At 47.1% G+C, this 124,322-nt stretch overlaps 3 protein-coding genes across 14 annotated transcripts in view; 1 reads left to right on the forward strand and 2 right to left on the reverse strand.

The window, feature by feature from the left end:
* The window catches only part of mybpc2a (myosin binding protein Ca), a 70,541-nt gene extending 46,463 nt beyond the window's left edge, over positions 1–24,078 (forward strand). For both annotated transcript variants that reach the window (XM_035399321.1, XM_035399322.1), the window contains 21 exons: positions 742–908; positions 1,692–1,824; positions 2,700–2,824; positions 3,299–3,404; positions 3,762–3,922; positions 7,620–7,785; positions 7,874–7,980; positions 9,034–9,063; positions 9,223–9,362; positions 9,874–10,033; positions 11,596–11,700; positions 12,420–12,608; positions 12,761–12,895; positions 13,823–13,990; positions 15,851–15,939; positions 16,050–16,245; positions 17,916–18,055; positions 19,986–20,145; positions 20,262–20,398; positions 22,686–22,872; positions 23,962–24,078. In XM_035399321.1, the coding sequence (XP_035255212.1) occupies positions 742–908; positions 1,692–1,824; positions 2,700–2,824; positions 3,299–3,404; positions 3,762–3,922; positions 7,620–7,785; positions 7,874–7,980; positions 9,034–9,063; positions 9,223–9,362; positions 9,874–10,033; positions 11,596–11,700; positions 12,420–12,608; positions 12,761–12,895; positions 13,823–13,990; positions 15,851–15,939; positions 16,050–16,245; positions 17,916–18,055; positions 19,986–20,145; positions 20,262–20,398; positions 22,686–22,872; positions 23,962–23,993 (2,833 nt within the window). In that variant the 3' untranslated portion in view covers positions 23,994–24,078. The remainder of the gene's footprint in view (positions 1–741; positions 909–1,691; positions 1,825–2,699; positions 2,825–3,298; positions 3,405–3,761; positions 3,923–7,619; positions 7,786–7,873; positions 7,981–9,033; positions 9,064–9,222; positions 9,363–9,873; positions 10,034–11,595; positions 11,701–12,419; positions 12,609–12,760; positions 12,896–13,822; positions 13,991–15,850; positions 15,940–16,049; positions 16,246–17,915; positions 18,056–19,985; positions 20,146–20,261; positions 20,399–22,685; positions 22,873–23,961) is intronic.
* A 35,610-nt stretch (positions 24,079–59,688) lies between these two features.
* On the reverse strand, positions 59,689–86,282 carry lrrc4ba (leucine rich repeat containing 4Ba). 4 transcript variants are annotated; one of them, XM_035396980.1, is made up of 5 exons: positions 84,631–86,282; positions 83,704–83,882; positions 75,460–75,596; positions 65,214–65,766; positions 59,689–61,765 (listed from the first exon to the last, which is right to left on the reverse strand). In XM_035396980.1, exons 4-5 carry the CDS (start codon positions 65,460–65,462, stop codon positions 59,765–59,767), a joined length of 2,250 nt encoding a protein of 749 aa, XP_035252871.1. In that variant the 5' UTR covers positions 65,463–65,766; positions 75,460–75,596; positions 83,704–83,882; positions 84,631–86,282; the 3' UTR covers positions 59,689–59,764. The 4 variants fall into 4 exon arrangements, with proteins under 4 accessions (XP_035252871.1, XP_035252872.1, XP_035252873.1 ...); XM_035396981.1 differs by lacking the exon at positions 83,704–83,882; XM_035396982.1 differs by lacking the exon at positions 75,460–75,596.
* A 4,691-nt stretch (positions 86,283–90,973) lies between these two features.
* Positions 90,974–120,104, reverse strand: med25 (mediator complex subunit 25). 8 transcript variants are annotated; one of them, XM_035398538.1, is made up of 20 exons: positions 119,883–120,104; positions 117,270–117,421; positions 116,519–116,564; positions 114,972–115,096; positions 113,375–113,473; positions 112,906–113,026; positions 112,301–112,460; positions 111,193–111,326; positions 110,667–110,739; positions 109,926–110,185; positions 106,001–106,102; positions 104,183–104,268; positions 102,790–102,847; positions 102,208–102,315; positions 97,017–97,190; positions 96,442–96,549; positions 96,109–96,180; positions 95,678–95,842; positions 94,003–94,114; positions 90,974–92,980 (listed from the first exon to the last, which is right to left on the reverse strand). In XM_035398538.1, exons 2-20 carry the CDS (start codon positions 117,413–117,415, stop codon positions 92,874–92,876), a joined length of 2,256 nt encoding a protein of 751 aa, XP_035254429.1. In that variant the 5' UTR covers positions 117,416–117,421; positions 119,883–120,104; the 3' UTR covers positions 90,974–92,873. The 8 variants fall into 8 exon arrangements, with proteins under 8 accessions (XP_035254429.1, XP_035254430.1, XP_035254431.1 ...); XM_035398539.1 differs by having other exon boundaries at positions 104,183–104,265; positions 110,667–110,742; XM_035398540.1 differs by having other exon boundaries at positions 94,003–94,111; positions 110,667–110,742.
* Between the last annotated feature and the right edge of the window lie 4,218 nt (positions 120,105–124,322).

The raw sequence follows: 124,322 nt of genomic DNA on the forward strand, positions 1-124,322 counted from the left end.
GTTTCAATTACGACTGCCTACATGAAGGCCTGCCCCCCCATCACCACCCTCCCCCGGTTTGGAAAAAGAAATGCATGCTGGGGAGGAGGAAAAACGCGGCAGGCAGACAATATCACACCGCGCTAGCGCTGAATAACTTGGCAGGGTAAATGCAGCACAGCGCCATGAAAAAATAACCACATCGGAGCTGCTCTTCGATGCAGGGAAATTAAGAGGGGAGATCCCGTCAGAAGAGACGCGACTGTCAAAATCGCTCACAGCAGCACCAGCAAATAAGCTGCTGAACTCCAAGAATTTACATGGTGTAGGGTAGCAGGAGCTACAGAGGTCAAATACGGGACTGGCTTTATAAACTGCACAAGTCATGTCCAACGGGTGACTTTGTCCGTGAACAGTGATTTTTTCACGTTCTGACAAAGGAAATCTGTCTTCAAAATGCATTAATGCACTCACGGTTCAGCCTTATATTTTTAAAAGGGTGTTGCTGTCAGAATCTTTTCTTGTTTTTTGTTTCGGGTTTTCATTTTTGTTCCTGCAAAAAATGCCTTTTGTTTTTGGTTTTCCTTTTCATTTTTAAGCCCTGACAGTTGTTAATAAACACAATTATGACACCCTTACATATTAATTAACATGTAATTAACATGCAATTTATCTGTAATTTACATGTAATTAACATGTAATTTACATGTAATTAACATGTAATTAACGTGTAATTAACGTGTAATTATTGATCTGTTCCAGGGAGGTGAAGGTGGAGGAGCCGAAGGAGGAAGTGGACGTGTGGGAGATCCTGAAGAAAGCCAAGCCCTGCGACTACGAGAAGATCGCTTTCCAGTACGGCATCACGGACCTGAGGGGCATGCTCAAACGGCTGAAAAAGATGAGGGTGGAGCCCAAAAAGTGTGACGGTGAGGCGCGGGCCTCGGCATGGGAGTGGGTGTTAGGGCGGGCGCGGGTGCGGATGTGAGCGTCGGCCTGGGCGTAGGCATAGCTCTGGAAGAGACATAGATAAGTAAATCAGAGAGTTAGGGGTGTGGACCTGGGTGCAGATGGATATGAAGGTGTGAATGTGTGGGTGTGGCGGGGGTGTAACCATAGCATATGTGAATGAATAGGAGGGTGTAGGTGTAAGTGTAGGTGGTGTAGAGACTATGCGGGGTTTGCAGGGTCAGAGCGTCATGTATTTGCTCAGGTTCAGCTGAGTGCAGCTCTATAGCTTCCATCCTCACAAGTGCCCTCCCCAAAGAAACCATTTTTCATTCACAAGTGTGAGTTGTTCAACTTAAATCCCTTTTTTGCCCCAGCTCTTTCTCCGTACTGTTTTTGCAGAACTGAACAGATTACTGTGAAGGCACGCATACTTTCTTCCCTTTAACCAACTTCATCAGGTGTCACTCAGTAAACACAAGTATATACATAAAGAAAGGTAGTATGGGTAATGAAGTTTTAAATGAGGAGAGAGTGAGTATTTCAAGACCCTAATACAGTAATATCCATTGTGAAATGTGATTGGTTGCATGAATGATAGGCAGTTAAGAGGGGGGAAATTAACAGCAGGTGACTCACCTGACCTAATTACTTCAGTTGGAATTTTGTACTGAAAGCAGAAGCCAGGGCGCGTGGTGTGCCAGGTCCACGGTTTGAGGAGTCCTGAGTCAGTATGTGCAGCTGTGATGTTCTGTTGATTTCAGCCTTCCTGAAGAAGCTGGAGTCGGCCTACACTGTGGACAAGGGCAGGAGGATCCAGATGTGCGTGGAGGTGGCCGACATCAACGCTCCGATAAAGTGGCTGAAAAACGGACAGGAGATCAAACCCTCCGCCAAGTAAGGCTGGGACCGGGAGCGGTGCTCTGCGTGAGAGGCTTAGAATGTGTGTGTGTGTGTGTGTGTGTGTCTGTGTACTGTACGTACGTGTGTGTGTGTGTCTGTGTACTGTACGTACGTGTGTGTGTGTGTGTTTAGGGCTGTAAGAATGAGCACAGTCCTAATGGGAACTGCAGTAAGAGGAGAGGTTGTACCGGAGAGTGTTGGTGTGAGGCAGTGGTGTTCAGTGGGGTTTGTACAGGAGAGTGTTGGTGTGTGAGGCAGTGGTGTTCAGGGGAGTTCGTTCAGGAGAGTGTTGGTGTGTGAGACGGTGGTGTTCAGTGCAGTAACTCAGGGCCAGCCGAGCAGAGCTGCTTGGGCAGCCAAGTGTAGCGCTCACACTGGGGGTCCATCCGCAGCAAAGGATCACGTGACTAAGGTCAAAGGGCTGGAACAGCGGGGCTGTGGGAGAGCACTTCCAGCCACACACAGCAGGTCAGAGCAGGGCTGCTGAGGGACTGGGCTCTGGCCCATAAACATGACACTGCCCTTATTTATTTCCTTCTCCTGGACCACTTCCCCAGCTGATATTTCTCATCTTATCTGTTTACCCAGCCTTGTATTTTCAAGTGGCCACCTGAGGCTTGTTAGCTTACAGACAAGCATTCCAGTCCCTTTTTTTGGGCCCAAATGCTTGGCCAAAAAAAGCCACTTCTATCAGGGGGACTACAGTTCCCAGTCGGCGAGTAGTAGGTCACATTTCCCATACGTAGCCCCCGACCCCTGCAAACCCCCAAACCTTCCCCCCCCCCCCTTCCCCGACTGGCTATATGCTAATCTTCACCTCCATCCCTCTCCAGAATCTCACCAAACGTGATCTCGCTCTGTCCCGTCAGGTACCTGTTTGAGGCTCAGGGGAACAAGAGGACCCTGACGATCAACAGGTGCACCCTGGCGGACGATGCGGCCTACGAGTGCGTGATCGGCGAGGACAAGAGCTTCACGGAGGTCTTCGTCAAGGGTACGGAACGCTTCCCTCCGCCTTTTTTTTTTTTTTAGCGGTCGGCTGTCCCGTTGCCCACAGTTGGGAGGGTCGCATTCGGCCGGGACTGTAGTGTCTCGTCGCGCGTGAGTGACCCCTGCTGGTCGACCGGGCCCCCGCAAGTCAGCACATGTAACGTCTTCCTCCTCCTCATGCCTGTGTGAGCGTCGCTCGCAAATTATGGCATGATGACGAGCGGCAGTTGATGTCACACGTGCCTGTCTCCTCATGGTCACGGAGGTTGCGGCAGCGAGCACTGATAAAGCACGATTGGGCGATCTCCAAATTGGGCGAAAAACAGGAGAAAAAGTTTGGCAAAAAAATTATCGTCCCTCTCAAATTTTGATTATCCCACCGAGGCTCCATTTGATTTAAAATTGTGTTGATGAAGCATAATAAGTGAGTTCCCAAACCCCTGTCTCTGATGCTTCCACCCCCCCCACCCCTCCCCAGAGCCCCCAGTCACCGTTACCAAGCTCCTGGACGACATGCACGTGGTGGTCGGAGACAGGGTGGAGTTTGAGGTGGAGGTGTCCGAGGAGGGCGCCAACGTCATATGGTAAGCTCGACGGCCTTTGAGTATTCCCGCCATCCGCCCGGCCGCGAGAACGCCCCTGGCGCCCGGCGAATTTCCACAGACAACGCATCTTGTTACGTCAGTCTTCGGACGTCACAAATCCCTCGTTTCTCCCCTTTCTCTCGCTCCCTCTCTCTCTCTCTCTCTCTCTGTCCTGCTCTCCCTCTGTCTCGCTTTCTCTTGCTCTCTCTCTCTCTCTCTTGCTTTCTGTCTCTCTCTCTCTCGCTCTCTGTCTCTCTCTCTCCCTCTCTCTCTCTCTCTCTGTCTCTCTCTCGGTCTCTCTGTCTGTCTCTCTCTTTCTCTCGCTCTCTGTCTCTTTCTCTCCCTCCCGTTGCTCAGGATGAAGGACGGCGTCGAGCTGACGAGAGACGGGAAGTACCGCTTCAAGAAGGACGGCAAGAAGCACTGGCTGATCATCCAAGAGGCGGAAAAGGAGGACATCGGAATGTACTACGTCTACACCAATGGGGGACAGTCCAAGGCTGAACTGGAAGTGGAAGGTACCATTTCATATTCTACCCTTTAACAACTAAAAGCTTTTAATAATGTTCTATCTAGCCACATTTTTCTACATGTGCAGCTAAAAGTGCACAAGAGGTTAAAGGGATGGTTCACTTTTTGGACGCTGTCAAAACATCGCCATTTTTCCAAAGCCTTCCTGGGGTTTGGCTATTCAAGGCCAAGAGAGCCGCTCTACCACATGGAATCCGCCAGCAGCGAGATGTCTGGATAGACTGCAGATTCTCACCTGCTCTGTCGACACATTAATGCGGCCACTGGTCTGCTGTTGAAAGGTTACTGCAGGTCATTGTGTGGAACAGTAGCAGTGGGAATAGAAGGCTTCGGGGGTTATGGGAGGCCACACACAGAGACTCGGAAATCACAGAGGGAACTACGAGGGAGTTACAAACTCCTGCATATATCTAAATATCCTTTAGCCCACTCAAAACCTGTCTGGGCCAATTCAGGACATACTCTAAATCTGAAATGACTTTTTTTTTAAAACCCAGAAGGTGAATAATCCTTTTAAAAGTACACGAATAGCAATGTAAGAAAAACAGTGTGAGGTGAAACGAAGCAAGGACAGGGCCGCACAATACTTCAGACAAATTAAAAGCGTGAAAACATGGCAGAATAGCTTTGAATTAGCGAAAACGGTGAAAAGGGTGTAGCAGTCAATTAGGAACGAGTTTTTAAAAGCGAGGCTCAGGCCTGGGAACAATTTTCCTGAAGAGATCAGAGGAGCTTACAACTTTTACAGAGAAAATCTCATCTTCGCAGTAAAGGTCTATTACTGCTCGGGCTTATCTGAAGATCTAAGCAGGCTCTTATTTGTGCGTGGAGTGTAAAATTCTGTGATGTTATCGCACATTTCTATATGAATGTCTGTTAATATGCTCCTCATACTTCATACAGATTATTAACACCTCCCTGTATAGCTCTGACTTCAACTCTGACCGGGCACATCACTTTGTTATGAGTTCTTCTCTGTCTCTCTCTCTCTCTCTCCTTCCCTCCCTTCCTCTCTCCCTTTCTCTCTCTCTCTCTCTCTCAAATTCAAATTCAAATTCAAATTCAAATTGCTTCATTGGCAGGAAATACATATGTACATATTGCCAAAGCATCATAAATCAATTCAAAATACATATTTACAGTGGAATACTAATAACAATGAACATTCTATAAAAATAAAAAAAACAGAACAATAACAATATTAATGTTCAATCAGCACAAGCATTTAAAGAAAATAATAATAATAATAATAATAATAAATAAATAAATAAATAAATAAATAAATAAATAAATAAATAAATAAATAAATAAATAAATATAATTATGCAGGATGGTCACTCAGGTTATGGCAAGCTGAGACATTACATTACATTTATTTGGCAGACGCTTTTATCCAAAGCGACGTACAAAAAGTGCATTTCATGGTCATAGACAACTGCTAAACACAGGTTCAATAAGATACAATACTTATTTTGTACAGCTATTTCTAGCCAAGAACACAGTTTAGTTCACACAGTGAACACTATTCTGACCTAACCTCTGCCAAGCCAACTAGGCAGAAGAATGAGCTACAGTATTAGGACAAATACAAATTACCAAAAGTGTTGGGATGGGGCAACATGTAACAAGTGTTTAAAAAAAGGGGAGGGGGTGGATTTAGAGTGAAATATACAGCGTGGTGGTAGTTAGTCTAGGTATAGTCTGAAGAGATGAGTCTTCAGGCCACGGCAGAAGATGGGTAGTGAGGGGGAGGTTCGGAGAGAGACGGGGAGTTCATTCCACAATTGGGGAGCTAGGGTGGAGAAGCTCTGTGATCCCTTTGATCGGATGGGAGGGGTTACAAGGTGCCCTGCTGCCGCAGAGCGGAGTGGTCGAGCAGGCACATAGGATCGAATCATGTCCTGCAAGTAGATGGGGGCTGTCCTATTGACTGCAGTGTAGGCAAGGGTCAGGGCTTTGGACCGGATCCTGGCAGTGAACGGTAGCCAGTGGAGTGATCGCAGCAGAGGAGTGATGTGGGAGAATTTGGGAAGGTTGTAGATGAGTCGGGCAGCGGCATTCTGAATCATCTGTAGTGGCTGTATGGTACAAGCTGGGAGGCTTGCAAGGAGAGAGTTGCAGTAATCAAGGCGAGAGGTCACCGTAGCCTGGACGAGCAGCTGGGTGGAGTGCGTTGTCAGGTATGGTCAAATCGTTCTGATGTTGTACAGAAGGAATCTGCAGGACCGTGATGTTGCCTTGATGTGCTCCTTGAGGTCCAGTTGGTCAGCCAGGACCACCCCCAAGCTCTTGGCAGAGTGAGAGGCAGTCACTGTGATGCCATCAACCGTGATTGAGAGCTCACGTAGTAAGGAGGTCTTGCATGGGAAGAGACATATTGAGCCGCAATTGGGGCTGTTGGTCCTTGTCCTAAAAGGACTGCACATTTTTCATTCTTTGATAAAGAATGGAAGTTTTTTATAATTTCTGAAAATTTGTGGTAATATATTTTTCTTATATTTGTATATTTTGTACAGTTTAGGAGGAAGTGCATCTCTGTCTCAACCTCTCACGCAACCTCTTGTAGCGTGTCATTGGGACTTGATTTGCGATGTATCCAGAATTTTAGAGCTCTTTTTTGTATATTTATTACCAATGGGAATCGGCCTAATTCTGCCCTACATGCGTTGTTAGATGTTTTCTTTGTATTTGCAAGATATTTCTGCAGAATTCAGTATGTAGGGTTTCAATTGGATTCTTGTCCCATGCAGTGTAGTCTTGCTGACTGAGTGGGCCCCAGACCTCTCTCTCTCTCTCTGTCAAATTCAAATTCAAAATGCTTTATTGGCATGAAATACATTTGTAGATATTGCCAAAGCGTACACACAGAAACAGGAATAGGAATACAAACAACATGAAATACAAACAACATTGTGGTAATGACAACAATGCAAACGACAGTGTGGTAACTCATTCTCCTCATTCTGTCTCTCCCTCTCTCTCTTTCTCAATTCAATTCGCTTTATTTCTCTCTCTCTCCCCCTTTCTCTCTCTCTCTTTCTCCCTTTCTCTATTGCAAATTTGAGTTTAAAAGTGCATTATTTCCTCCGAAATTTTACATATATAACCAAATCATATGGAAATATGGGGAGAAAAACAAAAATGATATTCAATAAGATACGTAGTACATATACATGCATATGTATCATTATTGTCCTCATTTTCCTTTCAGATTTCATAACTTTGCTTTCTCTGTCTCTGTTTCTCTGCCTCTGGCTCTCTGTCCCTCTCTCTGTATATAAATTGATGAATAGCATCAGTGAGTTAATGATGTAAATTGAATTGCTAAAGTAGTTTTTAATCATCATAAAATTATATAAAATACAACTGTCACAGAATAATGGTTAAATGTCTCTAACACTACGAGAACTTATAAAATATAAATGAAGGGAATGTAGGAATTACACACTGGACAGGTCGCGATGGCCAGGTGATCTGTCCAGGGTGCATTCCTGCCTTTTCCCAATGCATGCTGGGATAGGCTCCAGCGCATTTCAGGTCAAAATTTGTTGCAAAAGAGTATCCGTGCTCAGCGAACCTACCCTGGGTAAATAAAGGTTAAATTAAAAAAAATAAAATAAAAAAATAAATCTCACTGCTTCTTCCCCTCCACCCCCCCCCCCCCCCCCCCCCCCCCCCCCCCAGACAAACAGCTGGAGGTGCTCCAGAGCATTGCTGACCTCACCGTGAAGGCGGAGGAGCAGGCCATGTTCAAGTGCGAGGTCTCGGACGATAAGGTGACAGGGAAGTGGTACAAGGACGGGGTGGAGGTCAAGCCCAGCGAACGCTTCAAGATGACCCACGTCGGGAGGTGAGACAGCCGGGAGGAGGAGCCACGAGGAGCCCCTTACACTCCTCCGGGAGGAAGGGCTCTCTCAGACCTTACCCTCTCTCCTCAGGTTTCACAAGCTGATGATCGACAACGTGAAGCCGCAGGACGCCGGCGACTACACCTTCGTCCCGGACGGATACGCGCTGTCCCTGTCCGCCAAGCTCAACTTCCTGGGTGAGACGGAGAAGCGCGCGCCGTCCAGAACTCTCTCAAAGCCGTGAGATACCGACGGCCAAATCCGGGCACGGTATTCCCAAACAATATTATCTGAGTGGCAAAAAGGAGGAAGATGAGCTACTGAGTTCATCAGGGAGTTAATAATCTATAAGCACTGCACTCCGTGGTGTGGGTCATACCAAATTCACTGGGGTCATTACAGTGCTGAGGGTTTCAAACATGGAAAAAACAATTAGTTTTTTTTTTTTTTTTAAGGAAACGCTATGTCACGTCAATATACTGGAGACATGTTTTGAGTGTCTCTGTTACTCCAACTCACCCACCGAATACCTTGAGCTCTATCTTGTCCCACAGGGTGTGGATACACAGTAATGCCAAACGCTGTTGTAACTAAGTAAGTCTTACATTAACCTGGCAGTACTAGACAGCTGTTAGGATGCAATAAGGAACAGACCTGCTGACTGTAGTTGCCACACCCGGGTTCGGTCTCGCATTAATACCACGTGCATGAAGATTGGATTATCGCCCATCACCACGTGCAGCCAGCTAGCTCACAGGTTATCGCCAACCACATAGCAGTGGTTAGTCAGTGCACAAATTGAAGGGTGCTCCAACTAGATTTCATTATGATAAGATTACCAAGCTAATGTTAGCTAGCCCAAAAAGGTCATTTAGTTGTTTAGCGAGATAAAGTTACGTACTTAGCAACCTGGCTTGTCTTAGCCTCTTCAAATCAACATCAAAGCTGTGACCTTAACTGATCAAATTTGAATTTGGTGTGCTTTCTGTTCCTCTGGTAATTCTATCAAATGTGACTGTCAACAGACTCGTCACTGTTTTAACTGATATCTTAAAATAGCAGAATTCATTGAACATCTTTTACTGTGCTCTGTAATGATGGGTTATTTTCAGTGCTTGGCTCAGACTCGCTGAATAAATAAGTTGGTTTTGGGGGGGGCGGGGGGGTTGTAAATTGAAGTGGCCATTGCCTTTTTTTACATCATCACTGGTTTATACTAAGCTCTCTGTCTTTTTCTCTCCCTCTCTCAGAAATTAAGATTGACTACGTGCCTCGCCAAGGTAAGTTTGTTCACCGTGTCCTGTACCCTCGAGAAATTATTGTTTTCATACAGTAAATTGCATCATTATATGTGCCCCAATCGGTCACCCCCTTGACTCTTAATCTCTCTGTTCTCCGGTCGTAAACTCCCCCCGCCACCCCCTCCCTACTCTCCTCAGAACCCCCCAAGATCTACCTGGACACCAGTGGTGTGGGCTCCCATAACACCATTACGGTCGTCGCCGGCAACAAGCTCCGCCTGGATGTGGAGATCACCGGAGAGCCCGCCCCCACTGTCTGCTGGATGAAGGGAGACACTGTGAGATAGCTCCGCCTTTCCCAGACTTGGCTACCGTCCAAGGCCCAATCGTGTCTTTCCCAAAAATATGACATCGATATTTTGGGGAAATGCAATTATTTCTTGTTAGAAATGTTTTTTCTCTGATCAGTTGTATTAGTATGAAAGAATACAATTTTTAAACATTTTTGAATATACAATGTAGCATGTTAACTCTATTTTATGCAGCTTTTCTCGTTCATTTTTATCAAGCATGCCAATCACTTTGAAGGGCACTGTATAGCAGTGTCCTGTAAATTGCTCTGCATAAGAGCATCTGCTTCGTTTATTTAAACCTCAGTTTTTTACCACAGCTTTTGACAACTCTATGTATGGTTAAAAAAAAAAAGCACTTCCTGATATCGGTGCAAGATTTATCTTCAACTGATTTTCGCTCTGATTCTGCTGACGGAGCCTGGGCATGAGGTGACCGAGTCTAGAAAGCGTGAGAAATTTGTCGAGCGGCACGTCGAACTTCCGTCTCCCCCTCCAGGTGGTGTCGGAGGCGGAGGGGCGGGTCCGAGTGGAGACCAGGAAGACGCTGAGCAGCTTCGTGATTGAGGGCGCGGAGCGGTCCGACGAAGGGCAGTACAGCATCACCGTCACCAACCCGGCCGGAGAGGACAAGGCTCGGCTGACCATCAGGATCGTGGGTGCGTACCAGGGTTTGGGGTCTCCGTCCTGAGGTCTCGAGACCTCCCGAAAAATGCGTCAGCCTGACCCGGGGGCTGGACGTCGGTCTCGACACCGTGCCTCAGACCGGGTCAGGACTATGATTTCGGGGCAAGATGAGTATGCCCCTATTGCCCCTCTCTCCCCATTCCTATAAAATTAAATGTGTTGTTACCAATGCGGGCCTTGGTCACATTCGGTGTTCTCAAGAGACTGAAATAAGAACCCTGACATTGTCGTCTGCTTCCGTGACTGATCTGTGCCATAACATTCACCGCCTCAGTCTCGGTTATCTCAGTACATGGTAATGCTGGTCTTGGACATATCTGGGTCTGGGTCTTGGGGGACCGGTCTTGACCCCCTCCAATTCATTTGACTGGCAGGCTGCTGTAGCTGTCCTGTCTTTTCCCCTCACACCCTTTCCCAAATTAGTTCTCAACCAGCTTGCCCCCCCGCCCCCTCCGCCCCTCTCCAATCTTGGCCAGAGAATTAAGCTGTGGATTCTGTCTAGATTTATCCTTTTTCCTTTATATTGACTTGCTATTAAATGCAAGTCTTCTCTTCCCATTGCGAACGCAGTTTGGCGAATTCAGCAATCACCGACAAATCCTCAAACAAATGGATTCAGTGCTCCGTCTGCCTGGTGATTGCTTGCAGGAGAGCAGACATTTGTCCTTGCCTCACCCAGTGTTGCTACAGGTCTGTTTAATGTGCCTTTAAAGCTTTAGGGAAGTTAGCGAATCTGAATGTATGACTCTGAATCAGAGCATCCAATATTCCGGTGCCCAATCTGGCAACCTCAGGGCACCCTGCCTGCCTCTGCCTCTGCTTTCACTCTGACACTGTTTCCTGTTTCCCGTGTCGATCCCGCCCTCACCACAAACATGGAGAAAATGACACAATGGAATCATGAGTTTGCACATGGCAAGCTGTATTCGTTGTAGTCAGTTGAGGTACTTACTGAACAGTTGTAGTCCCTTGAAGAACTTCCAGGAAATGTTTGGGGACTGAAAAACCTCAATGTATTCATATTTATGTGAATATTCAATGAGCATGTGGAAGAGGTGTCAAGAAGCAGTTTTCAAGAACAATTATCTTGCTAGAGTTAGCCTCAAAGGCTAGTTGGTTAACCAGTGTATTTATAAATCATGTCATTCTCTGAGACAGGGTGAACACATTCATTACGTTATTCAATCTGGCAGGGCAATCTCCTGAACTAACCCTGCCATGCCATAGCTTCATACATATGCATGTGTAGAATGGCACAAGTGTCATAAAAATTTTTTTAAATAAAATTGACTCATCACATTTGTATTTTCGTCAGATTATTTTCTTGACCATCCTGCATGTAGGCGTTACTAATAAATTGTTCAGAAAATATGTCTCACTTAGTCTCGCGTAGTTTGTGTGCATTATGGTTGAAAAAAGATCCTATTGAGTCTGATTGAAAAGAGAATAAATACTATTGTTTGTTGTTCTCGTGGACGGAAAATCTACCAAGTTTCTGCTCTCGGCCCCTTCTCACCCTCTCTGTCCGCCGCAGATGTGCCTGACCCCCCCGAGGCAGTGAAATGCACAGCTGTGGGAGAGGACTACGCCACGATCATCTGGGAAGCCCCCAAATTTGATGGGGGGGCGCCACTTAAAGGTACCTCGTCCATTTCTCTGTTCACATGGGCTGAATTCAGATTAAGCATCTAAACCTTCAGCGATGAGGAAGTGAGGCTTTTCGAACCCCATTATGGGTGGAGCTCTCGTGTACTGTCAATCACTTTTCATCTGATATAGCATACTAGCATGTTTTCCCTCCTTATGGAAAACCATTATAACTGGTTTAACTTAGTGAGTTCTTGATAACACGCTGTCGCTACCTCATCACTACAGTCTAGTTTTGACAGGAACTCATTGGAATAAGGAAATAGTGTACTAAAGAAAGAGAAACTGTGTGATCTAATGCCTGGAGAAAGCTGTGTCTCTGTTCTATTCCTCATGCTAAGCTGTCTCTGTTCTGTTCCTCATTGTAAACTATGTATGTTCTGTTCCTCATGCTAAGCTGTGTCTTTATTCTGTTTCTCATGCTAAGCTGTGTCTGTGCTCTGTTCCTCATGCTAAGCTGTGTCTCTGTTCTGTTCCTCATGCTAAGCTGTGTCTCTGTTCTGTTCCTCATGCTAAGCTGTGTCTCTGTTCTAATCCTCATAGTAAGCTGTGTCTTTGTTCTGTTCCTCATGCTAAGCTGTGTCTCTTCTGGTCCTCATGCTGAGCTGTGTCTCTGTTCTGTTCCTCATGCTAAGCTGTGTCTTTGTTCTGTTCCTCATTGTAAATTGTGTCTGTGTTCTCTTCCTCATGCTAAGCTGTTCTCTTCCCTAGGCTATCTAATGGAGAGGAAGAAGAAGGGCTCTTCCAGGTGGACGAAGCTGAACTTCGACATCTACGAGTCGACAACTTACGAAACCAAGAAGATGATCGAGGGCGTCCTCTACGAGATGAGGGTGTTTGCCGTCAACGGCATCGGCGTCTCGCCGCCCAGCGTTGTCTCCAAACCTTTCATGCCAATCGGTGGGTGCTGCGCCCCCCCCCCCCCCCCCCCCGGTCCCTTCTCCCTCCAGTCCTCTCCAAGTAAAACAGCACCGAGATAGACTGGCGCAGCAGCTGTAGCACGTGCTAACATATCTCCCCCTCTCGAACCCCCCCCGCCGCCCCGCCCGCAGCCCCCACCAGCGAGCCTACCCGCCTCACGGTGGAGGACGTGACGGACACCACCTGCTCCCTGAAGTGGCTCCCCCCAGACAGGGTAGGAGCTGGGGGCATTGACGGCTACATCATTGAGTACTGCGTGGAAGGAGGTATGCATTCGTACGCCGACCTCAATCGATTGATCGATACCTTTACTGTCCTAGATAGGGAAATTGCTTCGCAAGCAGGTCAAGAAGGCTCACAGTACACTTAACACAACCCTAATGCATACATACATTCATACATACAGTACATGCATACATACATACTGTACATACATGATCTACACATACATAGTACATACATAAATACATGTAATACTTGTTTGTGATTGACCGACAGCCATGCTATATATTTGTGTATATACATAATACAATGCCTCATCGTAGCCCAGAATCTTACTGTATGATTATACATTTATAGGGACACATATATGCGCTTTGTTTTTGCAAGAATATTACTAACATTAATATATTCCTCTAATATTTCTCTGCTTCCTTGTCCCTTTTTCTTTGACCTCAAAGAATTCACTTCAACCTGACCTCCCTCCTTTCTGTTCTCCATCATATCTCTTCTCTTTGCCCTTTCCGTCTTCTCTCCTCCACTCTCCTCCCTCTTTCCACAACCGGCTGTTTTCTTCTGCTCCGCCCCTCACCTCTCCCTCACTCTGCCTCACCTCTTTCTCTTCTCCTTCACCTCTTCCTCATTCTCCCTCATGCTCCCTCTCTCCCTCCTCTCCATCGCTCTCTCTTGCTCTCCCTCACCTTTTTTACCTCTCCCTCACTCTTCCACCTTTTCCCTTTCTCTCCTCACTCTCCCTCACTCACCTCTCTCTTGCTCTCCTTCACCTCTCCCACCTCTCTCTCACCTCTCCCTTTCTCTCCCTCTCTCCCCCTCACCTCTCCCTCTCTCTCCCTCTCTCCCTCTCTCACCTCTACCTCTCTCCCTTTCTCTCTCTCCTCTCCCTCACTCTCCCCCTCTCGCCCTCCTCTCTCTCTCTTCCTCCTCTCCTCCTCTCCTCTCCCTCTCTCTCCCAGGCACGGAGTGGATCAGAGGCACCAAGGACCCGGTGGAGAAGAACCACTACACGGTGAGGGGCCTGCCCACGGGGGAGAAGCTGCTCTTCAGAGTGATGACCATCAACATCGCCGGCCTGAGCCCCCCGTCCTACACCCAGCAGAGTGTCACCATCCGCGAGATCATGGGTGAGCTAACGGCTAACGGCTAGCAGCTAACGGCTAGCAGCGCAGAGCGTCAGCATCCGCAAGATCATGGGTGAGCTAACGGCTAGCAGCTAACGGCTAGCAGCGCAGAGCGTCAGCATCCGCAAGATCATGGGTGAGCTAACGGCTAGCAGCTAACGGCTAGCAGCGCAGAGCGTCAGCATCCGCAAGATCATGGGCGAGCTAACGGCTAATGGCTAGCAGCTAACGGCTAGCAGCGCAGAGCGTCACCATCCGCAAGAACCTGGGTGATCATGCCGCGGCTAACGGCCAGCAGCTAACGGCTAGCAGCGCAGACGGTCACCAGCCGCGAGATCATGGGTGAGCTAACGGCCGTACAGCAGACTCTCATCTCACAGCGCAAACACGAGCGCACAGATCAGGGACCAAAGGGCCATAAGATTCAGGATTCAAGAGTGTTCATCGTCATTCTTCAACGCACAAGTGTAAAGGAGAGCGAAATAGCTGTTACCCTGGAACAGTATAGGAGACAAATACTACAGAAGCAATATAAATACTATAAAAACAATCTAAATAATAATATAAAAGTCTGTGTTTACACAGAGGGTAGCTCATATAGCTTATATATTCCGCTAAATTTTTTGGGGGCTCTTGGAATCGTCTTCCCTGCTCCCGATAGGGCAGCTCTGGTGTGGGCGTGTATTTCGACATCGAGACAGTTACTTAATCTCCTCCTCCTTTCCTTTTTGCTTCCAGAATTGGCGGTATTGCAGACCTTGTGTGCATGTGCCAAATGCCCATGTTGCCGTGGTAGCTGGGGACACACATACAGCGACTGTAAATAATGTGCGCTCACTGCAATCCTTCCGTCTATTATCTATACCCACTTATCCTGGTCAAGATCCCGGGGGGTGCTGGAGCCTATCCCAGCATGCATTGGGGCGAGAGGCAGGACTACGCTCTGGACAGGCGGCCAATCTACAACAGGGCGCACACAACGTTCACTCACAACACTCGTACCTATGGTAGAGCTTAGTTAATGGATCGAGTCAAAAACTTGACTGCAATTATTTGGAAATGCCAGATTACAGTTGAGCCCATCCTTAATGAAATGTGAGAGGTGCTACATGGTATGAATTAACAGGAGACAGAATGGTATTTTAACAGCTGTAGTCACAGCTGGTTATTGCACCAAAACATTGCATTTCTACATCTACGTGCTTAAGCTAGCTTTAGCAAGAGGTTAGGCTAACTAGATGAACATAAAAATGGAGCTGGAATCTTATTAAATTTTCTTGTGGATTTTTTTAGTTTTGTTTACAATTACAGCGGTCAAAAGATAACTAAACAGCTGAAAGCATTACATTCACAAAAAAGCTGTTTCACAGTTGAAAGTAGGAATTTTTTCCTTCTTGTAACTAAGACTTGTAGTTCCAAAGTTAAAGTTAAGAGCAATTTGACGACAAAGCAACAAATAGTATCTATATTTACAGTATGAAACCGGGTAAAAGGAAGGGCAGGTCAATTACAAAATAATTCTGTATGGGTACAAGCTACAGCTTTATACCCCACACCTGAAATAAAATGACGGTTCCTGCACTTGATTGGGTGGCAGGTAAACAAATGGACATTGTTACATATGTATGTAGCCTGGATGGTAACCAAATGGTGATTGGACACCAAGATATGCTAATCAACCCATGAATCACTCTGGCCCCACCCTGGTGGTGCTCTCTCCATGAGGCTTTGTGTCTCACAAAGTTCTCCATTGTGGACACTAGATGTCGTTTCAAATAACCTGTTGTGCCTTTAATGGTCGTTTTCAAAGATGTCTGAATGTTTCATTGTTTCTCTCTCTCTCTTTGCACCTCTTTCCTTCAGAGCACCCCAAGATCCGTCTCCCTCGTCAGCTGAGAACCAAGTACATCAGGAAAGTTGGAGAGAAGGTCAACCTGGTCATTCCTTTCCAGGTGAGCGACCATCATGACCGTCGCGCATGCCCTCGACCGTGCAGCCTCGTCCCGTGGAGGTCGGGCGGCGTCGCCTCACCCCCCCCCCCCCTTCTCTTCTCGCCCGTCAGGGGAAGCCCCGCCCCGTGGTGAACTGGTACAAAGACGGGAAGCCCATCGATGAGAAGAATTTTGGGGTGCGCACCACCGAGGTCGACACCATGATCTTCATCCGCTCGGCCGAGCGGGACCACTCCGGAATCTACACCCTGTCCGTGAAGATCGAGAACATGGAGGACAAGGCCGACATACGCATCCTGGTCGTGGGTTGGTATCTCTCAGGGAGTCTCCTGTGCGGTTTATGACTACATTACCCAGACTTCCCTTGTGTCAGCGGTCCTCCATTACTGGAGGGCTGGTTTTCTTCATTTTCTAACTGGCTGTTTCGCTCCTTCAGCCTGCTGGACTACGGTACAGCGTTTCCGGGTGTGCGGGCACAGCCTGCTGCTGCAGCCCCGTGACCTGTAGCCGTAGTAACCGGGTCGCCTGAACGACCGGGCTAATCTCAGTAATTAAGAGCAGAAGCTGGTATGAAATGGGCCTTCACTCTGTGCCCTGACTCAGTGCCCTTCTGGACCGTTAAGCGATCAAATATCCTACTTTGCAGTGATTATGCATGTCCAGCAATGACACACAACTTGCGTCTGAAGATTATTTGGGTTTTTTGGCAAAAATAAAAGTGAAAAATTACAGCAAAAAATTACAGCTAAGGGGGCACAGTAGCTTGTCATTGGGGCAGTACAATCAAAGGTACACCCATTGTACCATTTACCTAGATTAGTATTCTAAGGTGCAAACTCGACCCAGTGAAGGAACATTAATAGGAATTGTAGCTCAGAGAACAACAATAGGCCCCAACAGTACCCCTTTTTCTGCCAGCGTAGCAAAACAGCATTGCGGGTGGGAGAATCGTACGCGTGAGGCTGAGGCGGGAGAATCGCTGGAGATTTCGCACCGAGCGGACTGGCGGTTTCTGCGTCGGGCGCCGGGGGGGGGCGGATGCGCAGATCCACGGCGCTCCTCCGCTTCAGCCTCGCGAGAAAAACAGCGAGCGACTGAAACTGAAAACGGCGAGCCGCGTCGAACCGAAGCCCTCGGCGCTCTGGCCCGGGGGTAGCGGATCTGCGGACGTGCGCTTGCGCGCGGGCGCTGATCAGAACCGGCTGTTCGCACACCGTTTCCGACGGGGACCTTCCCTGGCTGAGGGTCCTCCGGCGGGTGGGGGGGGGGTCCCTGATGGAGATTGGCGTCGGCGGCTTTTTTGTTCGGAGTGCGTATCCTCCAGATACCCTCCCTAAAATGTCAGATCAGGGACAGTGACGAGCCGGAGTATTTCAGCGGTGTGTGTGTACAGATCCAGTTTAAGCGCAGGAGGGATCTGCGCCTTACGGTCGCCCATCTGAATCTGCCGTTTGAGTGGGCACGTCGCCGTTTAGCAGCACATGGGATCAGAGACCTGACCCCCCTCCCTCCCTCTCTCTCTCTTCCTTTCTCCCAACTCTCTCGCTCTCTCCCTCCCTTTCTCCCATCTCTCTCCCTCTCTCCCTCCCCTTCTCCCATCTCTCTCGCTCTCTCCCTCTCTCCCTCCCCTTCTCCCATCTCTCTCGCTCTCTCCCTCTCTCCCTCCCCTTCTCCCATCTCTCTCCCTCTCTCTCTTCCCATCTCTCGCTCGCTTTCTCTCTCGCTCCCTCCCTCCCTTTGTCCCATCTCTCTTGCTCCCTCCCTTTGCCTCTCTCTGTCTCTCTCCCTCTCCAATCTCTCTCACTCTCTCCCTTTCTCTCTCTCTCTGTCTCTCTTTCACTCTCTCTCTCCCCCTCTCTCGCCCTCTCTCCCATCTCTCTCACTCTCTCCTTTCTCTCTCCCTCTCCCTCTCTGCCCCCCTCCTCTCTCATTCTTTCTCTACCCCCCCCCCCTCTCTCTCTCTCTCTCCACTGCAGAGAAGCCAGGCGCGCCCACAGCGGTGAAAGTGACCGACGTCTGGGGCTTCAACGCAGCTCTGGAATGGCAGCCGCCCCGGGACAGCGGCAACACCGATATCACCGGCTACACCATCCAGAAGGCCGACAAGAAGACCAACGTGAGCGGGGGGGGGGGGCGGGGCTCAAAAACACGGCGGTGTCGCCGGAGCTAACGTACCGCGGAGGAGCTCCCCATCTTTATCCACCATCCTTATGTTCCTACACACAAAACAACACGTGTACAGCGGGTGCTAGCTATGCTAACGGAGCGCCCTGTAGCGCACTTTTATAATGCGGCGACCGGGCTGCGGGACAGAGCGGTGTTCTAGTGGGACGGTTAAAGTTGTCGCACCAGTTGTGCCGAAAGGCCTCTTGGTCAGGAAGTTCTTGTTGGTCTGGACCTCATAACCAAATGGTGCGACTTACTGCTTATTGCGCGTGCAGCGGGAAGGTTTGCGGCTCGCGCGTGGGCTCGGATTAGCCGCCCACTCAGGGCCTCGCGAGCTGCTCTGAGCTGCGCTACACGCGGACGCTTCTGGGGTGCGCTGCATTCATCCCTTCCTTCCTGGACCCGACCTGTGCCAATATGTCAGAACTACACTGCCCTCTGCTGGCCGGTGGAGGTCAGTGAACGGGTGAGAGGAGGAGGGGCCAGTGAATGGGTGGGAGGAGGAGGGGCCAGTGAATGGGTGGGAGGAGGAGGGGCCAGTGAATGGGAGGGAGGAGGAGGGGCTAGTGAATGGGTGAGAGGAGGAGGGGCTAGTGAATGGGTGAGAGGAGGAGGGGCTAGTGAATGGGAGGGAGGAGGAGGGGCTAGTGAATGGGTGAGAGGAGGAGGGGCTAGTGAATGGGTGGGAGGAGGAGGGGCTAGTGAATGGGAGGGAGGAGGAGGGGCTAGTGAATGGGTGAGAGGAGGAGGGGCTAGTGAATGGGTGAGAGGAAGAGGGGCTAGTGAATGGGTGAGAGTAGGAGGGGCTAGTGAATGGGTGAGAGGAGGAGGATGAGGGGGCCGGGCTGAACCACGGCGGTCCAGCACATCCAGGAGCGAGGCATGCTGGGTAATGTCCTCAGCTTCCTCCAATCTGCTGGACGATTCCTGGCCAGTGCTGACAAATCTCATCAAGAAATTTGCTGATTGGCTGAAAAAGGGTTTGACTTTATTCACAACGTATTCCTGTGATGCACTGGAGGGGTGCTGTTGAGAGTAGCACAAATAATGTGCGCGTAGAGCGCGATCAGTAGTGTGACTCATTCGACACAGCACTCCAAAAACAACCGCGTATAACGAGGGTTTCAATCCTGGGAGCCCGCTGTGGACGCTCGCTTTCATTCCTACCGTAATTGACACCTTTGACTAGTAATGAGCTGTTAATTGTTCTTAATTACTCTGTTAATGTCTACTGACGGATGAGTTAGCCTCTTAAGGTCACGTTATGTTATGAAGAATAAATAATCCACGTTAATCAGTCGGACCGACGGAAGCTTTCATTTTCTGTAACGTGCTGCATGACGAATGACCCCTTCAGACAGATGATACATTTTTTTAATTGATTGCGCTCAAAAGAGTTAAAATGCAAAATTATTTTAGAAACTTAAAATGTGTTTTCAACAACCTTAACTGATGGAGATATTAACAAAAACCAGCATACCCAGAACAATTTGAAAACCACAGGTGTACACGGTCGTATTTTCCAGTGTATCAAGGACCCAGCCTACCCTTGTGGGACCAATCCAATTGTTAATAATAATAATAATAATAATAATAATAATAATAATAAAATTATAATGGGGACAAATGCAACCATCACGAAAGCAACAATTTAAAACAGGAAAAAGACTGTATGTATATATTGAAGTATTTCATACGTCGCCTTCTTTCCTGTTGTGCAGTGCTATTTTTAATTCTGACTCGCGAAGCAACTTTGTTTTGAAATGTGCTGTATAAATAAAGATTGGATTGTTTTTGTATGTAGTTCTAGTATCAGGAATGCATGCAGTCTCAGCCTGTGCCACCCGCTGTGTGCCTCCCCCCCCCCCCCCCCCCTGCAGGAGTGGTTCATGGTGTACGAGCACAACAGGCGACCACACTGCACCGTGTCCGACCTGGTCATGGGGAACGAGTACATGTTCCGCGTATACAGCGAGAACATCTGCGGCCTCAGCGAATCGGCAGGCTTCAGCAAGAACACGGCCGTCATCGCCAAGACAGGTGCGCGTCCTCGCCCGCCCGCCGCGCCGCCGTTTCCGCCGTTACGCCCGCCGTTTCCGCGGTTACACCCGCCACGGCGTCTCACGGCCCCCCCTGCCGTTCCCCGCCCCTTTCAGGCCTGGTGCACAAACAGGCTGCCTTCAAGGAGCAGGACCTAAGCCACTCCCCCAAGTTCACGCAGCCCCTGGTGGACAGGACCGTCATTGCAGGCTACACCGCTGCCATCAGCTGCTCCGTGCGCGGATTCCCCAAGGTGGGTCCACGCGTGTGTGTGTGTGTGTGTGCGTGTGCGTGTGTATGTGTGTGTGCGCATGCATGTGTGTGTGTATGTGTGTGTGCGCATGCGTGTGTGTGTGTGGCATGTGTGGAAATGTGGTCCATCTTCTTCTGCACTTTGTATGGATAACCAAATTTAAGTCCCCTCTCTGGCCACATTTATGCAGGAGTAAGAAGCACAGATTGGGAAACTCAAATGATCCCTGTGAATGCCTGTAATGTGGAAACAGGAACCCGGCAAAACATGCAGACATGATTCATACACTGGCAAGCTGCATGTGCGTTGCTGACATAAAGATCATAATATTATCACAAAACTAACCGATGAATCAAGAATAATCAAAGCAAGTAGTCAACACAAAGGTTAATCAAGGATGACGAGTGATATATCATGCTGTCACATGTAAAGCGTATAAGGATACCGGCACTTTGCGGTTGTGAATATGAACCTGGAGTTTGAATTTGCGCATTGCCCTGTGGGGGCTGCCAGCTGCACAAGATCAGAGCGGCGACTGATCTCGCCGACGTGCGCTGATACAAACAGAATGTGAGAGAGGAGAGTACTGTTGTGTGTGAGGTGAGATTTTGATCTGCATCCTGTCTCCGTCTCATTCTCTCTCTCTCTCTTTCTCTCTCTCTCTCTGCCTCATTCTCTCTCTCTCTCTCTTTCTCTCTCTCTCTGCCTCATTCTCTCTCTCTCTCTCTCTCTCTCTCTCTCTCTGTCCCTCTTTCAAATACAAAAATGCTTCATTCGGCTGAAATACACTTGTAAATATTGCCGATGTGTACATACAGAAGTACAGAAATACAACAGAGCATGAATGCAAATTGAACAGAATAGTTTCTATGTTTAAATGTGGTAACAACAACAATAACCACTATAATACTACTACTACTACTACTAATAATAATAATAATAATAATAATAATAATAATAATAAATTATTAATAAGTGAACAAATACTTCAAATTCATAATGTTTTTTGATGGTCAGCCAGGTAAAGAGCTGTTGGAGCCTTCTCCTAGTTGGACTTGCAGCTTTTCTTGGATGTTTGTCCCATTTAGAATAGCTCTGCTGGCCGAGTGGACCCCATACCTCACTTCCATACAGCGCAATAGGCTGAATAACACAATCAAAGATTTTTAACCAGATTTTATTGGTATATATATATGTATGTATATATATATATATATAAGTTCTATTTTTATAGCATAGAGGGCTCTTAAAGCTTTTTCTTTTAATGCATTCACTGCCTTGGAAAAGTTCCCTGTCATTTTCAGACCGAGGTAGGTGTCACTTAATATGTGTTCTAGGGCGGGGTTGCCTTGAAAAAACTGGAACCTTATTTCCTGACATCTGGCTATTTTTTTTTTTTTTTTTGGAAGATCATTGCTTTTGTCTTTTTTTAAATTTACTGTCCGTGCCCAGTTCTGACAGAAATCCTCCAGCAGAGTTAGGTTCTGCTGTAGCCCTCCTTCAGCGAGTGACAGCAGAGCCAGGTACCCGGTGTAGAATAAGAATTTTATTTTCGTGCCGTGTAGGAGAAAGCCCGGGGCTGGAGACTGTTCCAGCCGCACCGCTAACTCATTAACGCACACGCCGAAGTGTTAGACTCACTCACTCTCTCCCTGCTTTGCTGCGAAGAACTTTGTTCTTCGCCTGCCAGTTTTCACTTTGCATTTATTTTCCGAGTAAATTGTTTTAATTACCTCAGAATCTTTACCCCTTGCACCACTTTGAAGAATTTTGTAATGTAATCCCTTGCGGCAAATCGAATCAAATGTTATCTGGAAATCAGTGAAGCGTGCAAAGATTTTTTTTGCTTTTTTGGTGGATGTGTTCATTAGGGTGTGTTGGGTGTAAATATAATCGGTGGTGGAGCGATGATTCGGGAGAAATCCAGTTTGACTTTTAGTCAGGACATTGTGCTCGTTAAGGAAGGTTACAGTTCTTGAATTTAGGATACTACGGAATGCCTTCCCCAGATTACTGCTTTTTAGAGACTGGAACTTTTCGATCGGTTCTTTGTAGGTGATAGGTTTACTAAGTGGCTTTTGGTTATCCTATATGGTTGATTCCAATTTATTTAGGCTTTCTTTAATAACAGTATGGTGTGTTTTTTTGACTGATCTCACAGTACAGATTTTCTAACAATTGTTTCCAAATAGGTCCATCATTAATGCCTAATACTGCCTCTCGTGCTGTCTCTCCGTCTCTCCTCCCACGCCCCCTCTCTCTCTCTGTCTCTCTCTCACTCTCTCAGCCCAAGATTGTCTGGTTGAAGAATAAGATGATTATCGGGGACGACCCCAAGTACCTCATGCAGAACAACCAAGGGGTGCTGACCCTCAACATCCGCAAGCCCAGCCTGTTCGACGGCGGCAAGTACACCTGCCGGGCCATCAACGACCTGGGCGAGGACGAGGTGGAGTGCAAGCTGGAGGTCCGAGGTAAGGCTCAGCGCCAGGGTCCAGTGGGCATGGGCTGCATGTGCAAGTGTGTTATTCATATGTAATATGGGCTGCATGTGGGTTATTCATATGTAATATGGACTGCATGTGTGTAATTCATATGTAATATGGACTGCATGTGGGTTATTCATATGTAATATGGGCTGCATGTGTGTTATTCATATGTAATATGGGCTAAACGTATGTATTTCATATGTAATAAGGGCTACACGTATGTAATTCCAATGTAATATGGGCTGCGTGTATGTATTTGATATGTAATAAGGGCTACACGTATGTAATTCATATGTAATATGGGCTGCGTGTATGTATTTCATATGTAATAAGGGCTACACGTATGCATTTCATATGTAATATGGGCTACACGTATGCATTTCATATGTAATATGGGCTGCGTGTATGTATTTCATATGTAATAAGGGCTACACGTATGTATTTCATATGTAATAAGGGCTACACGTATGTATTTCATATGTAATATGGGCTACACGTATGCATTTCATATGTAATATGGGCTAAATGTATGTATTTCATATGTAATAAGGGCTACACGTATGTATTTCATATGTAATAAGGGCTACACGTATGTATTTCATATGTAATATGGGCTACACGTATGCATTTCATATGTAATATGGGCTACAAGTATGGATTTCATATGTAATGCTGGCTACCTGTATGTATTCTCAGGAATATTGCATTTGACCAATCGGCGAATGCCGGCTTTGTGGCCGAGCGCACACGTTGCTAGCTTGCCGCTCTCGCTCAGCTCTATAATATAGAGCTGACCCCCAGACCTACTGTCCGCACACACGAGGCGAAATGAGGAGAGAGAAAAACCTGTCGGCGTGAAAGTGTAGCAGGGCTAAGCAGTGCTCCGGCTGCCGGGTGAGATGCTAGCGGGTCGCGTTAGCGCTGGCGGCGCGCGGCTCGACACCGAGCACCCGTCTTCGGCTGGGCGTGATGGAGCGGGGGCTGCGGGCCGTGCTGAATAATCACACAGTGGGATTCTCTCTCTCTCCCTTTTTAAACGAGCAGCCCCGTCTCTCTTTTTTTCTCCACACACAGTTCACTCGGCAGACAAAAAAGAAGAAAAGTAGTGAGCGAAACGCAGAGGAACTACAAACAAGAAAATCAGTTGATGTGTGGCTTGATAACAAAAATAAAATGTATTTGAAGTCTTAAGCTGTCTTTTGTTCCATTAATTTCCAATTGTTGTCTTACAGTCCTCTCTTGAGTAAATAGATATGTACATGTTGGTTATCCTCCATGTTGGCTCTTGGAATCTGCACTTCCTCATGCTTCCTGTCGATAAATCTGTGTCCAAAACAGCCACACCACAACCAAAATCTCTATGGGCATTGAAACAGTAACACTGATGTATATTTGAATATGACATTGGCACTGATGACAGTAACATCTTGTGTGTTGTGACTTAAAAAAACATCAGGACTTAACAGCATGGCACTGCCGGTTGTCATAGCTCACAACACAACTTTGTCCAGAGAAATCTACATGACGTCCTGTAAATATATCTGTCTTTGTTTACATGGATGAGGAGAGAACACTGTCTTATGTAAAAGCGGGGAACAGAGAAATTCATCATTTTCAAAGCAGTCTTTTAGACTTTGCAGGTTGTCATGGGAATTTACTTTGATACCTCCGCAGTTACTTCTATTTTTTTAAAGTCATCATTCAATATTGTTTGTAGTTGCTTAAAATATAGACAAACAAGCGAATAAATAACCAACACTGCTGCTGAACACTCAATTTTATCAAATTTAGCCGTAGTTTATGCCTCATCTTCATCTTCTCATTACCTGAGGTTACCCTTTTATTCCTGCTCTCTTTGATCCAGTCCCTTGCTGTGACATCACCCATGACTCATTAAAGCCTTTCGCTTTTATAATATTGGCGCTGTTGCCCTGAATGCAATCACAGTCATCTGTACGAACAGGGCAGCGTAGTCCTGATCATACAGCACAGGCATGAAGGTGAAGCTGGAAAAAGATTTTGAATCAAAGTTGGACAGAGAGAGGGGGAGTGGGAGAGAGAAAGAGAGAGAGGGAGAGAGGGGGGGAGTAGGAGAAAGAGAGAGTGGGGGGAGTGGGAGAGTGAGAGAAAGAGGGTGGTGAGAGAGGGAGAGAGAAAGGGAGGGGGAGAGAGAGAGAGCTTTGATGCTCCTTTATTCCAACCACCCAGAGCATGAAGGTTAATACATTCACGTCAATCACAGAATACTGGCCGAGACAAAAGGCCTCAGTACATATTAGAGGAAACAAACAGAAACAAAGATTTACAAAAATAAAATAAAAACAAATATAAACATTCCTGACACCTTAAGCACCTTAATGCAAACAAGTGTGCCCCCCCCCCTCCCCCATCATAAGCACAGATTGCTTCCTGTACACACCAGATTCTCTTAAACCCTTCAAAGTCTTGAACCATCTCTGCACATGCATATTCTACTCATAAACGAGATTAAAGATTACATTTAAAAAGCAGTTATGGGTTCACAGGACCAGATCCCTGTACCTTGTTCTGCTGGGTTATCCATATAGCCAACTTGGCTTGCCCAAACAAGAAATTTACTAAACAGCATTTGCGTCTGTGTGCAAAAGAGTACCCAGGCCCATACACAAAAAGTTCAGGAGTAAACACTATCCTGTTTCCTATGCACCTCCTCCGACACCAGCCACAGCCCTTGTAACCAATCACCTCTTGTAAAGGAGGAACTACCATTTCCACTTGAGAACAAAAGGTACACTCCCCACAGCACAATGCGTCAAAATGTACCCGGGGCCCTTTTGATGCTATCGCGCCTATGCGCTAATTTCCACTAAAGATCCACTGACCATTTAGGCAATGGGTATTCATAAAGAACCCTCCAGAAATATTCGGCAACTGATGTGTTAAAGACCCCCAGTCGCTTGCTCTGTGGTACATTTTCTTAATCATTCGCATGAGATACTTTGGCACAAACCAAATGTGGATCGTTCTTCCCAACGTTCTCAAAAGTTCAGAGAGCTGGGGAAGCAAAAACGAGGAGCCGGCCTACAACTTCTCACCCTTCCTCCGCCTCCCGTCCTCCTCTACCGCTGATGTTACGTTCACTGCTGCAGAGATGGGCTCGTCCCTGTGGGGCCTCAAGTCACTGTCCTCAAGGTATTTCATGACACCATGAGGCAAGGCATTGATCGCCTCTCTGGGGTCCGTAAGGAATAAAGGCCAGTCCGCTCTACCACAGCTTGAGCTGGCTTTAATGCCCGCCCCTCAGGACTGTGCAGGTAAGCTGGCTTGCGGATGCCCCCCTTCACACACGCCCCCTAGTGGCCAGGATGCCGGTGTCCTGAGATTGCTCACCTCAGACATTCAGTGCACCTTCAACCAAACTATGAATGGAAACAACAAACTCTGTGTTCTAGCTTCAGTGGTACACGATACACGACAAATACTAAGTTTCAAAGTGCTACCATTATCGTGTAGTTCGTCCATTTAACAGAAAAAACTTTTTTCAAGTCTCTGTGATGCTCACATCTAGGCGATGATTAGCATCTACCTGAAGGGGTCAATGAACTGGTTCCCCAATTGCTTATAGCACCCACTGGCTGAGGGGATAATCCTCCGACTCGGGAAACAAACAAAAAAAAACCCCTCCAAGCCCTTCAACACAGAGCTGCGAAAGCCTGTGATGCTTAAACTGTCCAGCTTCATTAGGAACAGATGACAGTCCAGCCCCAGACCCCCAGCTCCCTGTAGCAGGCTACAGGCTATTCCTTTTCAGCAGACTCCGATGATGCAGCGGCCTCTGCGCTGCCACCCCACTCTCCAAATAAACAAGGTCGCGCCCACCCTGCTCCCCAAATAAACAAGGCCCTGCCCACCCTAATCTCCAAATAAACAAAGCCCCGCCCACCCAACTCTCCAAACAAACTAGGCCCCGCCCACCCCACTCTCCAAATAAACAAGGCCCCGCCCACCCCACTCTCCAAATAAACAAGGCCCCGCCCACCCCACTCTCCAAATAAACAAGGCCCCGCCCACCCTACTCTCCAAATAAACAAGGTCCCGCCCACCCTCCTTGAGTGGCCCTCCCTACTCTTCAAATAAACAAGGCCCCGAAGAGACACATCTTATTATTATTATTATTTTTTTTTACATAGCATAAAGGTGACCAGACAAAAGATAGCCCTAACAGATCTCATGCTGAACTGCTACTGACTTGCTGAGTACCCCCCACCCCCTCCCCCCCAACTTTAAGCATGCATGACACCCCTTTATACAGTAATTTCACCCATGAGAGGAAATCCTTTTTAATTGTAAATTAATTAAATAATAATGAATTAAATAACAAATCCAAATTAATTCAAAGCATCCTGATCAAAAAGCTTTTTCTGGATCAATTGAGACCACACCAAAGTCTGAACAACATACTTTGGCTATATCCAGCATGTCACGGAAGAGTAAAAGATTGTCTTTAACAGGATGGCCAGGCACCCAGTACATATGGTCCATATTCAGTAATCTGATGTGTCACTCTGTTGAGCAACTCCTTGGGAATTATTTTGTAGTCTGTGCATAGCAATGCTATGGGTATTCAATTCTTTAAAAGACACAAAAACTCCCTTTTTTGGCAGCAGTGTCAGGCCTGCATTCCGACAGCTCGCTGACATTTCCGCTGCTGCTATGCATTCCAGAAGGTCGGTGTAGAAGTCTTCTCCAATCAGCCGCCAGGACTTCTTATAAAAGTCGGGAGGCAGCCCATATAGCCCCCAGGCATGCCCGGACGCCATCTGTCGAAAGGCCACTGCGAGCTCCCGTAGTTCCACTGCGGCTTCAAGCTCCGCCCTTCGCCCCTCGCCAAGAGAGGAACGGTGCAGACTGCCCCTGCTTAAACAGCTCAGTACGGAAGTCCACAGCTGATTCGCTCGTTTCCCACCAATCGCACGAGAGCCTCCCTTCTGAGAGGTGCAAACAAAGCATCTACTTGCGTTCCCGTATGCACCATTCAGGGTTCAGAAATGAATATGTTGGAGCGTCCATTTTCTTCAAAAAGGCATTCTGCGCCCTCAGCGATGGTTCCATTAGTCCTGTCTCGCCAGAGAGACCGTAACTCCCTCCTCACCTGTGACAAATCGTCCTGCAAGTTTCTTTCATTATAACCAATAATTTTTTGTGCTATGTTCAAATTTCCCCTCGCAATCCCCTCTCCCCACTACCAGTATTTCTATTTCTCTTGTGGTAAAAGATGTATATTGCTGACAGAAAATCCTTATTTGTGTTTTCCCATTGTCCCACCACTGCCTTAATGACTGATGCTATCCCTTCTTCCCTCTTTATTCATCGCAAAAAAATTCTCATTTCTTGGCAGAAAGAAAAATCCTGTAGTAACTTATTGTTGAACTTCCAGTATGAATATTGATGCTGTATCTGTGCAATAGTCAGGCATGCAGGTGCTGCGCTGTAAAATGTCCAGTGTTAACTCAACTCTATCGGAGTACACACGAGTCCAATTGAATGAATTGTATGAACTCGGTAAAAGTTGATTTAACACTGAAGATTTTACTGTGTAGCATGTGGTCTCAGAAAGTGCATGGTACAATACTAGATTTTGTCATTCCACAGTTATGCTGTTGTTGCATATAGATCCGATCAAGCCTGACAACACTAAGCCTGTCACCAAACCATTTATTCAACTTATATTGTCTAGAAGTGTGGTTCTTATCTGTCTGAATATAAGTCATTTCAGGCTACACCAGCAGTCTCTCCAGAACTTGTGAAAAAATCAATTGAGGCTCCTCAGAATTTTTATCATATGTGAAATCAACAGCACAATTCAAATATCCTCCTGACCCCAGTATATTATCCTTATTTAATTTAACCAATTCTTTTTTTAACATGCTAATAGCGTACCTTTTCTCCACCCGAATTTGGCGCATAAATACGAATAAAATCAGATTTACCTTTTTACATTAACTATTAAGAGAAGCCCCAGCCCAACATCAGTTACAGAAACAATGCTGACGTCTAACCCTGGTGAGAAAAGAATTGCCACCACAGCACTTGGGTTTGCCCCATGACTTAGTACATAATCCCCCTTCCAGCAGATTCTCCAATCTGTTTTATTACTGATAAACTCATTATTAAAGCTAGTGCCTTTTTCCTGTATCCCTTGTTTAGATTAAATGTGCCAATAGATAGAACTACCATTAGATAGACAGGGAAAAATGACCGGAAAGATGAACCTAACCAAGCAGGAAGAAGAATCTGTCCCTTGTGATGTTTATCCATTGCCTTACTATTATGGAAAGATCGACTTGCCCACGGATGTTGCCCATTTCTTAAGTCTGAATCTCTTCCTAGGTGACAATGCCTCTAGACCTGGAACAATGCTTTCACAGATCTCAAGCGTGTATTAGGGAAATAAACCGATAAAACAATAATCTTCCCTGTTGTTGAAGGAAGGAAGGAAACAGTTCAGCTCCTCCAAGGAATACGATGTAGGCTACCGTCTCACCATGATCCGGGGCAACGGAAGGATCCATCATTATACCATCATCTCCCCCATACGTGTCACTCTACTCCTCTGTCCCATAACTAGCCTGCTGTACCTCTGCCATCTTATTGGCTACAGGTGCATCTCCTGACATAGTACTCGCTAAAAACATTTTCCTGAACGGTTGCACAAATTCCAGATTTACAAACATAGTGTGGTCTGTTGTTTTTATCCTTTGTTTTCTTCAGTTTTCTACTGTTTTCTTCACAACCCTGTCCCTTGGCTCTATGGCTAAGCTGGCGGGAGAGCCCGGTGTAAATCGAGTGAAAACTCCACCCAGCAGCTACGACACCGACCGACTGGGAGCCCTTATTACAGGGCACCCGCAGGGATGTCACCACCCCCCCCCCCCATCCCAGTGTATGGCCTGAACACCCTAAAACAATTGCGATCTCTAGTTCACCTACTTCTAAGCAGACATAATCAATAGAATCCAACAACTTTTAAAACACATTTTCACTAAAAAGTGAAAAAGGAGGGGAAGAGGCTGTTAAAAGAAGGAGGGAGGGAGAGAGAGAGAGAGAGAGAGACAGAGAGAGAGAGATAGAGAGAGAGAGAGAGAGAGAGAGAGAGAGGAGCCAGTGCAGATTAAAACCCTTCCTCCCACCCGACCGTAATTCTCTCTCACGTTTGTGAGTGCCATTGGCTTCAGCCTCCTGTGTGTCAGCACACACCGCCTGCATCATCAGCACGGCTGGGCGTTTGTCACGGAAAATATTGGCTGCAGTCGTGGAGCAGTCGCGGCAACGTTGTAGCAAATCACGGAAAACTGAAGAAATCGCGGAGTTGAAAGACACACTTATTTATGAACTGAATTAATAGATTACATCACGACATTGGAAAAAATGGGGAAAGTCATAGAACTGTCAAATAATGGCAAAAATTATGTATCTCGAATCCGTGACTCCCGAGACTTCCGTGACAAACATCCAGCTTTAATCATCATCATCGGCATCGTTATCATCGTCATCATCATCATCATCGGTAGGTGGTGTCACATGCGTCCCATAGTGCATCACTGCAGTGTCCATTCAGTGTGTCTGGAATACTGTGCTCCATCTACTAACCCACCACACTTTGTTTGAGCAGGGTCCTCCTTTCTCGGGAATGCACTGGGGAGCGGGGTCACCTTTTCTGGGGAATACACAGGGGTGCAGGGGCCCCCTTTCTGGGGAATACACAGGGGTGCAGGGGCCCCCTTTCTGGGGAATACACAGGGGTGCAGGGGCCCCCTTTCCATTTTCCTGGGGAAGCCCTTCTATGGTGCATGTATTACAAAACCCAGCCATCAACAAATGCTGCATCAGGGAGTTTCGGACATTGTCCCGGGGCCCTACGTGTACACCGGTTTAGTTCCAAACTTTTAAATTTACACTCGAAGCGTTTAGCTTCGTTTAATGTCCCAGTCAGAGTCCCTTGCTCAGCTGACATTATTTTTATACACAATCCAGTTATACATCTGGATATTTTACTGAAGCAATTTGGGTTGAGTGCCTTCCTGCGGGGCACAGCGCAGCGGTAATGCCCCACCTGGGATCTGAACCTGCAGCCTCAGAGTTGCAATGTCAGTTCCCTCAACACCGTGCGGCATATTGAAATAAGGCGGAACCTTCTGGATTGTAATAAGCTGTTAATTGTTCTTAGACACTTGTAATGCCCACTGAAGGATGATTTACCCTTTCGAAGCCACTTTGGAATAAGAAAGTGGCGCTTGCCAAGAAGAAAAAATCCCCTCTGTTTATAACCCTGGACTTTTAATTAGTCACCTGCTTCTTTAGTTTTCTGTAATGTGCTATATGACGATTGATTACTTGGGAAAGAGGATGCATTTTTAATAGGTTAGATTATAGACTGACAGTTGAAATGGGTAGGTCTGAAAGGGTAGATGCCTATTGGCTGAAACTAAGCCATTTGTGAAAATGAGATCTATGGCTTCAATCAATGTTGACTGAATGGGAGGAACTCAAAATGCGTCCTTAATTTTGACTAATGATTAAAAGCAAATGTTATGAATTATTAAGAAGGTTTTTAGATTAATTATTGAGAGTTACACAGTTTGACAAGTTTGGCCATCACTAAAACTAAAACTCCACAAACTGAGTTTGTGAAGAGAAAGATGATAAAAAGATAAATGCTAACTTAACGCAGGAAAAAAGCCAATAGAATACAACAACAACACTACCGGGAAATCATTAGGACCGCACAATGTACAGTACCTGTGTGTAGAACACTGTTAGTGTACAGTACCTGTGTGTGTGGAACACTGTTAGTGTACAGTACCTGTGTGTGTGGAACACTGTTAGTGTACAGTACCTGTGTGTAGAACACTGTTAGTGTACAGTACCTGTGTGTGTGGAACACTGTTAGTGTACAGTACCTGTGTGTGTGGAACACTGTTAGTGTACAGTACCTGTGTGTAGAACACTGTTAGTGTACAGTACCGGTGTGTGTGGAACACTGTTAGTGTACAGTACCTGTGTGTAGAACACTGTTAGTGTACAGTACCTGTGTGTGGAACACTGTTAGTGTACAGTACCTGTGTGTGTGGAACACTGTTAGTGTACAGTACCTGTGTATGGAACTCTATCAGTGTGCAGTACCTGTATATGGAACTCTATCAGTGTACAGTACCTGTCTGTGTGGAACACTGTGGAGTGTACAGTACCTCTGTGTGTGGAATACTGTTAGTGTACAGTACCTGTGTGTGGAACACTGTCAGTGTAGAGTACCTGTGTGTGTGTGGAATACTGTCAGTGTAGAGTACCTGTGTGTGTGGAACACTGTCGGTGTACAGTACCTGTGTGTGTGGAACACTGTTAGTGTACTGTACCTGTGTGTGTGGAACACTGTTAGTGTACAGTACCTGTGTGTGTGGAACACTGTTAGTGTACTGTACCTGTGTGTGGAACATTGTAATCTAGCCTGCCATTCTCACAGAAAAATCTCTAAGCACATCTCCATTTTCAAAAAGCCTCGGTTCCAGACTTGGGGGATAAGTCGATATTAAACCCCACCTAAATGAACGGAGACAATGTAATCTCCCTCTTTGTAGGGTCTGTGGCTGTGGACATAAATAAATAACAGGGATACAGCACCGAGATGCTCGCTAATTATGTCCCAGACTAGCCCATACCTTCACAAGTCAGCCCACTGTATCTGATGCTCATTAGCGTTACACACTTGAGACTTATTAACACACCCATCAACGCTTCCCTAATTAATTCTCCCTGCATCGTTACCGAGCAAACAAATTAACGCTAATTCACACACCCTCAAAATAAACACAATCTCAGTCGGTGTATTATGCATCGGTTTCTGCACAAATTAAACCGTAGCCGGCGCATTCCGGTTTGAGCCGGCCTCCTTTACGGCCCGAGAAACTGCTTTGCCGAAACGAAAACGCGGCGGCGTAATCGGCACGCCTTACCGAATCACATCCCGCGGGAGTCGGGTTCGAGACAGCGTGAGGAAGAGGCTCCTCACGCACCGCTTTACAACAAGCATCGTTTTCCACTGTAATTTATGCATCCTGGCTCTTTGAAGCTGACTGACCGACTGACTGACTGACTGACTGACTGACTGGCTGGCTGGCTGGCTGGCTGGCTGGCTGGCTGGCTGACTGACTGACTGACTGACTGACTGACTGGCTGGCTGGCTGGCTGACTGACTGGCTGGCTGACTGGCTGGCTGGCTGGCTGGCTGACTGACTGACTGACTGACTGACTGGCTGGCTGACTGGCTGACTGACTGACGAAGACTGTGGGGTGATTGTATTGTAGTTACTTTTTCAAATGATAACTTTGCAAACAGAGTGCGAGACAAAACCGTGAGATCATTGCGTCCGGGGAGACAATTAAAATCACGTGAAAGTACACTAATGGTGGATACAAGTGCAAGAGGGAGAGCACGGTCAGACAGAAGTGGGTCTGGCTGTAACTGATATGAGGGTGCAATTCCTTTACTCTCCACCGGGGGCAGGAAGAGCTTCGCCGAATTAGGGACACAGAACAGAACCTCTCACAAACTCAATCACCGCTGCAAAGTGATTCATGATAATCCCGTTAATTGCGGCTCCTCGTTTTAATTTTAGCTTTAATTTAATCTCTTGCTTAATTTTCATCGACGGAACGCTGACAGAATTCGGGGAAGTAATTGGAGGCAGACGGAAACAGCGGCCGCAGCCTTTGGTGTAATAATTTGTCAGCCCGGTAAAATGTGCGTATTGTGACTGACAGAGAGGTATATTGTGTTTGTACTGAATAATATGAATTTGGAAGTGAACGGAGGCATGATCAGGAACAGCTATGACAGGTAATTCCAGATTTGAAATCTTAGAATGTTTAGTGTCTCCTGAGTTTATCCAATCTTCCGTGGGATAAACTATCCGGAGTGCAATGTCTCAAGTCCTCAAAGATGTTTGCTGAGGCTCACATATACATATTTCAGAAGGCGGAAAAAAGACTGCGGCGTCTGAGTGTGCTAGGATTCATGCCCCATCGGTTTGAATAGGGGAAAGTGGCTTAAAAGGAGCTTTTAAAAATTCTGAATGCTTCATCCTTGTGGAGATCTCACGGAATTCCAACAACTTCTCTCTGACGCTAACAAGATTTCTCTCGGCAGGCAGAAATGTTTTAGCCACGGGAGCGTAATTCAAATATGCCCCATTGGCTACGGCAAATATTCTTACCATTTAATTCAAATATGCCCCATTGATTAGAGCAAGTGTTCTCGAACACATCCTCTTCATGAATAACTCAGGCAAACCATCTGCCATTTGTCTGAAGCCAATGTGCTTGGATTCGTTGTTCATTTAAAGACCAGTAATTGGCTTGCTTTTCAAGGGCGAATGCAGGCCAGATTTACTTCAGTACGATTCAAGAGTTTGAATTCATAACCGTTTTGTCGACACATCATTCCATCGAATGCCTCGAGCTGATTGACGTTTATCTTGAGCTATTCTCATATCTAGCGAAAAACGTCCCTTTTCACTTAACTGGAAGATGCCACATCTTATTTCACAAGCACTCTATTAAGTACTGTACTGAAGGAGCATTTTAACATGGCTAACTAAAGAGCATCAAGCGTGTGTGCAAATTAGTTTCCCGTTCATTGCAGTATCACTTCCAAATCTGTAGTATATTTTGGAGCAAACCATCTTGGATCTCACAAGCAGGCAAGATCCAATATTTCTCTAGTTGATGCAGCTATTTATATCTTCCTATGGTTTACTAACAATCAGAAGGCAATAGGAAGTTTTCTAATTAATCACATGCCAAATCAAACCAATATGTATATAAACAGTGTATGTGCATATACAGTGAGCTCCATAATGTTTGGGACAAAGACATATTTTTTTCTTGATTTGGCTCTGCATACAACAATTTTAGATTTGGCATCAAACACTTAATATGTGGTTAAAATGCACATTCTCAGCTTTCATTTAAGGGTATGTTTATACATTTTGGTTGCACCATGTACAAATTACCGCACATTTTATGATCGGTCCCCCCAATTTAGGGAATTATAACGTTTGGGATAAAAGGCATCACAGGTGTTTCTGATAAATCAGGTATGTTCAATTGCTTCCTTTTTCAGCCTTTTGATTGCCTTTTGAGTCTGTCTGGAGTCAACATGCAGACCAAGCTCGAGCCAATGAAAGCCAAGGAAGCCATTATGAGGCTGAGAAATAAAAATAAAATAAAAACAGTAAGAGTCAGGCCAGAGCTTAGTTTACCAAAATCAACAGTTTGGAACATCATTAAAACGAATGAGGGCACCATTGAGCTCATTAATCACAAAGGGTCTGGTAGGCCAAGGGGTGACCTCTACTGTTGATGACCAAAACACCTGTCCAACAGATCAGAAGCACTCCACAGGGGGCAGGTGTGGCGTCGGTGACTATTGTCCACAGAAGACTTCACAAACAGAAACTACAGAGGCTACACTGCAAGATGCAAATCACTAGTTTCCTGCACAAACAGGACATTCAGGTTGCAGTCTACTAAGAAGTAGCTAAAAGAGCCTGCAGAGTTCTGGAAAAAGGTCTTGAGGATAAATTAGTGCATCGGAGTGATGGCAAGAGCAAAGTATGGAAGCCACTGGGAACTGCCCAGAAAACAAAGCACCCCCCCCAACCAACACCATGTCCTGGGGGGGGGGGGGTTTGGCATATATGGCTGCCACAGATTCTGTCTCACTTGTCTGCACTGATTATATAACAGCTGATAGCAGAAGCAGAATTAATTCTGAAGTGTGCAGAAGAATCTTATCTGCTGAAGTTCAACCAAATGCCTGTAAATTTTTTGTATTCACTGTAGAGGTCTTCCTTGGCTTACCAGGCTCTTTGTGATTTCTGAGCTCACCAGTGCTCTCTTTCTTCTTTATGATGGTCCAAGAATTTTTGGTTACCTAAGGTTTGGCATATATATTCTTTTCTTATTTCTCAGCCTCATAATGGCTTCCTTGACTTTCATTGTCAGAACTCTGGTCCTCATGTAGACAAACACCAATAACAGACTCCAAAACCTTCTTGCTGTGAGGCGACAGTGCGACTATATACATATATATATATATATATATATATATATATATATATATATATATATATATATATACATATATATGCTAGATATAGGTATACATGCACTCACACATGTGCGCGTACACACACACACACGCACACACACGCACACATCGCCTTGAAATACAATCTGAGGCGTTTGGCCAAAAATAACTTCCCTTCTAAGCAGTGCAGCGCAGCACGCTGTCTCAGCTCTGTGTGAGATCCCCCGCGCTTTTATTCTCTGAAAAGCCGCGTCCCTTTTGTTCCTCAGCCAATCAGCTTAATTGTACCTGGTGGGAAGTCGCTCCGGAGCCCGTCGAGCGCGCTCCAAGCGACCGAGTTTGAAACACCTTCTTCCCACGATGCTCTTTTACAGATGTTTGAAAATCCAAAAGGGGTGCTGTCCACTGTCACAACAATAACATTTGTGAGAAATCTTGCGAATGACATATTTCCCCACAAAAAAAAACATTTTGAACGTAGGTCTCGGAAACGGTGACGCTACCGTCTGGAATTTTTTTGCCGCGTAATTGGCGCTTGAGCTCAATTAACGTGTTCAAAATAGAATTTACTTTCGCCTTTGGATTGTTGTCATTTTTTTGGTCCCCTGAGGTAGTTTAATGTTGCACTATCTGGTGGGTGATTCAGCTGTTTTTAAGGCTGAATAACAGGACATTACTGTTGAGCGGTCCCGACCACACACAGCAGAGTTGGGCAGAAAACAGAGTTGTGAAAAGTCATCAGCCTCTTTTTGAAAGGCTACAATGCATGTACTTTGCATATACCACACGTGTGCTGCTTGCAGTCAAAGAGTATGTACATTACATATACCACACGTGTGCAGCTGCAGACAGAGAGTATGTACATTACATACACCACACGTGTGCTGCTTGCAGACAGAGAGTATGTACATTACATACACCACACGTGTGCTGCTTGCAGACAGAGAGTATGTACATTACATATACCACACGTGTGCTGCTTGCAGACAGAGAGTATGTACATTACATACACCACACGTGTGCTGCTTGCAGTCAAAGAGTATGTACATTACATATACCACACGTGTGCAGCTGCAGACAGAGAGTATGTACATTACATACACCACACGTGTGCTGCTTGCAGACAGAGAGTATGTACATTACATACACCACACGTGTGCTGCTTGCAGACAGAGAGTATGTACATTACATATACCACACGTGTGTAGCTACAGACAGAGTGCATGTACATTTATGTACATTATATACACCACACATTACAGTACATTACAGGCATTTAGCAGACACTCTTATCCAGAGCGACTTACACAACTTTTTACATTTATATTGTATCCATTTATACAGCTGGATGTATACTGGAGCAATGCAGGTTAAGTACCTTGCTCAAGGGTACAACGGCAGTACAACCCAAGAATTGAACCTATGACCTTTCGGTTACAAGCCCAGTTCCTTACCCACTGTGCTACACTGCCATCACGTGTGTGCTGCTGCAGACAGAGATATGCTGATTCCTCACCCTGCATGCTCTCGGCGTGCCTGTTTACCATACCTCACTTCCTGCTGCTTGAGACGAATGGCGGATTCCCCGATGGCGGGTTCTGGGAGGTCGGGGTGGAGTGTGAGGTCGCTCGCTTCCTCTCAGTGGGGTAGGTTGTGTGCCATGTGCCCCCCCCCCCAATGTGGCTCCCGTGCGGCAAACTGCCCTGGATCTCTGGTCCCCACGGGGCCCCGGCTGGGGGCCTGCAGGATGGATGGGCCCCTGGGTAGCAGGCCCCGCCCGTCTGGCCCACTTTCCTCTCCTCGTGACGCTTCTCCTACCAGCTGCTCAGACATCTGCAGCCATGCTGTATTCCAGTCCCCCTCTCTCTGTCTCTCTCTCTCTCTCTCTCTCTTTCTCTGTCTCTCTCTCTGTCTCTCCCCTTCCCTCTGTCTCTCTTTGTCTGTCTGTCAATCTGTCTGTCTCTCTTTGTCTCGCTCTCTCTCTCTGTCTTTTTCCGTCTCTCCCCCCCTCTACCTCTCTTTCAGTCTCTCACTCTGCCTCGCTCTGCCTCTCCCCTTCCCTAGGATACAGTACATTTCCAGATTTTTGTTTAATTTAGTTTCTTCGCGCCAATTGTGGTTGTAGTGTTTTCGTGTATATCGTGTAAAAACAGTTTTTTGATAGCCAGTTGTTCCGGGGGGTCTCTCTCTGGGTGGAGCCGGTTGCTCTTCAGTGCCTTGTGCTGGTAGCAGTGCTGGAAGCCTGATTCAAATGAACCCAGAATTTGTGTGCTCAATTATCAGCAGGAGGGGAAAGTGACCCAATTCTCGCTAAGTCTCTCTCAAATTCAAAATTTAAATTTAAAAAAATGCTTTATTGGCATGACGTATTTCAGTATGTGTTGCCAAAGCTTTGTAAAACACACCACAATGTATGCAAACTACAGTGCAATGTCATGAATTATGAACAAGGAAACACATTACAAATAGGCACACATTGTGCAAACAAATTTTGGCAGCACCTTTCCTCTCCTCTCCCAGGAGAAATTGAATTCTCTGCGATTTGGGTCGGTTTGGGAAGTTTGCGACTTGTTTTTGTGAGTCTGGGGAAGAAATGTTCTCTAATGTTTCTGTATTTTTCACATTTAATGAGGAAGTGCGGCTCTGTCTCTACCTGCTCTTTGTTGCAGTGGGAGCACAGCCTCTCCTCCCTGGGCAGCCAGGTCTGCCTGTGTCGGCCTGTCTCTGTCGCCAGGCTGTGCTCGCTGAGTCTGTACTTCGTTAATGTTTTCTTTAGCTTGTGGTTTTTCACTGTGGCCAGATGTTCTGCCACAGTGTACTCTCAGTTTAAGACCAACACTTGTGTTTAACACAGAGCTGCTAACAGCTAGTACGCTTCATCCTTTCCCATAGCACCGCACATGTTTTTATCCACTTTTACCCTTTTCTCCCCAATTCTGGAATTTAAAGTCATATTTTCATCAGCGCCCATTCCTCCAACCTCTGCAGACAATCATTACATTACATTACATTATATTACAGGCATTTAGCAGACGCTCTTATCCAGAGCGACTTACACAATTTCCATAGCATTTACATTACAGCCAATCGTACAGCTGAATATATACTGAAGCAATGCAGGTTAAGTACCTTGCTCAAGCGTACAACTTCAGTGGCCTAGTGGGGAATCGAACCTGCGGCCTTTAGACTACAAGACCAACTCCTTACCCATTATACTACACTGCTGCCCATAGCGTGTGCTTTCCTCCGAAGAGCGTGATCTCAGAGGTTGTTATTACCTCACAGCAGTCTGCAAGCCTGGCCCACACAGACGTGAGTAAGAGGAAGACGTCTCGTGTGCAGGCGAACAGGCAGGCGTCTGGGGAACCGGGGCGACCAGCAGGGGTCACTGGCGAGCGATGCGATGATGTCATCTTGGCCGGCTGAAACTCCCCCGTCTCCCGGGTGACGCCGGAGCTGACTGTGCGTTGCTCTGCGGAACTGTCGGCACGCCACGTTTCACTGCTGCCACTGCCAGTCATGGTAGCGCACGTACAGTCAGAGGATTAGCTTTTAAAATGCCAATTTCAGGCTGCTTTTTGTGAGAACATCCATCCATCCATCCATTGTCTATACCCGCTTATCCTGAGCAGGGTCGCGGGGGGTGCTGGAGCCTATCCCAGCATGCATTGGGCAAAAGGCAGGAATACACCCTGGACAGATCGCCAATCTATCGCAGGGCATTTGTGAGAACATTTAATTGTGAATTTAGCCCAGTTCACTGTGAATTTAACCATTTTTGGAGACTTGAACAACTTGAACACCAAACACTTTATTCATTATGTTTTATTATGTGAGTGAATACTGCTTCGTACAAATCTGTGACACAAGATGTAAAAAGAGTTTAATTATTTTCCCTTGCCAGCCGTGGTTACTCTTGTGCAATCCCTGGCCAGCCGCAGGTTTAGCTACACGCAACGTTAGCATCCCATAGGTGGCCATAAAAGCACACTGAAAATCAGAAGGAGGTTCGACCGATGCGGAGTTCATGGGACTGTGGCAATTGGTTTTAATATTGCTCTTGTCTGGGAACAATAGAAAATCTTAAGTTTAACACTTGTGTAATCTTCATAATATGCACCCCCCTGTCCACAGGCTCAGAAAAGAGCCCTACCCCTATCCCTCTTCATCGAATTTTAAACCCAAAATCTATTTTGCGAGACGAAAGAACCCGTCCACTCATCGTCAAATTGGCAAATAACTGCGTTTTCCTACTTCACAGTCCAAAGAGACTGCATTTATTCAGTCATACGTCGCTCATTTTACTACATAACAATCGATTATTTCGCTGTAATGCTAGTGTGGTGCTCAACTTTGATTACGAATTCAGATTTCATGACTGCACAGACAAAAAAAAGAACTAGAAGACCATTTTTGCACCCTGATAGCATACCGCTTTTATCAAAATATAAAAAGGAATTATTTAGCTTTCCTCATGGTAGGGTCACTCTAAGGAAATCATTGAATTTAAATGTAGGGGTTTTTCACTGCTGTTAAACTCGAAACGGGTCTTTTTTTTTGACCCAAGAAAACAGGTTAAACTGCGCTTGTCTCCAGCGGATGGTGCACTGCATATTCTGGTGGAAATTCATGTGAGTCTACAGCAGTGCAGCTAGACCACAGCGTTAGAAGGTACATAGGCTACTCTCATTTTGTAGCCGCAAACCATCTAATATGTATCAAACCGGCTTACCTAGAATCTCATCAGAACAATGAATATTTCGTCCAAATGATCTCCTTTATTGTTGATCTGCTGTCTTTGGCATCTCTATTTCTATAACTTTTTACAGACTGGTGTTATTCTGTCTCTTATTCGTGTTGCGGTTGATGTCCCCCCCCCCCACAGCGTGTTTTGTTCTTCCTTAAAAGTGCCAAGACCTGCCCCTTTGTGAAATTTTTATAGTATTTTATGTCTATTGTTTCCAGTCGAAAGTGTGACATTGCAGTTTAATGCTTATATTTTTGCACCAGTGAAACAAGGAGCTAGCTTTTGTTGTTTCCACTCTGCGAGCATGTTCAGCTGTCCGGTCAGTCCATAACTCCAAGATTCAAATTTCTGAGGCTGTACTTCAGTAATATTGTTGTACCTCTTTCGGCATTTTATTGCAATTGTAAAATGATATTAGTTGTATTTTTGTAAAGATTTTCTCAATTCCATCAGTGTGCTTGTTTCCATGGCCAGCACAAGTACAGGCGAGCTCGGTATGTCCAACCAAGCATGTTCCCTGGGCTCTCCACACCGTCGCTGGGCTCCTTCTTACTCTTATTAGTGGAGCGTTTGCTTTAACGATGATGCCGTGTCTGTAACTCAGGAAGGGGTGGAGGAGGAGAGGAGGGGAGGGGAGGAGACTTGTTTTGGCTTGGACCCTGCAACCCGCCCCCCCCCCCCCCCTTTCCCCCCCCCCCCCCCCTTTCCCCCAATGCTGGACATACTCACCTTGAGCTCCTCACTCCAAAGTGCTGGATCGACAGGACCGGTGAACACCAACACCCCCCCCCCCCCCCCCCCGCATCATTATCACCTGCCTGTGGATCATCAGCCAGTTAGACGGGAGGGGACAGTATGAATAACAGCACGGAAAGTGCAAGGCTTCGTTCCTGGGGCACGGGTGGCAGGAGCTTCAGTCACAAAGACTGCTCAGCTGGCTTGCGTTTCAGTTGGAACGGTGACTAAAGCGACATCAGCGTTTAGATCTGTGGGAAAGACGTCGGTGAATAGGGTCGGAAATTGTGCTCGAAAGCGCACATTCGATGGCCGTGATGCTCGTGCATTAGTGTGACGTGTAAGGAAAAAACAGAAGAGCGACTCTTCCCCAGGTGACTGAGAATGTCATTGCAGGACGTGATCAGACTGCGACAACAAGAACAGAGAGGGCCATTATAGTAGGGTTCCAGTGCATAAACCCCTCATTACAAAGAGGAACGCACATTTCAGTGTTCAGTTCAGTGGTGCAAAAACCATAGACACTGGTCTACTGAAATGTGGAAAAAAGTGATATGGTCAGACAAGTCGTCCTTCACCATATTCTCGACAAGTCGGCAAGTGCATTTGTAGCGTACACCAAGAGAACAGTACAGGCCTGAATGCTTGACTCCCATGATGAAGGGGTCCAGTGGCTCTGTTATGCTGTGGGGGGGCATTTTTCTGGCATGGTTTGGGTCCACTTGTCCCCTTAGAGGGAAGGGTCACTGCAAATCAATACAACGTTATTCTGAGTGATCTCCTCTATCCTATGATGAAACATTTCTATCCTGATGGGAGTTGACTCTTCCAGGACGACAATGCCCACATCCACAGGGCACGAGGGGGTCACTGAATGGTTTGGTGAGTATGAAAATGATGTGAATCATATGTTATGGCCTTCGCAGTCACCACATCTCAACCCACTTGAGCACCATGGGAGATTTTGGACTGGTGTTACACTGCGTTCTCTACCACCATCATCAAAACACCAAATGTGGGATCTTTTGGAAAAATGGTGTTCCATCCCTCCAGTAGAGTTCCAGAGACTTGTAGAATCTATGCCAAGGCACACTGAAGCTGTTCTGGTGGCTTCTGGTGTCCCAATACCTTACTAAGACACCTTACACTGGTTTTTCCTTTAATTTGTCACCTGTCTGTATATATATATATATGTATGTGTGTATACACATACATATAGTAAGCTCCATAATGTTTAGGACACAGATATATTTTCCTTGATTTGGTTCTGTACCGCTCAATTTTAGATTGTGTAAAAAACAGAGATAACGTCGAGAATAAATAAATATTACCAGGGGACGGGGAAAAGACGCAGATAACGCAGAAGCGTGACAAGGCCAGCAGGCGCAGCGCAGAGTTCAGGGACAGCAGCGGAGCGACAAAGCGGCAGGCACAGCGGGGACGCAGGGAATTATAATTACTGATAATTATGCATTATTTCGCGCGAGGAGACGAGAGAGTCGGGGCGCGGGGGGGGGGGGGGGGAATCTGGGCCGCGTGACGACTCCTGGGACACCCAGCGGGACGCGCGCGCGCGCGGAGCAGAGGGTCCCGTCACACGGCCCAAACCCCAGCCCTTCGCTGGCACGCCGCTTTTTATTTCGCGCTTTTATTAGAGAACCGACATCACGCGGATGACCCCGGCCAGAGAGGTTGTCGTGCACCATAGTAAAACGTCCAGTGTTAATTCAACTCTAACGGTGCTAATTCCGCTATAACAGTGTCGATTTCGACTCTTGACAGATAACATTCGGTCCCGCATTCCAGAGTGAGGGAACTGAATCAACACTGGACATTTAGAAGGTGAATTTCGCCGTACGGTTTCATTAATTTATCTGCTGCCCAGCAATATCAAATGTAGTTTCAATGACGCCATTATGAGATGCGCTATAGCCTGCGTTTCCAGCGGGGGGGTGGGGGGGGGGTCCTCCAATGCACTGTAGGGGGTGCATGCCCAGACTTGATATGCAATGAGTATATAGATATTTAGGAAAAATATAAAACTTTAAAAAAAATATATAACCATTTTTGAACTTGTGATGAGGGTCCCCTGGATGCTTTTGAGCGTGGGTGGAGATCCCTGGACCAGAAAAGGTTGAAAACCTCTGCTTCACAGTATTGTTCACTGTAACGTTTAATGAATGTATGCGACTATACTGATGAGCAGCACCGTTTGCGGTTCTTCAAGAACTGTAAGTTTACTGTACACAAAGCTAAAAAAGCGATTAAAAGGAGATGCATTTCTATTGTTGGGGTTAAATTATGGAATAATGCTAATATAAATTTAAGAATGTGTAACTCGCTTTTGGTCTTCAAAAGAATGGTTTATAAAGCTATTTTTGAGGGTTACAATTGTGAATTATCTTTTATTATATTTATTTTTGGAGGGGGGCTTAAATTAATAAGAATGTAGGATAGGCATATATAAGCATTATGCTTCTGCCTGTGCCTTTTCAGTCACTACTGAATACATACCATACACTTGTTTATACTGTCTAGACTGTTTATATTTATTGTATTGTGTGTGATGACTGAATAAAAAATACTACTACTACTACTAAGAACAAATTTAAAACCAGCCCGTCTCCAGATGCGTTTACTGCTCATACACAAATTAACATCAAAAACTCAAACTTTATCAATGCCCCAGGACTATCCCGATCGCCTAAAGAAGTATTTCAGTTTTTTGGCAAAAAAAAGACCTCTTTGAGAAATGGTGTCACGCAAACTGCAGAAGGACGTCCGTGGCAGACAGCCGGGACTCGACGTGCTGTAACTATTTCGCCGAAAGGAGAATCGGCCTGCAGCTGTTTTCGGTTTTTTTTTTACGCCGCGAAGCGACTGCCCCTGACCTTCCCCGAGTGTGGCAGACGTGTCAGCCCAGGTTCTCAACGGTGCGAGAGCGGCTAATAGATTTATCATGTAAAACATCACTTTCGGTTAGACCTGACCGGACGGAACGCGACGCCTTCGCCTTTTCGCGGTCGCGTTGATTTCCCACGCGGTGGCGGCCCGCCCCGCCGGTGAGCGACGAGCGTTCGTACGTGTCTCACGTCTCGCCCCGGCTGGGGAGCTGAACCCGAGCGCCGCGGCTCTCCTGCTAAAGAGGGCCCCTTCATTTTTTTTCCCGGTTTCGCACGCGGCCGGAATCGAAGGAGCTGCGAACGCGCTCCCGAACCGGGACCCGGAGCGATGATGTAGGGAGATGCTCCTTGTGTTTTAATTTTTTTTAATGAGGGATTAAGTCCGTCCCTCGATACCCGAAACCAGTTTGCGGCTGTCGCGCGGGCTACGCGCTCCATCCACCGAGGCGGACGGGCGATTCGGGTTCGCGGTCGAAGAGGCGAGTGACCCGGTGAGACGGCGGGGGGCGCTTCGTAGACGCGGGCGCGGTTTCCTCGCGCTTCGTAGACGCGGGCGCGGTTTCCTCGCGCTTCGTAGACGCGGGCGCGGTTTCCTCGCGCTTCGTAGACGCGGGCGCGGTTTCCTCGCGCTTCGTAGACGCGGGCGCGGTTTCTTCGCGCTTCGTAGACGCGGGCGCGGTTTCTTCGCGCTTCGTAGACGCGGGCGCGGTTTCCTCGCGCTTCGTAGACGCGGGCGCGGTTTCTTCGTAGACGCGGGCGCGGTTTACTCGCGCGCGGAGCGCGGGGCGGTGTTGTCGGGTCACGGAGCCGACAGGCGGAGACTCTCGGGGGGGATTCGAAGTCGAGGTTTTCAGCCGGTCCTGGGTAATTCTCCGGACCGTGCGTAAACGACGATCCGTCCGTTTTTTTTAAAAACACGATCTGTTCTTCGGTTCTTACGTTTTTAAATCGGTTATAATTGTTCATACGCTGATATTTCCACCTTGAATGATCTGGGTTTCCTTCTAATATTGTATCAAGTTTTATTTAATCAGGAAGGTCAGCATGCAACGTATTTCTCTCGTGCTATGCTGACTGGGAAGGAATTCCCGGGGTAAATAAGGAGACAGGGATGAGATGAAATGGGTCAACTGAGCCAGGCAGTTATGGAATTGAACCAAGACCAAAATACTAACGGCGCAAATATTCCACTGCGTGCCACGAAACCCGGGCAAGCCAGGGTCTTGGCACCCAAAAACATGGCAAAACGTCTGCGTCTCTGTACCGGCGCACTGGATGTTCCAGAGGGCGGACTGCCCAAAACTGACTCGCTCGCGCTCCAACCATGTCCCGGTCCTCCCTGGCGGTCCCCTGCCCAAGCATTACACCCATCCCTGTTTGGCTTAAACTGACCGGTACGGTCATGATCGCGGGACGGCACGGCCGTTGGCTACAGGTTCATGACAACCGCTTCACGCTTTAAATGGCCGACAGGGAACACAAATGCTACGTGCCAGTTTTCAGATGTGCTCGATAACATATGTTTATTAACACTTCAGTCAAAGACACCGTCATGTCGTCAGGTTCATACGACCTCAGAACTCTGAGAGACTAGTTTCATTTCACAATGATGGGCAGTCTGTTCATAGTGAATGCAAATGATGTAAACAGCAAAGGAATCGGTGAACTCCAGCCCTGCGTATGTGAACTCTTCCCCTGCTGCACTCAGCGGTTTCTGTTATTGGGTGCACGGTACGTCAGGGAGCGTTTGGACTTGTTTAGTCGTTCTCTTGATCCACCTCTTTTTTTTTTCCTTTTTTCTCTGCAGCCTTTCCCACCGGTTCTTTCTGGTCCCGGCTGCAGTTCCGCCCACAGCGGCACGGAGGCGCTGTTTCTCGGCTCGTTTTCCGGACCCTGCTGTATTTAGGCCACGGCGCCGAGCAGCTTCCTTATCGGAGACAGTCGAGACCCAGAATCCCAGACAGATAGCGGCGATAAGATTCGGAGGAAACAGCTTGCGCTGGAAGGAGGGGCCAAGCAGAGCTAAAAAAAAAAAAAGGGGAGGGATTTGATGAATTGAAAGCCAGTGGTCGCACTGTGGAGCACTCACACAAATACTAAACAGAGCTCCGCACAGAGGTGATTAGGGAAACGCGCACAAACACACACACGCACACGCACACTCACACACACGCACACTGACTCACTGGATGCTACAGTACACTAACACTGCACTAATGGGCGGTGGGGGGGGGGGGGGCAGAGGGGATGAATGCAGCAGTTTTGAAAGCGTTTGGCTCAGTTCAAATAGTTGCCATGGTTTCAAGACGTTTCCATGGAAACTCAAGCTGCCAATAAAATGCATTCGAACGGATTCTATGCAGGAAGAGAGAGAGGGAGCGAGAGAGAAGGAGAGGGGCACTTATGGAAACATTCGAACCGACTGAACATTATGGAGAATTACTGAACATTACTAGGCATTAATGCCGCACTAGCAGGAGGTGGGGGGAGGTGGCTGGGAGGTGTGCGCATTTGGGGAGAAACACACCACAGAAAAAGGAGGGGAGAGAGAGAGAGAGAGGGAGACTAGCTATTTTCGGCTGCAGGTTGTCATGGAAACAGCAGCCTCGCTCTAGAATGCAGAGGCAGAAACACATGGAGGGATAAACAGACAGAGGGACGGATAAACACGTCGAGTCTGAGTTACGCGTGCCGCCTCTCCCGACTGCAGTTCACCCGCCAGCCCCCCGGTAGCTCCTGTAGCTTTAGCCGCTAACGTGAGCGCGCGCACTGTGACTGACAGCTAACAGCAGCATCGCGCTATCGAGCAGAACATCGAGCTAGCCGTACGCCCACCCGGACGGTCAGTAAGTCCGTCTGCGTTTACCCCGTTACACCCCGCCCCCGCCCCCCCCACCCCCCTCTTTCTGTGTGTGTCTCTCTCCCTCTCTCTGAAGGACAGAGGTATTCCCACATTTCTCGGTCGCCATGGTAACGCTGCAGCAAGAAAGAGAGGCCGCTACTGAAAGGGGGGGGGGGGGGGGGGGGGGTGGCGGGTGGGACGAGGGGGGTAGCAGGAGATGTGTGAACAATGCTAATACTACTTCACTGATCATCGATTGTGTATTTATTCCCTCTCTCCCTCTCTCCCCCTGTCCTCCCCCCTCTTCCAGACCATATCATTATAAGAATTATCGTTATTTGTGTACCACATTAAAACAGGCCAGAGCACATACAGAGAACCATTATTTACAAAACAATAATGTTTCATCTAATTTAATGTTTAATCAGTTAAACTACGTTTGCCCCACAAATGTAACATAAGTTATCACTAAATAAAACCCGCAATAAAAATGTAATAAATTTTAAAAAAAGAAAAAGGCACAGTGGTAGACGGCCGGAGACAGCCCTTTGGGTCCTTCAGCCAGGGAAACTCTGGCTTGACCCCCAGTACCCAGCTCTATGCTAAACACTTGACATTCCAATCTGGCCTCTCCAACAGCTACTAATTATTTACTGAAAAACCCAAAATAATTAGTGTAAACAGATGTGCCCTACTGGTACTAGGCAGTGCGAGGGATTAGCCAATGCTAAAGCTCTCCAGCAGTAAGGACTGAAGGACACAGGAAGTGCTGGGTTCAGAGTCAGACCATACCGGCGAGCCACTCTCTCCCAACCCACAGCCTCGACTGCTGGCGTATTTACATTTACAAGCATCGCACACACATGCACACGCAGACACACACACACACAGATATACACACAGACACACGCATGCACACACATGCACACACAGACGCACACACATGCACACAAAAACACACCCACATATACACACATGCACACGCAGACACACACACACACACACACACACGCACAGATATACACACAGACACACGCATGCACACACGCACACACAGACGCACACACAAACACACCCACATATACACACATGCACACGCAGACACACACATGCACACGCAAACACACACGTACACACACACACACACACGTGCACACACACACACATTTACGCACACACACACACAAGCTAACACACACATACACGCTCACATGCACACACGCATACATACATGCACATATGCATATACACACAAATGCACACACGCGCACACCCACACTCACACACGTACATACGCATACACGCACATGCGCACACATACGCATACGCAAGTACATACGTACTCACAAGCACACAGGCGCACACACACGAGCACAAACACACACTTGCATGCACATGCACATGAATTCACGCATGCACACACACAGGCATGCACACACAAACACATACGCATGCACACTCACACACATGCACACAGTCTGTGTTAGTGAGCAGGTCTTCGCAGGCTGTTTTATTTCATGGCGTCGGTGCACACGGGGTCTTGCTTCCTGGATTGTGAAAAATGTGAAATCATTTTCCCATCATTCAGAACACAACGGTCTCGTGTGACTTAACATTAATACTCCAGTAAGTCATGTTTCTGTTATTTCGGAGAGAAATGGAAAAATCTTTTGCCAACATGAACCTGAAACCACAACGGTCTGTGACACAACCTAGCGACGTAACTCAGACTCCTCTTCCCATAGCACAGGGCAACAAAGAAATTCCATTAAGAAACTCCTTATTTTACTGTCTGTTTTTATGTCTCCACAGGGGTTTCAGTCGCTGCATGGTTTGATGTTGCATAGAACGTCGGCCTAACTGCAGGTCCATCCCAGTGTTTTAGGGACAGGTCCTTTGCTGCCATTACCGGCCAGAAAGTTCACTTGAAAGATGCTCGAAGAAGGCTGAAATTGAGCCCAATGGCTGATGGGAACAAGAGTTCCCGGGAAGGGAAGAAGAGCTTTTTACCCTGCGCCCCGCAAACTCCTTCAGACTCCCTAGCATCTTCCCCGATAGCACTTTCAAACGAAAACAGATCCTAAACTTCCTGAATCCTTTACGTGAGAAAGTGCAGTGAAATGGTTATTTTGGTAACAGTGGAGAATCCCAGGTAGCACAAGCCTGAACAGACGGAATCTAGACTTCTAGAGAGGTAGACATCTAGGTTGACAGTTGTTTTGACATAAATGGACTGGTTTAGGGCAATTTAGCCCTGAGTTAGCTCAGGTTTTACCCTGATATAGCTTGGCTACGTCCTAGCCGGTTAGAAAACTTTCACATTTCAACCAATCAATCTAGACGTTTGTTGAAAAAACCAACTAGATTTGGTTGCAATGTGAAAGTTTTCTAGCCGGCTAGGATACAGCCAGGCCATATGGAAGTAAAACCTGAGCTAAATTATGGCTAATCTAATCTCTTGACGTCTGGATTCCGTCTGTATTCAGGCTTGTGTTCGCTGGGATGGGACCAGCAGTGGGGAAGCTGGGTTTTGGGTTTGAGGCCCACGACTGACACTGTTGTGGCACTCCTGAATAAGGTGCTCTGCCTGAGTTAGTTCAGCTGATACTCGGCCGCATAAGCGGACGGTGTGTGGAACGTGTTCACGGTTGCTAAGCGAACAAACTAGACGGGGAAAAAACCCTTGTGTTGAGGTGAGTGTATTAGTTTTGTGTTGAGGTGAGTGTGTTAGTGTTGTGTTGAGGTGAGTGTATTGGTTTTGTATTGAGGTGAGTGTGTTAGTGTTGTGTTTATGTGAGTGTGTTTTATGTTGGTGTGAGTGTTTGTTTTGTGTTGGAGTGAGAGTGTTAGTTTTGTGTTGAGGTGAGTGTGTTAGTTTTGTGTTGAGGTTAGTGTATTAGTTTTGTGTTGAGGTGAGTGTGTTCGTTTTGTGTTGAGGTGAGTGTGTTAGTTTTGTGTTGAGGTTAGTGTATTAGTTTTGTGTTGAGGTGAGTGTGTTAGTGTGGGAGCCTTGCGCTGTGTGTGTCATCTCTCTCTTGCTCTCTTGCCCCCTATTTTTTAATCAATAACTCATCTCTTGATGTCGATTCCCCTCTTCCCCCACAGGAGAACAAACGTCCTTCTCCGGGACAAACAGAGAGAAAGAGGGAATAAGAAAAGGGGAGATGGGGGAGAGAGAGAGAGAGAGAGAGAGGGGAGTAAATCTGGCGAGGTACACAGATACACAGACGGTCAGACTGGTTTATAAACACACAGAGCAATGAACCACAGGAGCGCTGATGTACTCACACACAGGCTGGGCGGGCTTCAGAGCGAGAGAGGGGCGGAGCCAAAGGGGAGCCTGGGTGTGTTGTGATAGGATAGCTGAGTAACCCTCCCATTCTCAAGGTTACTCTTTACAACTGTAGTACTGCAGACCCTGTGTGTGTGTGTGTGTGTGTGTGTGTGTGTGCGCACGTGTGTGTATGTGTGCGCGCCCGTGTGTGTGTGTGGGGGTGAGGGGTGGGCTGACATGTATTTCTGCGTGTGATCTTGGACTGAGGAAGAGAGATCACATAAGCCAGCTCACACCAAGACAAGCAAAGAGAGGGAGGGAGAGGGAGAAAGAGAGAGAGAGAGAGAGAGAGAGAGGTGAGACTAAACAGCAGAGTAACTGCTCCACTTTTTTTTAGTTTTAAGTGAGTGCGTTGACCTTTTCATTGGGGGGGGTGAGGTAATAAACTTCCCTTTTTTTATTTTATCATTCTTTGCCCCACCCCCCCATCTTTTCTCTCTTCTCTTCGTCTGTCATCTCTCCATCTCTCCACCTACGCTGTATCGGTCCTCGCCACGCTCGGCCACGCTCTCACAGAGCGCCGCGCGCCGTCAGTATCGATTCCCACGGCGTGTACGTCGAACGTTAAGACCGTTCGGGATCCTTTCAGTGCGTTGAGCGCGTTTAACGCAGTGAGACGGAACGCAGCGCGCTGACTGGGGCGCTGGTGCTCGCAGCAGATGGTCAGACGTTTGAATTCTAGGTTCTTTTTTTTACCTCAGTTAAAAGAAGCGCAGCTGCGCTGAGCTTCGGTGGATATCCTGCACTGCGTAGCCTGCCAACAGAATAAACGCCCCGCTGCCCGTCCTCAGGAGAAACAGCTCCATTATATAGGAAACATTTAACTTACCGTTTATGTGACACTGAGCTCAGGGTCCTGCAGCGCACACGCACACACATTCACACGCGCACTGACACGCGTACACACATGCACGTACACACACACACATACACACACACACACACGCATGCACACGCGCACATATACACACACGCACGCACACACACGCACAAACACACACTCACACATACTCACACACATACACATGCACGCACGCACACACTCAGATGCGCACACACAGACACACACACACACACACACATATCACCGCGCGTGCTAATGCTAACAGGTACGCCCTGAGGTAGGGCAATAATAATGATCTGAATGTGAGCCGGCGCCGTTAGCGTTCTGACGCGAGCGTGGCTAACCCACGTCCGGGTCGGGCGCGAGTACCGCAGCACCGCCGGCCAGGTTTGCGGCCCAAGCGCGCACCCACGCGCCCCACGCGCCCCACCCCCCCCCCCCCACCCCCCCGCGGACGCTGCGGTCGGGGGCGGAGGTGAAGGCCGCGGGTCAAGTCATCCCAAACGGACCCCCCCCCCCCCCCCCCCACGGCCTCTCCATCCCGTCTAATGCCGTCGGATCAGTATGTGAAGCTCGTACGCTGACTGATGTTGTAGCGCACCGCCTCAAACCAACTCATGCCCACACAGGCACACACACACACCCACGCACACACGCGCGTGTACACACGTACACACACACAAACACACACACACACGCGCGTGTACACACACACACACACACACACAGGCACACACACACACACCCACGCACACACTCACACGCGCGTGTACACACACACACTCACACCCACGCACACACTCACACGCGCATGTACACACACACACACACACACACACAGCCACACATACACACACACACACACACACACACACGCATGCATGGACGCATACACACACACACAGCCACACACGCACGCACACACACACACAAACGCTAACTCGCTCACGTTCACACCAACGCAAACACACTCACACGCACGTAGCCAAAAGACCCAAACAGAATTTCAGTCATTTTTGTAAAAAACAACAATATCAATTTCTTTATTCCAGAAATTTCTCAGTATGGCACATTAACAGAGATTTTTTATGGTCAGAAAAAGATTTGGCACAGACCTCACCTCACCAGAACATATCTGCGCCCCGACCCCCAGCCGTCCCACCCCCTCAGACTCATCACTTTCCCGTTGCGAGACCGCGCCAATGTTTATGCGTCACGAGAAACAATCGCAAGAACAACTATCCTCCAGATCTGATTCAGCGGAATAACTCGGAACCTAAAGGACAGGAACAGATGGAGGTCATCTTTAATTCAACTGCAGGCGGAAAGTGAATGAGAAGCATCAGCTGCTGGTCTTTTTCCTGAGAGAGGGATGAGCTTGAGGGCCAGGAGGGCGGAGGAGGGGATGGGGGGATGAGGACAGAGGACTGAAACAAGCCCCCGCCCCCCCCCCCCCCCGTCTTTCGGAGGAAAGGGGCCGCGACCGGAGAGTGCAGCCAGAACAGAGGAGGGTGTCCGTTAGTTTGTATTTTCCAGAAAGGGGGAAGGGGAATGGCGGTGAGAAAGAGAGAGAGAGAGAGAGAGAGAGAGGGGGAGGGAAGGAGGAGGGGAGAGAGGGAGAGAGAGAGAGAGAGAAAAGAGAATTGAAGCATGCTCTCTTGAAGTGAAGGGGCTTGTGAGAAAGGAAGAGTGAAGTCATCCCCCCCTTGAGCGAAAGATGACATATAACCACGGTAACACTCTCCCTCGATCACAGGCAGGAGGAGGAAGAAACAAGATTTCCCCTCTCTCTCTCTCTCTCCCTTCCTCTCTCTTTCCTCGCTGTTTTTTGTACAATAGCCCTAGTCCGTTTCTACACCCCCCCCCCCCCCACACACACACATACACGCACAGCTGACTGACTGACGCCATGGTAACCAAGGCGAGCTCCCTCTTGTTCCTCTCGTGCTGCCGGACCAGCAGTAGGCCGCGATCTCAGAGCCGAGCGGACCAGGCGCCCCGCGCTCGGGCACACGTATACCGCACCGCCGAGGCGGGTGACAGGTGCACCCGTCCATAAAAACGATGATGATGATGAGGATGGTGATGATGATGAAGACTGCCAAGGGCCAGATGCAGGAATAGCAAATAATAACGGCAGACAGAGAAATCAGGAAGGGGGAGGTGGGGGGGTGGGGGATGCGGGGGGGGGAAGAAAAAACCCAGACAGGAAGCAAAGGAGCGGAAATGTACAGAAGGCTCAGCGATGCATTAATCGCCGCTGAGGGAAGAAAGCTGCATGGTTTTTAAAGTGAGCGTGGCAGAACGTTGAAAGCAAAATCAATACTAGTCCTCTCGCTTTACACCTTTTTCATGTTGACTAATGTTTGCCCCTTCTGTGCATCTCCCTGTATAATTGTTGCACCCTGTAAGACTTCCTGGATGTAGATTTTTTGTCGCAATGACGGCACATTTTCCACATACATCGGTGGCGCAGAGGAAACGTACTTGTTTCGCCAGCAGCTACCATTAGCTCACGAACTTCTCTGAAGAACCGGTCTTGAAATGCCACTTCTGTACCTGTTACAGTCTCAGCTTGGCAGTCTATCTCAAGGATCAGGCTCGATAACTTTCAATCCCACGGAATTTTGCCCGTGACCGTGAAATAAGTCTATCCAACGAACACGTTAATCGAGACACTAATTCACGTTACGCTCGTACGACCAGCAGGCTAAACTCCTCGACCGCGTGCGGTCGACCGCCACGGCAAACGGTCAGGTGACCGCGAAGGACTCGCGCTTACGAGCTGCTTCGTTGCGCTTCGCCTTCGACGGCTGCGTACGGCAGCTCACCGGTTCGCGACCCCCCGATGTGCTAAAGATCTTCCGATGCGTATTTTTTTTTTTTTTTAAACAATGGAAGATTCACTGGAAGAGCACGTGAAGCTAAAGGCTACCACGTGAAGCTAAGGGGCGACATAGCTCAGGAGGTAAGACCAATTGTCTGGCAGTCGGAGGGTTGCCGGTTCAAACCCCGCCCTGGGCATGTCGAAGAGTCCTTGAGCAAGACACCTAACCCCTAACTGCTCTGGCGAATGAGAGGCATCAATTGTAAAGCGCTTTGGATAAAAGCGCTATATAAATGCAGTCCATTTACCATTACCGGCGACGACGAGCGACCCGAGCCGCAGAACTCGCCCGAACCGGCCCCCGGAGATCACGCGAGCTTCTCCCAGCATGCCCTGTCTACGCGTCAACGCAAGCGGGGCGGCGATTTAAGATCGCTTCATTTCAGCCCTTACGACCTCCGCTTCACAGCGACCGCGCGAAAGAGAGACCCGGAGAGCCGGCCGTCCCACGGCCTATTTTCACTCCTCGCCGGTCTGGTTCCCGACGACGCGAAACGGCGTAAAATACCCCAACCCCGCCAGGAGGAGCGTTTCACGCCACAGACAAACGAGTCGCGATTCGAACCGAGCGGGAGCGCGGAGAGGGGGGCCCGGGGTTTCGATTCGGCGGGACCTCTCGGCGGTCGCGTCGGCGCCGGTTCGCCAGTCCCGCCCGACGCCGCGGATGTATCGCGCGCGGCGGCGAAATTGAAGAAGCTTTTCATCGCCACGCAGCCGGGTGCATTACTGACAGCACGCGTTAATAATTCATCGAGGCCGCGCTTGCGCTGCAAGTTGATATTTCACACGGTCGTGAGTTTCAAAATTTCACTAAAATTTGTTTGGCGACAGATCTTTTTTTTTGGGGGGGGCGGGGGGGGGAGTATAATAATTTAATTTTCTGAGAAGGGTCTGAGAGACGTGGCAGAGTTAAGGACGCTCGCTCAACGGAGAACGAAAGCGATCGTCTGCATCTGCGAGACCGATACGGCGTCAGCCAATCAGCCGATCGGCCAGCTGCCCTGTCAACGTCCCCCTTCCCAGAGGGTCCGATTTATATGTCACATGAAAGGTTACAGCGAAGACAAAATGGCCTCTGCCCAAGGCCCCCTGGGTGTCCCAAACCCTCTCCCGCCACCCCTGCCCCCTCCCCCGACCGCTGGCTTCCTTCTGACTCTGCATGGGGGCGGAACTTGACATTTGGCACCGCTCCCAGGAGAGCGGACGGGCGAGCAGCTCGCAGCTCGCGGCGCGGTCGCTAAAATTGAAAGCGGAGAGCGCTTGTCGCTAGCAAGCCTTTTTAGCCGGCCTGGCCACAGTTCCAGTCTCCATCTTATCAGTCGCCGCAAAGCGGAGAAGTCCAGCAACAGAACTTTAAATTAAACAATGAGGCTGAACTTTCAACATGGCAAACAGAGTCCAAAAATGTAGACGTGGGTATTTTTGCTGACTTTAAAAGGTACTATCATCAAAATCTCTTAATTGGACAAAAGTATCATCAAGTACGAGTTCTACCTCCTGAGTTGCCGCTGTGTCATCTACACCTGTGCAAGAGGCAGTGCAGCAGAAGCAGGTGCACTTTTCGCGTGCACTTATGCTTGCTTGCTTGCTTGTGCACTCTTCTCATGCACTTGCTCGTGCACTCCTCTCATGCACTCGCTCGTGCACTCCTCTCATGCGCTTGCGCGCGCTCGCTCGCACTCGCTCGTGAGACAGTTGCTGTTTTACGCAGGATTCACACAGCGCTGCAGGCGAAGGGCGCTGATTGGAGGAGGGGCGTCTCTCTCACTGAGCACAGCTGGCTGCCCGCTGGGGTCTGGTGCACAGCTGGGAGGAACTGACACAGCGGTAACCTGTTGAGGTCCGATTTAAACCCACTCTATCGTGGCCAGGAGGTGGCTAACTGTCTCGCGACTAACAGGAAGATCGTTTGAGTACTACAGAGCCCACCCTGTTTTCCGGGTGAGCTCCTACCAGGACTGAGACAGTCGGAAATCAAACAACCTTTTCTCTTGTGTTTTTAAAGTAATGTTACATGAATTGAGGTTTTGGTTAAGTAGCTACATGCTTGGCTGAAACAAGTGCGGGGATGGAGCAGAGTTTGTGGAAAACCCCAGCAATGCTAACGAGATTGGTCTTTTAAAAAATATTTTTAAAAAAAACTTTTGGCCACTTTTGGCCAAGAACTAAATGCTAAGTGCTCTGATAGTAACTTGGGAAGGTCTTGTCTCAACCCTAGCATCGCCCTGTTACATGTAGAACAATAAAATTAAGCACACAATTACAACAAAAATAATAATAAAAATAACTACATTCAGAAGGAAAATGGAGCCTTCTGTTATCGCCATTTGGTGAAATAATGAGGATACCGAATGAGACGCCAACATTTTTACTACATTTCATGTACAGTACGGTTCCATTATCGCCTACTGCTCAGTGTCTACAACTCGCCCTGGTTTTGAACGCTCTATAACTGCAGCGGCGCGCGACTGCAGCTCCCACGCGCTCGACAGCCACGGCACGTCAGTAGCACGGCCGCACGCAGAAACACAGAAATGCCGCGAGCTGCGACGCCGTTCGCGTAAAAACCGGGGTGGGGGGTCGCGTTTGCCAAAATGGTACACTGAAAGCATCGTGCAATCGGTTTTTATTTCACTTTATTTCGCGGACCGTACAGATATGTTACCGTGAATTCATAAAATATATATTGTCTACATCATTACATTTTCCACCTGTGACCGATATCTAATTTTGCAGCTACAGCGGTTTCCACAGACACTGCAGTATGTCCATGCTTTATTAGAATGAGCAGCCACGTGGAGGGGGGCTGCTCCACTAAAAAGGGATATCGCCCGCACAGGCTCTCAGTCGACTATTGACTCGAGAGCGTCTTTTCAGGGAAGCGGGCAGTATCCAGAGGCACTGACGCGCACTGACACTGCATAATGCACTGCGCGGTGCGGTGGTTTTAAGACGAGTTGTCTTGGAAACCGTGTTCCTGGTGAAAAGCTGCTGATATGGCAGACACTCAGAACCGAACTTAAAAAAATCAGCGCGAGTACAACTGAGACGCAGTGCCGCGTTCTACACATAAAGGGATTCGTGCCTGCTATTTCGCACGCTACGTTATCTATTTTCAGCGGTGAAGTGTTTCAAAGTTAAAGTTTAACCGTTATATTTCAGTAATTCTGAAAAGATACGACTGCCACCGAGTTTCACAGAGTTCCACTACCAGTTTGTGTGCCAGGTGTTTAATGTTGAAAGAACCTCTGCTAACAGAACAATTTTCATAATAATAACCATAATATTAGCTAATAACAATAACAATATTACAAGTAAAATAATAACACTCGATTTAAAAAAAAGGAAAAATAAAACTAGATAAAACAAAAAAACACTCACTAATATTATAGCATTTTTTGTTTTCAAAAGAAAAATCTATAATTTCTATATTTTTCATTTGTCCTTTTTCATAAAAAAATCTCAGTCAACGGCAATTTATTCCAGTCTTTTCGTCCCTTTCATAGAATGGAATGGCTTACCTTTTCGAAAACGTGAAAAAGCTGTCCTCGATTTGCTTAGCTCCCTTTCCATTCATTCCGTTTGCCCATGACGTCATGTGACGTTCAAGGGTAGGTATAATCCACTGTAATCCACAGAAATTCCTCGTCAATTTCACTTAGTTTTAAACATACAAGAAATCATGGCCTTGACTGGTTGACTTGCACAGAAACTGAGGGTATCGTGAAGAAGACATATCCTGTTTGTTTTAACCTGCAGACGGTGGGGTTTTTCGCTAATGAAAGGCTCGGTCATTGTTTTCCATTTTCTGTATGTCTTTTCATTTAGCAGCGCTCAGTTCCTTTGTCGCTGTTGTTCTTGTTTTTTTTTTGTTTTTGTTTTTTGTTTTTTTTTCTGCATGTTTGTCTCATTTTGATGCCTTTTTCTGCGAGGACAGACACTTAAAACAGCTTATTAAAAAATCACGGTGTGTGTTTAACGAGAAAAACAAAATACCAATATTTCATCTTATTTGTCACTCTGACATAATAATAATAATAATAATAATAATTAACATCGTCATGATCTTGGCCGTAGTAACAATGATAATCAATAAAATAGAATTCATACAATAAACTCGTACTTAATATGAAACTCACTGGACTGAATCACCTAATTGATCTTCCTTCAGAGTAACACTGTATACATAAGCAGAGCTAGGTACCTATTCAGATTTACATGATAGAAAGTTCAGTATGTGCTTTCTATGGGTACTGAAAAGAGCATATTACAACCTTAATTTGGTGTAGTGCCAACTCAATAATGCTGGTATCACTGGCCTTATTATTATTATTATTATTATTATTATTATTATTATGTGCTTCCTTGTCCACCTGCTCTGGTTGTCTGAAAAATGTTTTCAAAATTTTTTTTATATAAAATTACCTAAATCATTGCCTGGATAACTGATACATACATAAACATGTGGCCATATTTTTCTCTGTCTGTACTTCTCCTCTGCCTGTACTTTTCCTCTTTATCACCCCATTGTTTTCCCTCCATGGCTCTCTCAAAAAATCAAGAACACAAAAAATTATTAGCGACAACGTTTAACAATTATAGCAATCGCAACAGCCGCGACAACAGCAGCTCAAATACTTTTTCAAAGTCTGTGGCTTCGAGTCGTTAAAGATTCTCCATAATTTATTTATTCCGATGAAAATATATTTATATATTGTTGTTTTTTTTTCTGTTTTTTTTTGTTGTATTTCTCGTCGTCCGTTCATGGCGTCCTTTGCGCCTCGTTCCCCCTCGTTTCCTTTCCTCTGCAGGGGCTGTCTTTGCTGAGTGAACCAGGGGGACGGAACAAACTCCTGGCACGGGTCTTCCCTTTAAAAGTCCTGGTGCCTCGCTGCACTCAGCAGAGAGTTAAGCACTGTTCCGCGGATTGCACTGTGTGTGTTTGTGTGTGTGTGTGTGTCTATGTGTGTGTGTGTGTGTGTCTGTGTGCATCTTTCTGTGTACCTGTATGTGTATAAAACTGATGTCTGTTACTTTGGTACAGTTTTAGGCTGTAGTGGTGTCAGTCACACACTTTGTTGCAAAATGTCTGCCAGTTAGTTAATGCAGACACCACTTGCTCCGCTTAATGTGTCTGCGTGTGTTAAGCCCCAGCTCAGCAGTAGGCCAGCGTACCGTGTACCAGGCCCGACAGCCTGCGTCTCTCTCCCAGTGCAGCACCAGTCCTGCGGCCTTTCTCCCTGCAGCGTCACTGCCCAAGCAAGGCCCGGCCCTTCAGAGGGATATATACTCGTACTTTTCCGAAAAAACACCACCCCACCCCCCCACCCCCCGTCCACTCCCGTCCCCCCCACCCCGTCCCCTCTCCCAGTCCGTCACCAGCTGCCGTGGGTGGGGTGGGTGGGTGGGGGGGGGGGATCGGAGGTGCGGCGGTCACGCTCGCTAGCCCCCCGCCTGCCTCAGATTTGCGTCTCCTGGACGTTTTCCTTGGAGCCGCTCTTGAAGAGGAGCGGTTCGATCTGAGGGTTCTGGCTCTTCCCCATCAAGCCCTTGAGAGATCCGTGTATTCCCAGTGGGGGGAGGGGGAGCGGGGACATGGAGCTGGGGCCGAAGCCGTGGCTGTTCCCGGACGAGGAGGAAATGGGGAGCGGGGTGCAGGAAACGGGGACGGCTGAGGTGGGCTGGGACAGGGAGGAGGAGGGGTTGTTGTTGTTGTTGAGGACTCCGCCCCCCATCCCGGAGCCCGTTCCCATGCCGACGCCCATCATGTTGTTGTTGAAGTGGTGCGTTTTGTAGTAATGGTTCAGGTGCTCTGCCCGGGCCAGGTTGGGGAGGTTGACGATCTCTGGGTGGTGCAGCCTTAAGCTCTGCCCCCCTCCGACGCCGCCCCCGGAGTGGATGGTGGAACCCCCCGAAATTCCACTCCCGCGCCCGGTGCCCCCCCCGGCCCCGGCGCCGATCTCGTCCTCCACGTTGATGATCTCGATGGCGCGGGCGGGCCCGTGGTGCTTGTGCAGCTGGTGCTGCTTCCTCAGCTTGTAGAAGACCACCAGCATCACGGCCGCCATGAAGGTGATGGCCACGAAGCAGCCGATGATGATCTTGGTGGTCTTCATCACGTCGTCCAGGCCGGAGACGTCGGTGACGTCCGTCACGGGCACGGTGAAGGCCCAGTCGGGCGGCTTCGTCGCTCGGGGGGACAGCCAGGAGGCAGAGACGGACGCCGAGGTCGTGGCCAGGGTCGTCCCCCCGCCCCAGATCTCCCCCGGTGGCGTGGGGCCCAGGATGTGGACGTAGGTCTCGTTCTCCGAACGCGGGGCGTTCCCCTCGCCGTTCTCCACCGTCTCCACGGTGACGGTGGTGAAGTAGGTGTAGTTGATGCTGACGTCGGCGGCCGACACGTTGAGCACGGCCGTCGCCGTGGTGTTGCCGGCCGAGTTGGTCACCATGCAGGTGTACTGGCCCGTGTCCCGGAGGGTGACGTTGGTGAAGTTGAGGGTGCCGTCGTGGAGGACGGAGATGCGCACCCTGTAGGACCCGTGGGTCATCAGGGTGCCGTTGGGCGTGATCCAGTTGACCGAGGTCATGGAGGTGCCCGTCCGGCACTTCAGCTCCGCGGCCATGCCCTCCGTCACGTTGAGGTCGGTCGGGGGCTCCACGATGACGGGGGCGTAGCAGGTGAAGTGGCTCTGGTCCAGCTCCCCGATGTAGCGGCCCTTCAGGACGGGCGGCGCGTGGCAGCGGGCGCAGCAGGTGGTGTTGCTGGGCACCGTCTCCTTCAGCCACCAGCTGAGCCACAGCACGTCGCAGTTGCACACCCAGTGGTTGTGGTTGAGGTGGACCCTCTCCAGCTGGTGCAGCGGGGTGAAGAGGTCGTGCGGGAGCGAGTGGAGGGAGTTGTGGGACAGGTTGAGCTCCTCCAGGTTCTTGAGGTCGTCGAAGGCGTTGCGCTCGATGACGGCCACCTGCGAGTGCATGAGCCAGAGCTTGCGCAGCGACACCAGGCCCTGGAAGGATCCCGGCCGGATGATCCTCAGCTGGTTCCCCGAGAGCTCCAGCTCCTCCAGCCGCACCAGCGCCGTCAGGTTGGGGATGTCCTTCAGCCCGCACATGCCCAGGTTGAGGTAGCGCAGGTTGATGAGGCCCACGAAGGCCGCGTCGGAGATGTAGTCCAGCTTCTTGAGCTCGCCCAGGTCCAGGCGGCGGAGCGAGGGCACGCGGTGGAAGGCGTAGCCCGGGAGCGTCTCGATGGGGTTGTTGCGCAGCCAGAGCTCCCTCAGCTTGCTCAGGTACTCGAAGGCCTGCGAGGGCACCAGGGTGAGCCGGTTGTCGAACAGCTCCAGGGTGTTGAGGTTTGGGAGGCCATTGAAGGCGCCCACCTCGATCTGCCGGATGTGGTTCTTGGAGAGCTGCAGGATCTCCAGGTGCCTCAGGTGCTTGAAGGTGTCGGACTTGATCACCTGGGGCGAGACAAGGTAAAGTTACGAAACTGTGACATTAACTCGAGCATGTGTGACTGCTGATGGCACGCTGATAGCTCCCTGGGTTATGTCAAGTTTTTGGCTGACAGTTACACCCTGAAAGGAGCTAACTGCAATGCGCTTTGAGGAGGTACTTTAATTTTGCTTCTTTTTTCCTTTAAAAAAAAAAAAGAAAAAAGAAATGAATTCATTTTCACAAATGCTGAATTTGTGATACTTGACACTCCATGATTTATGACACTGGGCTAATATTGGAACTCACAGACAGAGAGACAGTACTGACAATGACAAAGTTTGGTGGGGGGGGGGGGGGGGGTGAGATTATACTGCCAGCTGAAGCCAGGCAGCCCGTATGCTAGTTATGGAGTCTTGGCCACAGTCAGGTCCAAGTTCAATGCGGGCTTTAAGGATACACCACCGCAACGTGCCACAGTGACTGCTCAGTAAATTATTGGGGTCACTTTAGATGAATTTGGAATATGGCGCATTACACAACCTCAGCCCCCCCCCCCCTCCCCCCCCCCACCCTGCCCCCACAGGCTGGGCGGTGCTGGCATTCCAGCACTGACAGAGACGCCGCTGCCTGCTGCCACAGTCTGCTGCTCCGTGTGGGGTTGCCAACAGTCCCTGCATTCCGGGCCAAAAAACGTTTTGTCCCGCACAGGACGTCCTGTGGTCACCTGCGTCCCGCAGATGTTGAGTCACCGACCCGTTGGTGTGGGCACGCGCGGGGGAAAAAAAGCACCGCTGGTTGCCAAAAAAAAAAAAGCCAAACCTCCGGACAGCGCTCTCGAGAACAACCTACCGAAAAATTAGGCTTGCTGCAGGCAACCACCGTGCTCTGCAGCGCCCCTCGCATCCTGGCGTGGGTGTGTGCCTTGCGTTCGTGTTTGAGCTAGGGGGCGACACCTCCACGGCTCCACGGTAAGCGAAAACAAACGCGAGCGATCCGGCGGGAGGAGGAGGGTGGCGGCTCTCTGGAGTTTCCTCTTCCTGGTGCTCACTAAATCAAGACTAAGACTGCCTTGAGGTGTAAGCCATTTTTAGATTTTTTAATCATTACAAGCAGAGCTTCGGGATACAACAAAAAAAAAAAAAATCCAAATGAAAATTCTCATTCTGTGAAGGCACTGAACCAGTTAGTGTTAATCTTTATCTTTGTAATGAGCTGCTTCTCAGCCGACCCATTAAATATGGATAGAGAGCTTTGGTCGGAGGGTTGGGGAGAACTACAGTAACCTGGCACTGAGAACAGAGGAGGGACAGGAATTGTGTCGCGCTAATCATATGCTAGAATGAATGACTCAATGACTCCGAGGCGAAAAATAGAGTTTGAGTTACCTGACCACTGGTTCCGCAGAGATAAGAAGTAAATGGGCTTTTTTTATGGACTGAGAGAGTTGTGGTTTCATGCTATCACATACGTAGGCCTCGATTCAATTTAATGATAGTACGTTTGGTCCTTAACTTATGTAACTCCTCGGTTCATAAGTTCAGCAGTCGCTGAAATTAAGTAAGACTGTTGTGCAAGAAACCAAGAAGATATATTTCTTCTTGCATTTAGCACTCACACTTAAAGGCATACTATGCAGGATTTTATCCTTGTGGTGGAAACACAGGGTTTTAAATCAAAGAAGTCTCCTCCTCCATCTTCAACCCCGCCCACTCACCCCGAGTACCCCATCTTCAGCCGTCTAGCTACCTAATGCAGCTAGCTGGATAGCTAGAGGTAACAAGCCAATGCTGTGTCACTTTTCATCACCATGGTGAAATTCAGCTGACGCCACAGAGGAAAAGAAATTCCAAGCTTAACTCTGTTTGAGTACGTCCGCTCGGCTTTGTCTTTTTGCTTCTCTGTATCTGGGCTTCTAACAATCTAGCAACCAACGCTCCACAGAAATCTGGTCCCAAACCACAGCCACACCCGCCTCACCCGCCCCTCCCCAAACAGAAAAGAGTGCCACGCCCAGAAACATCCCAAACACATTTTAGAATAACAAATACAGGTAAGGGCGCACAAATTTGGCGAGAGTGCGTGAAGACAGAGATTGTCAGTACAGCATAGCTGTGCTTTAGCATGGTTATTTTGTAATGTTTTCAAGGTAAAAATCCTGCATAGTATGCCTTTAAGAAGACTACAGGAGTCAAAGATCAGGTGCAGTTATTTTACTGCATGCATTTGGCAAGAAGATATATCCAGTGCCCTGAAAAAAGATTCACACCCTTGATAAAAATGAACGAAACAAGGCTGTGTAAAATAAACAGCTCAAGTAATGAGAAATATTTTTGCCTCAAAAATATGGGAAACAATATCCTTTTATGCTAAAACAGTTGCTCAGAGGAAAAAGTGTTTTCTTATACATTTATTTGACAAAAAACTGATTGCCACCCCTTTTTTCAGTACTGTGTGTGCATTCCATATAACGTAATGTAATGTAACGTAACATAACATGATGATGAGAACAGGCCATTCAGCCCGACAATGCTCGCCATTGTCCTGACTAAATTGTACTTATTGCTTTGATTACCGACAGAGTAGATAGTATCTAACACCGTATCAAGCCTGGTTTTGAAAACCTTCAGAGTTTCTGCCTCTACTACATGACCTGGCAAGCTATTCCACACAGCGACTACTCGTTGTGTGACAAAGATACTTCCTAACGTCTGTGCCAAATTTACATTTAGCTCATTTCCATTCTTTGTTCTACTAACAGAACTCAACCGCAAAGATAACACCACGGCTCTTCTTCTGTAGTGTTTTATGAGATTGGTGAACACACTGAGGGATCTTCAACCATTCCTCCAGACAGTTTGGACCTAAAGACTGGATTTCAAATCAAACAACATATTTTCAACCAAAATCAAGTTTGGAGACTGAGATAGTCATTTCACTCGGGATCATCGTCTTGCTGAAAGATCCATTTGCTGCCTAGTTTTAGCTTCCTGGGGGGGATCCAGGGTTTTGGCCAAACTCTCTTGTTCCTTTATGGAGTTGACCATCCATTGACCTTAAGAAAAGTTCTCGGACACAGATATAAAACAACCCCATGACATCAGCGATCCACCCCCGCCATATTTTACTGTAGGCATGATGGCCTTTACAGCATAAGCATCCTCCTTCCGATGACTAGCGTGCCCTAACAGGTCGATTTTGGTCCCATCTGACCAAAACACCTGCCACCAATCAAAGTTCAGCATATATTTCACCATAAAATACAACTTTATTACCTGTTCGGATCACAGTACACAGCCTTAATTGCTAATATTTATCAAGGATGGCAGTAATTTTGGAGGTCATTGTTTGTAGAGACAGGCAAACAGAGCAGGGGACATCATAAGCTTTTCCCAAAGAGCCATTTGGCTTTTAATGAACTACATTAAAAAGCACTCAAACACGTGTGCAACATATAATCCAGTCAGAACGTACCTGTATGGAATTTTCCTGAAGGTTGAGGTATCGCGTGTTGACGGATATGCTTTCCGGCACCTCTTCCAAGTTCCGCCGGGTGCAAATCACCCGGCTGGCTTGATTTGAGCAGCTGCAGAGGGCGGGACAGGACGAGGCCGCCCCAGCCAATCCGGGCCCAGGGAGGAGGAGGAGCCGCAACAGCAGCTGGGCCAATAGGAGGAGAAGGGGGGAGGGGCTGGGGAGGCCGGTCACCGTGGCAAAGCGCATGGCAACTGGGTCATGACCCTCCCCTTTTCCAAGTGAGTGGAGGTAATTCCAGACAGATGCAGCTTTCACTTTTTTTCTTTTCTTTCTTTTTTTAACCGATTCAGCTACTCGGACGACATGGCCTCATTAAACGTTTCATTTAAAAAAAGTAATTTTTCCTTCTTCCTTTCTCTTCTTTCCTTTCTTGCTTAGATTTTTTTTTACACTTAGATACACATGCATAAAGACTGAATGTTTCTGTTTTCTTGTCACTTTCCCTTTCTTCTGGATCCAAGTTGTGCGTTCGAGAAGAAAACGCTTGTTACTGTAAAAAAAAAACAAGAAAAAGAAACTAATTAGTACAGTACGTGCAAAAAGCTTATTTACTTCATGCAATGTATATTTACCATATGCTTTATATGCATGTAGAGGATAATGCATAATTGAAACAAAGCAACTGCAGCATTATTCTGTGAAAAGCACGTACATGAGGCACATCAATAAATACAATTATCACCTTGATTCACTTTGAATTATACTACAGAACATTCATGACTATTTGCCAGTTAAATGTTTGCAGACCTCAACACTTCATACTGAAATGTACAGTGGATAAAATTCCACTGATGGGTTTTGTGCCGATAAGTGACCAGCGGTAATTGAATCCAAAATTGTTCAGCACTTTTTTTCCCCCTGAATTTGGAATGAATTTAGCACAGTATGGGACGACTGTCTTCAAGACTCCTGAATTTGTCCGAAGCTGAATTCATGGTTTCTCGGCCCCTGCATTTATGACCTAATGCAGGGGTTTTCAACCTCTTCCAGGGACCCCCCCACCCAAAATTAAAGGCATTTAGGGGACCCCCATCATAAGGTAAAAACGGTTCCATTTAAAACTTGTTTTATATTTTGAAATATTTATAGGAAGAGAAATCACCGCGCTCATCCATTTTAATTTGCTTGGTGCGTTGGAACCAGTGAAATATCGTCAATTGAAAAGAAATTGGTTTGCACTCAAAAAATGGCCACAAAGCTTCAAAAACAAAAGTAATTATTTATTTTTTTATTTGTTTTCTTCAATGCAGAATCATGCACAAAATATTCAAAATTCCAAATCTTTATGCTGCACAGTCATTGCATATCACTTGTGGCCAGGGACCCCCAACAGTCCCTTCAAGGGCCCCCGGGTGTCCACAGACCCCCCTGTTGAAAACCCGGGGGCCGAACTGACTGCATGCCGCAACGTGTTACCGCTGATGAAGGGTTTGCATAAAACAGGCTGTCTTCCTGGCCGCGAAAACAGTTTTTTTTTTCAGACCAGAATAGCCAGAGAGAGGGAGCATTGACCGGTACAGAGTTATTATCAATAACAATGACAATAATATTAAAAAGCAACGTGTTGACCGATTCGAGGAAGGCGAGTTAACGGAGACTCTGTGAAGAGAGAGGGGGGGAAGGAGAGAGATTATTAAACTGATAGATGACCGCACGGAGGAAGAGAAAGAAAAGAATTATCAACATTAATGGATGAATGCTGAACAGCTGCAGAGGGCGAGAGAGAGAGAGACGAAAGGAAAGAGGGAAAGAGAGAGGTAAAGACAGAGACATTAATATTAATAATCACTCCCAGAGAGAGAGGGAGAGGGAGGGAAGGGGAAAACTCAATACGAAAAGATGACTATAAAACAGAGAGAGAGAGAGAGAGAGGGAGGGAGAGAAGGAGATGAAGGGAAGGGAACGACAATAAGGAGAGATGAATTTAAAGCAGAGAAATGGAAGGAGGGGGGAAGACTCAATACAAAGGGATGAATATTTAAAGCAGAGGGAAGGAGGGAGGGAGGGAAAGGGAAAGGAGGTAGGGATGGAGGAGAGAGAGGTGTCAGTGGTCAATAACCCCGCGCGTTCGGAGCACAACTGCGCATCGCTCGTGAGAAGGCCGCGACGAATCACGTCACCGCTAACATTAAAAAAACCACAGGCAGGAAAAAAAACGTCCCTGTTCTGATTACGGCTCGTGGGGTCAAAGCTCTTCCCGATTTCTGAGGCATTGCAGAGGTCTGCCCGGGCAGGGCTATGGCATCCAGCACAAAGCCGTTACCTGGGGCCGCTAGCCCGTCAGCCTGCTAGCCCGTTAGCTCGTTAGCCTGCTAGCCCGCTAGCTCATTAGCCCGCGGGCGCATGCCGCTCAGACCTGGCAGCGGGCGCGTCCGTCTCCGCCACGACTCAGCCGGGGTCACAACCCGCTCCGTCTCCGCCTCGACTCAGCCGGGGTCACAACCCGCTGCATTCCGACAGCAGGAGACGCGCGAGCAGCGAGGCCGCCAACCGGCCGAGAGTATTTACATTTCGGGCCTCCCTCTGTGACAGCAGGCTGTTTCCCCCGCCTCTCTGCTGCGGGCGTGCGTCCGCGCTCTCTCGCCGCGGTACGAGCTTCGCCGCGGCGCGGTGGCGGGGGAACTTTCCGGGCGCTGTATTTTTTTTCGATCCGTCCCGCTGACGCCTAAATTGCTGCCGTCCGTTTAAATATATAATCGAGAACTAAAAACTGAACCGGAACGCAAAACCGGCAATTAAACGACCCTGAATAATAAAGCACCGACGGTATTCTGACTGTTAATTACGTCTGACGACCGCGTCCTCTCTCCAATATAAAAACATTACAGTCGGCGATAAGCTAAAGGGTATCGCAGAAGCTCTGAGCGGCGAGCGATGCGTTGTATCTCCTCTCTTAATGTGGCGCGCTATGCTAGTCGAACAGGTACCGTACAAGCACTTCTTCTGCTTTGCTGTTACTCTGACAGGCACTGGAAATCCCATTAATCAGCACTTAATCAGCGTAGCTAAAGGCGTCTCAATGCGTTTCAACCAAGTTCACCATACGCCCGTTATACCTTTATGAGCATTACAGAAACTTACAACATAGAATCAAATAACACATCACACATCAAATCAAATCATTGCAACGTGTCTGCTGGTGTGTGTGTATCTATATGTAAACACACGATCACACACACACACACACACACACACACGGTTCTAACAATGCTATGAGAGAGATAGTGGTAATAGTTCGGTAAATGTTCAAATGTTTTATCTCAAGTTCTACGGATTGAATTCCACCAAACTCCATCTGTTGTTCTAGATTTTTCCGACTGCTGGCGACTGTTGGCGGAAGTTCACGACAAATGCATGTACGCTTGAGGTAGAAATGGTGCTTCTTCCCGTTTTTCAGTTGGTATCAGAGATGGTGGCTTTCTTATATAAATTAATCTGTAGTTATTATCCAGCACTTATTGTACTTTGTATCATTATCTTGATGTTGTAGCTTTTCATCCCTCCTAGTTTGACTTAGGTTCAGTCAGAGAGTAATGCTTACAGTGTGAACTGGACTTGATGTGTCCCTGGCTGTGAATAACAGCTACAAAATGAGTATTGTACCTTATCTGACCCGTGTTTTGTAGTTGTTCCAATGACCTTCGGTGTGCACTTATTGTCCGTCGCTTTGGATAAAAGCGTCTGCCAAACAAATGTAATGTAACGTTTATTAGAATGGGCAGCAGTGGACCGGACGTCGACTTCGGCGACGTCGACTGCCTGTGGGAAACGCTGCAGAGGAACTCACAAGTCCTCTCAAAGATGCCGCTGTTCAAAATGACAAGTCACGAGAGTGAAGGAATAGCAGCCGATGTGAACAGATAATGGGGTTCGTGCCATATGGTTTTAAGGGCCACTGCGATATTTCATCCACTACACGGGACTGGCTAATTTCTAAGCTATGTGCGTTATGCTTACAAAAATATTTTATTGATCAATCAATCAGTTTTGTTCATCAGTTTATTGTGAATAATTAACTTACTTGTTCTACAAACTTCTCTCTCTGTCTGTATTTAATATACTTGTTTTCCGTGACATTATACATTCACTGCATACAGTCTCATAGAAATGTCTCATATCCAGTTAGGGGTGGGACTGTCGTGTGATTGGCCAGATATTATGACAGATATGGGGGCGGGACTCCGGTCCTCTCTCACGCAGGTTGGGCTGGTTGTGGGTGGGCGTGGTTTCTCTTTCGAGGACTGGCTGGTAGGGGCCCGGACTCGGAATGAATAAGACGGGGGAAGGGACGGGTGGGGGCGGGCGCAAAAAAAGCGGACCCGCGCCGGACTTCACCGATGAATTCTCTCTCCGACGCCAGTTTTCGGAAAGAGGCAGATCAGTAATCCTAAGCCGCTAGCGTCTACAAACTCAGCCTACGGGTTGACCTACTGGCGCGGAAAACAGTGAGCCCCTTCAAAAGGAGGGGGTTGAATATCGCACCCTCACAGCCAGCCTTGGCACGCTAACAGGCCACAGTCTGCAGACTTCAAGCGCTCAAAACGTCCGGCGCAAAAATGCGGAAATAAAGCACGTTCGGCATCGGCTCTTATTCTCTGGGTGAACGGTGCGCCTGTAAGGGGGGTTGCCGTCTCACTGCAGCTAGTGAGGCAGTGCTGCAGTGCCCAGCCAGCCTGCGAACGGCGCGCTCACCCCTCCGTCTGACGGGAGATTAACCCCGTACTCTGACACACATTAACCCTGTCCTCTGCCCCCAGTCTCCCCCTCTGGAAGATCTGTCTCTCCGTTTCTCTCTCTCTCTCTCACTCTCTCTTGCTCTCGCTCTCTCTTTCTCTCTCCCTCTCCTTCTCTCTCTCCCATTCCCCCACTCTCTGTCTTGGTTCAAATCTTTGCAAAGGGGGGTTGCCATGGTTACCTTTTCACCAAACTCTCGCTCTTTCTCTCTCTCCTCTCTCTCTCTACAGCTGTAGCTCGTCCGATATCCCATCCCCCTCTTTTCTCCCCATTTCATTAACACGCAGATGCACGTGCACACATACACACACATGTTCACACACACATACACACATGCTGTGCACAAACACATACACACATGCATGCGTGTGCACACACACACATGCACACACACACGCACGCACACACATACACATGCATGCACACACACACGCATACACACAGACATGCATACACATGCACACACACACATACACAATCACGCATACACATACACACACACATGCATACACAGGTACACACACACACAAGTGCACGCACACACACACATACGTACATACACACACATGCATACACATGCACACACAAAAACACGCTCACGCGCGCACACACACGCACGCATGCGCACTTTGGCGGTTCACACACGCCTACAGAAACAGAAGCACATTCTCTTCAGCTGCTAGGGGGAGAGTGGATGGAATCAGAGAGAGAGAGAGAGAGAGAGAGAAGCAGTGAAGCGTCGGTTACGCGCCAACATCCTCATCCTCGCTTTCCCTGCCAGGGACCTTCCTCCACCGCGGGCGTCTCGACCAGCCCCACACTCCCCCCCCCGGGATTCACGTTCGTCACAAACGCCCACTCAACCTACCGACAGAGCTAACAGCGCCCCCCTAAGGCTAGGAGGACCAGGCGAGCCCATGACTTGAAAACTGCCGGGCACTCTGGGATAGGTACTGACCGTTCAGACCTCCGGGCTCGGCTCCTTGCGTTCAGGCGCGAAGCCGGACGAACGCGAGGGGGGGGCGCCATTCCCAGGCCTTTACCGCGAGGGCCCCGTCGGCCCGACGCTGCGCGGAGCGACGTCACACGCCTCCGCAGCCTTCGCGGCGTAATCGCCGTGACTAATAGCGCGCTAGCTTCCCTTTGTGCGGAGCCCCGGTAATACCTGATTTATGCTAAATCTCCGCCGCGGAGCTGTGCGATTGAAAAAGCTCTGTGTAGGACGGGAGCGAGCCGGCTGTACGAGTAAATCACCGATCGCACTCAAAGTTTCCCCCGCTTTGTTCCAACAGCGGAAGAAACCTGAGACACTGAGCAGAACAGTTCAGGTGTGTGAGGGACGTACTCCAGCATATTTAGCAAACGCTGACTTTTTACACACACACGCTGCAATGACAAATCTGTGTTCGCAAATTTTTACAAGACCAAGAAAATCCGCTGGGATCTCTAATTTCATGGTTTTTAGTTTCTCAATGTACATGGAAAAGCAGTTAAGTGCAAACTCCCCCAGATAATAAGCAACAAAGCTTCATGTAAACATGATATTGTATCTCGACAGCTCTGTATTTGTTTATTAATTCTGAAACTTCTGAAAACTGTATTTTGTTTCATTAGTTTGTAGCTGCGTAAGATTTGCGGGAGGATATCTGCCTGGCTGGCTGTCACCCAGCCGAACAAGCAACTGTTGAAAATTTGAAATCTGTGCCAGGTGTTATGCTCACCTAATTAGGGAGGCATCTGGAATATCACAGTGGCCATAAAGTCGCTTCAGCATATGGCGCAGCAAACAACACATTCACAATACATCAAAAAGCTAAAAACCGCACACCTTCTTCTCACAGATTCACTGGTAATCACACAAGCCACGGCGCGTATCAAATATTTGCCTGTTTTCTCGCCACTTGTGGCCTGCCATCTAGGAAGCTGAGCTTGTGATACGAGCCAAGGAGTTAGCCTGGTTTTCCGTTTTAGACGCTAAGTTATTGATAACCCCAACACGTAGTTAGCTACAGCGACGTTCCAGCAGGACAAGCTAATTGTGCAGATTCTACATAAAAAGAAGGTCCGTTGCCAGTACTGTCAGTCATTTAAACCCAGAAATTAAAAACACAGCCGAGCCGTCTGGCTTAGCAATTAGCGTACTAGCTTGCTAGCTGGGGCATAGCTAGGAATTCTGGGTCCGCTGAAAGAGTATGGCTCTGCCCCCCCCATAGAATATGATTTTTTTTAGCTGTGGGCCCTGCAAGCTGTGGGCCCCTAGAATCGTCACCTCTTTTCACCCCCACTAGCGACAGCCCAGCTTACTAGCCACATAATAAATGAACTGCAAAACTTAGTCATTTTTGTAAAAGATTCCCTGATGGCACCGCTTGGAATACACACGATCACTAACGGTAACGAAACAGAATACCTTCTTTGAGAACATTTTCCTCTAATCAGCATGCAGCCATGCACAGAGCATCGTGGGTATGGATTATTGGCCATATTACTGTAGAAGCTGTTAGTGAAGGACTGATAAACAGAAAATAATATAGATTAGGGGTTTCCAATCGTATCCTAAAAAGGGCTGGTGCAGGTGCAGGTTTTATCAGGGGTGTCTAATCTTATCCGAAAAGGGCCGGTGTGGGTGCAGGTTTTTGTTTTAGCCCAGCACTACGACATCTCATTCAACTAATTAACTAAGCAGGGTCTTCAATCATGACCAAGATAAACAGAATCAGGTGTCTCACTGCTGGGCTAAAAGAAAAACCTGCACCCACACCGGCCCTTTTCAGATAAGATTGGATACTCCTGATACAGAGCTTTCACAATATTTCTATTTTTTGCTTGCGCAACAGAAATACTTTAGAAGCAAAATTCTCCAGAAGGCCACTTCCTTTACTCCCAAACCAACTTTACACTTACTCCCAAAAGTATCTCATTCCTTATCGTACAGAATAAACTCAACTAAGCTAACAGAAACATCTTTATGCACCAAATATCACTATTTTGTTTTGCGAAACTGATTTTGTACCTCAGTCTTAATTATTCACATTAAGTATCGACCCTGAATGATGCAGGATTAGAGCAGCTAGCTAAGGTAGCTATTTGTATGACTAACACCCAGCATACTGTACACAGCAATGTGCATGAAATGGATGCAGGAGATAATGGGCTACAGCAGCACATAATGAACTGAACAGGGGAGTAAATGATTTCACTGGTGCGCTGGAAATGCTATGCTGTGCTATGGGAGTTGAACGAACCACAGAAGCTACACACATGTAATGGCTACCAACTGTAATACTGCACATTTGACACTTCTGTACAGGATTGTTAAAGCGTAATATCGCAGGTGTTACACGTTTAGCTGCCTGTATGCTAACTACATGCGAAATGGAAAGTGCTCTCGCATAACGACGGTCGATTTTAACACAGAAGTCTGGTTTCCATCACGATACGTTAGGTCTGCGAGGGCTGACCGAATATACGAGGATTCGGCTGCGGGACACCACAAAATACATCAATAACGGAGAAATAAGCGCTCTCAGACTAGCTCGTTAGAAAGACAAATAAAGCCCAATTAATGAAGATGACAAATGTGTTCATTTGCATTTCAAGCGCGCCACAGCCGCTTGGTCGGGAAGGCCGGTGGCACCTGTTGCACTGCAGAGCGCTGTGAACGTGCGCACGACCCGGGGAATCCACACAAAGGAGGCTGCGCGTGAACCTGAGGCTTCCTGACGTAGCCCCGCCTCTCCATCCAGGACAGGACATTTACAGTTACGTTACAGGCCGTTAATGCAGTGTAGCATTGTCCGACCTTCTTCATGATATATAAATCATTTCACAGACAGATGGCTAGACAGACAGACAGACAGACAGACAGAGAGACAGACAGAGAGACAGACAGACAGAGAGATAGATAGATAGATAGATAGATAGATAGATAGAATTTGCTACACATGACATATAACACCTCCAAGACAGATGGATAGATAGACAGACATATAGATAGATAGATATATAGACAAATAGATAGACAGACAGACATGCAGGCAGATAGATAGAATTTGCTACACATGACATATAACACCTCCAAGACAGATGGATAGACAGACAGACAGACAGATAGATAGATAGATAGATAGATAGATAGACACACATTGCTACACATGACATATAACACCTCCATAAGGGTTTTAGCCATTTACAGACTTAGTCTCTTACGAAAGAGGCATTCTATTCTAACACTAGACAAAATGGAAAGCCACTTGGAGCATCCACTGTTGAGCAGCCAATCCATTTACCCAAAGGCCGGTTGCAATTCTGTGCTTTCAAGCCAAATATTTTACTTGTGCTTCTGACATTTGCAACTCCTTAAAATTAGCTTTGGGTAACCCGATACATCACATTAGATTACGCATACAGCGCAATATATTCCTGTCCCCTTTTGCCCTAAAAGCCATTTTCCTTTTCGTGCCCTTAACATTTTGCCATTTTTGTTTCGTGCCCCACATTTATGATTGCATCACAAATTCCACTCATGCTCAGTATTTCATGTTCTAATAGGATTTTCTAACTGTCCTTTGCATGGTGCCTTAGCCTCTCAGTCTGTACAGGAATGCGGTTTTTAACAGGGAAATTACAGAAGTTTTATTCTTGGAGTGACTGTGTGCTACACGCTAAGTATAACAGTCACCCTAAACTGGTCTTTAAAATCAACAACGACAACGCAATGCAAAGGTGCGCGCCAGTTGAAGGGGCACATTACCCCCCTTTTTAAGGGGAATATTTTCAGCTCTGTTTTGGCTCTGTTCCTTAGGTTGAGGATGAAACCAGTATCCAGTCGTGAACAAGAACACCTTATAGCCATTTACAAAAGCATGTAGGAAGCGCTTTTTTGAATCGCTGTAACTGCATATGTTACCGAGGGTTGTTTTTATATCCCTAGTTCAGCAGTTTTTTGAGCACTTTGTGTTTCTTCTCTCCTTTTCCTAGCGGTGTAAAAAAAAACGTACGGAAAGCGTACAGTCGGTTATGGAGTTTTGGGTGTGGACAAGCTAACAGGCTAAGCCGTTTTCACTGACTGACTAAAGCTGACGAACGCAGGTTCGCGTTGGCTAAGTAAAGCAGTGATTTTGAACAAAATGGCGGACGGACTGCTGGACACACCGGGACTTTGTCACAAGGCTGGTTTCGCACAACAGAGGAAACGTGTCGACTGGATTACGGATAGAGGGACAGGAAACACAGGCCAGAGGGTATTTGCCTGGTTTTGGGGCCGTCGCTCCAAAACACACGCACACCCGTCAGTCTACGGATTCTTCACCTTTCCGTTCACACCTCTGCCCCTGTCCCCTCCATCACCCTCTCCATCTTTTTCTGCTCTCTGTTCGTCCCTCCCCTACGGAGTGAAATGGAAGCAAACTCCCTGATGCCCGGTTGCCATAGTGACCACTCCGCTCACCATCTTGCCCGTCCCCGGCTCCTCGGCAGGGCCTGCCACCGCTCGGCACCCCGCTCCACGGTGCTCAGACCTGGGCAGCTCCATCACTCCAGCCTGAGGATCTGGGGCCTACCAATTCTCCTGCAGCAGCTGCACAGCTGAAGACATACGCACACACAAACACACACACGCACGCACACACACACATGCACACACACACCCACCCACACACACACACACAGGCACACATACACACACACACACACACACATACAAACACACACACACACACATGTATACACACACGCACAAACACACACACACACACACACACACGCACACACATGTATACACACACACACACACACACACACACAAAATCCCAGAGTCAGCGCCCGTCACCAAGTCGACACAGAGACAACCCCCACAGCCACAAAAAAAACCGCACGTCGCCACGGCGCCGATCGCCCCGACCGCGTCTAAGCATTTCGGCAAGGGCAGTGATTTATCGCCACGGCGATGCGTGACATCACAAATCTAATGTTAAGAGAAGCCTCCGGGGACGAGGGTGACTGCCCGACCAAACGCTTCCCCGACCTCGGCGCCGGTGCGACTCTCTCCCCGGGAAACCCCGCCCGGGCGAGGCTGCCACACGGAGGCGGGCGCCCGCTATTTTAGGAGGATTAAGCGGGGAGCCGGAGCTCACCGTTAAGGCACAAGCAGAGGCGTATTCAAGCAGGCAGGAGGAGCCCTGCGAGCTGCTGGCGGCACCTGAGCTCATGAAAAGATACGCTGCCACGGCTGAGGCCCACAGAGAAGACCGAGCTCTCCGCAGTGCCGGGCTGTGCAGAGCAGGACAGCCGAGAGCAGACATCCGCCGTCAACTACTGCTGCAGAATTAACAACAGCGCCACTGTAGCCGTTAGCATCACGGTCACTGCGAAATCATCATCACCATTACCGTCCTCATCAGCATCATAATGCTTACCGTCGTCATCATCATCAGTATCTTATTCATTATCACGAGCATCTTAACCATTATCCTCTTCACCATCATACGCAGACATGTGCAGATATGGGTGGGGGGGTGTGGGTGGGGGCGGACAGACAGGCAGACTAATAACAGATGGTTATTGGGTTTACACACTACAGAGTTATTTTATAACTAATTACAGATGGTTATTGGGTTTACCCAGTACAGTTATTTTTTAACTAATTACAGATTGTTATTGGGTTTACACGGTACAGTTGTTTTTTAACTAATTACAGATGGTTATTGGGTTTACACAGTACAGTTATTTTTTAACTAATTACAGATTGTTATTGGGTTTACACAGTACAGTTGTTTTTTAACTAATTACAGATGGTTATTGGGTTTACACAGTACAGTTATTTTTTAACTAATTACAGATTGTTATTGGGTTTACACACTACAGTGTAATGGGTTATGTGCAGGTGTTCTATGACCTGCTATTTTCAAATTCCATAGTATTATTTCTGGTTGCCATAGCAAGTCTTGCAAATGATGGAGGCGGTCCGAGTGCACTTCGGCCCAAAATAATCAATGCTCAATGATCGACGCCCCACACCCTTTTTATGAATAAAAATCCATCTGAACGCAATGGCTCTCTCTCTGAGGGAATGAAACTGCAACTAGGCGTGCACGGAGCAATGTGCATACACTGACTGACAGGTAAGTAATGTCAATCAGTTAAGCCATTTCTTATTTATTTCAGCTAGGTTGGCTATTTCTCTCAGGTTTCCATGGCGATTATTGATAGAGGTATATCCCAGATCAGGGGTGCACAAACTTTTCCAGCAAAGATATCAATCCGCACTTTTTCGCGTTCCAAACTGATGTCACTTTCATTAATTACAATTAATTGATAATTAATTGTGAAGTTGCGGACAGTGGCCGTGTTTTAACACCTGAAAGCTAGATGAAAGGACAAAGTTGCAGAAATTAGCAGGCAATTAACCGCAGAAAGCAACATCGCATTAACAGAATTTAAGCCTTTATCCAGCATCGTCTGGGTAAAGCGCTCAAAACTGCCAATCAGAAAACCAAAGGATAAAACGTAACATTTCTTCTTATTAACGTTATAGTCATCGTCAGTGAGGCTGCTTTTAATGGGACGCACCATCAGCCACTTATCCATTTCCAGGGAAACTTTAAACAAGTTAGCTAAAATTTCAAAACAGCCAATATTTCAATAATGTTCAAATTTTTGTATGTACAAAGCACAAAAAGGGTCCGGCCGGGGTGATTAGCTAAAGTAGCTAACTATCTCATAACTATTGCATGAGCAATAAACAAGTGAATTCGGTATGATCGCTATCTCGCGGAGAGAAGGAATGATGCACCAATCAACATTAAAGCATGCATTTGCATGATCATATGAAACACGCCGTCAACTTCAAACAATTAAAATGCGTTTTAACTCGTTTCATTTTTTCTATTTAGCCTTTATTGGCGCGAACACAGAATAGCATTAATGAATGCTAACACCTTATTCATTCAGGCCTAATTGCATTGCGGTCTAGCCGTAAGCTACAGGATACCACGACCACACAGATATCCCCCCGTGACCTAAGTTTGGCCGACCGCCCCGTCATTTGTGCATCGCTGGCCTAAACAAGAACTTGCTAGCCAAGCAAGAGCGTCAAGGACAATTATTGCACGCAGTTTGGCAGAGTGCAGGAGGAATTACGCGAGTCGCCTCGCTGTCCATCCAAAATGAACGACTTCCGGAGAGAGCGCCGCATATGGCGTAAATCTGAGGGAACTCATAATGGTACCGCGACCCGACATAGTTTGGGTCGCGATCAAGTTTGGGTCAATTTGAGCCCCGCTGTCCGAGACGGTGTTTAGCCTAAGGAGTCCAGGTGGATTTTACTGCTGTGTGTACAGCTTTGATAAGAGGTATAATATAACTGTATGTTTTAGCTGAAAATGCCTGGAAAGATAGGTGCTATTTATATATATATATAGGTTACTTTAGCTAAACAGATTAATAGCAGCCAGGGTACTGTGGCTAGCTAAGCTAAGTACCACACCGGCTATCTAAAATTATCAAACTACAATTGGAAATGGCAATGTGTAACTAGCTAAAAGCTGTGGTATATAAGCTGAGGCGTGTGTGTGTGTGTGTGTGTGTGTGACAGAGAGAGAGAGAGAGAGAGAGAGAGAGAGAATACTGACTGGTAGCACTACCTATATGTTGCATGCCTTTGTGTGAACTTGAGTGAGTTTGCTGATGTGGTTTTTAAATTTGTCACCACACTTCGGTTTAGAGCCGAACTGACTTGGCTTTCACACGATATACACTTTCTTATCTGATGCATTTCCTCCTGGCATTTGCTCATGATACCCTGTAATATACAGAAGTGTAATGCCTTTGAAGGAAAAGAGGATGAAAGAGATTGAGAGGGAGGAAGGGAGGGAGGAGGCTGAAGCAAGCAGATAGAGGAAGGGAGCCAGGGAGGCAGACAGAGGGAGGGAGGGAAAGAGGCAGACAGAGGGAGGGAGGGAAGGAGGGGACAGTAGGAGCACAGAGGTAGCAGCTCATTAAGCAGATGAATCCAGCAGGTAGTATCAGGACAGCAGATGCTATTTTATAAGACAGTCTTTTGCTTTTCCTCTACTGACTGATCTGTTTTTAATAAATAATTTTGATGGATTTTGTTTTACATGCTCATCAAAAAATTTCAATCGAAACTGCTACATTTTAAAATGCTAGAATCATTAAGGAAATAAGTTGCTTGAGGCAAAACTATTTTATAAAAAAAAGTATTTTTTCTGTCCCATGACTTTACAATGGAACCTGGGCATTGATTGCTTACATAAATTCAAGCAAAGTAATAACCACACAGGGTTCCTTTTGGTATTTTAGTCTGGTCATATTGTACAAGCTATGCAACCTGATGTATTCAAAAGTACACATAAAGTACACGTTTTCATAAAATATACATGAACAACAGTGTTATAACATCTATATAACACATTTATAAAGTATGCATGACAGGCTGCAAATAAAACAGTGTTTTTTTACTTTGAGCACAATCTAACAAATTGTCTGCGCACAGGCTTCCTAACGCTTTGAAAAGTCGGTTTTTTGGAATGTTTTTTTCAACATTCCAAGTCAGTGTTCTAGAACTCTGTTGTTCTCTGTTCCCGGTAGTCATTCTTACATCAGCATTAGAATGTTCAGTTTAGAACATTCTAATCACATATTTGTGATCTCACACCTTAAAGGGTCGATCGCCTTCATCACCACCATCATCATCATCACCACCTTAATAACCACCATAAAAATCATAACCTTAATCATGTTCATCACCGCCGTCGTCATCATCAATACCATCACCATCATCACCAGTGCAGTTGCCTGTGGCTTGCTTTGCTTTGGTGGATGGAGCCATGGATGTGATGCTCACGCACGTGTCCCACCCTGTTTAAGGCTGTGGATGTGATGCTCACGCACGTGTCCCACCCTGTTTAAGGCTGTGGATGTGATGCTCACGCACGTGTCCCACCCTGTTTAAGGCTGTGGATGTGAATGTTCATGTACGTGCCCGCCCCGTTTATAGCTGTGGATGTGAGCACTCACGCTCGTGCCCGCCTTGTTTAAGGATGTGGATGTGAACGCTCACGCATGTGCCCGTCCTGTTTAGAGCTGTGGATGTGATGCTCACGCACTGCACTGTCATTCGGCTGCCCTACTGCCACATGACATCACAACCCTCGACTCCCACATGTCATATTTAGATATGCCACTGAGACACAAACACATATATGCATGCACACACAAACACACACACACCCACACTCACACACATAAACACACACATGCACGCAAACACATACATGTATGCACACACACACACATAAACACATGCACAAAAACACAGACACACCCACACAAACACACAGACACAACAAGCACACACAAACACACATTCAACATACAAACACATATACATACATCTAATTTATACAAGATTACACAAACATACGTACACTTACACACACATACACAAACATACACATACATTTACACATACTCAAACAAGTACACATACAAACACACACACACACGTACACATGCACACACACAACCGCTTTACATATTCCCGAGACACACACATACTGTGTGTATGCGCACACATAATTTTTACAGATACACACACATACATATAGTATATACCAGAATTCTTTCTGCATTGCAATGTCTTAGGCGAGCTGCCCAAGAGTTTTTTCAATCCACATAAGCCGCCTATAGGAGAAATCGCAAAAAAAAAAAAACCTGTAAAACAATTACAAGTGGTACGAATTTGGCTGTGGATACATTTTAAAGTTTTGACTGCTTTCAAGTCTACGAGCACAATGCTGCATCTGCCAACTTTTAATGTACTTTATAGATCACTGTGTGATGTAACTGGACGTAATTCCGTGAAAACTTCCAAAATATCCAAGAGTGGTTTATGCAAATATGGGATCTCTTTACAATGGAATGAATGGGAAATGGTTCGGGATTCGGCAATTGTATGCACATAGCCAAATTATGCGCTAATCCGCTATGAAATTAAGTGGATTCGACTGTGTTATTATTAACCGACACTCTCAAAGCTGTCAAAATGTTGTCGTTTTTAACACACCTCTCTGCCTAGTTAAGGACAACACTTTTTCTGTTACTTTCAACACAGTCTGTGTTAAAAAGTCTTCTTTTGTAACATGTAAGTTGTACGTTTGCAACATAACGGTAGTAACTTTGACGTAAAATGTGCTGAAAGCAACACAAAAGTGGGAACACGAAAACAGTGTTGGATATCAACACGTCCCTTTTGAAAGTGCACTGTTTTTGCCTATCTGTGCACATTAAACTGAGGAATAAAATTTGAAAAGCCTATGATGTCAGTGACAAAAAGGATGGTGCAAGCATTCTTTGAGTGAATGCATAAAAATAATTTAAATATAGCAAGCTGGCATTTGAGTGGATTGGTTAAACTAAAATTTGAATTAATATTGTGCCCTAAGTTTTGATTGACAAAAATGAAATGCATTTGAAGACACATTCCAAATACCACTATTTCTGTGGAATGGCCCCCTTACGCTATGTAAATTCTATAGTATAGGCTATGGTTAGGGTTCACCCCCAATTCTGGCACTTACAATATACAACCCTTCAATAAATCCTGAAGACCACAACTTCCCATTCTGAACATGGCGAAACACAGGGAGACAGTGGCAGTAAAGCCAGGCCAACCGCAGGCGCTGTCACACAAAGTCACCACGTAAGCCATATTCTGAGCCAGGAAAAAAAAACCTATATTCACACGCATATACTCCAACACAACTCATTAATTTATACATACCCCTGAGATGCACACGTTTACATGCACACGTGTAAACACACATACGTACACACATATATATACCTACATATATACACTTAATATACACATATCCATAACGACACTGAACGCTGTCTATTAATAAAATATAGTGGACTTGCGCTATCAATTCATATTGCTAATTGAAGTAGTTCTTCCAAGTGCTATTCAATAATTAATACCCAGGCTGCCATCTTGAGTGCCCCAAGGCTGCAGCACAGGCAGGGGCTGGAACTCAATCAAGCCGCTAATCACTAATTATAAGCCTGCTACCGTTAGCGGCCGCGTTACACTCCAGAGGGTCACAGCCCGGTCTGAAGGGGAGGGGGCAGGCCGTCCCCGAAAAGCGCTGGGTCCTCTCACACCTCCCACCCACCCACGAGAAAAGGAGCGCAAGGCCCATTCCCAAACTGTCCCATCCTTTCTTGCGCTGCAGGGGCATCTATCACTTCAGCCAGAACAATGCGGCTCGTCCCAAAGGTGAGAGCTCTCTCGTCGCTATCCGAAACATCTACCAAGCAAACGACGGCCAAGTTTTCTTAATTCCACGGACTAACGACTAAGCCACGAATAGGGGAAGATTCGTAAATTAAAAAAACACAAAAAACTGTGGCATTTACTTAAAAACCAAGCACCTACTGTACTGTGCGACATCGCAATGACTGTTGTGTATGATTGTTTCACTATAGCAACAACCCCACCCCAAAACATGCAGATGCCCTTTTTTGATCTGGAGACCTTGTGGAAGACTGTACCTCTCGTATGAAAGTACCAATAACTGCCAATAAGCACGTGATGTAACTGTTTGCGATGGCCAACGGAAAGAGGAGCCCGATTCATCTGTGAATGAGGTAATCCTGCTCACTCAATGGAAATAGCAAAATTTTCTTTCCCTATTAACCTTTTTTTTTTAGAGACATTGCTCCTTCAGAGTAAGATCTGTAAAAACCATGCCGATAATTATGCCTAAAAATATTCATATGTCGGCGCTACATCTTACTAAAATATGGCATACACCTGAGAGCACGCCTGAAAGCATTCGGTCAAGCACCAAACTGAAATATATCCGTCGGGGCATGTTGACGGGATTTAACAGGACAGCCAGACAGACTGTGTCAGCGTGTGATTTCACGCGGGGTGACCCAGAGGTGAGGAACCGTGCACACGTACAGTACGCCTGACTCCCATTGGCTGACTGATTAGGACCAGCAGCAGTGGAACGGTAGCGAAAAAGCGCTGGGGAAGTGCTACGGAAAGTAAGCTGATGTTTTCATAGCGGCCTGGTGTAGCGGAAGGAAAGCCACACGCCGCAGGACGGCTAGGCTAAGAGTGAGGCATTTCAAAATGACCGCTTTCATACAAGTATGACTGCAAGTTTTACCAACAATTACATACACATGCATTCTTTTAGAAACTATGATGGCTAGCAGTGAATAAGCTTAAGAAACATCTTTGGCATATTAGTGACAGACTTGAAGTGCTTGTGATTGATTTTGCTTGTTTAGCTTATTTAGCTTATTTGGCAGTTTCCCCCCTCTTTGGACTAAGAGTGTCCAATGTCACAACCACACATTCTCCTCCTTTCCAAGGCCACAACACCCACATTCTCGTCCTCTCATTTACCCAGAAAACCCCTGCTCTCCTCTCCTGACCCAGCCAAAATCTTCCCCGCTCTTCAGAATGCAAAAATCAGGCACTAACGTTACAATGAGCTCATAGGTCCTCCAACCCATTTCCTCTATTTGGAAACTACCAAGATACAGGAAGAACATATAAACAAAATTTGCAAAAAAGAAAAAAAAAAGGAATTAATTAATTATGATAATAATAATAATAATACATTAATAAATAAATGAATTAAAGTTTGCTAACCTCATTTATTTGGTATAGGCCCCAGTCCCCAACTTCCGCCTTATACTCCGCATTTCTTTGACAGGCCGTCGTTCACAGCTTAAATGTACACCTTGAGCAACATTAACGAAATGAATTGTTGATTCCCGAGAACGACGACTGCGTCGGGCAACATCCCATGTCTGAAGTGGCTGTTTGTTCTATATTGCAAATAAGGGAAGAGCGATGGGCGAATAAATAAATTAAGCAAATATAAAAAGAATAAATTAGCATTTTGGTAATAAAACACCCCAGCCCTGGAACTTGATGGCAACTGAGCTAATTTCAGCACCTGCTGTAGCAACAGTAACGTTCCCCGTTTACTGGCGAGCCGTATGCATGGAATCAACGAGAATTTCACTGATACACGTGTGTTCATCCAAGAATACAAAACACGCTACGAATTATGATTACGAAGTCATGGAGCGAAATCATCGTGTTGCATTCGCTATTGCAAAAATGAAACATTCGGTCTCATCAGGTTTCCTGGAAAAGGATTTTGCGAAATTTGCCACTTTCCGAATGCCAGCTCCTTGGCCACGTTCATCTAGTTTTACGTAAAACTTGTTTATAATAAATAACTATCATTTTGCCTGTTTAACACACACCGGTGAAGCGTAGCTACACAAATCCATTAATTCACACCAACACAGCACGCGCGTTCGCGCGCAGTCACACGCATAAGCACACACAGACACACACGCATACACACACTGCCGCATTAATTCTGTTGTAAAGATTGCCATAACGCGCCATTTCAATGCGTATTGATCTTATATCGATTATATATTATTTACGTGCTATATTGTCACACATCCATAAAACATCAAATTCCCATTATTTTAGTGTTCCATCTCTCACAAATAAAAACGTCTATTTCTACGGTACCATCTGTCCCATTTCTCCTACCTCTTTTTTCCTCTTGTACGCTTCCAACAGCAGCTGCGTAGAGTCGATGTCCTCTCTCTCTCTCCCTCTCTCTCTCTCTCTCTCTCTCAAATTGATTCACCCTCGCACAAGCCTTAGAGCACAACGATTTCTCCTGACCTCCTATTTGCAGGAGAAGAAAGCACGGTCCGTGTACAGCGCCGGGTCAGATGGAAAAAATAAATACAGATGGAAATCTAGAAGGGAGGACGGCGCGAATAGCACAGACCAGTCTGCCGAAGATCATTCGGGACGCTTAGGAAAAGGTTCTTTATCTCAAATATAAAAGTATTCGCTCAGCCCAGCTTTCGTGATCATGCTGTACAAGCGAGTGCGATTTGGGGGAGGGGGGTGCTGTATGATAGCGCAGCCAGCGTACCAACACAAACTGCACCTCCGTCTACTCTTCATTGAACGGCAATAACAATCACCGTACCATCATAGAATAGAAATGACCTGCTAAGGGCACACTAATCCAAAATGGAAATCAATTACCAAAGCATGGGCTGCACTGGCTCAAATGCAGGCTGTATTCAAATGCTGAGATAATTACAGCCACATTGCGTTAAACCAATCGCATATTTAACTCGCATTTGTCGTGTAGGTGTTTATAAATTTAAACTACACGTTTTGTGCTCGACGCACGCATACTCTAGAACTTATTAGCAGCCTATTCCACACATTGAACAACGACCGCCTATTTAAAAAAAAAAAAAAAAAAAAACACTGACACGTAAAGAAAGTCATGTTAATATCGTATTTGGTTTGGATGCTCTTAAAAGACGTTTGAATGTAGCCTATGAACCGAAAGGACAAAGCCTGTTCTATCTCACACATACAGCCAACAGGCTACCACACACCTACAAACCCCTTGGCAATCATTTCCGAAAGACGGAATGTGTGCCAATACTTTGACGTACAAGAGACAGACTACATAACAAATTTCGAATGCATCATACATCTTCCAGGGAGGTCATGCAAGATAAAATCGATGCTCTTCCCGCCTCGAGTGATGCACAGTTCCCTAAACGGGGCTTCATATCTTTCGATCGAATATATATGATGTTAACCTGTTAACTTGTCACTTTGAGAGAAATGTATCGTGATTGCAATGTGTATTACGGTGATGCGTTTATTAGAACGACGGAAACGTCACAACGGTTGCGCATCAATTTAAATATGGACTTAAGACTAGTTTTACCCAAGTACAAAACGAACAGAGGACGTTCTTCAGGCGACAGTTTCCCTTAGCAACGCACAAGCATACTGTAGGCTACAATCCCCCACAACCCCCCAAAGTATGTAAGTAGCCAGTTCTTAAATATTTTAGCGATTACTTTTTGAAGCATCCCAATGAGAGGAATTTCAACCAAAAAACATATATAAAATATAGTCCAAAAAGTTTGTGGGGCTGATAAAATGGATAGGTGCACGAGGCCAGCTCGCAGTAGGTACTTAACAAAAACTGACACGAATAACGAGAGAACAGACAGAAGGAAGTAAGAGCACAGGTGATGGACAGCAGGTCTCCTCATACAGTATATCCAGGCTCATATTCAACCGTTACGGGGTTTTTGTCGCACGTGTCTGATCGCGCTCATCCTCGCAAACGCACTTCCCTTCTGTCGGCAATGTCTCGCAGCGCCGCGCGCTCCTTCAGGTAGCAGCAAAAATAATCTTGTTGACTTTGCTGCAAGTGGCCGAAGGGGGGGTGGGTGGGTGGGGGAATAATGACGGGGGGTTTGACCGTTTTATTCAAGCATTTGATTCAGTGTTTCCCCCTTGTGTGCGAGGAGTTTTGAAGGAGTTTTAAAGATCTCAGCATCCCATTTGTCTCCACATGCGCTTATTCACTTACACCCGTACTATGATGATGAATGCTGTCACAAGAAAGGCAATCGCACCCCAAGGACACACTGTCAAATGACTACATCCGCGGCCCAAAGACCAGGGTGCCTGCTCCCACTCTCAACTCAAATGCCCCCCATCTCTCTCTCTCTCACACACACACACACACACGCTACCCATTCCCCTGCGTTTATCCTCCCCCCCCCTCTCTGCAGTGCACAATGGAGAGCTCACAAGACTGACATCACATCTATACGATTAACTCCCTCCAACCGTTCCAGGGCACTGACGACGCCCCCTCCCTCTGTTTATGCAGTAGTGAACGTGTATTGTCCTAAACATTCCCCAAGAATCCTATACCGGTGGCTACGCGGTCTCTCTCTCTCTCTCTCTCTCTCTCCCCTCTTTCACATCTCACTCCTGCTCCCTCTCTCTCCCTCTCAGTCTATTAAATTTCCAGTCACACAACAGTGCAGTGGACGTCCCTCCCTCTTTCTCTCAGTCTTCCCTCTCTCGCTCGCGCACCACGTTAAAAAAAATCGTAGCCGTCCCGGACCTCTCTCCCCCTCGCCGGATTGCTCCGTCGCCACCTCCGTCCTTTTCTGTCTCCCACGCTATTTAAACGAGTCTCTCCCGCGTTCCGCCTCGACCCCCTCGGCGCCTCTGCTAATGTACTGCGGCGGTCTGGTCGGGAGGGAAGAGCATACATTAGCTAGCTCTGCTGTCGCGCTACACAGGAAGAGCTCCCGTTAGCCGCGGGGCGCTCGCTGTCGCTAGTTCTGCCGTCACGCTACACAGGAAGAGCTCCCGTAAGCCGCGGGGCGCTCGCTGCCGCTCGCTCTGCCGTCGCGTTCCACTGGAAGGGCTCCCGTTAGCCGCGCTCGCTGCCGCTAGCTCTGCCGTTGCGCTACACAGGAACAGCTCCCGTTAGCCGCGCTCGCTGCCGCTCGCTCTGCCGTCGCGTTCCACTGTAAGGGCTCCCGTTAGCCGCGCTCGCTGCCGCTAGCTCTGCCGTTGCGCTACACAGGAACAGCTCCCGTTAGCCGCGCTCGCTGCCGCTAGCTCTGCTGTCGCACTACACAGGAAGGGCTCCTGTTAGCCGCGCCGCGCTCGCTGCCGCTAGCTCTGCCGTCGTGCTACACAGGAAGGGCTCCGCTATACAGGAAGAGCTCCCATTAGCCGCGCTCGCTGCCGCTAGCTCTGCCGTCGCGCTACACTGGAAGGGCTCCCGTTAGCCGCGCTCGCTGCCGCTAGCTCTGCCGTCGCGCTACACAGGAAGGGCTCCCGTTAGCCGCGCTCGCTGCCGCTAGCTCTGCCGTCGCGCTACACAGGAAGGGCTCCCGTTAGCCGCGCTCGCTGCCGCTAGCTCTGCCGTCGCGCTACACAGGAACAGCTCCCGTTAGCCGCGCTCGCTGCCGCTAGCTCTGCCGTCGCGCTACACAGGAAGGGCTCCCGTTAGCCGCGCTCGCTGCCGCTAGCTCTGCCGTCGCGCTACACAGGAAGGGCTCCGCTATACAGGAAGAGCTCCCATTAGCCGCGCTCGCTGCCGCTAGCTCTGCTGTCGCGCTACACAGGAAGGGCTCCCGTTAGCCGCGGGTCGCTCGCTGCCGCTCACTCTGCCGTCGCGTTCCACAGAAAGGGCTCCCATTAGCCGCGCCCGCTGCCGCTAGCTCTGCCGTTGCGCTACACAGGAAGGGCTCCCGTTAGCCGCGCCGCGCTCGCTGCCGCTAGCTCTGCCGCCGCGCTACACACACAGGACGCAGGCTACCACAGGACATTAGACGGCTGCTGACCCGTGCCACCAGGGAGAATTAATACAGTAAGTGCGCAGACTTAGCGCACATGTCGAGGTTTTAATGCCAAACTAAGCAGCCAATGGGGCGCTGCCGCTACAGGAACTGCTGGGGACGCGTGTGCAGAAGTTGAGGCGAATCCTACGTTATTACGATCGGGTCGATTTCAGGAAATTGGAGCGGGCGATACTTTTTCTTTCTTCAGGGACGTTAAGGAGACAAACGCATAGACATATATACACAGACGACGCATTGACTGCATCAGCCCGTTGCTGCAATACGTCAACGTCGCCGCCATTTTGGACCAGGCAAGACTGGCCTGAAAACAAATGCAAGTAAATGGGGGAGCTGCGGTTTTTCTGGATAAAAGGCACTATAACGTTTACATTTCTCAACCAATTTCAATGAGTCGTTTTTATATTCAATGGTTTATGGTCTACATAGAGTAGGGGAAAATAAACTTTTTTTCTACTCCACATAGATCATAAACCCTTGAATATAAAAACGACTCATTGAAATCGGTTGAGAAATGTAAACCTTATAGTGCTTTTTATCCAGAAAAACCGCAGCTCCCCCATCTACTTGCATTTGTTTTCAGGCCAGTCTTGCCTGGTCCAATATGGCGGCGACGTTGACGTACGATCTAAAGGCCAATGCGGCGTCTATGTATATATGTCTATGGACAAACCTGTTCATCGTCAGTCTTCGATTACAGTATTTTCATCAAAACTGAAACTCGATGTCGCTTATGTTTCGGACTGTGTGGATTTGCCATTAACTGTCATTAACATGTGAACATATCTCTTTAAGTGCACAAGCCTGTCGGACTCAAGCTTCCTGTCTTCTGGTTACTCGATGACAATTACCCAGACCCAGAAGTTCTCAACCTACTGGTCCAGCACCCAATGACGGATAGGCCGAGAGAGAGGGGGTATGGTTAGAGTATCTAGCCCCAAATATAGGTGAACCCAAAGAAAAAACTTAACAGCAGAGTATTTAGTTCCCATATGTTGACAGGACAAGTTACACTTTATTAAATTGGGTGCCACAGGAAGTAAATTCACTCATTGTCGTCTTGCTCAGGGAAGTTTGGGAACAGCTGCCTTCCCCGTTCCCGTAGGGTCATTATAAGAAGTGAACAGGAGCTTTTTGGGACAGACACAACCAAGTGATCCCAAAATACATTTGTTACAGTTGCGACCAGAGGAAAGGATGCATCTGTGATGTGTTAAAAAGGCGTGTCACCTAGCATGGGAGGAACCTGCACTTCTCACTTAGTGATTAACTTCCAAAGTTCTGAAAGGACTTTTCCACCACCAGCGCCAAACTCAACCAATAAGCACACAGACACACACATACATGCATACACACATGCACGTACACACGTGCACAACCATACATACACACACAACCATACATAGGCACGCACGCCCATAAATACGTGCACGCCCATGCATACACATACTTGCATGCACAACCATACATACACACATGTACATATACACACCCCATACATACGCACATACACACACATGCACGCACGCACACACAAGCATGAACATACACACACACACAACCATACATACACATACACATGCACAGCAATACATACATGCATGCACATCCTTATATACACACACATGCATGCACATACACTACAAGACCAAAAGTATTTAGGCACCCCCTTGATCTGGGGCTGCTTTTTATGGATTGGGGTAGGCCCCTTAGTTGCAGTGAAGGCAAATCTTAATTCTACAGCATAAAATCACATTCTACACAATTCTGTGCCTCCCCAACAGTCCCCAACAGTTTCAGCATGAAAATTCCCCCGGGGACACAGCGAGGTCCATACAGAAATGGTTTTGTCGAGAACAGTGTGGAAGACCTTGTCTAGCATGCACTGAGCCCTGACCTCAACCCTGTCCAACACCTTAGGGATCATTTGGAAAGCCAACTGCGAGCCAGGCCTAATCGCCCAATCAGTGACCAACCTCACTAATGCTCTTCTGGCTGAATGGAAGCAAATGCCAGCAGCATGGCTCCAACATCTAGTATAAAGCCTTCCCTGAGTAGAGGAGGTTGTTATAGCAAAGAGTGCACCAACTCCATATTAATGTCCATAACTTTGGATGAGATATTGGATGCCAGGCGTCCACAAACGTTTGGCCATGAAGTGTACATTTACATTTATTAAAAGTAAGTTCAACCTGTGAGAAATAAAAACAGGCAGGATTATTTTATGGGAGGAACAAAATTAGAATGTGCTAAATTTGAAAAAAACTTTGGAGTAATGGTTGATCAAAGCCTTTCATTTAAGAGGTTAATACTCATCTTATAGGTTTGTTAGACAACACTTGGGAGTATTGTGTGCAGTTCTGAGGACTGTACAACAAGGATATAGAGGCTCTGGAAGAGGTTCAAAGAAGGGCAAACAAATTGATTCCTGCTATGAGAGATAAAGAAGGAAAGACTTAAGATGTTTAATCTATTCAAGCTTAGTAAAAGACTGATTTGATTGAAGCTTTTAAATTCATAAAGGGGATTAACAAAGTGAACTACAAGAGATTCTTCAGGTCGAACTCTGTTAGTAGAATAAGGGGACATAAATGCACTTATTGTACATCGCTTTGAATAACAGAGTGCCAAATAAATGTAATATAATGTAAATGGAAATAAGCAAAAGGTAAATTTCACACAGGCATTAGGAAGCTTTATTTCACGCAGAGTAGTCAATGTGAAATAGCCTGCCAGGTCATGTTTTGGAAGAAACACTTTCAAGACCAGGCTTGATTTAATGTTAGATACTATCGAGCCTCCAGATAATCGAAGCACTAGGTACAATTTACTTAGGAAAATGGCGAGCATTGTTGGGCTGAATGGTCTGATCTTGGCATTACACTATGTTACATACATTCAAACACACACACGCACATACACGCACACACACACAGAGCACTAGGAAAACACAAGAGGAAGTCCCAGTTCTCTTAATTTAACATCCAATACCAACTGACCCCTACCCTCTTGTATGTGATGCAATTGGCAGTTAAAGCTATTTAGCAGTTATGAAGCCATACATGGGACTGTGCGCAAATAAAGCCAAAAATAAAGCTATTAGCCATAAATTCATAATTTCATACACACACACTTTGGAAGGTAAGGACAGAAAAGCTTTCGTCTGACATTCTTCCTGACAGAGATGGATATGAGGATTTTGAAATTAAGGCAATTCTTTGTAATAGTACAGTGCTCCTTATTAGGCGAGGGAGATGGAGGAAAGCTAGGAGTGAGATCTTAGTGTCACAGTAACCTAGCAACTGCCTCCATCCCCATGGAGACCAGAACTGACGCCATTTCCTGTCTGTGTGTGAAAATCTGTCTGTTCGTGCAGTCTGTTTGCATGGAGTGTTTACGTTTGCTTGCATTCTAAGGATAACTGTGGTCGGGATGCATGTGAACGTCCTGATTTGTTTGGTGCTTTTAAGTGCATACTTGTTTGTGTGCGCACTGCGTTAAATACAGCAGTCACACACTGCCGGGCAGTCCATAGGAAGTAGCAGCGCAGGTTCGGACGTGTCGACAGCATCTGATAGTGTGCTTTTTAGAGTGTGAATGCGGGCGATGCCGGAGTCTGCGCATATGTGTAGTCGGCTGCTGGTCTTCGTCAAGCTGATTTTACGGTCTGCCAGATATCGCCCCTGCCAAACAGTGCCATCTGGTATAACTACTTGGCCGGGAGACACTATTTGGCAGGCCGTACCCTCGGGTGGATACGCAACATATTGGAGCAGTTAAAATTAACGCTGTGACACAAGCGGCATACATTCAGCGACGTACGCTAAATCTATTTCTCTCTGTTTCGGTGCATCTCTGTTGTTTCTCCAGTGGGGGGGGGGGGGGGGTGGGGTGGGGGCGGCGAGGGTGTACATGCTTCATCACTGTCCTCTCTCTCTCACTCCCTCTCTTTCTCTCTCCCTCAGCGGCAGGAAAGCCTCCCGCGAAGCCATCCAAACGCCCGCCGCGCAAACGCATCGACTTCCGCGTAACGGAGGGAACGCAAGACGCCACGGGAAACAAAAAAAAAAACTCATCTTTATTTCATCGTCGAGAAGAAAAAAACATCCATCGTCCTCGAAAACAAGCAAACAAGGCGCAACAAATGATCGGATAAAAGCTTATTAAAAATAGAAGAAAGGGCGGGAAAAAAAGAGCGTACGGCGACGCAGAAATCAAGCCGCCCGGGCCTCGCTTTCAGAATTCAAAATGAAACGGCGGATAGGTCGAAGGGAAGTTCGGTGAAACGGGCTTCCGTGCTGTGGAACCGCCCTGGCGTGTAATAAACGTGTGTGTGTGTGTGTGTGTATGTTCGGCGTGTGTGCCCGGCGGCCCGTGTCTTTCGCTTCGAGCGAGCGGGTCAGGGCTCCACGGCGACCGTCTGCTCTTTCGCGGTAACCGGGCGGGCGCCGTACGAGGAAAACGAGTCCGTTCCCCTCAGTGTTCATTCTCAGAAAACGCTTTGGCTCGAGGCATGATGGGAAGTGTAGTCATCTGATGGGAAGTGTAGTCCTCTTGCGGGGCAGCGGCTCAGATGAGGTCCATAAGAATCTCGTCCTCCATGACGCTGGACACCTGTGGCATGCCCGGTCCCGGGGCAACAGAGCCCCTCTGAGCCCCCACCATCAACATCTGACCTGGGGGAGAGAGAGACAGACACAGGGACTGCGTGTGTGTGTGTGTGTGTGTGTGTGTACTTATATATCCCAACAGGTAGTCTGGAGATCTGATATAATCAGAACTATGAAAGTTATTTAAAAATGCACTCATTATTGTAAATTTTTATTGACTGGAATTAGGTTATAGGATAGGATGCTAACTGGGCGTTACTAGCCGAGCCGCAGGATGCTAATCGGGCGATGCTAGCCGAGCGACAGGATGCTAATAGAGCCAAGTGATGCTAACCAAACCACAGGATGCTAACCAGACGATGCTAGCCGAGCCACAGGATGACAACCAGGCGATGCTAGCTGAGCCACAGGATGCTAACTGAGCTGAGTGATGCGAACTGAGCGATGCTAACCACGGGATTCTCGCCGAGCCACGGGTAGTCAGCCGCGCCGCGCCATGCTATGAGAGCTATGCAATGCTAGCCGAGCTGCAGGATGCTAGCCGAGCTGCAGGATGCTAACCGAGTGATGCTAGCTGAGCCGCAGGATGCTAACCGAGTGATGCTAGCTGAGCCGCAGGATGCTAACGAGCCGCAGGATGCTAACTGAGCGATGCTAATCACAGGATGCTCGCTGAGCCGTGGGACGTCATCCGTGCCACGCCATGCTATACGAGCCGTGCAATGCTAGCTGAGCCACATGGTTTGCTAACCGGCTGATGCTAGCCAAGCTGCAGGATGCTAACCGAGCGGAGTGATGCTAACTGAGCGATGCTAACCATGGGATGCTCGCCAAGCCACGCGATGTTAGCCGAGCCGTGCCATGCTAGCCGAGCCGCAGGACGCTAACCAAGCCGCGGGATGCTAGTCGCACTTGATGCAATCCGAGCCGGTGCGATGCCAGATGCGCGTCTGCTCCGACAGGACCGAACTGGACGCTACGATTCCGACACAGGGGGAGAGCAGGGATCAGACGGAACAGAGAGGGGACGCGTTCGAGAGGCCGTTTGGCGTATGTGCGCGAGGAGGGCGTGGCCGGCGGGTGCATACCTGCATGGGGCTGCCTCCACTGCGGCTGCATTGGAGCGCCCCCTCCCTGAGGAGCGTGCACCATCTGCGGCCCCAGTGCCTGATGGGAAAGCATGTGGGAAACGCCCTGCTGCTGAAAGACAAGAGGGACAGAGGAGGGACGTGAGAAGACACGGACACTGTCCGTGCGCGTAACCCTGTCTCCTGACTCCGGTCCTGGAGCACCACAGCGTCTGCAGGCATCTGTGGTTTCCTTTAAATCAGCAGCCAATCACGGCCTTGAGAACAAGGTGTGTGGACTCTTTAGCCAATCAGTGACTTAGATGAATCGCCGGTGCTGAAACGCGCTGAATACCAGCAGACACTGCGGCCCTCCAGGACTGGAGTTAAACCTGCAGACATCGCGGCTCTCCAGGACTGCAGTTAAACCTGCAGACACAGCGGCCCTCCAGGACTGGAGTTAAACCTGCAGACACAGCGCCCCCTCCAGGACTGGAGTTAAACCTGCAGACGCTGCGGCCCTCCAGGACTGGAGTTAAACCTGCGGACGCAGCGGCCCTCCAGGACTGGAGTTAAACCTGCAGACACTGCGGCCCTCCAGGACTGGAGTTAAACCTGCAGACAATGCGGCCCTCCAGGACTGGAGTTAAACCTGCAGACACTGCGGCCCTCCAGGACTGGAGTTAAACCTGCAGGCGCTGCGGCCCTCCAGGACTGGAGTTAAACCTGCAGACGCTGCGGCCCTCCAGGACTGGAGTTAAACCTGTGGACGCAGCGGCCCTCCAGGACTGGAGTTAAACCTGCAGACACAGCGCCCCCTCCAGGACTGGAGTTAAACCTGCAGACACAGCGCCCCCTCCAGGACTGGAGTTAAACCTGTGGACGCAGCGCCCCCTCCAGGACTGGATTCTGATACCAGTGCTAGAGAATGGTGCTGAGTACACACAAATGAATCTAACAGACAGTTTATACAAATTAAACACCATAACTGACATTTGCAGAGGAGAGGAAGATTTTTTTATAAACCATTTTGTTCGTTTCTAGGCACCTTCCTTTCGCACCTATAATAATGCAGATAAATTTGAATTACAAAGTAACTATGTTCAAAGCGCTTTACCAAAATGAGAACAAAGAAACAATGTGACAAAAGTAAAAAATATTAATAAAAATAATAAAAGTTTTCATAAGAAAGATAAGATAAAAAAAAGAAAAACATTTCAACACAGTGAAACTCTCAAGAAGTGTGTGTGTGTGTGTGTGTGTGTTCCCATAATGTTCGGGACAAAGCCATATTTTGTATTTTTCTTGAATTAGCTCTGTACCCCATAAATTTATATTAGTGATTGAACAATTCACACGTGGTTAAAGTGCAGATTCTCAGCTGTTATGAAAGGACATTTTAATACAATTGCTTTCACCATGTACAAAATAACCGCACTTTTTATACGTAACCCCCCACTCCCATTTCTAGGCAACATAATGTTTGGGACAAATGGCTTCACAGGTGTTTCTGATTAGTCAGGTGTGTTCAATTGCTTCCTTAGTACAGGTATAAGACAGACACGAGTATAGAGCTCTTGTTTGCCTTTGGAGTTAATTGCATCACTGGCAGTAAGTGAGGTTAGCAGAGGGGGGGGGGGGGGGTAGGGTAGGGTGGGGGTGGGGGGCGTGTCAGCTGTCAATCCCCTGCAATTACCGGCTGCTGTTGGCTGAGCAGAAGACTGCGAAGCTGCGGATTGGCTCCCGGGTTTGGGAGGCGGAGCATGGGAGCCTGAGGTGGGGCCTGGCCGCCCTGTCCCCCCTGGCTGGGCGGGGCGCCCGTGCCCGGCGTCTGCTGATTGGCTGTGGCAGCCGCTCTCAGCTGAATGACAAGACAGTTGAGGGGAGGACATGAACGAGACTTTTATTCACTTCATTCGTGGAAATGAAAGATGTCTGGAGGAGGAACAGAGTGAGGCGGAGTTTACCATGCAGGTGAGGGGGGGGTGGCAGGGAGTGGCTCACTGCGTGGGTGGGGGGAGTGGGGGAGTTGATGGACCGTGCAGGGGATGATGGACAGGGGACGGGTGGGGTTTAACTGTGCGGGGAACGGGTGGGGGGGTGGGGGGGGGAGAGACAGACTCTCACCAGGTTAGACTGTCTTTGCTGGTCCTCCATCATGGTGACCTGACTGACAGGGGGCATGCCCGACACCACAGACTGAGGGCCCGGAGAGGAGGAGAGAGGAGCGAGGGAGAAAAGAGTGATAGAGAGAGAGAGAGAGGAAGGAGGAGGGGTTAATACGGTGTGCCCACAAACACCAGGGGGAATGCAGAGGCGGGAAGGCTGTGCTCTGGAGAGACAGACAGACAGACGGACGGAGAGACAGACAGGCACATGCACAGACAGGCAGGCAGGCAGACAGATAGACGGACAGGAGAGCAGACAGGTAGACGGACGGACCGACGGACGGACGGGCACCTGCTGTTGGACGTTGCCGTGGGGGAGGGCGACGGGTCCTTGCGGGCGGTTGAGGAAGTTCTGGTTGGGGGGCACCACGCCCTGCTGCATGGGACCCGCAGAGCTCATCTGGGGGCGCAGAGGAGCGGGTGGTCAGAACACCACAGCCAATCCCCCCCCCCCCCCCCACCCAATCAGGATTAAGCTACGCTTCCGTGTCATCAAACACCCAATCAGAACAACAAGGGAAATTACTGAACCTTAGAGTCTTCCAGAGTGTCATTCCTCACAGCCGTCAATGAGAGGAGCAGTTTGTGCAGTAGACACAGAGCTAAGGGGATCCACGCAGAGCTGGAGGCTGTAGCGTAGTGGGTAAGGAACTGGGCTTGTAACCTAAAGGTCATAGGTTCGATTCCTGGGGCAGGGCACTGCCGTTGTACCCTTGAGCAAGGTGCTTAGCCGTGCATTGCTTCAGTACACATGCAATGTTAAGTCGCTCTGGATAAGAGCATCTGCTAAAAGCCTGTAATGTAATGTAACGCAAGCTGGACGCTACGCTAGCCTGACTGCTACGCTAGCCCTCATTCCCCGCTCACCGTGCGGTGCTGCTGGACCTGCTTGTGGTTGGTGATGACCTGCCGGATGCCGTTGACGAAGCCGCTCTGGTCGTTGGGGATCAGGCCCATGAAGATCTTCTTCTTGGAGGAGTAGAGGAGCATGAGGACCCGCACCTCGCAGGGGGCGCTGTGGGGGAAGTGCACGCAGCCGGCCTGCGGGGGGAGCCAGAGAGCGCGGTCAGTTCGGCTGGGCCGCAGTTCTGCATTTCCCAATTATGGGCTTCTTCCAATATGTCATGCTCTAAATCAGGGGTGTCGAACTGAATCCCCAGGGGGTTTTTGTGGTTTCCTTTCGATCAGCTGCCAGTTACGGCCTTGAGAACGAAGTGTGTGGATTCCTTAGCCAATCAAATGGCTTAAATGAAGTACCTGTGTTGAGAACACCCGGAAAACCTGGAGTTAAACCCGCAGGCACTGCGGCCCTCCAGGACTGGAGTTAAACCAGCAGGCGCTGTGGCCCAACAGGACGCAATCAAACATCAATGGCACAATGGGCGTCAGTGTAGCGTAATGGGTAAGGAGTTGGTGTTGTAACCTAAAGGTTGCAGGTTCGAATCCCCGGTGGGACACTGCCGTACCCCTGAGCAAGGTACTTAACCTGCATTGTTTCAGTACATATCCAGCTGTATAATTGGATACAATGTAAGTCGCTCCGGATAAGAGCGTCTGCTAAATGCCTGTAATGTAACGTGACAATGTTCAGGGCACCAGGGTTATTAAGGCAAAGGTTGCGGGTTTGAATCCCAGGCGGGATGCCGCAGTCGCACCCCTGAGCTAGTCCCTTACCCAGACTGCATCGGTAACTGCCCGGCCGTACGTATGGGCTGCGTGTCGCTCTGGATACGGCTCTGTCTCCGAGAGACCGTATAGAAACAAAGCCTGGAATATAATTAATACTAAACACCCCAGAGAGCCTCAGGGGTCTAGGAAAATCAAATCGGGAAAAAAAATCTAATTCCTGCTTGATCTCCCCGCTGGGAAGGAAGGCTGCTCACGATGGTGCCGGGAGGTCATGTGCCCTCGCCCTTCACGAATCAGCAGAGCGCGAGGGGGCGGAGTCCGAAACTGAGGGAACTCCCCCGGCCCTCACCTGCGCGCTGAGGCGGGAGTTACCACGGAGACTAAATCACGCGACGGCTTAACTTTGCCATATATGGGCGAGTAGATTTTCTTTCCTGTGGGGAAAGAAAAGGCTGAACCTTGGTTAGTGTACAGCCATTAATTTGGAAACTTGCAAAGACTTATGGGACATCCCTCTGTTCTGCCGCGCAATTTTTGGATAGCCCATTAGAAGGAGTGAAAGTGGGGCCTTGGGGGGGGGGGGGGCACGGACAGGCAACACCGTTCACCCACCTTTTAGGCATTGGAAGGGCACTCAAGATGGAGGACGACATCTTACATAAAGGTCCAAAACAGAGTGGGTGCTGGGACAAAGCCCCTCCCCCTTGAAAAACATAAACAACCCCCCCCCCCCCTCCCCCTTAGGGACCTACAGAGCCAGGGGAGCTTAGCGAAATTAAAAATCGCTTTTCGGCATAGGAGAAAGATAGTCGGACAATCACGGGCAGGAACAACGGAGAGTCACTGCGGTGTGAAAAAGGAGGGGAAAAAAGCGTTAGATAAACAGAATGCGCTATCAGTCCCGCCGGTGGAAACATTTGTTTCTCCTAATTGGACCGTTAGTCAATAGGAAACTCTTTTCACAAACAGACTGATATCTCCAGGTGATGGGATAAACGGGGATTTAATGGAAGCGGTTTTGGACGGCGCCGAGGTACGGCTAGGCCTGGCCTGTAGCTCTCCCCGAGGGGATCTGGACCAGCGTAGCTGCGCCCCGACGGCGGAGAGACAGAAAGACGGACGCGGACAGAAAGACGGACGGAACAACCACGCCTCAACAGTGCGCGTTGCAACCTCCAGGAAACGGCTCCGATAAAGATATTTAAAATCCGAAGACAAGACACAAATAAAAAATAAGACTCCAAAGGACAAATAAATAGATTTAGAAAAATAAACGATAATAAACGACAGGGTATTGCAGCAGGTCGGTATAAATGATAGTGAGGGATGGGAGTAATATAATGAAAGAGAAAAATCAGTAAACAAATTTTTGCTGAAGGAATAAGGAGCTTTAGCAATGTGGACGCATCCCGAAACACAGCCGCTGCTAACGTCCACGAAACACGAGAGCTATGTCGCTTGTACTGAAGTGGCGGGTGATGGCGCGTGCGTGTAATCATCACAAGCCAACGCACCGCCCGTATTAATCACTGCCATCAACGCCGTTTTATGCGTTACTCAAACGGTCGCTTTGACCGTTAACCGCGAACGTAAATGTTGTATCGGAGACGCGAGCCGGTCGGCGTCACGGTAACCGAACATCGTTCGCGGGGGGCGCGTCTGGAGTGAGCGCAGAGGAGTGGGGCTCGGGAGTGGGGGGGGGTGTGTTTCTTTCAGGCGGTGGAGCGGGGAGGGGGGGACAGTTTCTCTCAAACGGAGGAGATGGGGAGGGGGAGGGACAAGTTTCTCTGAGACGGGGGGGGGGGGGACAAGTTTCTCTGAGACGGGGGGGGAGCTGTGTCTCTCACACTGAGGGGACGGGAAGGGGGAGGGAGGAGACGGGGGGGAGCAGTTACTCTCAGGAGGAGGAGAGGGGGAGGGGGAGGGAGCGGTTTCTCCCAGACTGCGCTGTCACTCCTCGTGAGGGGAACACAGCAGGTGGCCTTCCCCCGCTATCTATAGCTACAGAAAAAACAGCACAAATTTAGAAAAACTTTGATCAAAGGTTTCGCCGTTCTGACAAGCTGACGAGCACGGAGGATGTCAGGCAGACGTCAAAAATAAATACCCGCGTGCTGTCATCCAGATATCAAAAATAAATACCCGCGTGCTGTCGTACAGATATCAAAAATAAATACCCGCGTGCTGTCGTACAGATATCAAAAATAAATACCTGCCTGCTGTCGTACAGATATCAAAAATAAATACCCGCGTGCTGTCGTACAGATATCAAAAATAAATACCCGCGTGCTGTCGTACAGATATCAAAAATAAATACCTGCCTGCTCTCGTACAGATATCAAAAATAAATACTGCGTGCTGCCATACAGATATCAAAAATAAATACCTGCGTGCTGTCGTACAGATATCAAAAATAAATACCCGCGTGCTGTCGTTAAGGTATCAAAAATAAATACCCGCGTGCTGTCGTTAAGGTATCAAAAATAAATACCCGCGTGCTGTCGTTAAGGTATCAAAAATAAATACCTGCGTGCTGTCGTACAGATATCAAAAATAAATACCTGCGTGCTGTCGTACAGATATCAAAAATAAATACCCGCGTGCTGTCGTTAAGGTATCAAAAATAAATACCCGCGTGCTGTCGTTAAGGTATCAAAAATAAATACCCGCGTGCTGTCGTTAAGGTATCAAAAATAAATACCTGCGTGCTGTCGTACAGATATCAAAAATAAATACCTGCGTGCTGTCGTACAGATATGAAAAATAAATACCCGCGTGCTGTCGTTAAGGTATCAAAAATAAATACCCGCGTGCTGTCGTTAAGGTATCAAAAATAAATACCCGCGTGCTGCCGTTAAGATATCAAAAATAAATACCCGCGTGCTGTTGTACAGATATCAAAAATAAATACCCGCGTGCTGTTGTACAGATATCAAAAATAAATACCCGCGTGCTGTCGTTAAGATATCAAAAATTAATACCTGCGTGTTGTTGTACAGAGATCAACAAGCACGGAACCGTCCAGACCCACGGCGCAGCTCACTTCCGCAGTCACATTTTAGCTCGCACCACCTGTGCATGCGTCCTACTAAACGAAGCGCCACCTGCGCATGCGTCCGACTAAATGTCCATGAGTGAGTGAGTGACCACAATTTGCCAGGCATAGCCCACGGCGACAGTCCTGCGTGCCATATTGTCCCGCTGAGACCAGGGTTTCTGGGAAAAAAAGGAAGGAACCCCTTGGATATTTGCGGGGGTCGCTATCGAAGCAGGCGGAGTCGGGCACGGACTGGCGCTCCCTGCGCTGGCCGACGGGCATCGCTGCAGCTCAGCAGAATTCATTACCAGGTTCCTCTTAGTTAGTCTCTGGCGCTGCGAATGGTCAGTGTGTGCTGCCACCTGCTGGCTGAGATGGGGATTGGCCGCCAGACTTTGTTTCCAAATAAGACTTACGCGTGTGCACGTAAAAATGAGTTCATGCTCGGGGGGGGGCTGTACTGGGGGGGGGGGGGGGGGGGGGGGGGGCTGCGCACGAGTCAACTAAAAGACAAGCAGATAGAGGATTTCCCCCTACAGATGTAACCAAAAGTCGCATTAAGACTATCTGAGATACGCATCATAAAATGAGGCGGACTATATAATAATTAAGATCAAACGTTCACAGAAAGAATATAATCAGAGCAACAGCTCGACAAAATATAATTTCAGCATTTCCACAGTCTTTATTGTATCACTGTTTTAAGCTCCTGCTCTTGCTAGGAACCCCCCTTGCATTATTAATTTAAAAACGACATTACTTATGCAACATAACTCCGCTGCCAAGTGTCATTGTGTACATTTTGTAGGAGGTGCATCGAATAAAGTAGACCTCCCTTGGCTCATTAAAAGAGACGCAACACAAACAGACATGAGGTGTTAGAGGTCGGACAAAAAGGACGAAGAGAGATAGAGACACTCACAAAGCCATTTGCCATGTTGCGATAAAGATAATCAAAAATCCATTTGCCACGTTGTGAGAGAGACACTCACAAAGGCATCTGACTTGTCACGATAGGCACTCACAAAGCCATTTGCCATGTCACAATAGAGACACTCACAAAGGCATCTGCCTTGTCACGATAGACACTCACAAAGCCATTTGCCATGTCACAATAGAGACACTCACAACGGCATCTGCCTTGTCACGATAGGCACTCACAAAGCCATTTGCCATGTCACGATAGACACTCACAAAGGCATCTGCCTTGTCACGATAGACACTCACAAAGCCATTTGCCACGTTGTGAGAGACACTCACAACGGCATCTACCTTGTCACGATAGACACTCACAAAGCCATTTGCCATGTCACGATAGACACTCACAAAGCCATTTGCCGCATTGTGAGAGATTCACAAAGGCATCTGTTTTGTCACGATAGAAACACTCACAAAGCCATTTGCCATGATGCGATAGAGACCCTTTAGGGACTCCACGTCCTTGTTGGTGAAGTGAAACTGCACCATCCTGGAGTTTCTGAAGAGAGGGCCGAGCGTGGTCTGAAAGAGAGAGGGGGAGAGAGAAAGTGAGAGGGGGGGGGAAGAGAAGCATCGGTTTAAATATATGTTTCATTATTTACTGAGAAACAGAAAAGGCGAGGGAGGTGATGTGCTTAACTGAACTGAGAGCGTGAGAACGAGTGAAAAGGAGAGAATCAGAGAGCTAGGGTGAGAGAGGGAAGAGAGTGGGAGGGAAAGAGGGGGAGATTGATAGAGAGGGGAGGGAAGGGGGGGAGAAAGCCAGGGAAACAGGGGGAGAGATACGTGAGGAAAAGAGAAAGACAGTGCGTGGGAAAGAGAGGGAGAGAGGAGTGTACTGTGTATAGACAGGGACAGGAGGAGCAGAGGACAGGCACAGGGAGAGAGGGAGACGGAGAGGGGGAAGGGGAAAGAGTCACATAGGGAAGACAAAAAAAGGGAGAGAGGGGCTGAGTAAGAGAGAGAAGGAGGGAGCCGCGCAAAGCCCAGGCTCACCAGTAGCTGCTGGGGGATGAGCTGCATGATGAGCTTCTGTGGCCACTGCTCAGCGTTCCTGCACAAAGATACACAGTCACATACACAAGATACCCAACACAAAAGCACCCATTTCCTGCACAAAGATACACTCACATACATAAGATACCCAACACAAAAGCGCCCATTTCCTGCACAAAGATATACACTCACATACACAAGATACCCAACACAAAACTGCCCATTTCCTGCACAAAGATACACGGCCACATCCGCAAGATACCCAACACAAAAGCGCCCATTTCCTGCACAAAGATATACACTCACATACACAAGATACCCCATACAAGTGCCCATTTCCTGCACAAAGATACGCAGCCACTTCCACAAGGTACCCAACACAAAAGCACCCATTTCCTGCACAAAGAAACGCAGCCACGTCCACAAGATACCCAACACAAAAGCGCCCATTTCCTGCACAAAGAAACACAGCCATGTCCACAAGATACCCAACACAAAAGCGCCCATTTCCTGCACAAAGATACGCAGCCACATCCACAAGAATCCCAACACAAAAGCACCCGTTTTAAACCCTCAAAGCCGCAAAGCACGCATACTGCCCACTACAAGAGAATTGGCTGCCGGTCTTTTGGAGAACAAGCTACATGCACAAGCGAGGAGGTAGTTTAAATTTTAACCGGTCAGCGGTGCGACCGTTCAGTGTACAGCCAATCAGAAGCGAGTACCTGCACACACTGTGTTGGGTACACTTGCACATTCAAAATGAAATTCTTATCGTCTCTCTGTTTATAATTTTGAAGTGTATCTCTATCTAGTGCCTTAGGAATCACTTTAAATATAAGTGATTGTGCAGGGTCCTGAAGACGTTACGAGAAGGTTTGATAAGGAGAAGAGGTCAGGCAGTCCATTCAGGGCAGCCATTACAGGTGTGCAGTATACCCAGCACCGTGTCACACATGGACCAGAAAATTCTGAAGCTCTGCTTCAGTTTTGAATGCTGGTAAGACACCTCATGCAGCAGTTTAAAAGCCTTCCTTCAGTACCAAAACAACATTTGAACTTTCTCCCATGAGACCTTGCTCTGATGAGAGTCCTTTTGTGAGCTATCTTGTCTCTCTTTGTAACTTAGCTACTTGGTTCTTGTTCCCCTTCTCCAAGTTCCCTGTTATTTTCATCTTAAAGGCAAAGAAATTCCTCTAGAACGCCCAAATAACACATTATTATGATTATAACACCACACAAGAGCAAATTAGCACAACTTATTTTCATTTAGCATGTCCTATATAAGCAGCACTGTTAAAAGTTGTTTTAAGAATTCTTGTTGATAGAATCCCATTGCCATCAATGTGACATGTAACACCATGGCATGATGGGAGTTTTTTTTTTTACTCACAGATTATCTCCTTGGTTGACATAGACTTGGCAGGGGAGGGAGCGTGTCAGTTTTATATTGGAATCCACTGACGTAGCCTTGGGCTTCTGAAGGAGGAGATAGGCAGGAGGGGAGGGGTTTGGGAGAGGGGAGGAGGGAGGGGGGGTGGAGGAGAGAAAGTGTGAAAATGAACATACACAAAGAGCGGGACTAACGAAGCCAACCATCACGTTCAACGGAGTCAGGGGAGAAATGTGTAACAGGGAAATAAGTCCAGATGGAAACAAAGCCAGCTTTGGCCAGGGGAGTGTCATAGCCAAAGAGAGATCTACATCTAACGTTTTTTAACCATTAGCCTATTGAATGTTTTTTAACCATTCGCCTATCGAATGTTTTTTAACCATTAGCCTATCAAATGTTTTTTAACCATTAGCCTATCGAACATTTTTTAACCATTAGCCTATCGAACATTTTTTAACCATTAGCCTATCGAACGTTTTTTAACCATTAGCCTATCGAACGTTTTTTAACCATTAGCCTATCGAACGTTTTTTAACCATTAGCCTATCGAACGTTTTTTAACCATTAGCCTATCGAATGTTTTTTAGCCATTAGCCTATCAAATGTTTAACCATTAGCCTATCAAATGTTTTTTAAACATTAGCTTATCAAATGTTTTTTAACCATTGACCATTCGAACTTTTTTTTGAGCATTAGCCTATCGACTGTTTTTCACTCATAATAACAATCAAGTCTTCTCTGTGATCACGTTGTGTTTCTGTCAATGACATGAAAGTACCTGTACGTGTCAATGCCCAATAGAGTGGTAACTGATTCCCCCCCACCGCCCCCCCGCCCCACGAAATCATTTCACATAGCCTCTGAAATTTGTATGTCTATTACTGCATCAGATACAATTAAAGAAAAAAAAAGAAATAAAAGAAAGGTGATACATTGCCATATTGTGGCAATGATTGTTATTGTGTCTAAATAAACGTTTGATACTCGTCAACATGGTTCATCGGCCAGCCCTAGCCGGAAGTACATTTTTAATGGCAGAAAAGTATGGATTTTCCCATTTTACTCGAATACTAACATTTGCAGGTTGTACATTAGGGCTTTTAAAGTTTACGTCCTATTTGTCAATGTTATTCACTCTTTCATACTGTTTAGTGTTTGTGTTCCTAATAAAAAAAATAGTGAAATGGATTAATTATTACTGCATTTTGATTAATCCTTATTTTTCTAGTTACAGTATATTTCAGTTGACTTCCGTCTAATTTATATTCGAAGGCATAGAACCATAAAATACTGTTATACTGTCAATAATATGAAAAATATGATATTTATGATATCGCCCAGCCCTACCTCAGAGGTAGCCTACACATCCCGCTTTGCAGGACTCTGAGTGGGGGTTCAGAGGCCCATTCAGAAAAGTTACTGTAAGACTCCCGTGAAAAACATCACTCACAGGGGAACATGGATTTACGACCACTGCGGAATGCACGGGCGAGCGGCAGATCCGATTTAGCTACTAGCGGGAACTCGCCCGGGCGATGAACACCCGATTAGCCTCTAATAATGATCAGACGGTCCTGAATTCTCGTTCCGGTCGAAGATGTCCTCCCCCTGCAGTTTACGCAGCTGCATGGGATTGGCTAAACGCATTTCTGCAACCCAAATAATTGGGGCAAACTTCAAACGGGATCGGGGACGATTTATTTCGACGGATCCTCGGCGATGACACGTCGGAGGCGTTTTCTTGCGGTGGTCCGCGCGCGAGGCCCCAAAACGGACGGGGCGCGCCGGGGTCCTGCGGAAAGTTCCCGTCGGTCTCACCTCCTGCCACTCGAGCACCCCGCTCCACGCCATCACCTTATTGGCCACCGGCTGCTGCTGCGCGACTGGGTTAGAGTTGGGCTGTGCTGCGGACACGCCGGGCTGTATGAGAGAGAGAGAGAGGGAGAATGAGAGAGTGAGAGAGAGATAGAGAGAGAAAGAGGGAGAATGAGAGAGTGAGAGAGAGATAGAGAGAGAAAGAGGGAGAGTGCGAGACAGTTAGAGTGGCGTCACTTTCAAAATCTCCATTCCAGACACATTCTGTCTTCTACTGAGGTGCCTGCGCATGGCAAAGACTTCCACGCACCCTGAGACGTCCAGGGACATGCCTGCAGTGCAGCAGTCCTCCTAGACGATTTTCCCGGTCGTTGTCAGAGGACTCGAAGTACATGACCTGGACTTGAGCTATTATATTTAGCATACTGGATTCACTTATCGTTGGAAAAGGTAGCCATCTTTGATAATGCCAACAAGAGCTTCGCAGACAGCCACCCTGTACGCAAGATGTGGAGGTTTATTCTGAATCCTAGTTAGCATTAGCTGATCTAGCCTGTCTTTAAGTTTGGGAAAGCACCTATTCTTTGTTTTTTTAACTAATGTTAAAAAAAAAAACAAGCCTCAGCAAAGGATGACATATTTTTGAAGGGAAACATGACGTATGAATTGAGGCATTTCAGAACATCTTAGACCTAACTGTACAAAAGGAACCAAGGTTCACAACAACCTTAATGCCATGAAAAAGCAATTTCGCAAGAATTTTAAAAGCAATTAATTAAACAGACATGGGCCCTAATTCACAACTTTTCTAAATTACTCTCACTTTTGTTCTTAAAAACGTTCCCACAAAAAAAATATAAGATTCATGACACCTGTGCAGACCTGTTTTTGTGCTTATCCCAGGTGTATGAGATGATGAATGCTGGCTGTTACTAAATTTTACGCGCAATCCCGTTCACATGATTAGCACAAGGAAACAGCCGTGAACAAATTCAGGTAAGAATAAACGAACGCCGAAATGTTCTTGAAAACGTTCTCGCGCGCGGTTTTGCGATCGTACGCACGTTTTGAGAACGAGGCCCGTTGTCCCTCCCGGTTTACGGGGGGTTCCAGGCCGGCTAGATCACACAGCCGCTGTCTGCAGGGAGGCCCGGCGCTGACAGACGCGGCCCGCCTGTCTGTTCGGCGTGCGGACGGGCCGACGCTCCACGCGGGCTCGTACGCCGACAGGCTCGCGCGTTACGAAGACGGGTGAACCCGCGCCGGGGGGACGCCGTTAAAACCGATGTCCCTGTAAATAACCGGAGCTCCGGCGGCAGTGGGATGTGCCCCCCGAACGCCGCGACCTGACAGGGCTTATTCCACACAGCCTGTCCTAGCCAGCCCGTTATGCTATCGCACATTCAGGGCTGTGCCGCTTATGAAATATAGGCTAGGTAGAGTCTGGATGCTGCTGAGCCAAAATGGGGAAAAAAAAGGCTGTAGCGCCCTATTCAAACGGCGGTTCTTTTTCAGTGATCTTTCTCTGCAATTATCGCCAACCTCCCTGTCTTCTTGGAGCCATTTTTGTTTCCTTTTTTGGCTCGGCAGCCAGAACTTTATAATAGTCATTGTGGAAAAACTGCGAGGCATTTATAATAGTCGTTGTGGAAAAACTGCGAGGCATTTATAATAGTCGTTGTGGAAAAACTGCGAGGCATTTATAATAGTCGTTTTCACCGTCCGTATTATACAGCTACCCGCTTAAGCGTTCACGCTCGCCGCTTCTTTGCGAAGCGGCCTCTTATTGAATTAAAAAGAAACGGAGCAGAAATCACAGCGATAGAGATCAGAATTCCAAATGAGGACGTTGTTAATAGCGTGCAACAAACAGCGCTAGTGTTTAAAACGAAGTAGGAAAAACAAAGCCAGCGCCATAAATACAGGCCAGAGACTGCGTAAAATAAACAAATTAAGATAACCGCATTAGTATAAAACGAGTAAATAAATAAATAAACAGTCCTAATGGTCGAAACTTTAAGCAGAAATATAGATGTGCTACCGTCTATCGTCTATTAGTTCGCTGTTCACGGCGACCTCCTTCAGGTTATGTGCCAGGAAGGAGACCATTTTACGGATTTGTGGGATTCTGGATAAGACCAAACGGGGATGACCATTTTCCCCTTTGGAGCAGAATGCAAATGGCTCTTCCAGGCTGTGAGAGGGCACTGGACGCTCCTCTTCACCCATGAGAAACACCCGGGACTGGATCAAGGGTGGGGTTCGGGGTCAACACCTGGGATTGGATCAGGGGCGGGGTTTGGGGTCAACACCTGGGATCGGATCAGGGGTGGGGTTTGGGGTCAACACCTGGGATTGGATCAGGGGCGGGGTTCGTGGTACAGGGTCCAGGTATAGAATCTGAATTTTTACTGACAGTCCAGTCAACAAAAAAAGGCCCTTTTATGTGATGCATGCTTTCCTCTGTCACAGCTGCCAGTCTCTGAAACATACAGACTGGTCCCACCCACAGCATTATCGGATTGGCTGAAATGTGGACAATGACGAGTAAACAGCCAATGAATGTCTTTCTTAGAGATTGTGGGTGAAACGCGAGAATGTCACAGAAGCTTCCAGAAGCATTGTCCTTCACCAAGAGAATTAGCCTGTTCTTGCTATATAAAAAGTTGTGTAAGTCGCTCTGGATAAGAGCATCTGCTAAATGCCTGTAATGTAATGTAAGGTAGTTAAGAAGAGCATGCCAAAGTTGTATAACTCCCTCCCCAGTTGGCAAAAAAGAGAACGTTAAAGTTACAAAACCCACAATGAAAATAACATAATCTCTCTCTCACACACACACGCGCACACACACACACACACACACACACACACACACACACACACACACACACACACACACACACACACACACACACTCGCACACTCGCACACACGCACGCACACACACACGCCGGAGATGACGGCTGTCGCCGGTGGAATTTTATACGGGCAGAACGATAGCCTACGCATTAATTTCACAAAAACACCAATACACGGGGAAAAAAAACGGTCGGACGACTTAGACCGATCTCGACGGTGCCAGACTGAAGAAAAAAAAACTGCTTTGCAAAAATAACTAAGTGCATAAGCAAGCGCAGGAACACAAGACAGGCTTCGAGGCAAATGAAATACAGCAGGCTTATCGCTCCTCTCAGCTCCCATCAAAGCCTACCCCCGAGGTCGTTCTTTTTCAATTTATGTTTTGGGGAGCTATTTATTTTCAGCTGTTTAAAAATTCTCTTCAGTTTGTTTTTTTTTGGGGTTTTTTTGTAGCTTCTGGGAGCTCCGTGCACATTTTATTTTTAAAACTAAATGTTCAAACGCTCAATATTTTTCTTAGTGTTTCATCAAACTTAAGTTTGTTTAACGGATGCTCTGCGATAGAGTTTGTGTTACTGTGAATTTCGACGCTAAAATGTTCACGTTTGCAGCAAATTAATATCGGTCCCAGATATCGGTTATCGATCTTCTCGATTACTAATGAATCTGTATCGGTTTCTGTATCGACCCTGAAAAAACCGTATCGGTCGACCCCTAAAGTGAGCTGCCCCAGGAGGACAGATCTGCAGGCCAGAGATCCCAGGTGGAGCAGAGGAGACGCACTGTGCAGTCAAACAGTATCAGGCTCGCACTCTGCCCTCTAGTGGTCAGACCGGGAAAGCCAGGGCGATGTGCGCTTATTCTATCCTGTGTCTCGCACTCCTCAGGTAGCTGGAGGTAGGGATTAGGGTTAGGATTAGGATTAGGGTTCAGGTTAGGATTAGGAATAGGATTAGGATTAGGGTTAGGATTACGGTTAGGGTTAGGATTAGGATTAGGGTTAGGATTAGGCTAGGGGCTAGATGTGCCTGGGAGCACGTTCGTCTCAAAGTCGATCAGGCCCACTCACCATTCCGGGTTGGGAGGACGGAGGCGTCTGCTGATTGGCTAGCTGCTGCTGCTGTGGGGGCTGCGGCTGCTGCTGATTGGCTGTGGGCTGACCCGGAGCCGGGCCCTGCTGTTGCTGGGGCTGCTGAGGGAGAGGGGGCTGCTGCGGGGGCATGTGAGGGGTTGAAACCGTGGTGACCGTCGCTAGGCTGGGAGGGCCGGACACAGCAAGCTTCACCGATTGGCTGTTGAAGGGCGGGCCGGGATTCACCATTCCAGGAACTGAGAGAAGGAGAGGAGGGAAGAGGACCCAAAAGGCATGAGGTTCAGCATTACTGTTACATTCATGACCACTAATAGTGAGAGATTGCTGTTGTAGTCATGAACACTAATACAGTGAGAGAGCATTACTGTTACAGTCATGAACACTGTAATACAGTGAGAGAGCATTACTGTTACAGTCACAACCACTAATACAGCAAGAGAGCATTACTGTTACACTCATGACCGCTAATAGTGAGAGAATTACTGTTACAGTCATGACCACTATAATACAGTGAGAGAGCATTACTGTTACAGTCACAACCACTAATACAGCAAGAGAGCATTACTGTTACAGTCATGACCACTGTAATACAGTGAGAGAGCATTACTGTTACAGTCATGACCACAAATGCAGTGAGAGAGAATTACTGTTACAGTCACAACCATGAATACAGTGAGAGAGCATTACTGTTAGTCATGACCACAGACACAGACTCACAGTTCCTTTTCTGGCTGTTGGCCGCCTCCACAGCCAACTGAGCTGCAACCTGAGCAGCGGTAAGAGAGGGAGGCTGCTGTTGAGAGAGAGAGAGGGGGGGAGGGAGAGAGAGAGAGAGGGAAGGAGAGATAGAGGAAAAAATAGGTGGGAGAGAGAAACAGGGGGAGAGAGAAAGAGAGAGAGAGGGGGGAGGAGGGAGGGAGAGAGAAAGGGAGAAAGAGGTGAGAGAGAGAGAGAGAGAGAGGGTGGGGGAGAGAGAGAGAGAGTGTCAATTACACACATGCACATTGTCCTAAGTATATATCTGCTGCAGCATAAACACCTAGGCAATTTACAATAATGTTTCACAGTAATAAAGCATTCTGGACTGAACTGTGAGATGGGACGCGCGATGCTACCCAGATTACACCGCTGCACCATCATAGCCCATAAATTACAGCTTAAGTGCAGTCATTCGTTTTCCTCTCTGTGATCTGTCACATGACGTAACTCGGTGCAAAGCAGCACGGTGGTTTTTTATCTGTACCTGGTACGGAGGAGCTGTGCTCATTGGAGGAGGGGCCTGGGAGGCGGTCCCCGGAGGAGGCTGAGCGACGACCATTGGCTGGGGGGGTAAAACCGGTTTGAGAGGCACTGCCCCCGACCCTCCCCCGGGGGCAACTGGAGAGAGAAAGTGAAAGAGAGAGAAAGAAAGCAGTAAGCAGATTGGTCTGCCTGCTTCAACATGGAATCCCTCTGCATGAACACTATGAGGGCGTGATGCATTTTATGACCCTAAACAGATTTGTTATTCTGCTTTTCCAATGCGGCGGTGTAGCTGGAGCTGAATCACCTCACCCACCCGGGTCTGCAGTCGGGTTCAATAAAACCGTTAGCATTCGCAGCCTTTTATATCCCCCCTGCTACCCTACTGCCCGGCTTAGCTTGAGCTCTCTGGGATCTTTGCTGACTTTCTACCCAGCCAAAACAAAAACCTAGCAGCACTGTACACTCAACCGAGCCGAAGGTCTATTCTCACGAGATCCTGGAACAGACAGGGCAAAACAACGGCAGTAATTACATGAAGATCATAGGAAAATCCTACAAAGATCAAACAAAGATCACAGGACGAGCAAACAAATATGATTTTCATCCCTAATTTGGAATGCCCAATCACGTTCAAGCTGTAACGCTCGCTCCGACTGATGTGGTCAAGCAGACAAGATAAAAGGCCATGGGGCCCATCCATGCACTAGAACAGTGTCTTAACAGATACCAGACCTTGGGGCCCATCCATGCACTAGAACAGAGCATTGACAGATACCAGACCATGGGGCCCATCCATGCACTAGAACAAAGCATTGACAGATACCAGACCATGGGGCCCATCCATGCACTAGAACAGAGCATTGACAGATACCAGACCATAGAGCCCATCCATGCACTAGAACAGAACATTGACAGATACCAGACCATAGAGCCCATCCATGCACTAGAACAGAGCATTGACAGATACCAGACCATAGAGCCCATCCATGCACTAGAACAGAACATTGACAGATACCAGACCATAGAGCCCATCCATGCACTAGAACAGAGCCTTAACAGGATGAGCGACACATCAGCCCCTCAAACCCACGTCCGCAGCAGCTCACCGGGCAGGGCGATGCCTCGGACCAGGACCATGTGACGGGGGTCCTGGCTGTAATCGGGGTGCGCGGACTCGGCCGGAGCTCCCACGGGCAGGGCGCGCTCGAACAGAGACTGCAGGGCGGGCAGTTTCCGCGGCGACACCACCGAGAAATGGATGCCTCTCTGCGAAGAGGGAAGAGGTTACTACAGGTCAGGGCTGCTGCTGCTTTCACAGTAACATAGCCTGTCTAAACAGCAGTGCTCCTGAAAAGAGGATCATGGGAACTCCAGGTGCACACATGCATATATACCAAGGGTTTCAGCTATAACAGAGCTTTCCTACACGCAGCATTTTGCACTTAAATATTAAGCATTTACTTCTTCTAGATTTCATTTCAATTGAGACAAAACTATGTCTACATTTATAATTGTCTTTATTACTTTTTTTTGATCTATGCCTTTATTATGCATACTGCTTTGTGCACACTGTAAGGCAAGCACTCCTAAACAGTGAAACAGAATGACTGTGCCTACACTGGAATCCCTTCCATATGCAGAGACTACATTTCCCTGAGGCCAGAGTTGCTGCGATACTGCGGGATTCTGGGAGTTGTAGTCGAACACTCACATCTCGGATGATCTGTACGAGGCTGTCGGCTGTACAGCCGGTGTAGCTGACGCTCTCCACAGCAGGCAGCAGGTACGGAGGGGAGTTGCACAGCAGCACACACACCTTGTGAGTCTGCCCTCTGAGGGGGGGGGGGGAGGGAGGGAGGGAGGAAGGGAGGGAGAGAGAGAGAGAGAGAGAGCTATCACACAGTGCGGCCCTCCTGCACCACAGTGGTGCACTGGTCTCAGTGAAAACGGTGAGATATGAGGACGTCTGAAAGTGTGCAATGCTCTGGTGTGTGTGTATGTGTCTCAGTGTGCAGTGTGTGTGTGTGTGTCAGTGTGTAATGCTGCTGTGTGTGTGCATGTGTGTGTATGTGTGTGTATGTGTGTGTGCGTGTCAGTGTGCAGTGTGACAGTGAACAGTGTGCAGTGTGTGTGTCAGTGTACAGTGTGTGTCACTGTGCAATGTGCAGTGCAGGTCTCACATCTGCTCTCTCATTTTCTTGAAGTCGTCAAAGAGCTGCAGAGCCACCGAGAGCCCCTCCGCAATCAGACTACAGCTCTCTGCCCCCCCTCCCATAAACCTGAGAGAGAGACAGAGAGAGAGACAGAGGGGGAGGGAAGGAGAGATAGAGAGAGGAGAGGGAGAGAGAGTGAGAGAGAAGGGGGGAGAAAACACACTGAAATATCTGCACAGACACAGACCTGGGGGTTACCACTGAAAAATCCATTGACACTTACACAGCACTGCATTGGAGAGCACTCTGAAAAATCATATGGACTTCATCTCCCAGAAGCCCCTACTACAAGCAGGCCTCAACTATCACTAGATGGCCACCCTTGAAAGGACGGATGTCCCACCCTGTTAACAACATGCGTCATGTTAACCTTACCAGGTCAACCACTCAAGGGAACATCACGGCCAATAGGCTTCCCACGCCCGTGGTGTTTAGCCCAGTTTAGTGTGGCCTTCTAGCGGCAACCACCAGACTCTTCAATAATAAATAATTATATAATAATTAATAATTACTCTTCAGTAATTGCATCTCTCATCTTATACCAGACCTGGGCCAAGTATGTACTTGAAGTATTTTATTTTAATTGAAAATGATTGAGGCTGCACATTAACTGTCCTCAACTCGTGTCTGAGTGAGCTTGACTTGTGAGCTGCACGGGGAGACAAAATGGCCGCCGGTGTCACATGCTTTGGAGGAGCACACACTTGCATGAGCTCTCCGGAACTGACAATGGAAGTTGTGACCATAGACATGAGTATTTAATGAGGACTTCTTTGGTTGTTAAATCACCTTGGATTTCTACATTAACTTCAATGGCCAGCAAGCGCTTTTACCTTCAACGTGCGCAGTAGAGTCTATTTCCCATTACTACCTAGGCTTCACCGCCTGGCCCCTCCTACCCTCTCCAGTTCCTGTGTACGCTCTATGGCCTGGCCCCTCCTACCCTCTCCAGTTCCTGTGTACACTCTAAGGCCTGACCCCTCCTACCCTCTCCAGTTCCTGTATACGCTCTATGGCCTGGCCCCTTCCACTCTCTCCAGTTCCTGTGTACGCTCTATGGCCTGGCCCCTCCTACCCTCCCCAGTTCCTGTGTACACTCTAAGGCCTGACCCCTCCTACCCTCTCCAGTTCCTGTGTACGCTCTATGGCCTGGCCCCTCCTACCCTCTCCAGCTCCTGTGCACGCTCTATGGTTGTGATGAGCTCTAGTGCGAGCATGATTAGACATTCCAAATTAGGGAGAAAGAACGAAAAGTGCTTAAAAATTGAAGAGCACGTCCAAATACCATAGTAAATATCCAAATTTGGACTTTTTCCAAATACCAAATAACTTCAATTAGAAGTAACAGTTTGTTTTATTTGAAAATATTCAGACATGCTAAAGACTGCATTTTAAAATATGTATACTAAAATGATTGTGTATTTGACCCAGGATTGATTTATAAAATAAATGGAGACGAAAACGCAGACAGAACAAAGTTTTTGAGTGACATCAACGCACTTCCCCTTCCCACATCATTCATACAACACTGCATCCTGGGAAGTGCAGTCCCACAGACACTTACTGGATGCTGTCGATCCACGTGACAAATTCAAATGCGGAGCTGGTGGGCGCGTGGCACTGGACGTAGGATTCCGGGGCACAGTCCACCGTGTTGAACACAACCAAGCTGTACTGCGTTCCGCCGTACTGAGCGAACAAAAAAAAACAAAACAAAACACAATAAATGGTAAATGGACTGCATTTATATAGCGCTTTTATCCAAAGCGCTTTACAATTGATGCCTCTCATTCGCCAGAGCAGTTAGGGGTTAGGTGTCTTGCTCAAGGACACGCCCAGGGCAGGGTTTGAACCGGCAACCCTCCGACTGCCAGACAATCCGTCTTACCTCCTGAGCTACGTCGCCCCCCAATAACTCCCTGAACCTCACACTGAGTGCACGTATGCTATATGCGTGGCAGCACGTGTCATGTTCAGTAGGACGTACGAATATAGGAATCCCTAACGACGAGGACAAGCTATTGAACCCAAGTAGGCTAGTCATTTAATGACAAGCAGAAGACGAGGGCCTCCCCAGGTATTATCAGCGGGAGGAGTCTGCTGCATCGCTGAATTCACAAGCACCTCGGAAAACAACAGAGAAAACCCAACAAACCCTCAGACTCACATCTCCACAGAAACAGTGAAATGTGTGGTGGCGCTATTTAACAAAACGGACGTTGTATAACCATGTGTTCACCAGGTCAGGTGTTGGCTATACAGTGAGAATACCACGGCTAGCCACATCACAACACCACTTACCCTCTACACTAAGTGTCTTTCTGAAGGAAACCCTGAAGACTATGAGCATGCAACACCATACAAAATGGTAACGACCAAACGGCCAAAACCGGGCTCCGTTTTCGAAGCTCACTTCCTGGTCGTCTTGAGAGACGTTGCTCACTGGCGCCAGCGCGGTTAGCTCCAGTATAGGTCTTTCAGCCACCTGCTTCAATGCAAGTCAATGGCACCGATACGGTCAAAACACAAAGTCAATCATTTTTTCCCCCACAAGAACATGTAGTCGCAATAGGTGTTTTTTCTTAGTAGAAGGTCTCCCTGGGTGCCGACTAGTTACAGTAAATTAGTGTCATTTGGACGATATTTTTATATTTTGTGGACGAATCAGAGACAGTTTGCGTCGCTGCACGTCACTGTATCTCACGCACTTAGTGGATGATAAGGACTGAGCCCGGTCTTCATGACCATATATGGGTCCCGCCCTTTACCCTACAGCACAGTCTCTGGCTCCAGTTTGTACAACACAGCAGGACTTTCGCGGTTTAAAACCGCTTAGTACAAGCCCATGGAAAGTCAATGGGTGACATTACAGTCACTTTGTTCAAATTTTTTTTCTACGGTCTATGATAATGACACACAAACACACACACAGGTATGTGTGTGCAATTTAAATGCCACTGCTTCAAAACCGGATGAAATATCACAATAATATGTATATTTCATTAACAAGTCAAACGCCCACACGAGGCTGACTACTTTACTAAGAAATTATTTTCGTAAATCTGAATGACCTGTCAGCTTTTTAAAAAAAAACATGACAAGGGAACTCACATCTCCCCCGAAGTCTGTTTCAGCAGGAGGTCCGCCATTAAAGTACCTGTGACAAAAAAAAGAGTATATGCCTTTACACACATTACCACCCAGTCAGCGTATCCCACCAATAAGGGGCCATACCTAACAGAAGCTGCGCTTTAATTTAAAAAGATGGCGCCGCGATTTTATTCTGTGTTAAATAAAATTTCAAGCAGGCGTGCAAAACGCAGTGCCCTCGATCCACCGCGGGGCCGAGTGAAACAGGAAATCGATACGCGCACAGAAACGGACAACGGGGAGCTAATCCCGCCTCTGATGTTCTTTCGGTTTCGGCTGAATAAATCATTCATTGGCTTTTGCGGGCATTTTCGAATCATTTCACACTCCATATTTAAGAAGTGCTACGCATTGCAAATGTATAATTATGCGCTTTCTATCATTTGTTTCTATTATTCTGAATAATAGGAAATAAAACTCCAAATGTAATAACAAAACACACCAAAATGTGCACAATTCTTTTCTTTTTTTACATTTGTCTTTTTTGTGGAGCACCAAAATAAATTATTTAACGGGAAAGGGAAATTATTTAAAGGTTTTATTTCCCCCCGTCTATCCTATGGGATACCCTGCAAACAGTACTTACAAAAACAAAACTGTTCAATCCCCAAATGCACAAAGTTATTCAAATAAAAAAGTCAGAAAATGTGCTGAGGTTATTTATATATCAATGATAAAAACTATAAGTACATTAATATTTTGGCATACTTACTCAATGGCAGGCAGAATATAATGTTTCCGCAAAGATTCAAAATAAGGGCCGAGATTTGCAGTTCCTTCAATGACAAATACAACGTCTGCCACCTGATTGGCTGCAGGTTTATTGGGCGGGTCCATCGATGTCACACCCACCACCATGGAGAACTAGAAAGAAAAAAAATTTGAATTGTCAGCCAGCTTATCGAAAGGTTTACATTTATGTGAAAGACAGACTCGTGGGGTTGTTTGTCCCGGTAAACAACTGCATACACACTGCACAAGAGAATACGACGTTAATTATTCCAGTACAACGCCGCTAATTAAATGTGAGTGAATCAATTAACACGGGGAATCAATACTGACATGGAAGGCCGGCTGTACCTGCCGACGTGAAGCCGCCTAGACCGCACTCCTGCACTGCCAAAATACACAACCCACATCCCCGAACTAACCGCATATTATATCAGACTGTTAGTGCTCCAAGACGTGGATGGAAAGCAGCAGGAAGCCATAGAGAAAGCTTAACTACACTGATGGACCCAAAATTGCGGTGGTTGGTCACCATCCAAAATATTATGGGCGGGTGAGACACACGCCATAGCTACACAGCCCTGAGAGTTTGAGCACTACTGCACTAGACTCGTATGTAAATATGTACATAAATATAGAAACAAAAATAAATACCTAAATATTTTCCAGTGCCCACCAATGCTTTGAATGGAAATATCAGGCATTACGCAAATGTCTATAAGCATCCTCTATGTCAGTGGTTCTCAATCTTTTTGCCCCCAGGCCCCCCGTGTCCATGGAAATATTCCAGGACCACCACCACCACCCCCCCCCCCCCCCCACTCTCTGCCTGTCATCATCGCAACTCCATCTGTACACACACAAACATTTGGCATTTTTGTAATCCTCAAATATTTACAAAGCAAAAATCTTCTTTTTCCTTTTCCCCATTCATAGCAAACAAATGAGTCTGACATCCACAGAAAGTAAAAAGGTCATATTTTATATACTATTAATTTCTTGCTTTGTATTATTTGATTAGCTGAATAATTACTCATGTCTTGATGTTTTGAGATTGAAGCTTTCAAGAATGTTCTATCATCTCAGGGCCCCCCTGGCAGCTCCCTAGGGCCCCCTTTTGGGCCCCGGCCCCCCTGTTGAGAACCACTGCTCTATGTAGTGCCCAGTGAACCGCTACTAAACAGACTGAATAATGAAGCACAGTGACTTTAAAATATTATAATTCCAGAAACTGTTTAGAAAGTAGGGGAAGCTCAAAACGCAGCAGAAGGGAAATGGGATATGTCAACATCAACCATAATATCTATTCTTGCTGCTGCAGCACTACAGAACACTTTCAATTGTTTTAACAGCATTTTAATTCAGCGATAATCAGCAATAGACTACTTATACGTGTCTACTGTGCAACTGTGCATTATTTTCTAATGTGTTTGTTCAAGTCTTCTGTTTTGCTCGTTAAAGTTTTTTGGACCATACACTTCCTCCATTTAAAAAAACTGTATTTCCATATTTAACACTGGGACTGATGCTGGAAATCGGTCTTTAGCTAAAAACATAGCTGTGTAGCATGAACAATGTTGTGGTGGGGGCCGTCAGCCACATAGCGGTTATATTTAGATTATAATTATATTAATGGCCTATTGAAATTTTAAAAGTTGGGAAACCCTGATGACACAGATGAAGTTAGCTAGTTGGAATAGTTGATGATGACCCTCGCTCTCAGTCGTATTTTCAGGAATAACTGGGTGAATTCAGAACTTGAATTCAGTGCATTTCCTATGCTGTGTAGCTCCCTGTTAGAGCTGGATAACCAGAAACGTTTCTGACGAAGAGCACACGGCATGGATTCGGCCATTCGGTTACGATGCTGTGTCCATTCTAAGTGAACACTTTATTACACGATTACATCACCTTTATTTGTCCTGGTAGTTTTTTGGCAATCCTAATATTATACAAGTGGATTCGGATATGCAATACATCCGCCTTGCAGAAAAGAAAATAACGCTCCCCATCAATCTCGTTCTTGTTTCACCTAAGCCCAATAGTTTGATAAAGTTATAATTAATATTGGCACAAGCTACAAATGTTAGTTAGACTATTCCACCTGCATGAAAAAGTGAGTAAAACGTTTATAGTAAAGCTGTTTCCGGGAATTCAGACTGTCGAATATAGCCCGCTAGCGTGCGCACGCCTGTTAACGCTAGCAACAAGCGACAATGTTGTTCTCAACTCGTAAACTGCAGTCCAACCCGCAAAGTAGAACTATTTCGTGTATTAGTAACTAACGTAAAGCTACTTAACTCTACGTTAATAAAGATGTACTGGACAGCTGCTAGCAGCAGCATGTTTATTAACGTCGTTAGCGATACTTATGTTTAACTGACTTGCTAGCTAACTTTAGCTGACTAGCAATCAAAAATCAGATAGCTAGGGAACTATATGTTGCGTTTTTTTTCACGTAATAACCGATTTGTTGGCAGATTAATTATAACGACATGGCTAGTCCCAAAGTTTAAAACTTCCTGTAATAGAATAGCAAACATTAGACAGCAATGTTGCAGTACAAACCCATACGGCTAAATAGGAGGCTACTTACCCGGCAGTATTAAAATTATAGCGGATAAAATAACCAAATATTATATTTGTATCGTCAACTTTTAAGGCTTATTATTTCTGTTGGAAAACTATTCGATGAATCCTTTCCTAGACAGCTTTCGGTTTTAGTTTATTATGTGAAATAATAAAGGCCGTCTTTAACGCCAGCCCCCGTCTACCGCTCGGCAATCGACAGCTCTGGTCGGTTCCGATCAGCTAAGAAAACAAAGGCTTGTCAGTTGAGAATGGAGCAACTGATTTTATCTGTGACGCGATCAATACTCACGAATATTATTTGCATGCTTCTTGTATTGAAAGCACTGGTACCCATAGAAAATGTAGAAATGCATACTGTATTATTGTACATGACTTATTTTGCATGAGCAGAAGTATGACTTTCAAAATCTCTGTGATACTAATTATTATTTATGAATTGTTAGCGATGTAAATGAAAAAATGCAATTGAACATGGATTCAGCGAAGTCATTTCTAATGACAATACATGCTCCGTGTTTGAACGTTTTCACTAGCCAATCAGGATGATGTGATACTCGAAGTGTTTCTTGCTTTAAACCGTATACCAGACTTTTTTAAGGTCAAGAAAAAAGATCTGTAAATATATATAGTTTCTAAAATAATTTTAAGGTGAAAAACTGTCAGTGCATACATAAAAATAAACAAAGTACCAAATCAAATTGTTTTTAATGGCACACACCCAAATTTCTGGATATTCATACTATGGAATAGTGGATCCCAGACATGGTCCTGAGGACCCAGTGTACGCTGGTTTAGTTTGCAACCTTTGGATTAATGTTGTTGAAAACATGTATTTACGTTCTATTCTTATCATACCTTGAATTTAATTTGACACAATGCAGGTGTGGCTTGTTTATATCAGTTGTAGGTGTCTTTTAACTCTTCGCTTTCCACAAAAAAATGTTTCAATGACTAGGTATCCACACTTTGAGTAATTAGGACACCTGTGATTTGTCCTGCCAGTCTGTAATTGAATTAATTAAAAATGTAACCTCTTTTCAAGAGGAATTATTTTGAACATACAGGATATGTCTCCTTACAGAGAATGAAAGCATAAATTGATCTAATTAAATTTCCTGGGATGTGAATTTGGGACACTTATACTAAATTGTGTATGCAGCTATTTCTGACATAATATGGCCATGCGAGGGAAAATCGTGTCTTGATGGAGACAGAAAGTGTTTAATTGATAAGAAATTACAGCTTGTTACTGTTCAGCTGTACATAATGCTGCAATGTGTTATTCTGCAGTGCGTTATCCTGCTGTATGCTATTCTGCTGTATGTTATTCTGTTGTACGTTGTTCTGCAGTGCATTATTCTACAGTGTGTTATTCTGCTGTATGTTATTCTGCAGTGTGTTATTCTGCTGTATGTTATTCTGCAGTGTGTTATTCTGCAGTGCGTTATTTTGCTGTATGTTATTCTGCAGTGTGTTATTCTGCAGTGTGTTATTTTGCTTTGTTATTCTGCAGTGCGTTATTTTGCTGTATGTTATTCTGCAGTGTGTTATTCTGCAGTGCATTATTTTGCTTTGTTATTCTGCAGTGTGTTATTTTGCTGTATGTTATTCTGCTGTGTGTTATTTTGCTGTATGTTATTCTGCAGTGTGTTATTCTGCAGTGCATTATTTTGCTGTGTTATTTTGCAGTGTGTCATTCTGCTGTGTTATTTTGCAGTGTGTTATTCTGCTGTGTTATTTTGCAGTGTGTCATTCTGCTGTGTTATTCTGCAGTGTGTTATTCTGTAGCGTGTTCTTTTGCAGTGTGTTATTCTACAGTGCGTTATTCTGCTATTTTATTCTGCAGTGCATTATTCTGCAGTGCCTTATTTTATAGTGTGTTATTCTGCAGTGCGTATTCTGCAGTATGTTATTCTACAGTGCGTATTCTATAGTGTGTTATTCTGCAGCATGTTCGCTCACTTGTTCAATCTGCTGTGTTTGCTGTTAGAGCTGTACTCTCCACATTGATTTTTTAGAATCCTGTTGGTGCCGTTGTTGTGCTTCTCTCATGTTTAATTAATCACCTTTAATCCCGGCAATCTGAATGTCTTTACCACTTAATGAACAACTGTCTTGATTTATTTACCAGCTTAGCCAGCCGGTTAACATGTCTAGCAAAGCTTTACAATATGAGTGAAAAACTAAAGCTGAACCCCAGTGTTTAATAAAGCATTTACTATTTATTATTCTTTATTAACGATTCTCTGTGGAGTGTAGTAATCAGGGGATATTACTGAAATATATGCAGGAAAATGAACAACACCTTTACAAAGTAAAATAAGACCTAGGCTTAGAGTGCTGAATTTAAGTGCAGTCTTAAAGGCCCTGTGCAGTCAAAATCATGATTTTAAAATGCTTATATTATGACCAAAGACTATAAGGTTACTTACACATTGATTTTAAAAGTATTTCATTTCTCGAGCACCCATCTGTGTATTCGATACCCCCTTCATATTTAGTTTACGTTATTTATTTTACCAAATAATCCGCTCATGCAATGAATATCTTATGCATATCTTACACACCCCACAATTTTTCTTCTACCTATCCCAGCACCGTCCTCAACCCGGACCCTTATATCTACCTATCCCAGCCCGCACCCAAACGTCAGAACAAGTTTGCACTTGAACCCGCCCGTTGAGTTCCTGCCCGAACTTCCACACGCTAGGAGTTCCTGCAGTTAGATCTTCACCGATCTCTGCCCAGGCTCCCACACTCACACACATGCACTCTTGATTCTTTCTGATTACTGCCTTTCCTCTGTTTTATTTCTTTAACGGTTTTACAAATTCGCAGATTCTTTTGGGTCGGTAAGGTCACTGGCCACCGGTTTATGGGGAATGGCAGGGGAGAACAACTTTATCCCAATTACTATATCTATTTAATTATAAAAAGATTTTACAAGCGATATATTACTTAAATTCCTTTAGCTTGTGTTGTCTCAGTTGGCCAACCTGGGACGGTTCTCCTTCCCCGCCACGTCCCCCCACCGTGACCGCTCCTCAGTCTGGAACCGGACCTTCTTCCGACCCTGCTCGCAGCGCCAATTTTGTCGTGGTTTCCAGACGACAAGTTCTTCGATCTTTGTGCAGAATTTCTTCAATATTTTCAATAAAGAGGATGAGGCAGAATCTTCAGAATATCAGACTTTATTCTCAACCAGTGATCACAAAGCCGAGACCTTTCTGCAGAAAGCTCTGCCATCACCTCAGTTACATTCTTTTTAATACACTCCCCCCCCCCCTTAATTCCCTCCTTATGGGTGTTTCCTCTTTCAATGCGCCGCAGTGGTTTGTCGATTTCTTATCTGTTTACTTTGCATAAAATGATGTTCATTGGTTGACACTCAATCTTGCTGACTTTATGAAATCACTGTGGCTATGTTCCTTGGAAATTCCCGAAACCACCTCCCATTCTTGACATTTTAGGAAACCACCTCCTATTCTTGACATTTTAGGAAACCACCTCCTATTCTTGACATTTTAGGAAACCACCTCCTATTCTTGACATTTTAGGTCGTAGACTACATGTCTTGCAAACATTGGCAAAAATAAAACAAAAATATATTTATATGTTTCGTGACGTGTGCTCTGATAAGTTTGATAAGTTGCATGTGCCTTGATAAATAATTGGCAAAAACAAAATGTCAGCCGTTAGAAGTTCCTGATGTTTTTTGATATTGATTGAAGAAAGCAGTTCCAAAACAGTTCCTCCTTATGGGAACCCGGTTATCTGCACGCTGTGTTCTTTTTGTTTACATGTGCTCTGATACAGTGATGGGTGTACAAAGGGTGTACAGCAGGTGTTATATATCTCTTGGAATTTTCCAACATTGTGTATGTAATGAATTAAGATTTTTTTTCTCTAAAAACTATACAATGCTCGACATTGCCGCCTGGCGGAGTATTTGGTATTGGTGGTTTTGAGACCAAGTTTGTTAACGTAGGTTTTCCTATAACGTTAGGGTCCTATATTGTAGGTGACATACATATACGGCTCAGTATTTCTAATGCAGTTATTGCTGTAGGCTACTCATTATCCATTATTACGGTTGTATGATAACTAGCTAACGTTAGCTATAACAACTGACGTTATGTGGAGTGAGCGCTGATCCAGGTCAGTGGGAGTGAGCAGCCCGGGCTGTCAATCAAAAGTGAATGCATAAATAATTAGGACAGAACTGACACACCCAGCCAGTCTTGAGTCTGCTATATTAGGAAATTCAGGTTTTACATAAAAACAGGTTTTTTATCTTTTCAAAGTCTAATAAGTAGAAAAAATACATATATATTGTAATTTAGTAACTAAAGGAACAATTAAAATGTAAGAAAATGGAGGCTGCACAGGGACTTTGATTATAAATGATAGTGATTCTGTGATATTTTCTTGCTGTGTTTGTACG

The sequence above is a fragment of the Anguilla anguilla genome, chromosome 17 (genome assembly GCF_013347855.1).
Source record: "Anguilla anguilla isolate fAngAng1 chromosome 17, fAngAng1.pri, whole genome shotgun sequence".
In the NCBI taxonomy this organism is placed as follows: domain Eukaryota; kingdom Metazoa; phylum Chordata; class Actinopteri; order Anguilliformes; family Anguillidae; genus Anguilla; species Anguilla anguilla.

What these genes read in the sequence shown, in the direction of transcription:
- lrrc4ba (XM_035396979.1), bottom strand. Translation starts at nt 65,462, where the DNA reads ATGCGCTTTGCCACGGTGACCGGCCTCCCCAGCCCCTCCCCCCTTCTC. An exon ending in TTCAGGAAAATTCCATACAG is followed by an intron (nt 61,766 to 65,213) that starts GTACGTTCTGAC and finishes GTCTCGCCCCAG; the next exon opens with GTGATCAAGTCCGACACCTT.
- med25 (XM_035398536.1), bottom strand. Translation starts at nt 117,415, where the DNA reads ATGGTGGTGGGTGTGACATCGATGGACCCGCCCAATAAACCTGCAGCC. An exon ending in AAGAAAATGAGAGAGCAGAT is followed by an intron (nt 113,027 to 113,374) that starts GTGAGACCTGCA and finishes CCCCCCCCTCAG; the next exon opens with AGGGCAGACTCACAAGGTGT. An exon ending in TCATCCCCCAGCAGCTACTG is followed by an intron (nt 102,316 to 102,789) that starts GTGAGCCTGGGC and finishes TCTCTCTTTCAG; the next exon opens with ACCACGCTCGGCCCTCTCTT.